This window comes from Oncorhynchus tshawytscha, linkage group LG05, assembly GCF_018296145.1.
Source record: "Oncorhynchus tshawytscha isolate Ot180627B linkage group LG05, Otsh_v2.0, whole genome shotgun sequence".
In the NCBI taxonomy this organism is placed as follows: domain Eukaryota; kingdom Metazoa; phylum Chordata; class Actinopteri; order Salmoniformes; family Salmonidae; genus Oncorhynchus; species Oncorhynchus tshawytscha.
This window is the reverse complement of record NC_056433.1, coordinates 22,871,811-23,015,989: the sequence shown is the minus strand read 5'-3', so window position 1 is coordinate 23,015,989 and position 144,179 is coordinate 22,871,811. Positions and strand designations below refer to the sequence as shown.

The following is a 144,179-nucleotide window of genomic DNA, read 5'->3' as shown; positions in this document are numbered from 1 at the left end:
ATTCCAGATGACTGTGTGATAACGCTCTCGGTAGCAAGACCTTTAAACAGGTCAACATTCATGAAGCCGCAGGGCCAAACGGTTTACCAGGATGTTTACTCAAAGCATGCATGGACCACCTGGCAAGTGTCTTCACTGACATTTTCAACCTCTCCCTGACCGAGTCTGTAATACCTACATGTTTCAAGCAGACCACCATAGTCCCTGTGCCCAGGGAAGTGAAGGTAACCTGCCTAAATGATTACCGCCTCATAGCACTCACGTCGGTAGCCATGAAGTGCTTTAAAAGGCTGGCCATGGCTCACGTCAATAGCATCATCCCGGATACCTTAGACCAGGGCTGCCCAACCCTATTCCTGGAGATCTACTGTCCTGTAGGTTTTCAGTCCAACCCTAATTTAGCATATCTGATTCAGCTAGTTAAGGTCTTGTTGAGCAGCTAATTAGTAGAATCAGGTGTGTTAAATTAGGGTTGGACTGAAAGCTCACAGGACGGTAGATCTTCAGGAAGAGGGTTGGGCAGTCCTGGCCTATACCCACTCCAATTCACATACCGCCCCAACAGATCCACAGATGACACAATCTCAATCGAACTCCACACTGCCCTTTCCAACCTGGACAAAAGGAATACCTATGTGAGCACCTCCCTCTGCAACTGGATCCTGGACTTCCTGACAGGCCGCCCCCCAGGTGGTAAGGGTAGGCAACAACACTTCTCCCACATTGATACTCAACACTGGGGCCCCTCAGGGGTGTGTACTTAGTCCCCTCCTGTACTCCCTGTTCACCCACGACTGCGTTTTCCAACATGACTCCAACGCCATCAAGTTTTCTGATGACACAACAGTGGTAGGCCTGATTCCTGACAACGATGAGACAGCCTATAGAGAGGAGGTCAGAGACCTGGCGGTGTGGTGCCAGGACAAAAAACTCTCCCTCAATGTGAGCAAGACAAAGGAGCTGATCGTGAAAAGGAAAAGGCGGACCGAACAGGCCCCCATTAACATCAACAGGGCTGTAGTGGAGCAGGTCGAGAGTTTCAAGTGTCCTCACCACCAACCAACTATCATGGTCCAAACACACCAAGAGGGTACGACAACACCTTTTCCCTGTCAGGAGAATAAAAAATTTGGCATGGGTCCCCAAATCCTCAAAAAGTTATACAGCTACATCATCGAGAGCATCCTACAGAGGGTAGTGCGTCAGGCTCAGTACATCACTGGGGCCATCCAGGACCTACCTATAGGCAGTGTCAAAATTGTCAAAGACTCCATTCACCCAAGTCATAGACTGTTTTCTCTGCTACCGCACGGCAAGCTGTACCAAGTCAACAGCTTCTACCCCCAAGCCATAAGACTGCTGAACAATTAATCAAATGGCCACACAGACTATTCACCCCCATTTCTTTTTACATTGCTGCTACTCACAGTTTATTATCTAGGCATAGTTACTTTACCCCTACCTACATGTACAAATTACCTCCACTAACCTGTACCCCCGCACAATGACTTGGTACCGGTACCCCCTGTATATAGCCTCTGTCATGCACTGACCTTAGAGAGCCGTTTTATTTCTCTAGTTAACCAACTAGGGTGTAGGTCAGGGTGTAATGTGGGTTGGGCATTCTAGGTTTTGTTTTCTAGGTTTCTTTATTTCTAGGTTTTGGCTGGGTATGGTTCTCAATCAGGGACAGCTGTCTATCGTTGTCTCTGATTGGGAATCATACTTAGGTAGCCCTTTTTCCCTCCTTTCAGTGTGGGTAGTTAACCTTGTTAGAGGCATCATAGCAATGTTAAGCTTCATGGTCGTTTGTATTGTTTCTTGTTGGCGACATTCTAATAAAAAGGAATATGTACGCTCACCACGCTGTGCCTTGGTCCGCTTCTTACGACGCCCGTGACAGCCTCGTTATTGTTGTTTTATTGTGTTACTTTTTATAATATTTTTCTTTCTGAAATTGAGCTCAGGGGCATCCTGTTTCCATTGATCGTCCTTGAGATGTTTCTACAACTTGATTGGAGTCCACCTGTGGTAAATTCAATTGATTGGACATTATTTGAAAAGGCACACACCTGTCTATGTAAGGTCTCACAGAGCAAAAACCAAGCCATGAGGTCGAAGGAATTGTCCATAGAGCTCAGAGACAGGATTGTGTCGAGGCACAGACCTGCGGAAGGGTGCCAAAAAATGTCTGCAGCATTGAAGGTCCCCAAGAACACAGTGGCCTCCATCACTCTGAAATGGAAGAAGTTTGGAACCACCAAGACTCCTCCTAGAGCTGGCCGCCCGGCCAAACTGAGCACTCTGACAGAGCTAAAGAGTTCCTCTGTCGAGATCGGAGAACCTTCCAGAAGAACAACCAGAGGTTGCAGCACTCCACCAATCAGGCTTTTATGGTAGAGTGGGCAGACGAAAGCCACTCCTCAGTAAAAGGCACATGACAGTCCGCTTGGGAGTTTGACAAAATGCCCCTAAAGGACTCTCAGACCATGAGAAACAAAATGATCTGGTCTGATGAAACCAAGATTGAACTCTTTGGACTGAATACCAAGCGTCACATCTGGAGGAAACCTGGCACTATCCCAGTGGAGACCCTTCATTCAGGGCAAGTGTGGCAGAGCCCCATGTGTATAGTTAAACTATATACATACATGTTTTTTTGTTGTTGCCTGTTTTGCATGTTATTTTAGTATTAATACATGACACATGTCGGCCTCCCGGGTGGCGCAGTGGTTAAGGGCGCTGTACTGCAGCGCCAGCTGTGCCATCAGAGTCCCTGGGTTTGCGCTCAGGCTCTGTCGTAATCGGCCACAACCGGGAGGTCCGTGGGGCGACGCACAATTGGCCTAGCGTCGTCCGGGTTAGGGAGGGCTTGGTCGGTAGGGATGTCCTTGTCTCATCGCGCACCAGCGACTCCTGTGGCGGGCCGGGCGCAGTGCGCGCTAACCAAGGTTGCCAGGTGCACGGTGTACCCTCCAACACATTGGTGCGGCTGGCTTCCGGGTTGGATGCGCGCTGTGTTAAGAAGCAGTACGGCTGGTTGGGTTGTGTATCTGAGGACGCATGACTTTCAACCTTCGTCTCTCCCGAGCCCGTACGGGAGTTGTAGCGATGAGACAAGATAGTAGCTACTACAACAATTGGATACCATGAAATTGGGGAGAAAAAGGGGTAAAATTCAACAAAAACAAAACAAAAAAAATAATAAAAAATACATGACACATGTCAGTTTTCAAGCAATGTAAAATATTTTTTTTGTTAATAAAGCAGCATACAAACATGTTCTCTTTTTTGCTTTCTTGGGTAAGGCAGCTTCAAAATGCAGTTATTTCAGCATAGCTCAGTGCTTTCTGTGGTGGTGGGGCATCCATACAAAGCGTAGGGGTTGGTAGTTGGTTCTCTAGTTGCGCTGTGATTGTCTCAGTGTTCTGTCACTCATGGGGACACTACGTCACCACAAAATCTAAGGGGAGAGCTAAAAAATTCAAGCCCCTTTGGTGCTGCCATAGAGTTACATTAGAAGTGCCAATCCAAGAAGGCTCAAGGTCATTGGCCACAGATAAAATGACATCAAATCCCATTATATCTACCGTAGCTTTGATTGTACTGATCATGTCAACATCATACTTTCAAAATCTTTGCTAGCAAGCTAGATAAGCAGTCATCATCATGAATCGGCCATTGGAAACAAACATCACACAACAAGTTGGAAATCGCAAATTCAATCAATGAGGGATTTGGAAGGAATCAGTGGCTAGCTGCAAGAGTTGCAAAGCAGTCACTAGCCTGCTATTCAGTGGAGTGTGTGTGGTCCAAGTCTGGGTTTAAGGGTCTCTTTTCCAAGCTTAAATGGATAAACATTCAGCACCATGGGCCATGACTTCTTCCATGTTCAAAACAGTGAGTTCAGGACAACTGGGAACTCCGGAAAAAAACAAGCTCCAACTGGGAAAATACGTTTTGTATGGTCATCCAACTTGTAATTCTAAGTCCGGAACTTGGGCCTCTTTCTAGAGCTCCGACCGGAAGATCACTGACGTCATGATTCAACCTTGTTTTTTGTCGTTCCCAGTTGTCTTGAAAGCACCATAAATCCAGAGAATGACAGACTCTGATTACAAAGTTAGATGACAAAAGTTGTCCACAAGGACTGCCGCACCACCTTCCTGTTCAAGTGAGCACAGCACAAGGTGAGTCCAAACATGTATTGTATGCTGCTGCATAAATGATGTAATATGCCAGGGAGATATGTATACTGTAGCTATGAAAGTAATACTAAGTGTATGTTGTGTATTAAGCTGTTAGAAGCCCATGTTCTGAATTTTGTCGCTGTACATTTCAAAAGAGCTGAACAAATATTTATATTGACTATGTCCGTCCTAACTCGCTCATTGATGTCTTCATCAAAATAACAGATTACGTCTAATCCACACGTCGTCCCCTTATGCCATAGTTTGTACATCTCAATTGTCAGTAGAAACCACGTTTGTTTAAGCAAGTCAGCCATATCAGCTATGTTTTTTTATAAAGGCAGTACATGAGGCTGAATGAACTGTTTCGCTGCCAGACGAGGCACCGCCAGATGTAGCGGTGGTAAAGTCTCCATGGTGCTGAAGGAAAGCTCTGCTGCTGGGACAGCTTTATGTAGACCCTAACAGTTCGTGGGCACCATTTGTCACCGTTATAGTGCAATTAATGTATTGTTTAGTGTTGTGTAGTGTAGTGGCTTGAGGGCATGCATCTAAAGAAATGTGGAGGAGTTTGCCCCCCCAAGATTTACATGCTAAAATTGCCAATGTACCATCCCTATGGTGAAGCATGGTGGTGGCAGCATCATGCTATGCTGTGGGGATGTTTTGAGAGGCAGAGACAGGGAGAGTAGTCAGGATCAAGGGAAAGATTAACGAAGCAAAGTACAGAGATCCTTGATGCAGCTACAGAGCACTTACGACCTCAGACTGGGGTGCAGGTTCACCTTCCAACACGACAACGACCCTAAGCACACAGCCAAGACAACACAGGAGTGGCTTCAGGACAAGTATTTGAATGACCTTGAGTGGCCCAGCCAAAGCCCAGGCTTGAACCTGACCAAACATCTCTGGAGAGACCTGAAAAAAGATGCGCAGAAACTCTCCCCATCCAACCTGACAGAGCTTGAGAGGATCTGCAGAGAAGAATGGGAGAATCTCCCCAAATACAGGTGTGCCAAGCATCTAGCTTCATACCCAACAAGAATTGAGTCAGTTTCACCATAGCGCTTGATAGTTTTTAGTGCTGCACTTAAATAAACTTTCAAAGTTCTTGAAATTTTCCGGATTGACTGACCTTCATGTCTTAAAAAATGATGGATTGTCGTTTCTCTTTGCTTATTTGAGCCATTCTTGCCATAATATGGACTCTGCCGTTTACCAAATAGGGCTATCTTGTGTATACCACCCTTATCTTGTCACAACACAACTGATTGGCTCAAACGCATTAAGGAAAGAAATTCCACAAATTAACTTTTAACAAGACACACCTTGTTGGGCTCTTGAGTGGCATAGCGGTCTAAGGCACTGCATCTCAGTGCAAAAGATGTCACTGCAGTCCCTGGTTCAAATCCAGACTGCATCACATCCAGCTGTGATTGGGAGTCCCAAAGGGCAGTGCGCAATTGGCCCAGTGTTGTCTGGGTTTGGCTGGGGTAGGCTGTCATTGTAAATAATAATTTGTTCTTAACTGACTTGCCTAGTAAAATAAAACATCTGTTAATTGAAATCCATTCCAAGTGACTACCTCATGAAGCTGGTTGAGAGAATGCCAAGAGTGTGCAAAGCTGTCATCGAGGCAAAGGGTGGTGACTTTGAAGTATAACTTTTTTTGGTTACTACATGATCCCAAATGTGTTATTTCATAGTTTTGATGTATTCACTATTATTCTACAATGTAGAAAATAGTAAAAAATTAAGAAAAACCTTGGAATGAGTAGGTATGTCCAAACTTTTGATTGGTACTGTATGTGATATTTCATTTTTTTATTTGTATTTTGCAACAAAAAACAGAAAACATACTTTTGCTTTGTCATTATGGGGTATTATGTGTAGATTGATGGGGGGGGGTAAGCTGTAACGTAATTTTTTTTGCAAAAAGTCAAGTGTCTATGGTTTCAATATTAGGTATTTAGTGTGCTGGCTGCTATCCTACTTGAAAGAAAATCATGTGAGAAAGAAAAAATGGCCAAGTATCTACCGCCGGCGACATGTCCATGATACCTAGTAGGAAGCACTTCTAGTCGGCAGGCACAACACCGGAGCACTGGTAGCCGGCTTACTATCCACTCGTAGTGCAGCCCAATCAGCTACGCAAAACGGTCTTGAGAAGCAACAAATCTGCCCAATTAGTTGATTCGCTTTCCATACACCCACTCCTTTTGACACACCCAATCGCTTATACTCCGGTCGCCATATTGGGCTGCAGCTACTTCAAAATAAGCAGTCCTCCACAGGAATGAATGGAATTCTACAGTATTTTAATTAAATGTTCCAAGGACAAAATTACATGTATTTAAAAAATGTTTTTTGTAGTTGGGGAGAGTAACATTCGAACATTAAAAAAATGATACTTTAAGGAAAATTTTATTCTATATTTTGTCATTTATTTTTATGTTTAGCTCACATAATATAATTTGAAAGCATACATTAAGGTGTCTGAAATAGAATAAACATGGGAAAATATGCATTTCTATAGCTTTCCAAAAATGTTTTAAGACTGGTGGGGAGAGTGCCAAGATGGAGGCGTGATGGCTTCAAAATTAGCATACCCTATCAATGTCATTAAGTCATTGATCAATATTGGTTTCCACTCTGGTTTTCACTCTGTCTGACATGACAAAATTTAAAAAGTCAGTCATTGTAAAGGCTACCTTACACCCAAAAACATTAGAAGGTAAGAATTGTTATTATACAAGCAGCAGGGTTCTAAATTAAATTTGTATTACTATATCATAAAGAGTCCAAAATGAAGCTGTATCTGCACCAAAGCAAATTGTAAGTTGATTTGCATACCCCAGTATCATTGCCTTTTCATATGCATGAGCCACCTTCACTTATTAAGTACTGACATAGGCCTACTGATCTGCAAATAATAGATGTTTACAATCATGCATTGCTAATTTGCCTCCAGTGTGGCACTGATAATCGGCAGGCAGATCCCTGTGCAGTCAGTCACTTTAAAGCGGCAATCAACAATAACAAAGCGTCTTCCCCACCTCCTATTTGCGGCAGGTAGCCTAGTGGTTAAGAGTGTTGGGCCAGTAACAGAAAGATCACTGGTTCGATTCCCAGAGCCAGCAAGGTTATGCCCTTGAGAAAGGCAGTTAACCCCCAACAACAACTACACCCTAGGACCTAGGTGCTGAGGATGTTGATTATGGCAGCCCCCTCACCTCTCTGATTCAAAGGAGTTGGATTAAATGCGGAAGACATATTTCGGTTGAATGCTTTCACTTGTGCAGCTGACTAGGTATCCCCTTTCCCTGGTTCTGTAAAAAAGTGGCAGGTTGGGGCAGGATAAATTGAACCACTCTCAAATTCAAAGACAGAGCTATGGATGCAAGGACTGACCATCTATGATATCAACATGATAGTTTTAATCATTTTTGGAAGATATACATTGTTGTTTACATTTACTTTGTTTACAAACATTGGCGTAAAAAAGCTTATAGTTTGGCTTCTGATAGAGTATGTCAGTTCAACTAAGCTCATGAGGTATTTATAAGCTAGGCTATATTCTTCAAGAATCAACTTAACTCATTAAGTTACAAGTACAAAAATGGATGTAGCAACTGCTGATTGCCCATTTAAGAGCCAAGCATAATATGGAGCTGGCTTTGTAGCACTTGCGCGGACAATAAACTGGATCACTTCTACTCCAACTTCCAAGACATATACAAGGCCCTCCCCTGCCCTCCCTTCGGCAAATCCGACCACGACTCTATTTTGCTCCTACCATCCTATAGGCAGAAACTCAAACAGGATGTACCCGTGGCAAGAAGCATTCAATGCTGGTCTGACCAATCGGAATCCATGCTTCAAGATAGTTTTGATCACACGGACTGGGAAATGTTCCAGGCAGCCTCAGAGAATAACATTGATTTATATGCTGATTCAGTGAGTGAGTTTATAAGGAAGTGCATTGGAGATGTTGTACACAATGTGACTATTAAAACCTACCCTAACCAGAAACCAGGGATAGATGGCGGCATTCGCGCAGAACTGAAAGTGCCCCAAGAAGGCATAGATAACTGAACTAAATTACTATCGCCCCGTAGCACTCACTTCTGTCATCATGAAGTGCTTTGAGAGACTGGTCAAGGATCATATCACCTCCACCTTACCTGCCACCCTAGACCCACTTCAGTTTGCATACCGCCCCAACAGGTCCACATCACACTGCATACTGCCCTATTCGCCATCTGGACAAGAGGAATACCTATGTAAGAATGTTGTTCATTGACAACAGCTCAGCATTCAACACCATAGTTCCCTACAAGCTCATCATTAAGCTTGACGCCCTGGGTCTCAACCCTGCCCTGTGCAATTGGGTCCTGGACTTTCTGATCGGGCCGCCTCCAGGTGGTGAAGATAGGAAACAACATCTCCACCTTGATGATCCTCAACACTGGGTTCCCACAAGGGTGCGTGCTCAGCCCCCTTCTGTACTCCTTGTTCACCCATGACTGCATGGCCATGCAAGCCTCCAACTCAATCATCAAGTTTGCAGACGACACAACAGTAGTGGGCTTGATTACCAACAACAACAAGACAGCCTACAGTTAGGAGGTGAGGGCACTCAGAGTGTGGGGTCAGGAAAACAACCTCTCACTCAACGTCAATAAAACAAAGGAGATGATCGTGAACTTCAGGAAACAGCAGAGGGAGCACCCCCCTATCCACATCAACGGGACAGCATTGGAGAAGGTGGATAGTTCCTTGGCGTACACATCACAGACAAACTGAAATGGTCCACCCACACAGACAGTGTGGTGAAGAAGGCACAACAGCGCCTCTTCAACCTCAAGAGGCTGAAGAAATTTGTCTTGTCACCTAAAACCCTCACAAACTTTTACAGATGCACAATTGAGAGCATCCAGTAGGGCTGTATCGCCGCCTGGTACGGCAGCTGCACCGCCCTCAACCGCAAGGCTCTCCAGAGGGTGGTGCGGTCTGTACAACGCATCACCGGGGACAAACTACTTGCCCTCCAGGACACCTACACCACCCAATGTCACAGGAAGGCCAAAAAGATCATCAAGGACAACAACCACCCGAGCCACTGCCTGTTCATCCTGCTACCATCCAGAAGGCAATGTCAGTACAGGTGCATCAAAGCTGGGACCGAGAGATTGAAGAACAGCTTCTATCTCAAGGCCATCAGACTGTTGAATAGCCATCACTAACAAAGAGAGGCTGCTGCCTACACACAGACCAGAAATCATTGGCCACTTTACTAAATGGATCACTAGTCACTTTAAATAATGCCACTTTAATAATGTTTACATATCTTACATTACTCATCTCATATGTATATAATGTATTTTATACCATCTATTGCATCTTGTCTATGCCACTCGGTCATCGCTCATCCATATATTTATAAGTACATATTCTTATTCCATCCCTTTAGATTTGTGTGTATTAGGTAGTTGTTGTGGAATTGTTAGATTACTTGTTAGATATTACTGCACTGTCGGAACAAGAAGCACAAGCATTTCGCTACAGTCACATTAACATCTGCTTACTATGTGTATGTACGTGACCAATAAAATTTGATTTGTTTGTACCACAGGAGGTTGGTGGCACCTTAATTGGGGAGGACGGGCTCGTGGTAATGCCTGGAGCCGAATCAAGGGAATGGTATCAAATATATCAAACACATGGTTTTCATGTGTTTGATGCCATTCCATTTGCTCCATTCCAGCCATTATTATGAGCTGTCCTCCACTCAGCAGCCACATGTGCTTTGTACCCTCAGGAGAAGCAACAGGATATGTTTTTGTGCACAGCAGTGAGCATAGTCAGGTTTGAGGCAAAAACAGTACATTGGTTGAGGTGATCAGGTTTGTTTACAGAGCACTGAGCATGAGTTTGGCTGATCAAAACATCGGTGACAACCGCTAGGAGCAGGGCGCACGTACCGCACGCCTGCAGAGGCGTTTGGATATTCATAAAACATGGAACCAGCAAAGGCTCCAGAAGCATTGGATTGTTTCCACTGTTACAACTGTATTCATGTCTCTCAACATGTCAGAAATGTCAAATACTGATATAAAAACGCTTATTAATACAAATGAAATCTACACTGTTAAAGTGTTGTATTCTGGCTACTTATAGCCTACCTTAACAGAGCATCTCATTGTCATTCTTAACATTATGATTCAGGATAGTTGATTCTGTAATTATAATTATGAAGGTTGATAAACTCGTGGATAACACATCCACGCGTATCCTAATTATATAGTTTTATGAATTGGTACATGTATAGATCCTGAACAGTTTTAGGAGTCAATAGATAGCCTAATAATCTGTGCATTTGGTCATTTTCTCACCTCCTTGCGCAAAATTGGGGAACAGCTTCTATGCATGTTGAACTTTCCAAAGCTGTGAAAAGTGAGTTCATGTTTTCCCACTCTTGCCTTAAACAGAAATAGCTGCAATGAGGTAATGTGCCTCGATGTTTCTGCTGTGAACGCGGGAGGCGATTGGTGCGGGAGGGTGGCGAAGGCTCTGCTCCACATTTTTTGCGATCCTGAATCCAGACTTTCGTCTCGTCAGATTCAAGATTTGGCTCGCTCCGCCCATGACTGGTTGTATAGTATATCAGCACTGGGCGAGGGCGCTTGAAACAGTTTTTTATTTTTTTCTGAGTTTAGGTTGAAAGTACGCTATCTTGGTTTTCAGAATGCACAGTGTTCACTGAGTTGGGACTACATATCGCATAAACTGGACTGATATAGTTACTCGTGTTGTGCTGACAGCGGAACCACATCCAAGGGATCCAGTCAAGTTTTGTGTATGGACAACAGCCTAGGAGTGACCTGCGGGAAATTTATACACTGAAAAAAAAGTAATTACAATATCACGGAGACATTTGATACAACCTCGCAGCTCTGTTATTATTGTGAACCAGTCTGCAGTTACATTTTATACATAGTGTTTAATATTAATGTTTTACATGGGAAGTATGCTTCTAAATACTTTCTCATTTGATAATTTGAAGGCTTTAACAGCCAGACTATTTACTGGGTGATAATCCTTTCCACTTTCATTGTGCGTAATTTATTGGATAAACTAATTATGTTTGTCTTATCCTGTCGATGCAAATGTAATTTTATTTTTTTATTTGTGACAGCTTGGGGAATGGTAGACCGCATGATGGCAATGAACCATGGACGATTCCCTGAAGCTATTAATGGTCTCCACCATCACCACCCAGCACGCAGAATGGGCATGGGGCAGTTCTCGAACCCATTACACCATCAGCAACAACAACAGCAGCAACAGCAACAGCAGCATGGCTACACTACTGGTATTATGGGAGATCATTTGCACTACGGAGGGGGAAATGTAACATCTAACCACGGAATTAGACATTCTGTGGGTTCGGGGAATGTAAATGTAAACGCTGGACACCCAAACGGCAACATGCCTCCCGGTGCGCGCTATAGCTCTCAATTTGTGGGACCCACCGCCGCCGTCCCCACTCAAGGACAGCTCGCGGCAAGTATGCAGTTACAAAAGCTCAACACGCAGTACTACAGCCACCATACACATCCCTCTCATCATCATTATATGCATGAGTTGCATCCTGCGAATCATCAACTTAACGGGACAGGACAACAGTTCAGAGATGGCAACGCGAAACACAGCACGTCCAGTTTGCCTCCACAGGCGCACCATTTGCCTGCTGCAATACTGCCCCCCAACGTCATTGACACGGACTTTATTGATGAGGAGGTCTTGATGTCTCTGGTCATTGAGATGGGCCTGGACCGAATAAAGGAGCTACCTGAGCTGTGGTTAGGACAGAACGAGTTTGATTTCATGACAGACTTCGTATGTAAGCAACAGCCAAGCCGAGTGAGTTGTTAAATCTCAGCAAGTGGACTTATACAGTCATCTACTCAAACAGACTTTAAAGCATTCCCGTTTGTCTCTTAAACTCAAGCATTTGAGAGAGATCTGCAATATACCAATGGAGAACCATTCAAACATGTAGGCTATACTAGATAAATTCCTCTAATATTTGGAAGGTAATAGGCTTACACTGCAGACATGGAAATGAGTTTGTTTGAGTAGGAATGCACTACAATCTCAATCGAGTCTGTCAGAAGGAAAATCCTCAAATCCATGAAATGCATCATTACCTAATTTAACAACTGAACATGGGAAATCAAGAAAACCTACCCGAGTAGAGCTGTCTGCTTATTTGAATAGTCCTCAAAGAAAATAGAGATGTACAATGGTGTGCTTGGTATATTTATTTTCCTGCCTCATTCAAACATTTTGGATGACAGAAGATGTTGAATTATTATGAATTGCAAATTAACCATATTCTAAATGATCTAAGTGGTTAAGAAACATGCTTCTAGACAAGTGCTGTGTCATTGTTCCCTACAATAATATACTGTAAAAAAAAATGGTGATATACTTATCAGATATCTGTAATGTAAAATGATTTGTCTATCATGGAAGAGAACTGCAACTTGTGTTTTTTTCTCTTCTCCCCTGCAAATGTCTTTCTAACATTGCTTGTATCCCAGCCAGGATGCAGTGTGAGTGAACTTGGCTGTCTTGGTTATTGTAAAGGTTAATTGTAGGAGAGATGTGGATCCTTCAATAACAGGGGGAGTGATGTGTTGAGGTGTGGGTATTGTCCACATGCTTAAATGGGACCTGTCTGGTAGAAAGACTGAGACAAAATATTGTCTTTGGAAAAAGGATACTCCTTGCCTGAATACCCGGCCCCCTCCCCCCTGCTCTTTCCTTTGTGGACAATAAATGGTGTGGAATGTTATCAAGGTAGAGAGCATAATTTCACAGGATGTTTTCTTCCTCATCAGTTCTGAGAATTGACACCACTGTGCTTATTTAGTGTATGCGATACATGGCAATACTACTGTGTTGAAGCTTTCCAGGAAAGTTGGACAGTATTTTTGTAATTTATTCTATTTTAATTTGCAAACGTGAATAAAGCAGCTGAAGTGCATTACTGAAGTGAACATGGTGTGATTGTGGGTGTTGGCATCCGTTCCATGTGTTTTCAATTTGTGGGGTTTGTTGTTGCATACTTTTGCATAGTGGCAGGACAAAAAACAACTATCCTTTTACATTCAGAATTCAGTTTGGTTCACATGGGCCCAAAGTTGTAGTTAGGGAAAGGGGGATACCTAGTCAGTTGTGCAACTGAATGCATTCAACTGAAATGTGCCTTCTGCATTTAACCGAACTCCTCTGAATCAGAGAAGTGCGGGGGGCTGCCTTAATCGACATCCACGTCTTCGGTGCCCGGTTAGTGTTGTGAGGAAATACTACACTCTTAGGTTCTAGATAACACCTTTTTTTTCTAAGAGTCTAGTTCTGAGACTAACCACTAATGATGCATACAGCCTAAAAATACCGAACCACCTAACAATTCTAGTACTTATTACATAGGTATTACAAAGAAGTCTAGTGTTTTGCATCCCTGTGATTGAAACTATGCATGCATAGACATACAGTGCAATGAGAGTTTCACTTTGTCCTTGAAACTAAGATAAAACACCTGTGTTATTTATTATTGACAATGATACGACTGTAGATATTGGACAATGATCTAAAGTGATACTGTTTTTAGTTATGCTTGATATGCCATGTAAGAAGGCACTGCCATTGAATGCTGATTGTAAAAGGTCAGTCTTATTGTCAAGCTAGTTAATAAGTACACTCCTATTATTTTCACCAAACTGTAAATAAGATAAAAAATGTAAAAGATTTAACACTTTCCTTGGATGACAATGAACTATGAAATGACATTTAGACTTTTCAGTCCATAATACCTGTTTCTATGGATCCTTAATGGTGCGAGAGAGAGAGGAACCAAACACATACAAACGTCCTCCAGTGATTTTTAAACTTTCACTGTTGAAAAGCGATATAAATACAGTAAAGCACACACACACTACAGGGTAAAAAAATATATATTTTGAGCAAAATGGTCTTTTAGACACAACTGCAAACTTCAAGGAGTTGGTTTGATGGGAAGTGCTTGAGGAACCATTTAGGAGCAACAGAGAACCCCCCCACTTGTGCTATGTCATGACTTACCTGGACCACCTATTGGGATGTGCCTTTTGTTAAGTAAATCAGGTGTTAAATGAGGTGAAAATGAGACTGGAGTGCCACTAGGAAGTACTCAATGAGATTATGGAATGATCCCTGAGATGTTACGCTGCAGGCGTCTAACCTTTACCATGCTAATGTTCGGTGGCTTCATCTGTTGAGCTCTCTCTCACTGTCTGACGAGACCTGAACCGTTTCTCAGCTAAGGCAATTATACTACTGACTGTTCACTCCTAATTTATGTATCTATTACAGTGAGTTAATTTGAAGAGAATTTTAAACATGGCTTAAATCAATAATTGAGACTAATAAAAGTGCAGGGAGATGAGTCCCAGGTGAGATTTTTACTGAATATTGAAGTGGAGACTCATTCATCCCAGAGGCAATCTACCCTGTATTGTCCTTGAGTTTTTTTCCCCATTTCCAAATCAGTCATCCCTTTCATAACAAAGAAAGGATTAGATTCAGAGGACACACTTTTAAAAGAAGCTTGAATTGTTAGCAGGGAGAGACTGAATAGTTGAAGGGTTATCAGTAAATTGCAATAATTCCTGAAATTGGTGTCATTGACTATAAAAAACTAAATTGACACATCAATACACTAGGTTAGCAATAGAGACACTTGTCTTTGTGAAGTGTGCTGTGCAATCCCTTTAATTATACTGAACAAAAATGTAAACACAACATGCAACAATTTCAAAGATTTTACTGAGTTACAGTTCATAGAAGGAAATCAGTCAATTTAAATAAATTCATTAGGCCCTAATATATGGATTTCACAGGGGCGCAGCCATGGCTGGGCCTGGGAGGGCATAGGCCCACCCACTGGGGAGCCAGGCCCAGCCAATCAGAGGGAGTTTTTCCCCACAAAAGGGCTTTAATACAAACATAAATACTCCTCAGCAACCCCCCCACCCCCACCCCACACCCCTCCTTAGATGATCCTTCAGGTGAAGAAGCCAGATGTGGAGGTCCTGGGCTGGCGTGGTTACACATGACCTGTTGTTGTGAGGTCGGTTGGATGTACTGCCAATGACGTTGGATGCGGCTTATGGTTGAGAAATGAACATTAAATTCTCTGGCAACAGCTCTGTTAGACATTCCTGCAGTCAGCATGCCAATTGCATGCTCACTGAAAACTGTAGACATCTGTGGCATTGTGCTGTGTGACAAAACTGCACATTTTAGAGTGGCCTTTTATTGACCCCCAGCACAAGGTGCACCTGTGTAATGATCATGATGTTTAATCAGCTTTTTGATATGCGACGCCTGATAGGTGGGTGGATTATCTTGGCAAAAGAGAAATGCTCACTAACAGGGATGTAAACCAATTTGTGCACAACATTTGAGAGAAATATACTTTTTGGGCATATGGAACATTTCTGGGATCTTTTATTTCAGCTCATGAAACATGGGACCAACACCAACAACTACAAGTTGCGTTTATATTTTTGTTCAGTATACAGTGCATTCGGAAAGTCTTCTGACCTCTTGACTTTTTCCACATTTTGTTACGTTACAGCCTTATTCTAAAATTGATTAAATCGTTTTTAGCAAATGTATTACTAATGAAAAACTGAAATATTACATTTACATAAGTATTCAGACCCTTTACTCAGTACTTTGTTGAAGCACCTTTGGCAGCAATTACAGCCTTGAGTATTCTTGGGTAGGACACTACAAGCTTGGCACACCTGTATTTGGTGAGTTTCTCCCATTCTTCTCTGCAGATCTGCTCAAGCTCTGTCAGGTTGGATGGGCAGCGTTGCTGCTCAAATATTTTCAGTTCTCTCCAGAGATGTTCGATCGGGTTCAAGTCTGAGCTCTGGCTGGGCCACTCAAGGACATTCAGAGACTTGTCCCGAAGCCACTCCTGCATTGTCTTGGCTGTGTGCTTAGGGTTGTTGTGCTGTTGGAAGGTGAACATTTACCCCAGTCTGAGGTGCATTTTCATCAAGGATCTCTCTGTACTTTGCTCCATTCATCTTTCTCTCAATCCTGACTCGTCTCCCCGTCCCTGCAGCTGAAAAACATCCCCAAAGCTTGATGCTGCCACCAGCATTCTTTACTGTAAGGATGGTTCCAGGTTTCCTCCAGACGTGACGCTTGGCATTCAGACCAAATAGTTCAATCTTGGTTTCAACAAACCAGAGAATCTTGTTTCTCATGGTCTGAGAGTCTTTATGTGCCTTTTACTGAGGAGTGGCTTCCGTCTGGCCACTCTACCATAAAGGCCTGATTGGTAGAGTGCTCCAGAGATGGTTGTCCTTCTGGAAGGTCCTCCCACCTCCACAGAGGGACTCTAGAGCTCTGTCAGAGTGACCTTTGGGTTCTTGGTCACCTCCCGGACTATGGTCCTTCTCCCCTGATTGCTCAATTTGGCCGGGCGGCCAGCTCTAGGAAGAGTCTCCCACTCTGCAGAAATAGAATTTGAACTTTTTCCATTTAAGAATGATGGAGGCCACTGCGTTCTTGGGGAGCTTCAATGCTGCAGACATTTTTTGGTATACTTCTCCAGATCTGTGCTTCGACAAAAATCTTGTCTCGGAGCTCTATGGACAATTCCTTCGACCTCATGGCTTGGTTTTTGCTCTGACATGCACTGTCAACTGTGGGACCTTAAATAGACAGGTGTGTGCCTTTCCACATCATGTCCAATCAATTGAATTTACCAAAGGTGGACTCTAATCAAGTCGTAGAAACATCTGAAGAATGATCAATGAAAACAGGATGCACCTGAGCTCAGTTTTGAGTCTCATAGCAAAGGGTCTGAATACTTATCTAAATAAGATATATCTGGTTTTTATATTAATACATTTGCAAAAAATTCTAAAAACCTGTTTTCACTTTGTCATTATGGGGTATTGTGTGTAGATTGATGGGAATTTTATGTTATTTGATCCATTTTAGAATAAGGCTGTAAAGTAACAAAACGTGGAAAAAGTCAAGGGGTCTGAAAACATTTTCCGAATGCACTGTATATTAATTTCACTCAGACAAAATTATATGCTCTATTGGCTCCCAACATTCCAGATTTACCTCAATATAACTCAGCTTCAGCCCGACCATGATTCTTCATATAGACACAGAACTGTCTTAGGGACAGTTGGCAGGGATGTATTACAGTGAAGAGGAGTATCATTATGCCAAAAACCATAGCTATTGCTCTGCTGGTCAGTCTGTGTGCCATTAACACCTTGTCGAGTGTGCAAACAAGCCCTGATTTGTATGTTTACAGTTTCTAGTAGAAGGAATACAATTACCTGTCCTTAAAAAAGGTTCAATGCTTTGTGATTAATTTTGCTCACAGGTGTGCACAGATTTTTTGTTGAAGACTTAATCCCCACCATTTAAAGAACCAATCTGTACTTTCAACACCCTAACCCTGCCACTGTTTGGAAACTGATGGATTATGCTGGGTACAAATAGAATTAAAGGCAACCCAGAGGGATCTGCACTATCCAAGGTACTCTCTCTCGCCCTGGAGGCATAGTGCTCAGGAGGAGCACTATGCCTCTTCTTCTTTCCATCCCAAGGTGAGAGAGAGTACCTTGGATAGTGTAGATCCCTCTGGGTTGCCTTTAATTCTATTTGTACCCAGCACCAGCAATATTTAATGTATTGTATCTCCACTGGTCTTAGATGTGGCAAATATGTACATGCCTTTTCATCTTTGGGATTTTTATACTGTGTATCTCTCTTGATCAATGTCAATCTACATTCTGTTTCTGAGGCATCATGTTGGAGAGGAGTCACGTTGCAGAGGAGTTTTACATTCAAAATACACATGTAGAACTGCATAACAGGGCCACTTTCATCTTGCACATACAAGATACACTGTCAAGGAAGTCAGTGGAGTGTATCTCTCCAACTTATCTTTCTTTAATGACATGTTCAGGTTCTCTGGAGTGTTAAAGCAGGAGAGTGTCTTGGTTCCCAATGAATCTGATATGAGAGGAGGAGGAGAGGAGCAGCTAGGGCCTGTAATGCTGTAGGAGACAGAAACAGAATGTAGATTGACATTGATCAAGAGAGATACACAGTATAAAATCCCCAAAGATGAAAAAGCATGTACATATTTGCCACATCTAAGACCAGTGGAGATACAATACATGAAATACCAGATCAAACATATAATCAGCTTTCATGGTCAGATCATCTGATTGTTGGTCTACAGTATGTTTAATTTAAACAAGCAATTGCTTTCTGTCCCAAAGCTTTTCTGAAATCATACCACAAAGCTTTCTTTGCGCTTCACTTACAAATTCACTGCACATACTGCAGGACTCCAACTCAACTCCATGAAAAGGAAAGAGTCACCTTGGGTCAAATTAAAGCAATGCTTTAGATCTCTGTTGCTTATGTAACATGCACTCAGGGTATCCTACCTTTTATAACAGCTACTGCAGCACTGGAATATGAGTTGGCAAGACGGAGCAGGTCCACAGTTGACTACGGAATGTTTGATTGTGCCAATTATACTGGTGCCTAGCAGTAAGTAATCTTGTCATATAGTGTCAGTCGGAGCAAAGCGAAGATGAAAGGAACCTTCTGAAAAGTACATGGAATACATAATAGATTTTGTTAATGAATAAACTAACCACAGATACTTAATAGTTTCTGGTCTATTACAGAGACTTTTGACATAAATAAATAATGTATAATATTTATTTATAGCACATTCATTTGTTTCTGGGCTCCCTATACATTGAATCAGTTTAATATAACAAACACCTTTGATCAATCTGACAGAAAGATGGTTAAGTGTGATGTTAAATCTATACTGAACACAAATATAAATGCAACATGCAACAATTTCAACGATTTTACAGAGTTACAGTTCACAAGGAAATCAGTCAATTTAAATAAATTTATTAGGCCTTAATCTATGGGCCGGGGAGCCAGGCCCAGACAAGCAGAATGAGTTTTTCCACAAAAAAGGGCTTTATAACAGACAGAAATACTCCGCAATTTCATCAGCTGTTTGGGTGACTGGTCTCAGACAATCCTGCTGGTGAAGAAGCCGGAATCAGAGGTCCTGGTCTGCGGTTGTGAGGCCAGTGTCTAACGACATTAGAGGCAGCTTATGGTAGAGAAATTAACATTACATTCTCTGGCAACAGCTGTGGTGGACATTCCTGATGTCAGCATGCCAATTGCACACTCCCTCAACTTGAAACATCTGTGGCATTGTGTTGTGTGACAAAACGGCACATTTTAAAGTGGACGTTTATTGTCCCTAGTACAAAGTGCACCTGTGGAATGATCATGTGTAACAATATTGCTTCCGTCCCTCTCCTCGCCCCTACCTGGGCTCCTCTGCACACATCGACAACAGTCACCCTCGAAGCATCGTTACCTATCGCTCCACAAAAGCCACGGACCTTGCAGAGCAAGGGAAACAACTACTTCAAGGTCTCAGAGCGAGTGATGTCACTGATTGAAACACTATTAGCACGCACCCCGCTAACTAGTTAGTTAACATGCTGTTAATCAGCTATTTGATATTCCACCCCTGTCAGGTGGATGGATTATCTTGGCAAAGGAGAAATGTTCATTAACAGCGATGTAAACAAATTTGTGCACAACATTTGAGAGAAATAAGCTTTTTTGTGTACATGGGCAATTTCTGGGATCTTTTATTTCAGCTTATGAAACATGGGACCAACACTTTACATATTGAATTATACTTTTGTTCAGTATAGATGAAAAGCTACAACCAAGGTTAATTTGCTGTCTACCAATACATCATCCAATACGTCTTTTCTTTGAGGTGGAGGACATTATAAACAATTGAGCTGCAAGCACTCATTGATATAATTAAGCCTTGAGCGCAATGTAAAAATCTCTCTCTCTCTCTTTCTCTCTCTCTCTCTCTCTCTGTGTGTGTTGTAATTAGTGAGACATTTATAAAGTACTCAATCCATAGAGGACATTGAGAGTTATATTTCCCATTATACAGACTGATGGCCTCCCTAAGATCAGTATTGCTATAGCAATTATCTCGCATTAGCAAGTACATGTGAATGCTGGCTAGGTAGATTTTCTGATGCTCTCTGCTGATGGCTACAGTGCATTCAGAAAGTATTCAGATCCTTCCTCATTTTGTTACGTTACAGCCTTATTCTAAAATGGATTAAATAGCTTTTTGTCCCTCATCAATCTACACACGATACCCCATAATGACAAAGCAAAAACAGGTTTTTAGAAATCTTTGCTAATAAAAAAAAAAACTGAAATATCACATTTTCATAAGTATTCAGACCCTTTACTCAGTACATTGTTGAAGCTTCTTTGGCAAAAATTACAGCCTTGAGTCTTCTTGGGTATGATGGAGGTGTCATAACTTTCCCTCCTAAGTGAGGATCAGAGAGAGCCCCGACTCCACCACCAGAGAGGAAGGGGGGAAAGTTGGCCAGTTTTATGACTGTCGTAAATACCTTGCAGGAACTCTCTCTCCCACTCTGCAGAAATGGAATTTAAAAATCCCTTTGTTACAACAGAGAGAGACTTTGCAGTACTGTAACATCAAAAGGTTGAACTTTGAGACAATATTCCCAACACAAAGAATGTGGGAATTGGTCGGGAGGGAGTTAAAGAACAATTATGTCAGATCAGTTTTTGTTGTGTGATATTATTAAGGACGGTATAACCAAATAATGGTAACTCTACAAATGTATATGTCCCAGTTACATCTAAATGTTGTGGAACTTATATGATTAAATATGAATTTATTTGTGAGAAGATGAAATGTGATTTTAGCCTTCTAAATGAGATAATTGTTTTTCATGTAAAGTTTTACCCAGTCAGTAAGCACGCACATGTGAGCACAGACCTTGTGGCAGCGTGATGGAACCGCCCTCCAAGACAAGGGCATAAAAGGACAGCTAACAAAATGTACATTAGACCAGAGAACGTGAGGACCATCCACATGTAGAAATGGTTGGAATTTCTACAGACCAGTATACGGACGGTAAGCCGGACGTTTAAAATGGTTAGACTCTACATTAGACAAGCGTGCCCGATGAAAGGTACGAATGGTTAGAAACTCTGAAAATTTCAACAGAGAAGAAGAACATTTCTACCAGACCAGACAGCGTGAAGAGGTGGCTACACTGCTGAGAAATGGTTTAAAACTAAAGACCAGTCGAACTACAGCGCGAGCGGGATATGGCAAAATGGTTTGAAACTACAATACCAGAAAATGGTAAGACCCTCTGAAACTCTCTCTCTCAAAGAAGAAGGCTACACAGGAACATTCAGTCTGCAGCTGTTAGCCTAGGAAACTCGATCTAAGATGAGAGACAAAGAACAATTTCCTCTCACCATTATAGGTATCTCTAGGGTATCTATTCTAAACAAACAGAGTGAAGGACGAGGCCCGCTGAATACCACGTGGTACACCTCTGGAAGATTTGTTTTAAAAGACACTCATAGACCAACCTACTACAACTACAAAGGACATGGTGACCTCTGGTGGACAACCAGAGACTTACACAACCAGAGAATTTCTGTTGACTGACTCGAAAGACTGATCGGGCATTTTCAACAGAGAGAGACGACAAAGACGTACAAGCATAAATATGTGTTGCAATCCTAAATCCAAATGAGCGGTTGTTAGGGTGCTAAATATCCACATTTACGATGAGCATATTATACAACTGCATGTATGATAGCTGAATTCCTTTGTCTCTCCTCCTCCTGCACTTTTGTCCCCCACCCCCTTTCGTTGTGTAACCAGACATCATATTGGGTTAGTCCACTAGGGACTTTTCATTGCATTATGTTAATATTTGATATTATACTGTGTGTGTGTTTTTGTATTCCTGTGTGATTATTTCATTAGTTAGTAAATAAACAATTAAGCCAATTTGTGTAAGCTGATTCATCATGGAGACTAGGGTTCATGCAGATTTATAGGATATTACAACGTTCAGACTGAAATAGGAGCAAATGATTGATGGATGATGGGAGAGTATATCGAGATATTCTAATATTTTAGTTAATTCGGGAAATGGTAACTCGTTAAAAAAAACTTTCCCCGTGGTGCCACAGATTACTACTTAATTAATTGTTATATGATTAATTTAATCGCGTAATAATTGAACGTGGCATGTAATTATTCAATGAATAGCCATCATCGCATTAATGATAGCAACGTCACGACAGAGGCCACTTACCTAGTTAAATAAAGGTTGAAGAAAATAAATAAATAAATGGCGCTACAAGCTTGGCAAGCTTGGTATTTGGGGAGTTTCTCCCATTCTTCTCTGCTGATCCGCTCAAGCTCTGTCAGGTTGGATGGAGAGCATCACTGCACAGATATTTTCAGGTCTCCCCAGAGATGTTCGATCGGGTTCAAGTCCGGGCTCTCTACAACATAAAATCCATGTTTTCGTGTGTAGAGTGCGTATGTTATTGTGTGTTTGTATGCATGTGTCTGTGCCTATGTTTGTGTTGCTTCACAGTACCCGCTGTTCCATAAGGTGTATTTTTATATTCTTTTTAAATCTAATTGCACTGCTTGCATGAGTTACTTGATGTGGAATAGAGTTCCATGTAGTCATGGTTCTATATAGTTCTGTGCGCCTACCATAGTCTGTTTAGGACTTGGGGACTGTGAAGAGACCTATGTTGGTATGTATTGTGGGGTATGCATGGGTGTCTGAGCTGTGTGCCAGTAGTTCAAACAGACAGCTCGGTGCATTCAACATGTCAAAACCTCTCACAAATACAAGTAGTGATGAAGTCAATCTCTCCTCCACTTTGAGCCAGGAGAGACTGACATGCATATTATTAATGTTAGCTCTCTAAGGGCCAGCTGTGCTGCCCTGTTCTGAGCCAATTGCAATTTTCCTAAGTCTCTCTTTGTGGCACCTGGCCACACAACTGAACAGTAGTCCAGGTGCAACAAAACTAGGGCCTGTAGGGCCTGCCTTTTTGATAGTGCTGTTAAGAAGGCAGAACAGCGCTTTATTATGGACAGACTTCTCCCCATCTTAACTACTATTGTATCAATATGTTTTGACCATGACAGTTTACAATCCAGGGTTACTCCAAGCAGTTTAGTCCCCTCAACTTGCTCAATTTCCACATTATTCATTACAATATTTAGTTCAGGTTTAGGGTTTAGTGAATGATTTGTCCCAAATACAATGATTTTAGTTTTTGAAATATTTAGGACTAACTTATTCCTTGCCACCCATTCTGAAACTAACCGCAGCTCTTTGTTAAGTGTTTGCAGTCACTTCACTTGTTGTAGTAGCTGACGTGTATAGTGTTGAGTCATCTTTACTCAAAGCCAGTGTGGCATATTGTTAGTAAAAACTGAAAAAAGTAAGGGTCCTAGAAAGCTGCCCTGGAGAATTCTTGATTCTACCTGGATTGTGTTGAATGGGTTTCCATTAAAGAACACCCTCTGTGTTACTGTTCTTAGTAAAAGGGGCTTTACATTTGCTTCCTCCAGAATTGAGGTCTGTTTGTTAAGCATAGCCACCTCATTCCTGTAGTCCTCTGCTAGCAAACAACTGCCGCTTTGGAACTCCGGATTGTCAATATTGTCACGGACAAGTACGTAAAAAACACTGTGTCTACAGCGCTGGAAACGTTTGTTAGTTATTCCAGGTGAAGCGGGTTCCATTGCAACCTAGTTAGCTAGCTAGCTGGCTGGTTGCTAGCAGGTGTTGACACAGGTATCTGAGTTCTTCAGTTCCAAAGTTTTCAGTGTTGAGTTTGTGTCTCCATACAGCAGATTTTGTTCCTTTGTTCTCCATTAGATCCGGAGTTCCGTTGTATTCCACACGTCTTCATTCATAGCTAAATTAAACTTTCAAGAACAATGCAATGCTTCTGAATACTTTCCAAATGCACTGTATATTTAATTTGTGGTCCTTTAGCAGATGCTCTTATCCAGAGCGACTTACACTTACTGCATTCATCTTAAGATAGCTAGGCGGGACAACCACATGTCACAGTCATGGGAAGTATGTGTTCCCTCAAAAAAGTAGTTATCAGCAAAGTCAGAGCTAGTAGGGGGGAAACATTCAAGTGGCAGTGTGAGTTCACAAAAGGCTTTAAAAATATATATGTTGGGTTGGGGTGCAGGGTTTGAGCATAGCCTGAACGTAGGGTACTAGCGAAGTAGGATACTGTGCAGTACAACAGACAAGCCATGGCTTTCACTATCAACCTCAACATACTGTCAAGCTGCTGAGATAGTGCCCCATCCCCCACCCCAATCCTGGCCACCTCAATCATGTTCTGAATAATTAGATTTAGGATTCTAATCCCAGTCCAGCAGTAGGATTCAACATATTCTTCTGCTCAGTCAATCCACATCAATCAGATGAATCTGAGTTGCCATTTAGCCAGTCATTGAATTTGACCATATAGAGGGTTCGGGGTCAGTAGCTACATACAGTTTATTTTAAATATACAGTTCAGTGCTGGCCTATGAAATAGATGGTGCAGAGGCAAAGCTTCCACATGAAATCCATGAAATGAAATAATTAACATTTATGACTTGGCAAGAAGTAGAAGTAGTGTTGCAGCTGGTGGTAAATCAGGGCGCCAACGCAGTTACAAAATGCACTCTGGAGCAGTTAAATGCTCATCATCGGGAGTCATTCCATAAAAGTTTTAATTAAAAAGAGGTCATTTAGATGGCCCAGTGCCATTTTGGCTGCCTCCTGTAAATGTTGATAGCTGATGTCCATCATATATTCCATTGGATTAAATGTATACACATTTTTATGAGTCCTACAAACAGCTCTATTAAATACTTCTATATAACATGAGACATGGCCGTTTTTACAGCGGTCACAACACAACATAAGCTTTAACTAGGGCCAGGGGAGGAGGTTATCATGACCACATGATACACTACATGACCACAATTATGTGCTCATCGAACATCTCATTCCAAAATCATGTGCATTAAAAATCAAGATGCTGGAACATTGCTGCGGGGACTTACTTCCATTCAGCCACAAGAGCATTAGTGAGGTCGGCCACCGATGTTGGGTGATTAGGCCTGGCTCGCAGTCGCTGTTCCGATTCATCCCAAAGGTGTTCGATGGGTTTGAGGTTATGGCTCTGTGCAGGCCAGTCAAGTTCTTCCACACCAATCTTGACAAACCATTTCTGTATGGACCTCGCTTTGTGCATGGGGGCATTCTCATGCTGAAACAAGAAAGGGCCTTCCCCAAACTGTTGTCACAAAGTTGGAAGCACAGAATCACCACGTCCAGTACCCAGTGCACAGGGCGGGGGTGTCTAGAATGTCATTGTATGCTGGAGCGTTTAGATTTCCCTTCACTGGTACTAAGGGGTCTAGCCGAACCATGAAAAACAGACCCAGACCAGTATTCCTTCTCCACCAAACGTTATAGTTGGCACTATGCATTCGGGCAGGTAGCATTCTCCAGGCATCCGTCAAACCCATATTCATTGGTCAGACGGTGAAGCGTGATTCATCATTCCAGAGAATGCATTTCTACTGCAGTCCAATGGCGGTTGCTCAGCCATGTAAACCTATTTCATGAAGCTCCCAACGAACAGCTCTTGTGCTGACTTTGCTTCCAGAGGCAGTTTGGAAATCGGTAGTGAGTGTTGCAACCGAGGACAGACAATTCAGTACTCGGCTGTCCCCTTCTGTGAACTTGTGTGGCCTACCACTTCACGTCTGTGCCGTTGTTGCTCCTAGGTGTTCCACTTCACAATAATAGCACTTACAGTTGACTGGGGTAGCTCTAGCAAGGCGAAATTTGACAAACTAACTTGTTAGAAAGGTGGCACCCTATGACGGTGCCACGTTGAAAGTCACTGAGCTCTTCAGTAAGGCCATTCTATTGCCAATGTTTGTCTATGGTGATTGCGTGGCTGTGTGCTCGATGTTAAACACCTATCAGCAATGAGTGTGGCTGAAATAGCCGAATCCACTAATTTGAAGGCCTGTCCAAATACTTTTGTATATATAGAAAAACTGGGCCCTAGTTATGAGCCATCTAGGTGACATGGTAAGGAAAACTCAGTGCCCTAAACAAGAGCTATAATAACCAGACAATCCAAACTTGCACGGTAAAACTGCACCAAACCTTTCTTTAAAAACAGCCCCTGGAGATTCCAGGAAGGACAGGCAAGGGTGGGCCTTTGAGCTGCCCTCCAGCAAAGCCTGATCAGAAAGGCTATTATTGTGGCCCCCCCCCCCCATACGCTGACAGCTTCTCCACTTGATGTGAGCAGAGTTGAGTTGCAGGAAGTTATTTTGAGGGGCTTGCCTGTCACAGCTGTTGCCTCAGTCACCAGAGTCCTGTTGGACCCTCTTCACTTTTCTCTTTCTATCCCCTGGACCTGGTAAGTGGATTTCCCAAACACTTTTACACACTGTTCAGGTACAGAAATTCTATGTAAAGTTTGAGTTTTTGGTGGACTTTTCTTTGAGCTATGTCTATCTGCCCTGTTTAGTTCTGATGATTAGTAAAACACTGCTTCATGATGTGTGGTGACAAAGTTGATGAGTTGTCTTTGGCTTTACCTTCGGATCATAGTGACAAATGTGTTGTGCTAGTGTGACCTGTGAAACTTATGTAGTGTAAGCTAACTATTCTGTATCATTATGGTGAATTGAGTTGGTGGTGAAGTATTCTCCGGTGTTAGTTTGGTCTGAAGTCACACTGAATTATTCAGTGTTTTTTGATTTGTGTTGTTTATTCAACATTATCAGAGGAGGTTATGATCTATTCGAAATCATCAACTGAAACACATTGTCTTTAAAAATATATATGTCATCTCATCAGATGTATTATCAGCTAACAAAGAATGAATGTAGACATTTAGAACATAATGTCAACGGTGTTTTTCACACTTCTACATTAAAAGTGCCGTCATCGACATCAACAGATACGTGGCTGGAATAACAAATAGCTTGACCATATTTAGAGGCTCCTAAAATAGAGTGAGGCCTCAGAACAGGTGCCATGTGCCTGCCCGCTGGAAGCAGGGAGGGTGGGAGAGGGAAAGGGGCTGCAGGGGGGGGGGAGACTAGGGCTAATTTTATCCTGATAAGCGGGGAGCAGTCATGTAGCAATAGAGCTGAGGGATAAACAACCTCTGGATGCTTTAAATTAATTCTGTATTAAATCAAATAGAGAAGTGGGAAGGGAGGCTGCTGGGCCTGAGGTCTATTTGTGACAGGGCAGATTTAAATCCTCACATTGGTATTGTTTCCTGACTCCTGACAGGCTATTGGGTTTTGTGCTATTTTTCACCACCCACAGTGATTTGTTCCACATGCATCAGACTGAAAGTTACTTTACTGAGAATTAATACTATACCTAGTATTCAGTCTAAGAGATGCTTAAACATCAGATTAAATATTACAAATGTACATTTTTTAGTTTTCTTTCAGAAAAAGTTCATCTTTTAGATTAACAAAGAGATATTGCAGTTTGGAGATTTTGTTTTAGATTTAGGCAAGTGGTACACAGGTCACCATTGCTGTTGATTCTAAGCAATATTGTGCTGCTATTTTTATTGACTTGGCCAAAGCTTTACATAAGGTAAACCATTCCATTCTTCTGGGCCGGCTAAGGAGTATTGGTGTCTCTGAGGGGTCTTTGGCCTGGTTTGCTAACTACCTCTCTCAAAGAGTGCAGTGTATAAAGTCAGAACATCTCCTGACTCAGTCACTGCCTGTCACCAATGGAGTACCCCAAGGCTCAATCCTAGGCCCCACGCCCTTCTCAATTTACATCAACAACATAGCTCAGGCAGTACGAAGCTCTATCATCCATTTATATGCAGATGATTCAGTCTTATACTCAGCAGGCCCCTCCCCGGATGTTGTGTTAAACGCTCTACAACACAGCTTTCTTAGTGTCCGAAAGCTTTCTCTGCCCTTAACCTTGTTCTGAACACCTCCAAAAGAAAGCTTATGTGGTTTGGTAAGAAGAATGCCCCTCTTCCCACCGGTGTGATTACTACCGCTGAGGGTTTAGAGCTTATACAAATACTTGGGAGTATGGCTAGACGGTACACTGTCCTTCTCTAAGCACACATCAAAACTGCAGGCTAAGGTTAAATCTAGACTTGGTTTCCTCTATGGTAATCGCTCCTCTTTTACCCCAGCTGCCAAACTAATCCTGATTTAGATGACCATCTTACCCATACTAGATTACTGAGACGTAATTGATAGATTGGCAGGTAAAGGTGCTCTCGAGCGGCTAGATGTTCTTTACCATTCGGCCATCAGATCTGCCACCAATGCTCCTTATAGGACACATCATACCAGTCGCAAGACCCACTGTATACCCGTCGCAAGACCCACTGGTTGATGCCTATTCTAAAACCCTCTAGGGCCTCACTCCCCCCTATATGAGATACCTACTGCGGCCCTCATCCTCCACATAAAACACCCGTTCTGCCAGTCACATTCTGTTAAAGGTCCCCAGGGCACACACATCCCTGGGTTGCTCCTCTTTTCAGTTCGCTGCAGCTAGCGACTGGAACAAGCTGCAAAAAACACTAAAACTGGACTCAATCATGGACACTCTGACAGTTGTGGCTGCTTCGCGTGATGTATTGTTGTCTGTGCCCAATAATGTTTGTACCATGTTTTGTGCTGATGCCATTTGTTGCTACCATGTTGTTGTCATGTTGTGTTGCTGCCGTGCTGTTGTTGTCTTAGGTCTCTCTTTATGTAGCTTTATGTAGTGTTGTGATGTGTGTTTTGTCCTATAAAAAAATATATATATCTCTGCCCCCGTCCCCGCAGGAGGCTTTTGCCTTTTGATAGGACATCATTGGGGCGGCAGGGTAGCCTAGTGGTTCGAGCGTTGGACTAGTAACTGGAAGGTTGCAAGTTCAAATCCCCAAGCTGACAATGGGTGTTTTATGTGGAGGATGAGGGCTGCAGTAGGTATCTCAGATAGGGGGGAGTGAGGCCCTAGAGGGTTTTAGAATAGGCATCAACCAGCCTAGTTAAATAAAAGTTCTATAAAAAATGTCATAAAAAAACACAGATAGTGGTCACCCACACCCGCCTACAATTGCTAATAACCCATCAGCAACCGCTTGACTATATGTGTTCAAGTGAAAATCTGAGGCCCACACCCATGCCGGACCTGCAAATATAGAAAATGTGCACAGTCAAGGGGTGCAGAATTTGTTGTTGCTGCCTGATTTAGATATGTTTCTGCTTATAATTTCTGACATTTTGGTAGGCTATTTGATAGTCAACTTGTCTATAATTAGATATATATATATATATATATATATATATATATAGCTTATCTTTTGTCATTATATGTTGCCATAGAATGAATTCTTCAATCTAGTTGACTTAGGTAAAGTTTTCTCTGTCATCGTTCGCGGATGAGTTTGTAAGCTAAAAGAATGCTGTGAAAACCACCCAACATGTTTCTGATAAGGTTTCAGTTCAGCTTTGATGCATATTTCACATGGTTTAAATCAGCTTTTATGATAAAGACAGCACCAACTGGGCAATGCATTCTCTCATGATGCAGAAATAAAGAAATCATATTCCTCCACTCCTGTTCCCAAGTCCAAATGTAGCCTACATTTGGTGCATCATTTTACTGCAAGAAATGCTTAATTCTGCATGAGTTATTATTACATTTCTAAACCATACCAAACCATCTATGGTATGGTGTCCCAATATTATTTGAATTGGGGAAGTGTGATCATAATCATTAGGATATTTTAGCGATCCTCAGTAGATGACATCCTAAATGCCCCCAGCCTTAAGATGTGATGTAAACAGCAAACTTGCACTTTTGATATGCGTTTTTAGGCTATGGATGAGAAAGTTAACTTGTTCCAAACATTTAGGTCTGTTGTATGCTGCTTTGCGATCTATTAACAGCAAGGGTTGCATTAAATAGGCTCAATATTTCGTTATGATGCATTTGGGAGATATTCGATGTATTCGCATTAAACGTGAAAGTGTATTCATGTACACCCTTTATATATACAGTTGAAGTCGGAAGTTTACATACACCTAAGCAAAAATACATTTAAACTCACATTTGAACTTCACAATTCCTGACATTTAATCCTAGTAAATATTCCCTGTTTTAGGTCTGTTAAGAATGTGAAATGTCAGAATAATAGTAGAGAGAATGATTTATTTCAGCTTTAATTTCTTTCATCACATTCCCAGTGGGTCAGAAGTTTACATACACTCAATTAGTATTTGGTAGCATTACCTTTAAATTGTTTAACTTGGGTCAAACATTTCGGGTAGCCTTCCACAAGCTTCCCACAATAAGTTGGGTGAATTTTTCCTCCTGACAGAGCTGGTGGAACTGAGTCAGGTTTGTAGGCCTCCTTGCTCGCACACGCCTTTTCAGTTCTGCCCACAATTTTCTATAGGATTGAGGTCAGGGCTTTGTGATGGCATCTCCAATACCTTGACTTTGTCCTTAAGCCATTTTGCCACAACTTTGGAAGTATGCTTGGGGTCATTGTCCATTTGGAAGACTAATTTGCGACCAAGCTTTAACTTCCTGACTGATGTCTTGAGATGTTGCCTCAATATATCCACATAATTTTCCTACATCATAATGCCATCTATTTTGTGAAGTGTACCAGTCCCTCCTGCAGCAAAGCACCCCCCCCCACAGCATGATGCTGCCACCCCTGTGCTTCACGGTTGGAATGGTGTTCTTCGGCTTGCAAGCCTCCCGCTTTTTCCTCCAAACATAATGATGGACATTATGGCCAAACAATTTAATTTTTGTTTCATCAGACCAGAGGACATTTCTCCAAAAAGTACGATCTTAATCCCATGTGCAGTTGCAAACAGTAGTCTGGCTTTTCTATGGTGGTTTTGGAGCAGTGGCTTCTTCCTTGCTGAGCGGCCTTTCAGGTTATGTCGATATAGGGCTCGTTATACTGTGGATAGAGATACTTTTGTACCTGTTTCCTCAAGCATCTTCACAAGGTCCTTTGCTGTTGTTCTAGGATTGATTTGCACTTTCGCACCAAAGTACGTTCATCTCTAGGAGACAGAACACGTCTCCTTCCTGCACTGTATGACGGCTGCGTGGTCCCATGGTGTTTATACTTGCGTACTATTGTTTGTACAGATGAATGTGGTACCTTTAGGCGTTTGGAAATTGCTCCCAAGGATGAACCAGACTTGTGGGGGTCTACATTTTTTTTTCTGAGGTCTTGGCTGATTTCTTTTGATTTTCCCATGATGTCAAGCAAAGAAGCACTGAGTTTGAAGGTAGGCCTTAAAATACATCCACAGGTACACCTCCAATTGACTCAAATGATGTCAATTAGCCTATCAGAAGCTTCTAAAGCCATGACATAATTTTTTTAAATTTTCCAAGCTGTTTAAACGTACATTCAACTTAGAGTATGTAAACTTCTGACCCACTGGAATTGTGATAAATAATGTGAAATAATGAAATAATGAAATAATAGTGAAATAATCTGTCTGTAAATAATTGTTGGAAAAATTACTTGTGTCATGCACAAAATAGATGTCCTAACCGACTTGCCAAAACTATAGTTTGTTAACAAGAAATTTGTGGAGTGGTTTTAATGACTCCAACCTAAGTGTATGTCAACTTCCGACATCAACTGTAGGCTATGCACTTCATTAAATTGATCGATGTCATGCCTGCTCCCGCACCCCCTTCCTGGCACTCGAGGGCGCCAGGCTGCCCATCATTTTACGCACATGTCACCTTCTTAATGTGCATCGGAACTTCATTGGACTCACCTGTACTCCTTCACGTTTTGATTGCCTTCCCTATATCTGTCTGTTCCTCTGTTTCATACCCGTGTCAGCATGAATGTTTTTTATGTCCAGAAGCTCTCCTGTCCTGCTTCATATATGTTTATTAATTAAATGTTCACTCCCTATACTTGCTTCTCGTCACCAAGCGCCTGTCCTCACAGAATGCTGACACCACAATTTGAAGCATCATGGAGTTTTTGTTTTTGTTTATATTGGTAACGTCGGGTTCGGGTGCCGCTGCCGATGGAGCTGGGGGGCCTCAGTTGGCTCGTCGGGCTTCCACGCCTTAGCTGGCTCGAGAGGTTTCCTTGCCTCGGTTGCCTTGGCAGGTTCCCATTCCACATCATGCCTCAGCCGGCTCGTCAGGCTTTCACGCCTCAGCCGGATCATCAGCCTCCCATGCCTCAGTCGGCTCATTGGGCCTCTACGCCTCGACCAGGTATCACGCCTGCCCCCGCTCCCACTCCCTGGTGCTCAAAGGGGCCAGACTGCCCATCATTACGCACACCTGTCACCTTAATTACGTGCATTAGCGCTTCATTGGAATCACCTGTACTCCTTCACATTTTGATTGCCTTCCTTATATCTGTCTGTTCCTCTGTTTCATCTGTGTCAGCATTAATGTCGTTATGTTTTTCATGTCCAGACGCTCTTCTGTCCTATTTTATGTCTGTTTATTAATTAAATGGTCACTCTCTGTACTTGCTTCTCGTCTCCAAGCATCTGTCCTTATCATCAAATCAGTTATTGTTTTCATGCTCAAACTGTGAGCAATAGGCTACCTGTCAAACTCAGCCATTTCTCTCAAAACACAGGGATGTCGATTGGCACGGGGCTAGTACAATCAGAGGACTTTGGAGTTTGCCAGAAAAACAGTAGGTTATTCTGGTTAGTCAATGCCAGATTTCAGTTTTCATTTAACCAATCTAAACAGTATGCTACTGTTCCCTTGACATGCCATAGGCCTATTTGAAGTCCCGTCTTGTGACTATCAGATTTGTTTAGCGCCTCACAATCATGACACATAACATAGCTGGCAAGGCTATCATCCTCTTTTACCACTTCACCAACTGTTTTACAAACATTACTTTTCTGGCCCTCCCTTCTCATTATTTTCAACTCTCCTTTCTCAGCTTTTGTCTTATTGAATTAAACTTGGACAATGTCCGTTTTGCCTGCTAATTGACGTTAAGTTTTTCTGCCCGTTCCCAAAAGCATTATTTGGAGATTGGCTGTGTAGGCTATTTGATGCGTTTACAGCCCTGAAGTTTAGGCTTATGCACTAATACCAGATAGCCTAAAATAGTGAAAGAAAAGCCTCAATGAAGCCTATATAAATTGCACAATAATTATACATTTATGGATTTTTTTAAAGGCATTGCTTCTCTTTATTCAAACCTGAATGACCCTAAAACCGTCCGCCCTGCAGATATGAGTCATCCCGTGCATCACTATTACACAGGTACCTTTTTAGTATAGTTAGTATTATTAGTATAGTTGTCAGTTTGTTTGTTAGTTTTCTAATGTGTCTCCGTATCTGCCACATGGGTAGTAGTACACTACCTTACCAAAATTATGTGGACACCTGCTCATCGAACATCTCATTCCAAAATCATGGGCCTTAATATGGGGTTGGTCCTCCCTTTACTGCTATAGCAGCCTGCATTCTTCTGGGAAGGCTTTCCGCTAGATGTTGGAACATTGCTGCGGGGACTTTCGGTTTCCATTCAGCCACAAGAGCATTAGGGAGGTCGGCCACTGATGTTGGGCGACTAGGCCTGGCTCACAGTCTGGGTTCCAATTCATCCCAAAGGTGTTCGATGGGGTTGAGGTCAGGGCTCTGTGCAGGCCAGTCAAGTTCTTCCACACCAACCTTGACAAACCATTCTGTATGGACCTCACTTTGTGCACGGGGGCATTGTCATGCTGAAACAGGAAAGGGCCTTTCCCAAACTGTTGTCACAAAGTTAGAAGCACAGAATCTTCTAGAATGTCATTGCTGTAATGTTAAGATTTCCCTTTACTGGAACTATGGGGCTTAGCCCAAACCGTGAAAAACAGCCCCAGCCCATTATTCCTCCTCCACCAAACTTTACCGTTGGCACCATGATTTGGGCAGGTAGTGTTCTCCAGGCATCCGCCAAACCCAGATTTGTCTCGGAGACTGCCAGATCGTGAAGTGTGATTCATCACTCCAGAGAATGTGTTTCCACTTCTCCAGAGTCCAATGGCTGCAAACTTTACACCACTCCAGCTGACACTTGGTATTGTGCATGGTTATCTTAAGCTGCTCGGCCATGGAAACCCATTTCATGAAGCTCCCGACCAATGGTTCTTGTGCTGATGTTGCTTCTAGGGGCAGTTTGGAACTCGGTAGTGAGTGTTGCAGACGATTTTTACATGTTGAGTTCACTCGGTGGTCCCATTTTGTGAGCTTGTGTGAGCCGTTGTTGCTCCTAGATGTTTCCACTTCAATAATAGCACTTACAGTTGACGGGGGCAGCTCTACCAGTGCAGCAATTTGGCGAACTGACTTTTTGGAAAGGTGGCATCCTATGAGAGTGCCACGTTGAAAGTCACTGAGCTCTTCAGTAAGGCCATTCTATTGCCAATGTTTGTCTATGGAGATTTCATGGCTGTGTGCTCGATTTTATACACCTGTCAGCCACGAGTGTGGCTGAAATATCCACTAATTTGAAGTGGTGTCCACAGACTTTTGTATATATAGGACATCTAACATCCTATATCTCTGTCCCCTCTTAGCCACATCTGTGAGAATGGAGATCAACGTCCAGTCTGTTGCAGAGGTCATCCCAGCCCAGACCAGTGTGACTCCACCACCGTCCCCAATCACAGCAGAGACCCCGGTCCCTCTACCCCAGGAGGGCCAGCACATGGACCCCATGGAGGAGTTTGGTCGTCGGCTGGACGAAATTATCAACACCTATGGCTCCGCAGCCAGCCTGATAGAGAAACAGTGCATCATCCTGGAAACGGATAAGGTGGAAGAGGAGGCAAGCGGAGAGGAAGCTGATGAAGTCACAGCCGCCAAGAACACCAGCACGGGCAAGGATGCAAAGAAGTTGCTGAAAGGCTTAGGTAGGTGGATTTAGGGAGGTCAATGTTTTGTTTTCCTCATGCATTACTTGGATTGTGCAGTTTTGTTTTTAAAGACAACATTAACACTTTGATATATATAGAAAACATAGTCAAGTACCACAACCTTACATTCAGCAGCAGAATGGTTTTGTATTTCAACACAGCTATGCTATAATCTGTTGTTGTCCGACAACAGTATCTGTGAGCGCAAAGACGGGGCAGTGTGCTAATGAGATAGACCAGAGGAGGTATTCTAGTTACCACTCAACAAGCATTCAATTGACAGAACATGTTTTAAAAGAAATGATTGGACACATAATGATGTATATCACTCTTAAGAATAGTTTTCATTGACTTCAAATATATACTGAACAAAAATATGAACGCAACATGCGACAATTTCAAAGATTTTACTGTTACAGTTCATTTAAGGACATCAATCAATTAAAATAAATTCATTAGGCCCTAATCTATAGATTTCACATTACTGGAAATATAGATATGCATCTGTTGATTACAGATACCTTAAACAAATGGGCCTCACAATGGGCCTCAGGATCTCGTTGTGGCATCTTTGTGCATTTAAATTGGTGGACATTCCTGCAGTCAGCATGCCTATTGCACGCTCCCTCAAATCTTGAGACATCTGTGACATTGTGTTGTGTGACAAAACTGCCAATTTTAGAGTGGCCCTCTACTGTCCCCGGCACAAGGTGCACCTGTGTTATGATCATGCAGTTCAATCAGCTTCTTGATATGCCACACCTGTCCAGTGGATGGATTATCTTGGCAAAGGGGAAATGCTCACTAACATGGATGTAAACAAATGTGTGCACAAAATTTGAAAGAAATAAGCTTTTGTATGGAACATTTCTGAGATATTTTATTTCTGTCGTGAAACATGGGACCAACACACTTTACATGTGTTTAGATTTTTGTTCACTATAAATGGGGTGGCAGGTAGCCTAGAAGTTAGAGTGTTGGGCCAGTAACTGAAAGGTTGCTCGTTTGAATCCCTGAGTTGACAAGGTTAAAAATGTGTCAATGTGCACTTAAGCAAGGCACTTAACCTTAATTGCTCAGGAGTCGCTGTTAATAATGGAAGACCATGGCCATGACCCTACTCTCAGGAGGAGTTGGGATATGCAACAAACAAAAAAAATCTAATTCACACATGCGTATAGTACACACTTGTAAATGTTTGAAATAGAACAAATATAAGCATCCACCAAATTATTATTATATAGTCAGAGGATGCATTCCTTCATCTTCTTTTGAATCTAAGACTTACTGTATAAGTGGGCAAGATCATTTAAAATCATGACTGCTTATCCACAAAGGAACAAGCAGACATGTTAAGTGTCATGTTATTGTATCTCAACATCCATCCAGGTTGTGCCCCATGTTCAGACTGTGTTTTGAGGACAGGTTACACAAGTTATGGGGAGAGGCCTGCTTCAGAGCAACACAAAGTGTATTTTCTAACCAATAGCAGATGTTGGAGATAGTTTCTTTGCCTCAACATGAAACCAGGCCAGCAACAGAGGGTAATAAAAATCTTGGTTCCGCATTTTCAGCCATTTGATTTTATTTGCTTTTCCAAAGCCATAGGTGTCAAGATGCAAGAGCTGTCATGCAGGGGAAATTGCTTCAGAAAAGTATTTATTTTGAAACCATTTATAGAATGATCCCTGTTGGCCTTTTTTCATCTTTGTTTTTCTAGTGCCTGTCCAAATGGAAACAAACACTACATGATTTCTTTCTATCCACACAGGAAAGGAGGGCACGCTTCTAATGCAAAGTTTGAACAAGCTGTGCACGCCAGAAGAGAAACTGGATGCTCTACTCAAGAAGTATGCCGAACTGGTGAGTGTTCTCTTCTCCCCTCTATCAGCACACCAGAGAGTAGAGTTCTTCAGCACAGCAGGAACCAGCAGCAATAAAACAGACCAGGGAAAGTTGAAAGGAAACAAATAAAAGCACACATGAATCAACAGGGAAAACAGAGAGTGGCTAGTGAGATCTTGAAAGTGGTTCAGTCTCGTACCGTGATGACCTAAATATTCTGCGCCTCTGGCTGCAAAGGCGAATATGAACGCAAAGGCCATATTCCATAATAAGACAGCTAGCTACAACATGGCTCTGTAATTCCTCAACAAGGCAACATCAGGAACACTAGGCATTATGAATAATATTACCAAAGACATCGCCTACCAGTCTGCTTCATGTGTAGTAATTGGACAGTTCCTAGATTTACAGTGCATAGTATCACCAGGAAAAAGAAAGAGACAAAACTTAAGATGTCTTAAGATGTCGAGATGAAACAAATATATACCCATCCACCCACCCAGGCATACCAAATCCTCTTAGGACATGTTTTTATTATTTTAGTCACCCAGTCGGTTGTTAGCCAAAAGCAGCTTAGACAGCCCAAGTCTGAACAGAGGGCAGAGGCTGAATGGCAGTGCAATGTATATGGCACATGTGTCTGCATGGTCCACAGCTGGAGGAGCGGCGAGGGGAGCAGAAGCAGCTGAGGTTCCTTCAGAAGAAGCAGGGCCACATGGGGAAGGAGAGGGACCAGCTCCAGTACGAGCACAGCAGAGCCATCCTGGCCCACAGCAAACTGGAGGGCCTCTGCAAAGAACTCCAGAGGCACAACAAGACCCTCAAGGTGGGTGATAACTGTTCGGCTCCATCACTACACTAATCTACTCGACATTATGGGTTCAAGACCCTGAAGGTGGGTTGATGCTCACTGCTCATCTCTAAAATAACTCAAGAAATCTGTCAATAATTTTGACGTTTTCACAGAGATCTTAGTCGTGCAATTTTACATATCTAACTAAGATGTTTGGTGCAGTATTTCTCAGGTGAACAAAATTTGCATGAAAATGAGTTGTCTATCATTGAATGACAACAAACACTTAATTGACGAATCCCTACTGTTGACCTATGACAGATGAAGTGGCGTAGACTTTGGCTCCAAACTTCAGCTTGCCTTGAGAACATTTTTTGTGTATGAACAGCCAAAAACCCTTACCATAGACCAAAATGAACAAAAATGCTACAAAATGTTGTCTTAATATACAGTACCAGTCAAAGGTTTGGACAGACCTACTCATTCAAGGGTATTTCTTTATTTTTACTATTTTCTACATTGTAGAATAATAGTGAAGACATCAACACTATGAAATAACATATGTAGAATCATGTAGTAAGCAATAAAGTGTTAAACAAATAAAAATATATTTTATATTTGAGATTCTTCAAAGTAGAAAATTCTACTTAACCCCAGTGTCATGGCCAAATTCCCAATCTGGCCTTCAAACCATCATGGCCACCGAATCATCCCCAGCTTACAATTAGCTCTTTCATCCCCCATACTTTCCCCTGTAACCATTCCCCAGGTCGTTGCTGTAAATGAGAATGTATTCTCAGTCAACTTACCTGGTAATATAAGGGTAAAATAAAATAAATAAATAAAGCAACCCTTTGCCTTGATGACTGCTTTGTACACTCTTGATATTCTCAACCAGCTTCACATGGAATGCTTTTCCAACAGTCTTGAAGGAGTTATCATATATGCTGAGCACTTATTGACTGTTTATCCATCACTCTGCGGTCCAACTCATCCCAAACTTTCTCAATTGAGTTGAGGTCGGGTGATTGTGGAGGCCAGGTCATCTGATGCAGCACTCCATCACTCTCCTTACAGGTCAAATAGCCCTTACACAGCCTGGAGGTGTGTTGGGTCATTGTCCTGTTGAAAGACAAATGATAGTCCCACTAAGCGCAAACTAGATGGGATGGCGTATTGCAGCAGAATGCTGTGGTAGCCATGCTGGTTAAATGTGCCTTGAAATCTAAATAAATCACAGACAGTGTGACCAGCAAAGCACCCCCACACCTCCTCATGCTTCACGGTGGGAACCACACATGCAGAGATCATCCATTCACCTACTCTGCGTCTCACAAAGACACAGCAGTTGGAACCAAAAAACTCAAATTTGGACTCTTCAGACAAAAGGACAGATTTCCACCGGTCTAATGTCCATTGCTTGTGTTTCTTGGCCCAAGCAAGTCTCTTCTTCTTATTGGTGTCCTTTAGTAGTGTTTTCTTTGCTGCAATTCGACCATGAAGGCCAGATTCAAGCAGTCTCCTCTGAGCAGTTGATGTTGAGATGTGTCTGTTACTTGAACTATGTGAAGCATTTATTTTGGCTGAAATCTGAGGCCCAGTTAACTCTAATGAACGTATCCTCTGCAGCAGAGGTAACTCTGGGTCTTCTGTTCCTGTGGCGGTCCTCATGAGAGCCAGTCTCATCATAGCGCTTGATGGTTTTTGCGACTGCACTTGAAGAAATGCTAAAATTTCTTGACATTTTCCAGGATTGACTGACCTTCATGTCTTAAAGTATTGATTGATTGTCGTTTCTCTGTCATTATGTTCTTGCCATAATATCGACTTGGTCTTTTTCCAAATATGGCTATCTTCTGTATACCACCCCTACCTTGTCACAACACAACTGATTGGAACAAAAGCATTAAATTAACTTTTAACAAGGCACACCTGTTAATTGAAATGCATTCCAGGTGATGAACTCATAAAGCTGTTTGAGAGAATGCCAAGAGTGTGCAAAGTTGTCATTTAATTTTTTTAAATATATTTCACCTTTATTTAACCAGGTAGGCCAGTTGAGAACAAGTTCCCATTTACAACTGCGACCTGGCCAAGATTAAGCAAAGCAGTGCGACACAAACAACACAGAGTTACACATGGAATAAACAACCGTACAGTCAATAACACAATAGAAAAGTATATATACAGTGTGTGCAAATTAAGTAAGATTAGGGAGGTAAGGCAATAAATAGGCCGTAGTGGCGAAATAATTACAATTGATCTATTAAACACTGGAGTGATAGATGTGCAGAAGATGAATGTGCAAGTAGAGATACTTGGGTGCAAAAGAGCAAAACAAATAAATAACAATATGGGGATGAGGTAGTTGGGTGGGCTAATTACAGATGGGCTATGTACAGGTGCAATGATCTGTAAGCTGCTCTGACAGCTGATGCTTAAAGTTAGTGAGGGAGATATGAGTCTCCAGCTTCAGTGATTTTTGCAATTCGTTACAGTCATTGGCAGCAGACAACTGGAAGGAAAGGTGGCCAGTTGGCTTTGGGGATGACCAGTGAATTATACCTGCTGGAGCGTGTGCTACGGGTGGGTGCTGCTATGGTGACCAGTGAGCTGAAATAAGGCGGGGCTTTACCTATAAAAGACTTATAGATGACCTGGAGCCAGTTGGTTTGGCGACGAATATGAAGCGAGGGCCAGACAACGAGAGCATACAGGTCGCAGTGGTGGGTAGTATATGGGGCTTTGGTGACAAAACGGATGGCACTGTGAAAGACTACATCCAATTTGCTGAGTACAGTGTTGGAGGCTATTTTGTAAATGACATTGCCGAAGTCAAGGATCGGTAAGATAGTCAGTTTTACGAGGGTATGTTTGGCAGCATGTGTGAAGGATGCTTTGTTGCGAAATAGGAAGCCGATTCTAATTTTGGATTGGAGAGTTTTAATGTGAGTCTGGAAGGAGAGTTTACAGTCTAACCAGACACCTGGGTATTTGTAGTTGTCCACATATTCTAAGTCAGAACCGTCCAGAGTAGTGATAATAGACTAGGCGGGCAGGTGCGCGCAACGATCAGTTGAAGAGCATGCATTTAGTTTTACTTGCATTTAAGAGCAGTTGGAGGCCACGGAAGGAGAGTTGTATGGCATTGAAGCTCGTCTGGAGGTTTGTTAACACAGTGTCCAAAGAAGGGCCAGTGTAGGTCATCAAGGCAAAGGGTGGCTACTTTGAAGAATCTCAAATATATTTTGATTTGTTTAACACTTTTTGATAACAACATGATTTCATATGTTATTTCATAGTTTTGATGTCTTCACTATTAATCTACAATATAGAAAATAGTACAAATAAAGAAAAAAAATTGAATGAGTAGGTGTGTCCAAACTTTTGACTGGTACTGTATGTACAAACTGTTCCCGAACTGTTTTGGGTGGGAACCATACGGATGCCTTTAGTTGACTCCAATACACAGCAGGGGAGCAGGGCAACAATCTACCAGCCTCTTACTGTATGTTTAATCAACTGATCTATTGATGTCTCACTGTTGGTCGCTGTGAGTATTGAATCTCAAATAGACTTGATGAGTGAAATAGGACATCAAATGCAGGAGAGAGAAAATGTTACTGTCAATGCCTGTCAACTATACTTACTGTCCACTGTACATTTGATTTTGTTTCTTAAACTACTGGTATTTTCATTCTAAAAGTTAGATGGCTAAAGGGGCCACTTCCAAAAGGCCTTGACTCTCTTCCCTGAGTCAGAGTGCTCTCAATGTGAGAGGGTCATAGCTCAATTAGCCCTTACATGCTTGAGTGTCCTGTTACATCTATAAATAATAGATTGACAAATGTTTAGTCATCCCATTATAAGCAGTTTGTCTGTAAGGTTTCAAAGAAAGTCCATGACCAATAGCACTACCTAATTTGGCCACATGCTTAAGCAAAGGTCACAGGTTTAGCATAATCAAAGATGTATATTGTGTTGCCACTGCTGTTAGTCCTTTTAATGTGAAACCTCTTCAGCTAAATCTCCGGTTTTGATTAAGTTTATCCCTTAATTCAGCATCACTGAACCCAGTGTTCACGTATTCTTTGATTCACAGCCAACAGTTATGTACACAGTATGATTAAATGGGCATTTGATTTGTTTATGAATCATTTATAAATCACCCTATTGGTCATTAATGGCATAATGCTCAATGATCTGTAAGCAAATGGACCTTTTTCACTGGATCAGTATCCTGTCTATTGTGTACCACTTACACAACCTCTGGGACGTATTTCATCTCCTGTTCTTCTCCCCTGGGGAGGTAATTGGACACCCCGTCTCTCTACACTTGGAGGACCTCTGTTGTCTCTCACTGCCACACTGCGCCGTGTGTATGTGTTAGTGTGTGTGTGATTCACACTCAGGCCTTGGGAGGAGACCCCTCAGACACAGGGCACCGGTGTCGTGGCTCTCTGACAAGAGGGATGGTCTCATTGGTCTTTTGTGGCATCTGCCCTTCGACTATAAATCAAAGGCAAGAGAAAAAGGCTCAGAGGCACAAGCAGAGGATGGGCGCGGCCCTCCCCTGATGGGCTAAAGCTCTAAAGCCTTGACACATCCATCTCTTTCCTTCTAACATCTTCACATTTCAATGTCTAAAGGAAATCAGGGTGGAAGCTGAGTTAGGGTTATCATTTGACTATTGGGTATAACTGATTGATAGGCAGCAATCATTATGCAAAAATGAACATTGTTAGTACATGCAAAGTGAATCAAAATGTGCTGATTTGAATGGGAATGTGACAGCTGTTGAAAGTGGAACATCATGTCTTGTCATCTGGTAGCAGAGTCTGAGGAGGAGTGGCGTTAATGTGCTTTGCTACTTCAGTGGTAGGAGCTCTGTCTTTGAGCACTTAGCTGCAGGTTGAATTGAGTTACATTTCCCATGTGGGAGCTTACGCCTGTGTCATTTGTAAAATAAACAGCCATGTCTTAATATAGAAACTCTGGCAATGCTTGGCTTGCTTCTCAGTAAGCTGAGTCTGGAAACTGGCATTTCACAAACCTGACCCCAGCAACTTTATGAAAGGGTTGTGTTGGAGGTTGACTAAAGTCTGAATGTCTCTCTCTCTCTCCCTCTCCCCCTCCCTCTCCCTCAGGAGGAGACCCTTGCGCGTTGTCGTGAGGATGAGGAGAAGCGCAGAGAGATCACCACTCACTTCCAGAGCACGCTGACAGACATCCAGGCTCAGATCGAGCAGCACAGTAACCGCAACAACAAGCTGTGTTCGGAGAACACCAACCTGGCAGACAAACTCAAACACATCATCAGCCAGTATGAGCAGAGAGAGGAGGTACACGACAGGGACACTTAACCTCACTGTTACATGTCTGTATATCTGTACACCCTCATCCCCGGCCTACTAACCCCATACATGCATGCTCCAGTCAGAGAGTCATTTGATAACCAAAGACGTTATTGATGATGATTCATCTACAGGAAATGAACACTTGTATGTAATGTTGAGTGAGATAGCTGTGACAAAAGAGTTGAGTCAGATAAAGACACTCAGAGGCACTTAGAGGCATGGCTGGCCGCGGGAAGATGTTTAGAGGTGGGGGTGCTGGGGGGGGCCTTACTTCCCGCTGCTATGCTTAAAGCTATTATTGCTTCCTACTCACATCAATACTTAGAGATATAGCCGGCAAGGGCTCCTTATTTGTGCTGTATACATGACAAATTCATACCCTTTTTAAGGTTGAATCTCACTAATTGAGTGACATATACAGTATAATCACAAAAAACACACTTAATATGAGGGCACGCACTTAATATGTTGTGAAATCTGTTATGAATGTATTGTAATGTTTTTCAAATGTATAGTAACACTCAAAAGATTGGACACACCTACTCATTCAAGGGTTTTTCTTTATTTTTACTATTTTCTACATTGTAGAATAATAGTGAAGACATCAAAACTATGAAATAACATATATGGAATAATGTAGTAACCAAACAAATCAAAATATATTTTATATTTGAGATTCTTCAAAGTAGTGACCCTTTACTTAGTAGCAATGCAAATATCATGGTACAGCTGCATAGACACTCAATCATCATGTTACTTCTTAATGGTACGATTATAAACATATATTATGATGAATAGAATTTAAACTTGTGTTGTGCATTTTTTTGCCCATTAAAATAACATCAAATAGTTCAGAAAATACAGTGTAGACATTGTAAATGACTATTGTCGCTGGAAAAGGCAGATTTTTTATTAAATATCTACATATGCCCATTATCAGCAAAGGTCACCGTGTTCCAATAGCATGTTTAATTGAACCTTTATTTTACTAGGCAAGTCAGTTAAGAACAAATTCTTATTTTCAATGATGGCCTAGGAACAGTGGGTCAACTGTCTTGTTCAGGGGAAGAATGACAGATTTGTACAGGGGTTTGATCTTGCAACCTTTTGGTTACTAGTCTAACGCTCTAACCACTAGGCTACCTTGCCGTCCCACGTTGTGTTAGCTAATCCAAGTTTATCATTTTAAAAGGCTAATTGATCATTAGAAAATCATTTTGCAATTCTGTTAGCACGGCTGAAAACTGTCGTCCTGATTAAAGAAGCAATAAAACTGGCCTTCTTTAGACTAGTTGAGTATCTGGAGCATCAGCATTTGTGGGTTTGATTACAGGTTCAAAATGGCCAGAAACAAATAACTTTCTTCTGAAATCCGTCAGTCTATTCTTGTTCTGAGAAATGAAGGCTATTTCATGCGAGAAATTGCCAAGAAACTAAAGACCCAAAACTTTTGAAAAGTAGTGTATATAATAATTTATCAACCCTACAAACAAGACTCTATTGTTATGGTGGGAGATTATAATACGGTTTTAAATACCTCTATGGACTGTAAAGGAAATCACACTACAAACTATCACCCTCAGGCACTTAAAACTTCTTCGGGATCGGTGTCCCATCCATGGGGCAGTTGAGCTAACATAGGTTTATGCGATTAGCATGTTGTAAGTAACAAGAAATTTCCCAGGACATAGACATATCTGATATTGGCGAAAAGCTTACATTCTTGTTCATCTAACTGCACTATCCAATTTACAATAGCTATTACAGTAAAATAATACCATGCTATTGTTTGAGGAGAGTGCACAATTTTGAACATGAAAAGTTATTATTAATACACAAATTAGGCAGATTTGGGCAGTCTTGACACAAAACTTTGAACAGAAATGCAATGATTCATTGGATCAGTCTAAAACGTTGCACAAACACTGTTGCCATCTAGTGGACAGAATGAACATTGCATCTGGGCTGGAATAATACATTATGTCCTTTCTCTTGCATTTCAAAGATGATGTTACAAAAAAAAATAAAAGAACGGTTGTTTTTTTCATTGTATAATCTTTTACCAGATCTATTGTGTTATATTCTGTTACATTCCTTTCACAATTCCACAAACTTCAAAGTGTTTCCTTTCAAATAGTACCAAGAATATGCATATCCTTGCTTTAGGGCTTGAGCTACAGGCAGTTAGATTTGGGTATGTAATTTTAGGTAAAAATTGAGAAAAAGGGTCAAATCCTTAAAAGGTTTCCGGAAATCCGATATACATGGCGGAGGCTTAATCAAGCTAGTTGTCTTGATTACTTTCTTATGTCATTCTCTCTGGCACCAAAAGTTTAAAAAGTGTTGATATGGGACAGAGTGCGGTAGGACCATCACATAATTGCATATTACTCTATTACTCTCATATTACAGAATTTCCACGTTGGCGAGGATATTGTAAATTTAATCACAGCCTAGTGGATGATCATTTGTTTTTCACTAGGACAGAAGAATTTATAACGGACTTTTTCCGACATACATAGGTACAGCAGATCCCCTTATTGTATGGTACACTTTTAAATGTGCCTTTAGAGGCAATGCAATTCAGTACTCATCTATAAGACAAAGGGAATTGAAGGACTAACAGTAAAGATAGATAGCAATAAAAACTGTATTATTGAGGCGCAGAGTAAGTTAGAGGAAAAACAAAAATAAATGGAGGAACTTATTCAAGAAATATCCAGTGTAATATATTATGAAAAATTAGGGGAACTGGATGGAATATGGGGAAAAATGCACAAAATAATTTTTCAATCTTAAACATAGAAATGCTACCAAAAACATATTACTGAAACTTGTTACAATTGTTCACGGAACAATATTTTGAAAGAGAAAGTAAAGTACTTTAAGCGTATGTTTTTGTTTCAGTCTCCTCCATCTCCACTAACTGAAGCTAATTGTCCAATTCTTTTCCTATTAATAATGTTAAATTAACATCTGTTCAGAAAGACTCATGTGAAGGCCAAATTACAGAGGAGGAACTTCTTGATGCAATTAAAGACTTTATGTCCGGGAAAACTGCAGGGCTGGAAAGCATACCAGTAGAGGTATACTTTTTTTATATACTCAGATGACAATTATTAGCATGTTATAACCACTCCTATATAAATGGTAGTTTATCGGAACACTCAACAAGGTCTGATTTCATTATTACTGAAACAGGATCCAATTAGTATATATAAAACTCCAGTCCGTTAAAAAAAATTGGAGGCCTCTTACACTTCAGTGTTGTGATGCAAACATTTTGCTAAATGCTTAGCCCATAGAATTAAAATGGTTTTGTCAGATATTATTCATCCTAATCAGACAGGTTTTTACATGGACGATACGTTGGAGATAATATAAGACAATAACTGGAAACAATAGAACACAATGAAATATCTGGGAAACCAGGCCTGGTTTTCATTGCTGACTTTGAAAAATCTTTTGATAAAGTACGACTTGAGTTTATATATAAATGCCTGGAATATTTTAATTTTGGAGAATCTCTTATAAAATGGGTTAAAGTTAGGTATAGTAACCCTAGGTGTAAAATAGTCAATAATGGCCCCATCTCAGATAGTTTTAAACTGTCAAGAGGAGTAAAACAAGGTTGTCCATTATTGGCATATCTATTTATTATTGTCTAAATGTTCTAAATATCTAAATGTTAGCTGTTAAAATTAGATCCAACAATAATATTAAGGGATCAAAAATCCACAATTAGAATCCCTCCACAGCCTCATAGAGGATCTAGATACTTTTTCAAACCTCTCTGGATTAAAACCAAATTATGATAAGTGTACTATATTACGTATTGGATCACAAAAAAATGCTACCTATACATTATCGTGTAGTTTACCAATTTAATGGTCTGACAGGGATGTGGACATACTCGGTATACATATCCCGAAATAAAGAAAGGATGTCACTACAATCAATTTTATTATAAAGTCAGCAAAAATAGATAAGATCTTGCTACCATGGAGAGGAAAATAGCTGTCTATTTGTGGAAAAATCACCCTGATTAATTCTTTAGTCATGTCACAGTTTACCTATTTGCTTATGGTTATGCCTACACCTAGAGACCTGCTTTTTAAATTATATGAGCATAAAATATTCAATTTTATTTGGAATTGCAATCCAGACAAAATTAAAATATGAATTCAGAAGCCAGAAATAATTAAATATTAAAGCATTACACCACTCACCAAAGGCATCAGTCCAAAGGTTATACTTAAATCCAAAATGGTTCTCTGGTAAATTAGTAAGAATGTCTCACCCTGTCACATGCCCTCTCAGGTCTCTAGGTGACCTGGCTGCTCGTTAGGGTGCAAACCTGTCATCAGCATTAGGGGCATAATGACACTGACACAATGATGTTGTTGTTTCTGTTCCTGTTTCATGTCGGTGCGCTGTTTGTGTTTCTTGTTTTGTTCATTTATTAATTAAATGGTTTCACTCCTTGAACTTGCATCCCGACTCTCAGCGCACTCGTTACACACAACATGTTTCAAGAATGGCCATTATCCCTTTATTCAGATTACTCACTTTCGGTTATTTGAAAACATCTCCAAAATATCGTTATTTTTTAAACAAGCCATAGAAAGTTGGTTGCAATTTCAGTTTAATCCACCTGAAAAGGCAGAACAAATAATACAACAAATATTGTGATTAAACTCAAATATACTAATTGATAAAACACCTTTATTTTGTTGTTTTATTTTGTTACTGTCGATGTGTAGCTCGTTTTTGGTCACAGGTCCAGGAATGGCTGAAGAATTGCAATACTTACCTAGCGCTAACGCTGCAGATAGCAGTACTTGGTGATTTGAAAAGTCATAGTCAATCGATCAATAATATAATTATTTTAACAAAATGTTTATCTTTAATTTACAATCTTCAGAAACTATGAGAATAGAAAGGTTCAGTACTTTGTGAAGCATCACAGCACAATTGAAAAATATATGGCAAATAGAAATCGCACTGGGTGGACCTCAGAAATAGAGGAAGGCCAGGACTAAAAACAAACAAAATAGAACTATTGTCAAATAGATTGTGTCTATAAAATGTGTATAGTATGTATATGCTGGAAGTAGAAGCCTAAGTGTTATTGTTTTTTAGTTTACTCCAATTGGGGGAGCGGTGGTTAGGTTTACGGGGAATAAAAAAGGAAGGTATATTCCAAAAAATGTCTATATATGTACATATGTATGTGTATATATATGTACATATATGTGTATATGTATGAATGTTCATATACAGTATATATATATATATATATATATATATATATATATATGTGGGTATGTGCATGTACAGTTGAAGTCGGAAGTTGACATACACTTAGTTTGGAGTCATTAAAACTTGTTTTTCAACTCCTCCACAAACTTCTTGTTAACAAACTATAGTTTTGGAAAGACAGCTGGGACATCTACTTTGGGCATGACACAAGTAATTTGATCAACAATTGTTAACAGACAGATTATTTCACTGTATCACAATTCCAGTGGGTCAGAAGTTTACATACACTAAGTTGACTGTGCCTTTAAACAGCTTGGAAAATTCCAGAAAATTATGGCATGGCTTTAGAAGCTTCTGATAGGCCAATTGACATCATTTGAGTGAATTGGAGGTGTACCTGTGGATGTTTTTCAAGGTCTACCTTCAAACTCAGTGCCTCTTTGCTTGACATCATGGGAAAATCAAAAGAAATCAGCCAAGACCTCACGAAAAACTGTAGACCTTCACAAGTCTGGTTCATCCTTGGGAGCAATTTCCAAACGCCTGAAGGTACCACGTTCATCTGTACAAACAATAGTAGTAGTAAGTATTAACACCATCAGACAGCCGTTATGCCGCTCAGAAAGGAGACACGATCTGTCTCCTAGAGATGAACGTACTTTGGTGCGAAAAGTGCAAATCAATCCCAGAACAACAGCAAAGGACCTTGTGAAGATGCTGGAGGAAACAGGTACAAAAGTATCTATATCCACAGTAAAAATGAGTCCTATATCAACATAACCTGAAAGGCTGCTCATCAAGGAAGAAGCCACTGCTCAAAACCCGTGATTAAAAAAGCCAGACTACAGTTTGCAACTGCACATGGGGACAAAGATCAAACTTTTTGGAGAAATGGTAAGTAGGGGTGGTATACAGAAGATAGCCCTATTTGGTAAAAGACCAAGTCCATATTATGGAAAATAGTCCATCATTACTTTAAGACATGAAGTCAATCCGGAAAATATCAAGAACTTTGAAAGTTTCTTCAAGTGCAGTCGCAAAAACCATCAAGTGCTTTGATGAAACTGACTCTCATGAGGACCTTCACAGGAAAGGAAGATGCAGAGTTACCTCTGCTGCTGATGATAGGTTCATTCGATTTACCAGCCTCAGAAATGTCAGCCCAAATAAATGCTTCTCAGAGTTCAAGTAATAGACACATCAATATCAACTGTTCAGAGGAGACGGTGTGAATCAGGCCTTCATGGTCGAATTGCTGCAAAGAAAACACTACTAAAGGACACCAATAAGAAGAAGAGACTTGCTTGGGCCAAGAAACACAAGCAATGGACATTAAACCAGTGGAAATCTGTCTTTTTGTCTTGAAGAGTCCAAATTTGAGATTTTTGGTTCCAACCACCATGTCTTTGTGAGACGCAGAGTAGGTGAACAGATGATCTCCGCATGTGTGGTTCCCACCATGAAGCAAGAAGGAGGAGGTGTGAAGGTGTGGGGGTGCTTTGCTGGTCACACTGTCGGTGATTTTATCAGACCTCAGGATAAGACCCAGATGCAGACAGTTCAAAGTAATAAAAGTTTATTACAAAAACAAAGGGCAGGCAAATGACAGGTCAACAATCAAACCTCAGGATAAGACCCAGATGCAGACAGTTCGGAGCAACAGAAGTTATTACAAAAACAGGGGGCAGGCAAACGACAGGTCAATGGCAGGCAGATGGCAGGTCAGTAATCCAGGGCAGTGTCACAAGGTACAGAACAGCAGGCAGGCTCTGGGTCAGGACAGGCAGAATGGTAAAAACCGGGAAAACGAGAAAACTGGAGTACGGGAAAAACGCTGGTAGGCTTGACGAGACAAGACGAACTGGCAACAGACAAACAGAGAGCACAGGTATGAATATACAGGGGATAATGGAGCAGGTGGGCGACACCTGGAGGGGTTGGAGACAACCACAAAGACAGGTGAAACAGATCAAGGTGTGTCAGATTTATTTAGAATTCAAGGCACACTTAATCAGCATGGCTACCACAGCATTCTGCAGCGATACGCCATCCCATCTGGGTTGCGCTTAGTGGGACTATTTGTTTTTCAACAGGTCAATGACCCAAAACACACTTCCAGGCTGTGTAAAGGCTATTTAACCAAGAAAGAGAGTGATGCAGTGCTGCATCAGATGACCTGGCCTCCTCAATCACCCGACCTCAACCCAAATTAGATGGTTTGGGTTGAGTTGGACCGCAGAGTGAAGGAAAAGCAGCCAACAAGTGCTCAGGATATGTGGGAACTCCTTCAAAAGCATTCCTCATGAAGCTGGTTGAGAGAATGCCAAGAGTGTGAAAAGCTGTCATCAAGGCAAAGGGTGGCTACTTTGACGAATCTAAAATATATTTTGATTTGATTAACACTTTTTTGGTTACTACATGATTAATTTGTGTTATTTCATGATGTCTTCAATATTATTCTACAATGTAGAAAATAGTACAAAAAAAGAAAAACCCTTGAATGAGTAGGTGTGTCCAAACTTTTGATTGGTACTGTATAACTGCCTTAATTTGGACCTTAGGAAGAGCCTTGGCAGCAGCTAATGGGGATCCATAATAAATACAATACAGGACAAGCTGCTGCTGCTGCTTTTGCTGCTCACATACACAGATGGGAATGGTGTATAAAAACCATCATGATTTAAATGTCCTATTTATTTGTTGTTGTTTTTTTAGTGGTGGAGTTTCTAGTAATTTGTCTCAAGTGCCATCTGCTGGTTGTAGTCAGCATAAACATGTAAGAGGCAGCGTGCCAGAAAGAGATGTGATTATTTGACATCCAAATAACATCTAATGTGTCCTATTAAAATAAGTGATGAGAACCACACATTGCAATGATGAACAAGCCATTCTGACATCAGCAGTTGCATAAAATGGACACAAGTTGACATTTGATAGTTGGCTAAATGCTGAGATGGATTCATTTCCAGATGGACATTAAATGTTCTCCTTTTGGCAGAGAAATTGTGGATTATTCCACACTGTTTACACAAATAGCTATTTGCCATAGTAAAGAAAATACACTGAACAAAAATATAAACGCAACATGTAAAGTGTTGGTCCCATGTTTCATGAGCTGAAAAAATATATCCCATAATTGCTCCATACACACAAAAAGCTTATTTCTTATTTATGTCCCTGTTAATGAGCATTTATCCTTTGACAAAATAATCCATCCACCTAATCAAGCTGATTAAAACAGAATGATCATTACACAGGTGCACCTTGTGCTAGGGACAATAAAAGGCCACTTTAAAATGTGCAGTTGTCACAACACAATGCCACAGCGCTGGTTTCAAGTTGAGGGAATGTGCAATTGGCATGCTGACTGCAAGAATGTCCACCAGCGCTGTTGCCAGAGAATTTAATGTTAATTTCTCTACCCTGCCTCCAAGGTGGTGCAGTGGTCTAAGGCACTGCATCACAGTGCTAGCTGTGCCACCAGAGATTCTGGGTTTGAGCCCAGGCTCTGTTGCAGCTGGCCCGCGACCGGGAGGCCCATGGGGCGGTACCCAATTGACCCAGCTACATCTGGGTTAGGGAGGGTATGGCCGGCAGGGATATCCTTGTCTCATTGCGCACTAGCGACTCCTGTGTTGGGCTGGGCACAGTGCACACTGACCAGGTCGCCAGGTGTACGGTGTTTCCTCTGACACATTGGTGCGGCTGGCTTCCGGGTTGGATGTGCATTGTGTCAAGAAGCAGTGCGGCTAGGTTGGGTCGTGTTTTTGAGGACGTATGGCTCTCGACCTTCGCCTCTCCCGAGTCAGTACAGGAGTTGCAGCGATGAGACAAGACTGTAACTACCAATTGGATACCATGAAATTGGGGGGAAAATATATAACAAATCTCTACTCTAAGCTGCCTCCAATGTTGTTTTAGAAAATTTGGAAGTACGTCCATCCGGCCTCACAACTGCAGACCACATGTAACTATACCAGCCCAGGACCTCCACACCCGGCTTCTTCACCTGTGGGATTGTCTGAGGGGGTTGTGGAGGGGAGCTGAGGAGTATTTTTGTCTGTAATAAAACCCTTTTGTGGGGAAAAACTAATTCTGATTGGCTGGGCCTGGCTCCCCAATGGGTGGACCTGAATGCCAAGTGGTCCCCCATGGCTGCACCCCTGCATACTCATGTGAAGTCCATAGATTAGGGCCTAATTTATTCATTTCAATTGACTGATTTCCTTATATGAACTGTAACTCAGTCACATTTTTGAAATGGTTATATTTTTGTGCAGTATAGATTAGTCTCATGCATAAAAATACATAATATCTATAGAAACAATTGTTTATCCCAATTGAACTAATCTGGGGTCAGTTTTCTTATCAGAATTTGTGCCCTGATAATAATAATCCCTTTATGAGAGGGTTGTATGAAAAAGTATGAAAATATATGCACTCACTACTGTAAGTCGCTCTGGATAAGAGTGTCTGCTAAAATGACAAATGTAAATGTAATCCTGCAAAAGACAATACTTAAAAAATATATATAATAAAGCTTTTGCATTTGTCCTCCTGTTAATTGTGAAACTGTAATCCAAGTCCCAGGTTTTATGAGTTCTCCACCCACTATTTTGTCTGTTTTCTCAGGCATCATAAAACGTGTCTGAACTTTCCAATGAAATACTGTGCACAAACAACAATGGCCTTAATTACTTTTCAAGGCACATGTTAATGACAATTTCTCATAGACAGACAGGATGGCAGTGGTGGTTTTAGAGAAATGTATCCTAATGGATGGATTCATAACCTGTACAGAATGTCTTAGAAGGGCTCTAGTGTGTCATCTCACCTTGTCTATCACTCAGAGCTTGGAGAAGATCTTCAAGCACCACGACCTGCAGCAGAAGCTGTCTGATACCAAACTGGAGCAAGCTAATGCACAGCTGCAGGAGGCCGAGGAGAAGCACAAGAGAGAAAAGGAATACGTGAGTCACTGTACTTACATTTTTTGTCATTTAGCAGACACTGTTAGCCAGAGCAAGTGCATACATTTTCAGACTGGTCCCCCATGGGAATCAAACTCACAATGCTGGCGTTTCAAGTGCAATGTGCTACCAACTGAGCCACAAAGGAGCACAACTTCTACTGACCTTACCCACAAAGTACTGTGAAGCAATGTAAATATAGTTGAGTAACTTTTGTCTAATAAACAGTATTAAGTTTAAAACCAATCATGTTTGTTGTGCATTTGATGCTCACAGAAATTAGTATTGTAACCATCCACTGTCTCTGTTGTTAGCTACTTAGGGAGGCAATTGACAAAACAAAGAAATGCTACACATTGAAGGAGCAAGAGTTGCAGTTGAAGAAAAAGGTAAATTTGTGCTTTACGTGTGTTTTGTTTTTAACCAGTTACTGGTACATGCAGCTGAGTGGAAACTACAAGCTAAACTTCTGAGAGAGCAAGAGACTGTCATGCAGGCTCAGGTGAATATATCCAATGTGGTGCCAAACACCCTTATTCACTACATTTATTTCAGGGCTAAGTCTATGAAAGGCAAGTCCAATCCTACCATTAAGGTCCTCTGGATTGCTCCATGTGTGTTAAAGACAACTAATATTTCAGTATATACTCTATTAAGTTCATTTGGATCTATAGTAATGTTTTTCAATATCCTCACCATGGCAAAAGTGACCATCAAAAATTAGATTCTCCTCTCATAACTAGGCTATATGGCGTGATGTACTTGGTACTTGATATGAAAGGAAAATTTGTCAGCTGTACTGTACAGAGCAGCCATAATTCCCATGATAGCAGCAGGCAAGAGAAACTCCCTCTTCCTGAACCAACAGGATGACACAGCATCATGGGAATATTAAAAAATGTGATGTAATGCCACACAGTACCACATACTCCAGTATCATTGATCATTCAATTATAAAATTATGATACAATTGCAATTGCTATGTTTATTGGATATGGCACAATTATTGTATGGTGCAAGCAAATTATACAATGAAATTAGTTGGTCTGACGCACAAAGATAAATGCTTCCCTGCTGGATTCAGAAATTATAGCTGACAGTTGATATGGTTATAATTAATTGCAGAGAAACCTTGCCATTATTTAAAGCCTTGTGTTTTCTCAGTAGAAACATTACCCTGACTCCCAAATGACAAAGTAACAATAAAACAAATTATGTTAATACTGCATTTCAGTACATATATAATCATAACAAAAGGCGAGACCCAGATGCAGACACAGGAGGCAGATGATGCAGACACAGGAGGCAGTATTTATTAATCCAATAGGGGAAGGCAAGAGAATGGTCGTGGACAGACAAAAGGGTCAAAACCAGTTCAGAGTCCAAAAGGTACCGAAGGGCAGGCAGAATAAAGGTCAGGGCAGGCAGGATGATCAGGCAGGCTGGAAAGTAGTCCAGAGTCAGGCAGGGGTCAAAACCAGGAAGACTATCAAAGGAGAATAGTAAAAGGAGTACGGGAAAAACACACTGTTTGACTTGACTAACATACAAGACGAACTGGCACAGAGAGACAGGAAAAATAGGGATAAATATACTGGGGGAAATAAGCGACACCTGGAGGGGGTGGAAACAATCACAGGAACAGGCGAAACAGATCAGGGCGTGACAATATGATTCATCATGTATTTGTACCAGGCCATGTCATATTTCCAATCCAATTAACTAGGAATGTCAACCTTATTTGTCTCTACGATACCAGGCGTAGATTTAGATCACACAAGGAAACGGCCAAAGCAGTGCACAGCCAGCAAGAAAAATCTATTCGAAAGACGTGAGGCAGAAACTGATCTGTATCAAGTGAGCTTTTCTGAAATACAACACATAACCAAGCAAATGCCTTTCCTCTTTTATAGCGCATGTCAAATCAGTTGTTTAGCTTGTGTTCCAAAACAGTAACTCTCAAATAAAGACGGTTGATCTCAACGGGGTGGCTAGCAGATAGACAGGTTTGAATACGGGAGACTGGCATTGTGTGCGAAGTGGTTTCCCCTGAGGGCCTCCGGAGATTAGCCTGTTAACTCTAGCTGGACCGACTGCCACTGAAAAATGTATAGAGCCGCTCATTAACATAGCTCTGCCAACACTGAGCAGAGGACTGCTAAAGGGAAGCCCAGGGAGGCCGCCTGGCCAGCTGAGTGTAGAGCATTCACACCGAGGGCCCTAGGACTTGGAATGCAATGCTCTGTAATTAGGCCCTGAAGCAATGAAGAAACCAGGCAAGGCATACCAACAATGCGTGGCCTTGTTTGTCAGGGAAAATATACATATTTGAGTCCGTCGTGAATGACTAAATGTTTGGTGAAACCGGCTGGCTCTTCCTCTCACCACACCTCATCTCCCTCTAAAGTATAACAAATTTGTTTCTGGGTCAAATAAGGTTCAAAGCATAGATCTGATTGTTCATGAGGTGAATAGATGCATATGAATGCTACATGTGAAATCAATTTCTGGAGTTCTCTCCTGACTGTCCCTCTGTTTTTCTGCAGCTTGCTCTGTACTCCCAGAAATTTGAAGAGTTCCAGACTACGTTGTCTAAGAGCAACGATGTGTACGCCAGCTTCAAAAATGAAATGGAGAAGGTATGTGGCATCCTTAAAATAAAATCATCCTTCCTTTAAATATACTGTTTATTTTTAGGGCCAAGTGCATGGAGGTAATATAAGGTCGACATAATTCTGAAATTAGAAAACAGCTTTATGTTGGAGAGACTGTTTTCTATATTAATCATATTCAGAATGATGGTAACATTTTCAGATACGTTTTAACCCAACAAACATTTTGCTTCATAGATGACAAAGAAGATGAAAAAACTTGATAAAGAGTCGAATGTTTGGAAGACCAGATTTGAGAGCACTAACAAAGCTCTCTCGGAGATGATTGAAGAGGTAAGTACTCATCTATAACACATGCAATAGTGTTAGACTTTATTCAAATGCACTACAACAAGTTAGACTCTCTTTTCCACAGAGGACTGTAAAGGAGAATGAGTATGAGATGTTCGTCGTGAAGATTGACAAGCTGGAGAGGCTCTGCCGAGCACTCCAGGATGAGAGGAAGATCCTGTACTCCAAGATCAAAGGCATTCGCCAAACGCCTGACGCCACCGAGGGGACACCCAAGGACGAGACACAGGAGGTGGCCACTGAACCAGTCCACAGCCTCATGGACATAGTTGAGGAGCCAGAGATGACAGAGGAGATGGCCCGTCTGAGGGCTGAGCAGAACAGGCTGGCAGAGTTCGCAGCCTCCCTACTGGCCCCGTCTACAGGAGACGATGATGATGATGACTCTGACAGTGAGGAAGAGCCAGAGTCTACAGAACCTGCTGAGGCCCAGAAGATCCCTGAACCAACAAAGGCCCCAGTACAGGTAGTGGTAGAGGCACCAGCACATGCAGAGGAACCAGAACCAACATATGCAGATACACCAGCGCAGGCTCCAGCACAGGTAGAGGCACTAGCGCAGGCTCCAGCACAAGTAGAGGCACCAGCACAGGCTCCAGCACAAGTAGAGGCCCCAGCACAGGCTCCAGCAGAGGTAGAGGCACCAGCACAAGTAGAGGATCCAGCAGAGGCTCCAGCACAAGTAGAGGCACGAGCACAGGCTCCAACACAGGTAGAGGCTCCAGCACAGGCAGAGGCACCAGCACAAGCTCCAGCACAGGCTCCAGCACAAGTAGAGGTACCAGCACAGGCTCCAGCACAAGTAGAGGTACCAGCACAGGTGGAGGCACCAGCACAGGCAGAGATGGCTGCCCCAGTCCAGCCAGAGACCCCAAAACAGCCAGAGCCCTCCGCCAAGAAGCAGACGCCAAAAAAGGAGAATGCAAATAAGACTAGCTGAACCGACGAATGTGTCATTTTGTGAGCGTTAGAACTATAGTCCCTGTGCCTCGTGTTATGGTTGAGTTGAGATATCCAATCCAGCTTGGTTTGTCTATATACTATTTTATCTGAAGTGGTGTGCAGTAAAAGTATGTTTAAGTCGTATACCAGATGAGGACAGACAGAGATTTACTGCATAACCAAAGAATAGGTAGAACGGTTATTCAGGACAATGTACCCTCAAAACTTTCCAATGCCGAATGTTGCTTGCGCAAACAGCATCAGAACAGTCACTGTCTTTTTTGACTTTTCCATCTGAACCCCTATAATGTAACTTCAATAAATATCTCATTGTAGACCATGTAGACATGCCTGTGCTCTTTGGAATGTATTGCATAGACCCATCACACTGTTTTACGAAATATACATCTCATATCCAACCTTATATGACCAAATATTGCAAGATGGACCCATACATCTAGATAAAGGCCTGATATTGATTCCAAGTCCCTTTTTATTTTGACTAATGTCTTATCTATATGGATTGTTAACTATTTGCTTAAAATTTAACTGGCCAGTCATTTGCAATGATTTAGAGATGGATCCTTACAGTAGTTTCCATGGCAACACTCCCCCCATCCAGTGCACATTTCCTTTTTTAACACAATCTGTATCAGACAGTCTCTATCCACAAAGTGGGTTGTTCTGGCCTGGCAGTGGTCGGTCTGTGTTCTGGCAAAATAACTGAGTTACACAAACTCTCCTCCACCAAGGACACAACAGGACATTAGACTGACAGGCACTGAGTCGCCATAGCAACGCCATCTGCAACTCCGTTGAGGACAGCACTAATGTATGAGTGATAATAATAGTGCAGAGGACCCTGGGTTTTTAATAAATACAGATCAGTGTTGAGTGCCACAGGGAAAACAAATTAGACCTGCTACCGATCCCTGTGAATATCATGTTTATGTTCTGGATTGTATTACTGGTTGAGCAGATTGCACACCAAAAATGGAAAACAATTTATACTGTTATGAACTAGAGTAAAGGACAAAAGGACCTAGCTGTCACTTAATGAAGAAACTGACAATGTCATAAAGTATCATCATACTACCACCAACCTATGGGAATCATCAGTCAGCAGGCAGAAAGAGACCCTGCAAGCATACAAATTGGTAGGGAAACAGGCTACACGTAATTCCAAAACCTGTTTCAAGAAGAGTATAGCAGAGGTTCTTCAAAGCTTTCCGGTCACAGTTATATTTCACTTCATTGTTGTGGCCACCAGATGGGGCCTTAGAAACCCATTCAAAATTTCACCAAAACCCTCATACTGACATTCCTCTCATTTTTTAATCCCATGCTGGATTGATACAGTATGTCTAGAAACACTCACATCAACTTTAACAGTCTTAGGAAAATGTTGGTGGAATAAATTCATTGCATACCTCATATTTTAGGAGAGCTTGCACTTCATACAGTCAGAATCTTAGAGATGAATGTATCAACCAACAGCCTATACAATTCATTTTAGCCTGAAGATTAAAATAGGTATCCACTTTTTTTACAGCCCCAGATACCACATGTTCATGTTGCCCATACCAAATATCTAGTCCTAACATTTTTTATAACCTTTATTTAACTACGCAAGTCAAATAAGAACACATTCTTAATTACAATGACGTTAACTGCCTTGTTCAGGGGTAGAACGTCATATTTTTACGTTGCCAGCCGGGGATTCGATCCAGAAACCTTTCGGTTACTGGCCCAACGGCTCTCAGGCTGGCCCCCTTTTCCTGACTTTAGATATCGGACAAAAGATATCCCCTAAACCCGCTTCATCAGCAGCTTCATCAGCAGCTTCATCGGCAGCTTCATCAGCAGCTTCATCAGCAGTTATTGACAGTGAAGTGAGAGCAGGGAGTCTGGGTTCCGTTCACTCACATGGAAACTGAACGAGACAGTGGAACATGGGCTGCGTTCAGTACGTGTTTACGTTCTGGGATGTTCGATTGAACGAGAAAGTTGCTGTACTGAACGACCAGTTGAAAAAAGTGCGAGGGGTTGGCTTGTCGAACGCTGTCAGCATGGCCATTGCCCTTTAAATACGTATTGCATTGCTTCTAGCCACAACCACCAAACAGGAGCAAACTTCCCTCAAAATCTTTTCAATAATTTACAAGAACGTTTTGGGGAAACGTGTTGTTCTGAACAAACCGTTTCGCAACGTAGCAAACGTTCAAGCGAACTGAACGCACCTATGGATGAAGTCTTAATTAAACAGCACACTCGGAAATGTCCGACTTCAAGACAACTGGGAACTCGCAGAAAAAAAAACATCTCCGACTGGGGGAAAACATCGTTTTGAACGGTCATCCAATTCGGAATTCCATCTCGGAAACTCAGGCATCTAGAGCTTCGACTTTCCGACCTGACTGACGTCAGAATTGTACCTTCTTTTTTTGAGTTCCCAGTTGTCCTGAAAGCACCAACCAGTATGACATTTTACATTACACCGTACGTCTTCGCGGATTAGAGATTCACATTTTCCCCAAAATCTGCCAAATTGCAATACCGGGAAGTCCCAGGAAATACCGTAAAAAATAGAGGTGCCAATTTAACGTTTAAACCAAGATATGGTCACTCAATGTTCTCCCAAAATAAGATTGTCGCTGCTTCACATTGCATTCTTGGCTGCGAAACTGTGTAAAGATTTCACAGCAAGTGAAACTGTGATTTAGTGATGATAGAGTAACTTTGATCGCAAATGACATTGTGAATTTCAAAAGGCCGTTCAACATTCAGAGCGTTATGTTCCTCAATTAATTAATCACATTTCACGAGTAGGCCTAGGATATCTCGACACAGAGCGCACCCCGGGAAGGCCACAGCATTGTCGATTCATACAAACCTTGTAACGGCATTTAAACAAAAGTAAAATGGCCAAAGTTCCTAAACTTGCTAGATAACCTCCAACGAATGACATATCTACTATTTGGTTATACGGATAGTATATCAGATCATGAATAACGGGGAGATGGAAAGCAAATTGTTTAAATATCAAGGTATCTTAACGGGGACTAACTCGTAAAATAAATATCCATATATACTCTCATATAGTTTGTTGATCACACATTCTCCACCGGAGCTCTCATATCGGCAACAATTACGAGACAGCGCAGAGAAACAGGGGACATGTTATAGCGGTGTTTTGACATGCATAGCCCAGACGTGCTTTGATAATGCAACCTATGGATTACAGAATAAAGTTACGAATTTTCATGCGAGACAGGAGTCAAGATTTTGCGTTTCAGTGGGATTGGGATGATAGGAAAATAGCCTAGGGTATATATATGGCTACTACGTGAGACAATAGATAAATAATACACTTGATTTATAGGCTACATTATTGCATGCTAAATGTTTCTAATCAGTGATAGATGAGAAAACAAATAAATGAGCTACCACTTCCACTTGTCCAGCCAGTGATCAATTAACCAAATATGCAGACAGATATTCTATTAAACAAAATCGATTGATTGGTTGATTATCAGACAAGTCACGCTTTTGGTCGGGAGCAGGACAGGCTACAACGCGAGTGAAGAGCAAAAGTCACTTGTATAATAAGCTAGCTAAATGTTCTGATCAGCTAATATGTGCGCAAACTACAATAAAGATAATCATTAGCACTCACCTCAACACAGCTAACATTTCCCCAGCCTAATTGTTACCAAATATCCAAACGGAGATTCAGTGAAAACGAAGATCTGACGTTGACTGATTTATCTAGAGTCCCCCACGCTTGTCTCAAAGCAGTGTGATGGTGCTGTCCCAATCAAAAGGATGCTGAAATTACACTGAACAAAAATATGAAACGCAACATGCAACCATTTTTAAGATTTTACTGAGTTACAGTTCGTATAAGGAGGTTAGTTAGCACAGTGTCCAAGGAAGGGCCAGAAGTATACAGAATGGTGTCATCTGTGTAGAGGTGGATCAGGGAATTCCCCGCAGCAAGAGCGACATCATTGATATATACAGAGAAAAGAGTCGGCCCGAGAATTGAACCCTGTGGTACCCCCATGGAGACATGCCAGAGGTCCGGACAACATGCCATCCGATTTGACACACTGAACTCTGTCTGCAAAGTAGTTGGTGAACCAGGCGAGGCAGTCATTAGAAAAACCAAGGCTATTGAGTCTGCCGATAAGAATACGGTGATTGACAGATTCGAAAGCCTTGTCCAGGTCGATGAAGACGGCTTCACAGTACTGTCTTTTATCGATGCCGGTTATGATATCGTTTAGGACCTTGAGCGTGGCTGAGATGTGACCGGCTCGGAAGCCAGATTGCACAGCAGAGAAGGTACAGTGGGATTTGAAATGGTCAGTGATCTGTTTATTAACTTGGCTTTCGAAGACTTTAGATAGGCAGGGCAGGATGGATATAGGTCTGTAACAGTTTGGGTCTAGGGTGTCACGCCCTTTGAAGAGGGGGATGACCGCGGCAGCTTTCCAATCTTTAGGGATCTTGGATGATATGAAAGAGAGGTTGAACAGGCTGGTAATAGGGGTTGCAACAATGGCTGCAGATAGTTTTAGAAAGAGAGGGTCCAGATTGTCTAGCCCAGCTGATTTGTACGGGTCCAGGTTTCGCAGCTCTTTCAGAATATCTGCTGTCTGGATTTGGGTGAAAGAGAAACTGGGGAGGCTTGGGCGAGTAGCTGCGGGGGAGGTGGAGCTGTTGGCCGGGGTTGGAGTAGCCAGGAAGAAGGCATGGCCAGCCATTGAGAAATGCTTATTTAAATTTTCATTATCAGTGGTGATTGTGTTACCTAGCCTCAGTGCAGTGGGCAGCTGGGAGGAGGTGCTCTTGTTCTCCATGGACTTTACAGTGTCCCAAAACGTTTTGGAGTTAGAGCTACAGGATGCAAATTTCTGCTTGAAAAAGCTAGCCTTTGCTTTCCTGACTGACTGTGTGTATTGGTTCCTGACTTCCCTGAACAGTTGCACATCGTGGGGACAATTCGATGCTATTGCAGTCCGCCACAGGATGTTTTTGTGCTGGTCAAGGGCAGTCAGGTCTGGAGTGAACCAAGGGCTATATCTGTTCTTGGTTCTGCATTTCTTGAACGGGGCATTATCTAAGATGGTGAGGAAATTACTTTTAAAGAATGACCAGGCATCCTCGACTGACGGGATGAGATCAATATCCTTCCAGGATATCCGAGCCAGGTCGATTAGAAAGGCCTGCTCTCAGAAGTGTTTTAGGGAGCGTTTGACAGTGATGAGGGGTGGTCATTTGACCGCAGGCCCATAGCGGACACAGGCAATGAGGCAGTGATCGCTGAGATCCTGATTGAAAACAGCGGAGGTGTATTTGGAGGGCAAGTTGGTCAGGATAATGTCTATGAGGGTGCCCATGTTTACGGATTTAGGGTTGTACCTGTGGGTTCCTTGATGATTTGTGTGAGATTGAGAGCATCTAGCTTAGATTGTAGGACTGCCGGGGTATTAAGCATATCCCAGTTTAGGTCACCTAACAGAATTAACTCTGAAGCTAGATAGGGGGGGGGGATCAATTCACAAATGGTGTCCAGGGCACAGCTGGGAGTGGAGGGGGGTCGATAGCAGGCGGCAACAGTGAGAGACTTATTTCTGGAGAGGTTCATTTTTTAAATTAGAAGTTCAAACTGTTTGGGTATAGACCTGGAAAGTAGGAAAGAACTTTGCAGGCTATCTCTGCAGTAGATTGCAACTCCTCCTCCTTTGGCAGTTCTATCTTGAAGGAAAATGTTGTAGCTGGGTATGGAAATCTCAGAATTATTGGTGGCCTTCCTAAGCCAGGATTCAGACACGGCAAGGACATCAGGGTCGGCGGAGTGTGCTAAAGCAGTGAGTAAAACAACTTAGGGAGGAGGCTTCTGATGTTGACATGCATGAAACCAAGGTTTTTTCGATCACAGAAGTCAACAAATGAGGGTGCCTGGGGACACGCAGGGCCTGGGTTTACCTCCACATCACCTGAGGAACAGAGGATGAGTAGGTTGAGGGTACAGCTAAAGGCTATCAAAACTGGTCGCCTAGAGTGTTGGGGACAAAGAATAAAAGGAGCAGATTTCTGGGCGTGGTAGAATAGATTCAGGACATAATGTGCAGACAGGGGTATGGTGGGTGCGGGTACAGCGGAGGTAAGCCCAGGCACTGAGTGATGATAAGAGAGGTTGTATCTCTGGATAAGCTGGTTATAATGGGTGAGGTCACCGCATGTGTGGGAGGTGGGACAAAGGAGGTATCAGAGGAATAATGAGTGGAACTAGGGGCTCCATTGTAAACTAAAACAATGATAACTAACCTAAACAACAGTATACAAGGCATATTGACATATGAGAGAGACATACAGCGAGGCATAAAGTAACCACAGGTGTTGATTTGGAGAGCTAGCTAAGACAACAACGGGTGAGAGAACAACAGCTAATCAGCTAAAACAACAACAGGTAAAATGGAAATGAATGGGCAGACAGGGTCGGTTAACTACACAAAGAGCCTGAGTTCGCAGCTGGGGCCAACAGATTAAAAAAAATAATAATAACAAATAAATAAATAAAACAGAATGGAGTACTGTGATTAATGGACAGTCCAGCGGGCATCAGCTATGTAGCCAAGTGGTCATAGGGTCCAGGGGGCAACAATAGATGAGACAGGGAAGCCGCGGAGTAGTCTTTACTACGCTAGCACGCGGGCGACACAGCGTTTAAAGTTAGTAGCCCGGGGCTAGTAGAAGCGTCTGCTCCCACGTCCGACGGAGGCCGGTTGAAGGCACAGTGGATGGAGTATTCGTCGGCAGACCTGTCATGGTGGTGTGTCAGGGCGCCGTGTCGACTAAGGATCCAAGCCAGATGGCGAAAGAGGTATTGTAGTTGTAGTAATTTAGTTTTCTATCTGGGAGATGCGCCTGGCTCACGGCTAACGGGTGCTAGCTTTGGGGCAGGGGCGTTAGCCACTATAGGCACTCGGTAGCAGCGGTGATCCGGTGCCAAGGTCCAGAGCTTACGGCAAGGATCCGGTGGAGTAGTGTGTTCTAGCCGTGTTTGGGTGGAGTCCGGGTGAACAACTGAGTAGGCCGGGAGGTGAGCCTCAGGGATAGCGTCGGTACTGGGTAACTCGGTGGGTGCTAGCTAGCTGTGAAGATCAGGAGAATGGTCCAGGGATTACGGCAGGAATCCAGCGTTGTAGTGGAGACAGTCCGTTACTGGTAGGCTGGCAAGTATTATCCAAGCTAAAAAAAAGGTCTGGTACCTGTGCAGAAGGTAAAGGCCGCTAGCAGTGGCTAACAATGACTAAATAGCTTGTAGCTAATTAGCTTCTGATGGCTAGGTGGTTCTTGCTATAAGGTCTAGAAATTAAAAATAATAGCGGATCCGTTACACATTGGGTGAGGCAGGTTACCGGAAAGTATAATTGAACTAAAATGGAGAAGAGATAGATGAAAAAATACAAAAGTACACGAGAGGACAAACAAGACACGTCTACACTGCTACGCCATCTTGGACGGTATGTTGGTCACAGGGGCGTGGATCAGAAAACCAGTCAGTATCTGGTGTGACCACCATTTGCCTCATGCATCGCCACACATCTGCTTCACATAGAGTTGATCAGGCTGTTGATTGTGGCCTGTGGAATGTTATCCCACTCCTCTTCAATGGCTGTGTGAAGTTGCTGGATATTGGCTGGAACTGGAACACGCTGTCGTACACGTAAATCCAGAGCATCCCAAACATGCTCAACGGGTGACATGTCTGGTGAGTATGCAGGTCATGGAAGAACTGTGACAATTTCAGCTTCCAGGAATTGTGCACAGATCATAAAATGCCATTGTGTTTGTTGTCAGTAGCTTATGCCCGCTGTCACGAACCCAGCTTGTAGCCCTTATTAACAGAGGGAGACAACGTGGAGATAAGGAATAACAAAACATATATTTATTAAATAAAGTAAACCTCATACAATTAACAATGGTGAGTGTAGTCATTAGTGTAAGTGAGTGGTTGCGTGCATAGATGGTGAAAATGAGGGGTGTTGAGAGGTGCCAAAACAAACAAGCCAGAACCAAAAATACAGTGTGTCTGCGTGGAGAGTCTCCTCAATGAATGAGCTGAGCAAAGCTGAGCCCAGGCGTGTCCCATTTCGCTGATGACCCTCCCAGATCCGCCCACCTACATCCTATTAAGGAAAACAAGAGCAAAGAGAAAGAATTCCGCAAACAGAGTGGGAGGGGCGTCACACTGCCCATACCATAACCCCACTGGCACACTGTTCACAATGTTGACATCAGCAAACCGCTCGCCCACACACAACGCCATACACACTGTCTGCCATCTGACCGGTACAGTTGAAACCGGGATTCATCCATGAAGAGCACCCTGTTGTGTATTTTGTGGAATTGCATTAGTGAGACATTGGGAAAATGTTGTAATTTCCCAGGTCTTGTAATTGTATTTTTTCAGGAAATGTGAAGTGGTCCCGGGACAGTCCCAGGATACCAGCTACCCGTGTTAATCCCTATCACAGAATCTTGTCCCGCTATTGAACGGACAAGTTTACTGTTTCTAACGCAAGAAAGAGGACAGCCCTCTTGTCAGATATCCCTTTTATTTTGGAAGATTGTAAAATATGACCTTTTTTTCCCAAGACAGAATAAATATTTTGTGTCAGGTGATAAAACATGCTTTGTTTAGTTACTTTTTCCTCAACTTCTTTCTCCAACTTTATAGCAAGTCAAGATAGCATACACTAGCTCAACGTCAGGCTAGGTTGAAGATACCACTGTAGCTAGCAACCTCCGCCAAATAAAACATCATTCCCATCACAATAAACTAAAACAGGAGGCAACAGTCAAAATATAATTGGCTTAACAGCCATGGTGTATTATTTAACATTACTATTAAAATGGTACTCACTCTTAGGAACTGTTAACAAGTTATACACCAAATTCAAACCATTAAAAACACATTCCTAATATTGAGTTGCACCCCCTCTTTCGCAGTCAGAACAGCCTCATGGACTCCACAAGGTGTTGAAAGCGTTCTATAAGAATGCTGGCCCATGTTGTACTTCAATGCAGTTCAATGCAGTTGTCAAGTTGGCTAAATGTCCTGGGTGGTGGACCATTCTTGATACACACGGGAAACTGTTGAGCGTGAAAAACCCCAGTAGCGTTGCAGTTCTTGACACCTACTACCATACCCCATTCAAATGCATTTCAATCTTTGTCTTGACCATTCCCCCTCTGAATGGCATACATACACAATCCATGTCTCAATTATCTCAAGGCTTAGAAATCCTTCTTTAACCTCTCTGGGATTGTTCGGGACGCTAGCTCCCCACCTCGCCAACAGCCAGTGAAGTTGCAGGGCGCCAAATTCAAAACAACAGAAATCTCATAATTAAAATTCCTCAACCATACAAGTATTTTACACAATTTTAAAGATACACTTCTCGTTAATCCAACCACAGAGTCCGATTTCAAAAAGGGTTTTCGGCGAAAGCAGAACATATTATTATGTTAGGTCAGCAACTAGTCACAGAAAGCATTCAGCCATTTTCCAACCAAAGAGAGGTGTCACAAAAAGCAGAAATATAGATCAAATTAATCACTAACCTTTGACGGCCTTCATAAGATGACACTCCCAGGACTCAATGTTACACAATACATGGATGTTTTGTTCGATCAAGATCATATTTATATCCAAAACCTCAGTTTACATTGGCGCCATGTTCAGAAATGCCTCCAAAACATCCAGAGAAATTGCAGAGAGCCACATCAAATAACAGAAATACCCATCATAAACTTTGATGAAAGATACATGTTTTATATAGAATTAAAGATAAGCTTGTTCTTAATGCAACCGCTGTGTCAGATTTCAAAAAAGCTTTACGGCAAAAGCACAATATTCAATAATCTGAGAACAGCGTTCAGCCACAAAAGCAAGCCATACAGTTACCCGCCAAATTGTGGAGTCAACAAAAGTCATAAATAGCATTATAAATCTTTACTTACCTTTGCTGATCTTCGTCGGAATGCACTAGTTTTGTTCGATTACGTCCATATTTATGTCCAAATACCTCAGTTTTGTTCGCGCGCTTAGTTCACTATTCCAAAGGCACAATGCCCGAGTGCAAAATCCAGATGAAAAGTCAAAAGAGTTCCATTACAGTTTGTATAAACATGTCAAACGATGTTTACAATCAATCCTTAGGGTCTTTTTACAATAAATCTTCAATAATATTCCAACCGGACAATAGCGTATTCATTACAGAGGAAAAAGAAGGAACGGCGCGCCCGCGTGACCGCGCAGTAACCAACTGATTGGTCTCAGCCTAGTCCACTTGTTGAAACAGCTCTTATTTGACACCCTTCCTCAAACTTTCTAAAGGTGGTTGACATCTGCTGGAAGCCTTGTGAAGTGAAATCTGGCCCCATAGACACAGCATATTGGATAGGCAATCACTTAAATGAAACTACAAACCTCAGATTTCCCACTTCCTGGTTGTATTTGTCTCAGGTTTTCGCCTGCCATATGAGTTCTGTTATACTCACAGACATCATTCAAACTGTTTTAGAAATGTCAGTGTTTTTTATCCAATACCACTAATAATATAAATATATTAGCATCTGGGACAGAGTAGCAGGCAGTTTACTCTGTGCACCTTATTCATCAATGCTACTCAATACTGCCCCCCTGTCACCAAGACGTTTTTAACCTGTCTCCTCCCCTTCATCTACACTGATTAACGTGGATTTAACAAGTGACGTCAATAAGGGATCATAGTTTTCACCTGGATTCACCTGGTCAGTCTATGTCATGGAAAGAGCAGGTGTCCTTATTAATGATTTGTGCACTCAGTGTGCAGTGCCTTCAGAAAGTATTCAGACCCCTACACCTTTTCAACATTTTGTTACATTACAGCCTTATTCCAAAATGGATTAAAATAAAATCTACACACAATACCCCATAATGACAAAGCAAAAACAGGTTTTTAGAAATGTTCAAAAATGTATAAAAAAAATAAAAAAAACATAAACACCTTATTTACATAAGTACTCAGACCCTTTGCTATGAGACTCGAAATTGAGCTCAGGTGCATCCTGTTTCCATTGATCATCCTTCAGGTGTTTCTCCAACTTGATTGGAGTCTTCCTGTGGTAAAGTTAATTGATTGTTCATGATTTGGAAAGTCGCACACACACACCTGTCAATATAAGGCCCCACAGTTGATAGTGCATGTCAGAGCAAAAATCAAGCCATGAGGTCGAAGTAATTGCCGTAGAGCTCAGAGACAGGATTGTGTCGACGCACAGATCTGGGGAAGGGTACCAAAACATTTCTGCAACATTGAAGGTCCCCAAGAACACAGTGGCCTCCATCATTCTTAAATGGAAGAAGTTTGGAACCACCAAGACTCTTCCTAGAGCTTGCTGCCCAGCCAAACAGAACAATCGAGGGAGAAGGGTCTCGGTAAGGGGGGTGTCCAAGAATCTGATGGTCACTGACAGAGCTCCTCTGTGGAGATGGGAGAACCTTCCAGAAGGACAACCATCTCTGCAGCACTCCCCCAATCAGGCCTTTATGATAGATTAGCCAGACGGAAGCCACTCCTCAGTAAAAGGCACATGACAATCTGCTTGGAGTTTGCCAAAAGGTGCCTAAAGACTATCAGACTATGAGAAACAAGATTATCTGGTCTGATGAAACCAAGATTAAACTTCTTGGCCTGAATGCCAAGCTTAACGTCTGAAGGAAACCTGGTACCATCCCTACTGTGAAACAAGGTGGTGGCAGCATCATGATGTGGGAATATTTTTCAGCGGCAGGGAATGGGAGACTAGTCAAGATAAAGATAAATATGAACGGAGCAAAGTACAGAGAGATCCTTGATGAAAACCTGCTCCAGAGCGCTCAGGACCTCAGACTGAGGCGAAGGTTCACCTTCCAGCAGGATAACGACCCTAAGCACACAGGCAAGACAACGCAGGAGTGGCTTCAGGACAAGTCTCTGAATTTCCTTGAGTGGCCCAGCCAGAGTGCGGACTTGAACCCGATTGCACATCTCTGGAGACACCTGAAAATAGCTGTGCAGCAACGCTCCCCATCCAACCTGACAGAGTTTGAGATGATCTGCAGAGAAGAATGGGAGAAACTCTCCAAATAATCAAAGGTATTTACAAAGCCCTTTTTACATCAGCTGATGTCACGAAGTGCTATACAGAAACCCAGCCTAAAACCCCAAACAGCAAGCAATGCAGATGTAGAAGCACGGTGGCTAGGAAAAACTCCCTAGAACGGCAGGAACCTAGGAAGAAACCTAGAGAGGAACCAGGCTCTGAGGGGTGGCCAGTACTCTTCTGGATGTGCCCGGTGGAGATTATAACAGTACATGGCCAAGATGTTCAAATGTTCATAGATGACCAGCAGGGTCAAATAATAATAATAATCACAGTGGTTGTAGATGGTGCAACAGGTCAGCACCTCAGGAGTATATGTCAGTTGGCTTTTCATAGCTGAGTATTCAGAGTTTGAGACAGCAGGTGTGGCAGAGAGAGAGAGTCAAAAACAGCAGGTCCGGCACAAGGTAGCACATCCGGTGAACATGTCAGGGTTCCATAGCTGCAGGCAGAACAGACAAGATTCTAGCAGCTGTATTTAGCACTAACTGAAGTTTATTTAGTGCTTTATCCGGGTAGCCGGAAAGTAGAACATTGCAGTAGTCTAGGCTAGTAATCTAGTAGTAGGCTTTTCTGCATCATTTTAGGACAACATTTCTGATTGTTTTCAATGTTACAGAGATGGAAAAAAGCTGTCCTTGAAATATTCAATGTTTGTCAAACGAGAGATCAGGAACCAGAGTAACACCGAGGTCTTTCAGTTTTATTTGAGATGACTGTACAACCAAGATTAATTGTCTGTCAGGTTTCAGGTAAGACCCAACTGCAGACTGTGTATAAGTACATTTTTTAAATTGTAACAAGAGGGGTAGGCAAACGACAGGTCAAGGCAAGCAGGGGTCGATAATCCAGAGTAGGAGCAAAGGTACAGGACCGCAGGCAGGCTCAGTCAGAGTGGTCAGGTAGGTGGGCTCGGAGTCAAAACCAGGAGGGCAAGAAACGCGAGACTGGAAAAAGCAGGCGTTGAGACACAAAACACTTGAACAAACAAGACGAACTGGCACAGACAGACAGAAAACATAGGTATAAAAAACTAGGATATAAGTGGGGAAGAAGGGCAGAACCTGGAGGGGGTGGAGACAAGCACAAGGACAGGTGAAACAGATCAGGGCGTGACATTGTCAGATCCAACAAAGATCTCTGTTTCTTGGGACCTAGAACTAGCATCTCTGTTTTGTCCACGTTTAAAAGTAAAACATTTGCCGCCATCCACTTCCTTGTCTGAAACATAGGCTTCCAGGAAGGGCAATTTTGGGGCTTTACCATGTTTCATAGAAATGTACAGCTGTGTATCATCCGCATAGTAGTGAAAGTTAACATTATGTTTCCGAATGACATCACCAAGATGTAAAAACAATAGTGGTCCTAAAACGAAACCTTGAGAAACACCGAAACTTACAATTGATTCGTCAGAGGACATACCATCCACAGAGACAAGCTGATATCTTTCCGACATATAAGATCTAAACCAGGCCAGAACTTGTCCATGTAGACCAATTAGGGTTTCCAATCTCCCCAAAAGAATGTGGTGATTGATGGTGTCAAAAGCAGCACTAAGGTCTAGGAGCACAAGGACAGATGCAGAGTTTTGGTCTGACGCCATTAAAAGGTCATTTACCACCTTCATGAGTGCAGTCTCAGTGCTATGATGGGGTCTAAAACCAGACTGAAGCCTTTTGTATAGATTGTTTGTCTTCAGGAAGGCAGTGAGATGCTGCTTTTTGTTAACATTTGAGAGGAATGTGAGATACGATATACGCTGATAGTTAAAAGAAAATATTTAAAAATTCTGGGTTAAGGTTTGGCTTTTTCAAGAGAGGCTTTATTACTGCCACTTTTAGTTCCTCAGGTAGGTGGTTAACCTATTTTTGTACTCTGACGTCCTTGGGTAGGTGGAGGAATTCTAGGAATCTTTGGACGGCTTTTGATTATCCTTGGTTGGGGTCTATGCAGATTATTTGTTGCGATTGCAAACGTAATAAAATGGTGGTCCAAAAGGTCAGGATTATGAGGAAAGGTATTAAGATCCACAATATTTATTCCACGGGACAAAACTAGGTCCAGGGTATGACTGTGGCAGTGAGTAGGACCGGAGACATGTTGGACATCGATGATGCCTCTGAAAGCCTTTTGGAGTGGGTCTGTGGACTTTTCCATGCAAATATTAAAGTCACCAAAAATTTGAATATTATCTGCCATGACTACAAGGTTCGATAAGAATTCAGGGAACTCAGTCAAAAACAATCGAATCAAAGTAAGCTAAATATGATGTGGCTGTCGATGGTGCTGACTTGTGTGTGCGTGCGTGCAAGTAGAAAAAACAACGAGATGCAACATTTGTGTAAATAAAGTTCCCTGTATATGTTAACTCTTGGGGTGCCTTATTCCCCTCTACATTCTGCTTTTGATGTGATTGGTGTCAAGTCAAATCCAAACGGGCTTCCCATGACACGTTTTTTTTTGTGTATCAGGACCATTCACATTTGAGCTCACTCGGTTTAGCCAACACTGATTGGCTATTATTATTTTTAAATGATCAAGGGAGGCGAAATGCTCTCGCCTCCCTTGCATTCAATGCTACGGGCGGCAACAATGTCATACTCTTTAAGACCAGACAGCCTCAGATAAGTGGGCTAAACATACTGAGAAAGAGGGGCGCTGTTTCGCTCGCTCGGGTGCTTTCTCCAGTGAGATACATTCCGCCTCTTGCGATTTTAAGTAAAATTATGAAACACAGAGAGACGAAAGATGCATTTAAAAAAAAAAATTATTTTTTTTACATGTATTTTTCCCTTCCTTTGGCATCCATGAATACACGCCACTGATGTGCAAAGCTGATACAGACATACAGTACCCAAGACGACTCAAAGCTGAAATTGCCGCCAAAGTTGGTTCTACAAAGTATTGACTCAGAGGTGTCAATACTTATGGAAATTAGATATTTCTGTATTTCATTTCAATAAATACTTTCTGAATGCCCAGTTATTCAGGAAAGCTTAAAGTTGCACTGCCTCCTCTCCGATCCAAGTAGCTATTTTTCACTCACCTAGAACGCTTCAATATAGCCTAAGTATAAAATGTATTACCTTTTTATGTGTGGCATAAACACAACCAGTCAAAGTTTTAATCTGATTAGGCTACTTCAAGGCTAACTGCACATGTTCGTCCAAAATATAATTCTAGCATCCAAACTGTGCACCGCCACGCCATTTGATAAATGCAAATAAACATCTGTTCAGTGTGGAAATTACAGGGGGCCAAAGGGGGCTCAAACCCCAGAAGGAAACATGAGCTCCCCAAAATGCAACATAAGTCAAACTTTGGGGAGGGTCTCTAATTGAACCATTCCCTTATTTGTTTAAAATGCCATTTTGTACTGATAGTGGTAAATTTGAAAAGAAAAGCTTATTCCAAATTAAACGAACACCCCCACCTCTCTATCATAGTTTAAACCAGTGACAGTTGGTTCAGGCAGAGAGAGGGAGGCAAAGCAAAAGCCCTGTCTCTGCCCAAAATCTATCTATGTTAAGCATGCAAGGAATTTTTGTTTGGGGGGCAATGTGTCGAATTTAGTCAAGATAAACATGAATTGTTATTTTGATATGTGAGGCTTATTTGATCTAATAGAAGTATCATAATGCTTAGATTGTTACGAGTGTACTTGAAAGAGAGCGACCAGGCTCCACGTATTTGCTGACCCGTGACCCACTGACACCGCCCCCAGTTAGAGGGGAATAAGGCACCCCAAGAGTTAACACATACAGGGAACTTTATTTACACACCCTGACGAAAATTAAAATTGGGGATATACATTTTAATTTTTTTTGTGCTCTCTTTCATGGTCCTTTAAGCTGGATTTGTGCCTTTGCTGACACCTCAGCAGGTAGCCTGGAGGGTAGGAGCGTTGGGCCAGTAACTGAAAGGTTGCTGGTTTGAATCCCTGAGCTGACAAGGTAAAAATCTTTTGATCTGTCCCTGAGCAAGGCAGTCAAGCCAATATACCCTGGGTGCCGATGATGTAGATGTCGATTAAGGCAGCCCACCCCACCTCTCTGATTCAGAAGGGTTGGGTTAAATCAAAATCAAATATAATTTTATTAGTCACATGCGCCGAATACAACAGGTATTTCAACCTTACAGTGAAATGCTTAATTACAAGCCCCTAACCAACAGGGAAGTTTAAAAAAATCTGGATAAGAACAAGAGATAAATAGTAACAAGTAGTAGAAAGAGTAGCAGTAAAAGAATAACAGCATATACAGGGGGGTGCCGGTACAGAGTCAATGTGCGGGGGCACCGGTTAGTTGAGGTAGTATGTACATGTAGGTAGTCACTTTAATTATCTCTATGCATAGACGACAACAGAGAGTGGCAGTGGTATGGAGAGGAGAGGGGGGGGAGCTTGGTAGCTTGACATGTGGTAGAAGAGAGAACAGCCTATGACTAGGGTCTTTGACAATTTTTAGGGCCTTCCTTTGACACCGCCTGGTATAGAGGTCCTGGATGGCAGGAAGCTTGGCCCCAGTGATGTACTGGGCTGTTCGCACTACCCTCTGTAGTGCCTTGCGGTCGGAGGCCGAGCAGCAGGATGCTCTCGATGGTGCAGCTGTAGAACCTTTTGAGGATTTGAGGACCCATGCCAAATATTTTCAGTCTCCTGAGTGGGAATAGGTTGTGTCGTGCCCGCTTCACGACTGTCATGGTGTGCTTGGACCATGTTAGTTTGTTGGTGATGCGGACACCAAGGAACTTGAAGCTCTCAACCTGCTCCACTGCAACCCCGTCGATGAGAATGGGGGCGTGCTCGGTCCTCTTTTTCCTGTAGTCCTCAATCATCTCCTTTGTCTTGATTACGTTGAGGGAGAGGTTATTGTCCTGGCACCACCCTGCCAGGTCTCTGACCTCCTCCCTATAGGCTGTCTCATTGTTATACCCCCATCTAACAATGGTGTTAGAATCGTGCCTGGCCGTGCAGTCATGAGTGTACAGGGAGTACAGGAGGGGGCTGAGCATGCACCCCTGAGGGGCCCATGTTGAGGATCAGCGTGGCAGATGTGTTGTTACCTACCCTTACCACCTGGGGCGGCCCGTCAGGAAGTCCAGGATCCAGTTGCAGAGGGAGGTGTTTAGTCCCAGGGTCCTTAGCTTAGTGATGAGCTTTGAGGGCACTATGGTGTTGAACGCTGATCTGTAGTCAATGAATAGCATTCTCACATAGCTGTTCCTTTTGTCCAGGTGGGAAAGGGCAGTGTGGAGTGCAATAGAGACTGCATCATCTGTGGATGTGTTGGGCGGTATGCAAATTGGAGTGGGTCTAGGTTTTCTGGGATGATGGTGTTGATGTGAGCCATGACCAGCCTTTCAAAGCACTTCATGGCTACAGACGTGAGTGCTACGGGTCGGTTGTCATTTAGTCAGGTTACCTTAGTGTTCTTGGGCACAGGCACTATGGTGGTCTGCTTAAAACATGTGGACTAGGTATCCCCCTTTCCTTTAGTATGGCAGCCCACAGAGACCACACAGGGTAATTGCCACGCTGCCAACCCGCGGTCCAGTGGAGTATGGTTCTGAGGTATCCAGTGTACTACTAACATGTGGATTGTACCCCCTCTCTGGAGCCTATGGAAACCCCACGCCTGAGGACAGTGCAGCATGGATCCTATGTTCCCTCTTCTCCACCTGTGGGATACTACTCAGCACCAGGTGGGGCTGCAGTAACACCCCAATGGGTGGACTACCAGAGAGCCACATTTCTGCATCCGTTGTATGGTTTTCCCTTTTCACATTTTGCTCGTATGAAGCAGGATGTAATGGAGGCTTCTTCACATGATGGCAACAGAAAAATAGATCCCGGGCTTCCCCCAGTCAGGGGAGCCCTCTTCAACAAGTTGCAGTGGAGAACATGGGACAGTCATATTGAGTACATCAGAAGGATGCCACCTCTCCAGCCCCAGCAACATTGCTGGCTACTAATGTAACTTTAGGGTGAGTATATTCAGTACCACTCAAAGGTTTGGACACACCTACTCATTCCAGGGTTTTTCTTTATTTTGACTATTTTCTACATTGTAGAATAATAGTGAGGACATCAAAACTATGAAATAACCCATGGAATCATATAGTAACCAAAAGTGTTAAATTAAAAATATATTTTATATTTGAGATTCTTCAAAGTAGCCACCCTTTGCCTTGATGACAGCTTTGCACACTCGTGGCATTCTCTCAATCAGCTTCATGAGGAATGCTTTTCCAACAGCCTTGAAGGAGTTCCCACATATGCTGAGCACTTGTTGGCTGCTTTTCCTTCACTCTGCGGTCCAACTCATCCCCAACCATCTCAATTGGGTTGAGTTCAGGTGATTGAGGAGGCCAGGTCATCTGATGCAGCACTTCATCACTCTCCTTGTTCAAATAGTGAGCTCATCCGTGGTAGTCGGCTAACCCTCAACCTTCTGGCCTGTAGCCCTGCATGGCATCAACTGTGCCACAAAGGCATGCTTAAGTAGTAAAGTCAATATCCACGTTTATAAACACAGGGTTGCTACAGTTATTGTTATTTGTGACCTTAAACATTATTTTGAGTGAGTGAATTCAATGAGAGGCTATGCAATTATTTTTACAGTACGGGGGGGGGGGTAGATTTTCATCACTACACACCTGCAATATGTACCAATCACTGTGCACCAATAAGCCAAGCATTAACCAAAGAGATTCATAGTATCATTTAAAATGTACTAATTTCCACCGACGCTTTGCCGTTTGCCAATTATGACGAACGAGAACATGCAACATTTCTTTCTCTCCTTTATTAGAGATTTTTTGTAAAAATGCAATTTGACCTACAGATACATTCACTTGTCACAGTATATGTGTTGCTCGTCTTTTTAAGTGCCAGACAGCTCCAAACCGTTTAAGGTCTTGTGAATATAATTTTTTCTGAAATCATGTAGATGTTGTCTTGGAACTTTTTAGTGGAGTCATATTCTTTCTATACATTAAAAAAAGAGAAAACAATAACTGAATCCCAGAAAAAAAGTATTCAAGGCTCAAAATTAAGTTGCCTAGTTATGTAACAAGAGAAACAGCACTAGCATACATGCACAACATTTGTCAATAAGCTTCTAAGACTTTGAAGGAGGAGAATGGCTTGACAAAGTGGTAGTCGAGGTTCCCACAGTGGGGGCACTGCTGCACGTTGCTGTACTCTGAGAAGTACTGCATCCCCACCCTGACATCTATGACCGGCTTACCACAGTGCTTGCAGTTCAGACGGGCCTAAGGGCACAAAGAGAGGAAATGGCTATGGATCTGCAGTAGTTGACTTTGCCATTCATAATGTCAATGAGACTAATTGATAGCAAGAGATCTAGCCACAACACAACCTCCATTTTGCTCGGACTATGGCCCATGAAGTGACTTTATGGCAGCCTGCCATGTCCGAATGACGACCCTTGACCATGCAGATACTGACCCCAAAATTAAATTTCAAACTCCTCATGAGAAGAAAAAGATGTGATGGCCTACTCACCTGACAACATGGCGTCGCAGCCAGTATATCATAGGTGTACATTGTCCCCAACTGGTGCCAGCTCCCATCCCACCTGGACTTGCACTTGATACATACAATTTTGTGGACTCCCTCCAGACAGTCGACACAGATTGCATACAGGTGCATCAGCCTCCCTTCACAAGAGAGACAATAGTGTTATTTAATAGAATCTACAATAAGCCCTACAGCGTGAAAAATACATGCATGAAAGGATTTCACTGTAACGCATATTAATCATGCATATCAAAGCCTGAAGATCAAAGCAACATCATCCATCCAGTTTGAATTCATATCCATGTGGTGAATAGCTACCAAGCTGCTCGTGGAAAATTGGATAGATTGACTTGATTGATATGTATGATATGCTTGATCACATTCATGTGGCATAATCATTTCATTTACTTATCAATTAAAGTCATTCATTGTATTGTTTATTATGGTGTGTTCTCATCTTAAATATATGCAAGAGAAAACACCCTATATGCAGACCAGAATAACAAATTATGAAAATTGTTATTCTGAAGACCTTTGTCTGTCCCACCATACACCTTGAGTCCAAATAATTTGCCTGCAGCCACATACTGTAGCTCCTGAAACCTTATCAGCTGTCAACAGTAAGCTTGAACTTTTCACTGTACACATTTTTCTACCTCAGCAGGAAGCTCAGAACCAAGGCAATCATTTTCAATGTTGTAATTACAGGTTTCCTGAGACTGTTTGTGGGAAAATATGTCCACAGAATATCAAACAAGAATGATGCCATTTTCCGTTAGCAATATTTGAGTTTGTAGCCTATCACAACATACTTATGAGGCATGTGCAATGTTTTGGCTGTCTGCTGAACCTGATAGCTTAAGTGTTTCAAATTCAGTTCCTCAGAGACAGACATTGTTCCGCAGGCCTACCTTGCAGGTGGCACGGCACATCGTACTCGATCTCATCATGTCTAGCGGGGCTCAGGAACAGGGTCCCGTCCACCAGGGGGAACTGCTCAAAGACAGGCAGGGTGCGGTGGCACAGGGCACAGTTGACCATGTTCCTGTGGCTGGCGCTCAGAGCCGACAAGATGTACCTCCTCAGGTCCTCTCCCTGGCCCGCCTGGGCATCATCCTCCATACGTACGTGGTAGGTGTTCAGCTTGTGTCTGGGAATGTGGGTCAGCAGCTCTGTGAGGTCCAGCCTTCGCAGGAACTGCACTGGGTTGTCCCCCAGGGTGAGTCTGGGCAGAGGTAAGATGGTGTGATCCAGGTGGCCTCCGCGACCCAGCATGCCGCTTGCCAGCATGTGCTTCCGGTGGCTATCCATGTGCACTGCATTCTTCAGGAACTCCCCCAGGTGCCGGGAGTTGCGGGGCCCTGCAAAGACGGGCGGGGAGAAGAAGGAGAAGCCTAACGGAGGGGACTGGCCCGGGGACTCAGAGGGTGAGCGGGGCCCCAGGCTGCTTGCACAGAACAGCCCTACGTGTCCCCTCTCTTGAGAGTTCTGCCGATCCACTGACTGTCGGCGAGGCAGCTCCTGACTTGCTCTGTGAGCCAGTTTACTGCCCCCATGTAACTTGCCCCTCTTAGGATCATCAGTCAGATCCAACCCACCTCCACATGCACCCCCTCCAGCTCCAGTTAGGCTGCTCAACTTCCCCAGGCTCTTCTCCAGAGGGATCTTCTTCTTTACATCTGTCATGCGCTTCACCTGGTACCAGTTTGTGTCTTTCTTAAGGTGGCCCTGGCCACAGCGGCAGGAGCAGAAGCGGAAGGCCAGGTCGTATCCCTTCTTAGTCCACATGTTCTGCCGACACTGCTTCTCGTTCCAGCTGCGGGCCCTTCCAATGCAGTTGAACTGGACCAGGATGCTGCTCTCCCACTCGTAGAAGCACTGCAAGTGCATCCAGTTGCCATAGGGGCAGCTATCACTGTTGCACACTACACGTTGATAGTCATCCTTCTCAAGGTCAATGTCTCTGGCCAGACTGCACACAAGAGGGGTGGCACAGGGGGCTTCTGCTGAACACAAAACAAAAGAGTTACTGTATCACTCAAAAATATATTATAACCTCTTCATACGAAGTATGACTTGAAAATAAAAACAAACATAAGCTTTTGAGGCACAAAATTCACTTTGGACATATCACAGAACAACAAAATGATATTAAACATAATAGATTTTAATTCATGCTGTAAAGACTAACTCCTGTGAATGCAATGTTGAACATATTCCATGCTGTTAGTGAACGATTCAGGACTGAAACATCAATGCAGAGCCTGTCTGGAACTTAACATTAAACAGTAATGGACTGTGTGAACATTCAAAAATAAGAAGAATGCTAATGGAATCTGTGTTATTTTGCAACATAAGAGCCATCATCACTGAGCATGGATCACAGAGAAAGGCCATCTGAATACACATCAGACAGGGAAACCCATCAGTACAGCCAAGTGAGTGGGAAAGTAGTCCAATGAATAGATTTAATGAAAATGTGGCCTTCAACGATTCAGGGGAGACCTTTAATGAAGTAATTAAAGAAGCACTACACTCATAGAAAAAAGGGTTCCAAAAGGGTTCTTTGGCTGTCCCCATAGGAGAACCGTTTTTGGTTCCAGGTGTAACCGGTGTGAAATGGCTAGTTGGTTAGCGAGGTGCTCGCTAATAGCGTTTCAATCGGTGACGTCACTCGCTCTGAGACTTGGGGTAATGGTTTCCCTTGCTCTGCGGCTTTTGTGGAGCGATTGGTAACGATCCTTCGAGGGTAACTGTTGGTCATGTGTGCAGACGGTCCTTGGTTAGAGCCCAGGTAGGGGCGAGGAGAGGGACGGAAGTAGCACTGTTACACAGGTACACCCCTTTCGGGTTCCATGTAGAACCCACTGTGGAAAGGGCTCTACTTTGAACCCAAAACAATTCTACATGTAACACAAAAGGGTTATAGCTGGAACCAAAAACAGTTCTTCAGACTGCTGAAGAACCGTTTCAGGTTCTAGATCAGCCTGGTCTCAGACTAGACATCACATAGTAAATGTAAATCCAGTACAGTAAAATGTTACAATATGTTACGTTTGGTATGGGTACATGAGACAGAAGGTTACTTAAGGCAAAAACGAAAGTAGGTTGGCTCGTCGCGGGTAGACGTATAACACGAATGTCTACCAACCCAAATGTTACATATTCGAATCTAATCACGGACAACTTTAGCAACTACTCACTACTTTTTTAGCTATGTTCAACTACATAGCATGTTAACTAACCCTTCCATCTAACTCATAACCTACGTTAGACACATAGCCACCGTTAGCCAAAAACGATTGGAATTCGTAAAATATTATACATTTAGCAAATTTGTTACATATTGTACGAATTTCAATTAGTAACATACAATACCAAATGGATGATAGATATCCACAAATTAATACATACGATACGAAACATATCATACTAAGACAAATGTAAATCCAGGACACTCCAATTAGTATGATTTGTGAATGTCCGTCAACCACTTAAAATTATGTTATTAATTACAATTTGTTCAATATGTTACGAATTTGAGAGGTGTATGGTATGTTACAAAATCCAATTTGCTGTGGCTAATGTTAGCTAGGTGGCTAAATGGATAACGTGAACTAGGCTAAGGGTTAAGGTTATGGGAAGGGTTAGCTAACATGCTAAGTAATTGCAAAGTAGCTAAAAAGTAGTAAGTAGTTGCAAAGCTAATTAGCTCAAATGCTAAAGTTCCCATGATGAGATTTGAACACGTAACCTTTGGGTTGTTAGACGGTTAGGGTTAGCTAAAATGCTAAGCAGTTGCAAAGTTGTTAATTAGTTAAAATGGTCTGTGATGAGATTCAAACACGCAACTTTGAGTTGCTACATGTTTGCGTTATAGGCTCACCCATCCACCTTACTTTCGTTTACCGCCTAAAATAACATTCGGTCTTATGTAGGGCGGCTACCAAAGGTAACTTAACGTACTCATTGACGTTTCCCGGATATACGTTTATTATGTTACTCTAGTCTAAGAGACCAGGCTGAATGTGTGCGTCGTGATATGGCAGTGCATGGAGCTCCATGTCAACGAATCATTAAATTACCAATGTATAATGCTAGTTGCCAATAAAGCAATAACACGTGAGTTAGGTACAGTCGATGACAACAATGAAATGTGAAGCAACGTAAGCTTGTCGTCTAGTGCGTATGCAATAAAATCCATTGCAATAACTTGTCACGCATGTTTTGACACAATTTCACACTTACCACTTGTATGCTCGTGTAACGGTGCAGCTGTAGCACCCAATAAGGTTGTTACCCCTGGTGCTCCCACTGTTGCGGCAGCACTGGCTCCATTTTCTTGCTCATCTCCACTACTATTAGTGCGTTTATTTCTCTTCCCCTTGTTGCTTTTCTGGTTGGGCATTTTACTGATCCTGATATGAATAATTTCAAACTATAATCGACTGTCTGACATTTCTGCGGGTTCCATTTGAATCCCACTTCAAATGAACTGATTCTCTCTTCTTGATTGCAGGTGGTACTGTTTTTGCAGCTATATCACCATCTAGATTTCTGCAGTTGTGACAGCAAAGGTAACCTACGAAGAAGGCGTGTCCGTTTCTTGTTTTGATTCCTGCTTTGAATGTAGATCGGTCAGGCGCTGTTCTGTTTTCCTCCTGCCTCCATGACGAAACACGGCCCCGCCCCCGACCCATTGCTGTAAGTTATTATTAGATCTAGCAAGGGAGTCCCAAGTAAAGGGGCCTGGTAGGAAGGGGAATCCACGGTAATACCTCAGGATCAAGTCAATGCTTTATCTGGTTTATCTGAGGCTACAGTTGCAGTCATAATCTTCTATGGCTTTGCCAACAATAGATTGATTGAGTGCAGACTTACTCTGCAGTTGCATGGTCTCCTATCCTTTTCATGAATACAAATGTTCTTCAATAACACAGTAGAGGCAGAGTGCAATGTAATAATACAGCATAAGGCTACAAAAAGATAGATGTATGCAATGCATCTGTTGTATTGGGCTAATAATCAGGCTGCAAAGTAAAGGTTTGTACTTTATTCACCATCCTCAGAACCCCCCCCCAATTGCTTTCTTAGGAATGTATTATTTCCATTATAAGACAATGATGAACTTTGGAAAGGAACTGCACTTTGATGAAGTTTGATAATGATCATACTGTAAATGCATTGTATTAGTTCAGAGAAATTGTACATTGCTAAATTTGTCATTGTTTTTATTTATTTTTCTAACCATTTTCTTGAAGAATTACAATTGCTTCCCATATCAAGTTTCACATTTCTTTCCTACCAGAGCACAATACTAAGTATGTGTTTCCTTGAATAACAGTAACACCATGCATTGGAAAAACTAAAATGCAAGTGCTTCAAGAGAGGCTTTATGAGGCTTTATGTGCAAAGGTCTCTCTTGAAGCACTTGCTATCTTAGTTTTTCTAAGGAGTTCCACACGAGGTAGCAAAATTACCATTTAAACAATCAATTCAATTGCCATTTAGTGATTCCTGTAAGGGTTAATAAAACAGGGGGAAGTTGTTTCCTAAGAAGTCTACGTATTTCATCCCCTAGAAATACAATATTTGTAGTCCTAAGAATTTATAAAATGTAATAGTAAAGCCTCAAAGGAACGCTTGACTTATCACCTGAATAATGATAACACACTCCTATAAGAATGAAGCTGATGGTTATCAACATTGTCATGGACACCTTGCAGGAGCAGCTCCCCTTCAAATGCGATGATCTTTTCCTCTTGGCAGCCCTCAGAAAGATCTTGGCAGCCCTCAGAATCACAACCAAAGCCTCAAAGATATTGGTGCACTTATAGGCATTGAACAGAACACCAAATTTGACACTAGTTTGTCCATCTGAATGTGTAAAACAAAGCAGGGTTGAGTGAGGAGAAATCAACATTCCTAAAGCTCTTGTGAATGTCTATGACATTATGTTGTTTCCACTAACACTGCATGGTAATGGCAAGGCTTCCCCACCTAGTTCCATCTCCCCACCAAAACATTCAGAAACAATCATTATATATACCGTTCAAATAAACAGTGGATCATACTGAAACAATACACTCAAATAGGCTCTGTCAGCTGAGGAGCAAAAAAGAGGAAGCATGGCTCTAAACAAATATGAAAGCCAGGGGATTTTCAACAGCAGGAGAGAGCATGAGGTAGTGGAGCTAATATGAGGTGGAACAGCCAGAGAGGAGTTCACAAACAGTTGCTGCACTGCCTGAGGATAAAGAGCAAGTGTACAAATGAAGACTAAATACCCTTACTTTTATTGTACTAATTAATTACAGATCTCATTAATAGCATTATGATTCTGGGAATCCACACGGTGTGCAGACTTTGGTTACACCCCAGTGCTAGAATTGTAGAGGTTTTAAAATACAGTGCATCCCCTACTGCAGGAATCACACCACCTATCCCTGGTGATTTTATTATTTTAACAGATCGTCCTGCAAAGTACACTACATGGTCAAAAGTATGTGGACACCTGCCCTTCGAACATCTCATTCCAAAATCTTGGGCATTATTATAGAGTTGGTGCCCACTTTGCTGCTATAACAGCCTCCACTCTTCTGGGAAGGCTTTCCATTAGATGTTGGAACATTGCTGAGGGCACTTGCTTCAATTCAGCCACAAGCATTAGTGAGGTCGGGCACTGATGTTGTCATTGTATGCTGTAGCGTTAAGATTTCCCTTCACTGGAACTAAGGGGCCTAGCCCGAACCATCAAAAACAGCCCCAGACCATTATTCCTCCCTCACCAAAAATGTACAGTTGGCACTATGCATTGAGACAGGTAGCGTTCTCCTGGCATCCGCCAAACCCAGATTCGCCTGTCGGACTGCCAGATGGTGAAGCTCCAGAGTCCTATTGCTCCAGAGTCCTATGGCGGCGAGCTTAACACCACTCCAGCCGACACTTGGCATTGTGATCTTAGGCTTGTGTGCGGATGCATGGCCTTGGAAACCCATTTCATGAGGCTCCCTACGAACAGTTATTGTTCTGCCGTTATTTCCAGAGGCAGTATGGAACTCTGTTGTGAGTGTTGGAACCAAGGACATACAATTTATACATGCTACGTGCTTCAGCACTCGGTGGTCCTGTTCTGTGAGCTTGTGTTGCCTACCACTTTGCGGCTGAGCCATTGTTGCTCATAGATGTTTCCACTTCACAATAATGGCATTTACAGGCAACCAGGACAGCTCTAGCAAGGCAGAAATTTGACGAACTGACTTGTTAGAATGGTGGCATCCTATGACAGTGCCATATTGAAAGTCACTGAACACTTCAGTAAGGCCATTCTACTGCCAGTGTTTGTCTATGGAGATTGCATGGCTGTGTGCAAAAATGTATACACCTGTCAGCAACAGGTTTGGCTGAAATAGCCGAATCCACTAATTTGAAGGGGTGTCCACATACTTTTGTATATATAGTGTCTATTGACAAATTGATTGACTATGTTTCATTTTTGCATTGGTTATTGTTATAAACAACGTGCACTGTAATACTAGATTAGACTTATTTTTACTGGCAAACAGTTGGATCATTACAATAAGCAGACACTTCATGTTGAACCGTCATTGTCCCTAGAAGTACAACAAAGGGTATAATGTCACATGCCAATATTATACAGGTGTTCCCAGAAGCCAAAATCAATAGCAAGGGAGAATAATGGGAGGGGTGTCATAATGAAGACATTTAAGTCATAACATTCCTTGTATTGTATTATAATTTATGGTACCTTATTAATACAGGATATTCAAACAAAGTATTTTAAAGATAGCAACAATGTAGTCTAAATGGTCTACAGCAGAAGAAACAAATCAGTGTCACATTCTAACAAGCTGCAATTATGGGGGCATTATGGGCGCAAACAGATCACTTTTGTGTCACGGCCTTTCAAAGTGTGTTGCATTATGGGGATAAACATTTTCCGACTTGCACCTACAGTACATGTCAACTGCATGAACTTTATAAAAATCATGTGATCATAGGTCATGAAGTTGACTGCAGTCGACTGAAAGTTTCTGCAGTTGCTCTTCAACTTCATCCTACATTGTGGTATTCATCATTGTCAACCAATCAATAGGGTGTTTTTGTTTGAACCACACAATGTAAACAGAGAGGAAGAGGCAAAGCAAGAGGGATAACTCGGTCCAAAATCTGTCTTTTCCAGCAAGTGCCATTTCTTCCGCTTACCAAGCAAAGAGTTTTTGTATGGAGGTCAATGAGTGTTGAATTTGGTTAACAAAAAATGTAATGGCTTATTTGCTACATGAGGTTTATTTGATCTTATAGAAGTTTTGTAATTATCATGTTATTGGGAGTGTACAGATATAGCCTAAGTAGGACATGACATCCCGGCAACTTTGAGAAGAAAACACTATCGAAGTTGTGCCTGTTATTGCTATCTGGGACCCTTGGGAAATGTAAATGTGACCCTAACCATCACCCTTACCTAACCGTAACTATTTTACATTTAAAATGGGGTAAAGTCAGAGTTGGGACATCCCAAGAATCCCAGATAGCACATACCTTGTTTAGCATGATGGCGCCGACAGAGATGGTTGCCTTGCTTCTAGTCCCTAAGAAACTATGCAGATTTTGTTTTTTATATATTATTTCTTACATCGTTAGCCCAGAGAATCTTAAGTGTTATTACATACAGCCGGAAATAACTATTGGATATCAGAGTGATGTCAACTTACCAACATTACGACCAGGAATACGACTTTCCCGAAGTGGATCCTTTGTTCGCACCACCACCCAGGACATTGGATCTGATTCCAGAGGACGACCCAAAACAACATCGCCACAGAAGAGGTAGATGGAGCGGCCTCCTGGTCAGACTTTGAAGGCGTGCACACCACCCACTGCTTTCGAGTATAATACTCGCCAATGCCCAGTCTCTAGATTACAAGGTAGACTAAATTAAGGCAAGGGTTGCTTTCCAGAGAGATATTAACATGGGATTTTAACATTCTCGGTTTCACGGAAACATGGCTCTCTCAGGATATGTTGTCCGAGTCGGTACAGCCACCGGGATTCTTTATGTGTCGTGCCGACAGAAATAAACATCTCTGGGAAGGAGGAGGGCGGGGGTGTATGCTTCATGATTAACAACTCACGGTGTAATCATAACATACATGAACTCAAGTCATTTTGTTCACCTGACCTAGTTTCTTACAATCAAATGCCAACCATATTATCCCCCAGGAGAATTCTCGTCGGTTATTATCACAGCCGTGCATATCCCTCCTCAAGCCGATACCACGACTGCCGTCAAGGAACTTCACTGGACTCTATGCCAACTGGAAACCATATATCCTGAGGCTGCATTTATTGTAGCTTGAGATTTTAACAAAGCAAATTTGAGAACAAGGCTAATCTAAATTCTATCAGCATATTCTCTGCATAACTCGTGCGTGCAATACACGGGATCACTGCTACTCTAACTTCTGTGATGCATACAAGGCCCTCCCCCGCCCTCCCTTCGGCAACTCCGACCACGACTCCATTTTGCTCCTACCGTCCTATAGGCAGAAACTCAAACAGGATATACCTGTGACTAGAACTATTCAACGCTGGTCCGACCAATCGGTATCCACATTTCAAAATTGTTTTGATCACGCGGACTGGGAAATGTTCCGGGCAGCCTAAGAGAATAATATTGATTTATACGCTGATTCGTGAGTGAGTTTATAAGGAAGGGCATTGGAGATGTTGTACCCATTTTGACTAAAAACTTACCCTAACCAGAAATCATGGATACATGGCAGTATTCGTGCAAAACTGAAAGCGCGTACCACTGCATTTAACCTTAGAAATATGACTGGGAATATGGCCGAATATAAACAGTGTAGTTATTCCCTCCGCAAGGCAATCAAACAAGCAAAATGTCAGTATAGGGCCAAAGTGGAATCGCAATTCAACGACAGACGCATGTGGCAGGGTCTACAGGCAATTACAGACTACAAAAATAAAACCAGTCACGTCATGGACACAGACGGCTTGCTTCCAGATAAATTAAACACCTTTGCCTGCTTTGAGGATAATGCAACCTCAGGAGGCTGAAGAAATTTGGCTTGTCACCTAAAACCTTCACAAACCTTTACAGATGCATAATTGAGAGCATCCTGTCGGGCTGTATCGCCGCCTGGTACGGCAACTGCACCGCCCACAACCACAAGGCTCTCCAGAGTTGTGCGGTCTGCACAATGCATCACCGAGGTCAAACCACCTCTCCAGGACACCTACAGCACCCGATGTCACAGGAAGGCCAAAAAGATCAAGGACAACAACCACCCGAGCCACTGCCTGTTCACCCCGCTACCATCCAGAAAGCGAGGTCAGTACAGGTGCATCAAAGCTGGGACCGAGAGACTGAAAAACAGCTTCGATCTCAAGGCCATCAGACTGTTAAACAGCAATCACTATAAACAGCCATCACTGATACAGTGAGGCTGCTGCCTACATACTCAAAATCATTGGCCACTTTAATAAATGGATCACTAGTCACTTTAATGTTTACATACCTTGCATTACTCATCTCATATGTATATACTGTATTCTATACCATCTATTGCATCGTGCCTATGCCCCTCAGTCATCGCTCATCCATATATTTATATGTACATATTCTTATTACATTCTTACTAAGATGTGTGTATTCGGTAGTTGTGGAATTGTTAGAATACTTGTTAGATATTACTGCACTGTCGGAACTAGAAGAACAAGCATGTCGCTACTCGCATTAACATCTGCTAACCATGTGTAATGTCACTACTCGCATTAACATCTGCTAACCATGTGTATGGAACCAATAACATTTTATTTTGATTAGTTCTTGGTTAGTTTCCTCAAGGGAAACAATAACAGTTTATAAAGTCCTAGGTTGCCCCACATACTCCTGAACTGCACCTAATGAACCTCTCAGGCCTGGTCAACCACAGCCTCTGACATTCTACTGGTGATAGTACATCACTGCTTCTATGTTGTTGAGGGGCAATACATGTGTTCACTCTAAAAAAAGTACTCAGGCCAGGGTGAAGATTGCTAGACACTGACAGATTGATAATAGCCCATCTCAAAAACTCTTTCATAATTAATTTGAGCACCACTAGTAGCTTCGTGTGATGTGATGTTTGATTAAATACATCAGTAATTTGCATCTGCATTAATAAAGCAGACCTGAACTCGAGAACCAACTTATTTCGTTGAACGGCATGTGACAGCGATGTTTGTCAGAAACATTTATTCCAGTGCAAAAATTGACTAGAAAGTGCAAGTAGGTTAATTTGTCATGAAGTCAATATAATCTAAACTGGGTTTTGTGATATTTCATTAAGAGTTCGTCAGGACTTACTTGATGGTTGGGTTTTGATTTTAACAAAACCCGATAAACAGTTGCAGATTAAACAGCTGCGGTGATTGCGCTCTATCCGCAGAACACACCGGCACTAACTTTCCATTGACCCAGGTTTATTCGACAAAAGCAATGTCGCAACAAAAAATGATTACATGTGTAATGGAAACGGAAGATAAACATTTCGAAAGATCGACAACAGTAGGCAGTTTTCCATTGACCCAGGTTTATTTGAATAAAGCGACGTCGCTACATCATGTAGCCTAATGGAAACGGCAGATATATAGGACAATTTTTCTAAAGATCGACTAAAATGTTAGCCGTTTGACAGGGGTGGATGTTTCTTTTGTCAGTTTTGTTATTGCGACAAATGACGGAAACTGATCATTAGAATATGGCAAATATTAAATTGCATACTATCCATGCTGGCTTTTGCGTCCAGGTAACTCACCCTAGCAGGCAATTATTGCGTCTATTTTCTATGGAAACTTTCTAAATGTCAACATAAAAATAAAAATAAAAAAAATCACTTGACAAGTTAATGGAAACAGCTATTTTTATCTATTCAACGAGTGGATTTTTCGAATAGAGGATGATTGCCGAATAATTTGTAAGGTAGACGTGACGTCACCGCGTAACTATAAAGATCCACTCCACATTGCATTCAAAATGTCTACTGCTTGCAACTAAAACATTTAGTTTCTCTTTCAAGAATGCCTGAATTGCGCCACTTTTCTTTTCTGGTTGGCAAGTTTTACAATGTCACGGACCGTGTCAATACATTGGCACGTGAATAATTAGAATATGGCAAATAAGGCTACATGAGACAGATAGGTGGGAGGGCATACAGGCGGTCACTGATTAATTACACAAGTTGCCTAAATCGGTAATGTTTTTATCGACACAAGATCGTTCTCAGTGGAAATGCACCCTAGCAGGCAATTGTATTTTCTATGCGAACTTAATAAATGTCGTGAAAAAACAATCACATAAGTTAATAGGAACATCGCTATTAGCGAGGTTTCCATCCAATTGGTGACATTTCATGCGAATATTCTAACATCTGCATAAAGACTGAGCATTTCCCCACCAGTGGTGTTTCCAAACTGAATTTAACTGCAAGTGTGTGTGCACACTACATCACGCACAGCCTTTTATCTGCAACAAGTACAAGGCAGTTATTCTGCATCCAAAATACCAGTTGACCGCAGATAAACGGCATTTAAAAAAAAAAGGGGTATGATATAACCAAGCGTTCCACCGACAGGCCTTGCATTATTTATTTTAGACAATTATCCCAACTTCTCGCATATTTTGTCTTGTCAACATTTTGAAAGTTCCTCCGAAATGTTTCCATCAGGCCTGTCATGAAATGTTATCCAACGTACTTTACACACAAAAGTTTGATGGAAACAGTGAAACGGACCTGCCAAGCATCGTCTACATAGGACATTTTTTTACTTGAGAAATACTGCACCAGAGTAAAATCCTGGCTAAAGCTGACTTGTTCTTCAATTCATTTAGACTATTGTCAGGAATTTATACTAGCTTTGTGCTTATGGTGACAAACATCAATAACTGTCACATCGAACCACACTCTTAATGAATCTGCAGGAACCCCTCTTTATAAGTCTACTGGTCTAACCAGTTAAGTGTAACTAAATTAATCAAAATTGTAATCTACATAATCCCCCAACGTAATTCTCTCATGAAGGCCATCAACAATAATTATTAATGCTGTATAATGATAGGAGACAGGCACAGGAATATGTAATAAGGGGTTTTATTTCTCCATTTAAAATAACAACAAGTGCACAATACAACAGAGCAAAAGGTACTCAACACCAATGGAGAAAAAAAACACAATGGGGAAGAGAAGGCACACTAAATCAGGGGGAACCAGGTGTGCGTAATGAGACAAGACAGACCTGAGTACCGGCCTCAGGGACAAGGTGTGGGTCAGTCAGGGCGCCAATGGTGAAAAACCCTGGTCAGCGAAGCGTCCAGGATGTCCACCGCAGGAACACGTCGCCACTCCTCTGGGCCGTACCGCTCCCAGTCGATGAGGTACTGGAGATGCCCCACCTGACGCCTTGAATCCAGGACTTCACTGACCAAGTATGACGGACCTCCCTCGATGTCCAGAGGAGGAGGCAGGGTGTCACAGGGTCCAGCCTCTGCGAGGGGACCAGACACCACTAGCCTGAGGAGAGACATGAAAAGTCAACAGGGAGTTGCAAATGGTACGTTACCTCATTAACTCTCCTCAGGACTTTAAAAACGGACACACAAACCAAAGACTTCATCTACCCTGCCGGAAGCTGAGGGGCAGGTTAAAGGTGGGGAGCCAGACCTGGTCGCCTGGAGAGAAAACACACGCCTCGTTGCATATACTCCCTGTTCACCCACGACTGCGTGGCCACGCACGCCTCCAACTCAATCATCAAGTTTGCGGACGACACAACAGTGGTAGGCTTGATTACCAACAACGACGAGACGGCCTACAGGGAGGAGGTGAGGGCCCTCGGAGTGTGGTGTCAGGAAAATAACCTCACACTCAACGTCAACAAAACTAAGGAGATGATTGTGGACTTCAGGAAACAGCAGAGGGAACACCCCCATCCACATCGATGGAACAGTAGTGGAGAGGGTAGCAAGTTTTAAGTTCCTCGGCATACACATCACAGACAAACTGAATTGGTCCACTCACACAGACAGCATCGTGAGGAAGGCGCAGCAGCGCCTCTTCAACCTCAGGAGGCTGAAGAAATTCGGCTTGTCACCAAAAGCACTCACAAACTTCTACAGATGCACAATCGAGAGCATCCTGGCGGGCTGTATCACCGCCTGGTATGGCAACTGCACCGCCCTCAACCGTAAGGCTCTCCAGAGGGTAGTGAGGTCTGCACAACGCATCACCGGGGGCAAACTACCTGCCCTCCAGGACACCTACACCACCCGATGCTACAGGAAGGCCATAAAGATCATCAAGGACATCAACCACCCGAGCCACTGCCTGTTCACCCCGCTGCCATCCAGAAGGCGAGGTCAGTACAGGTGCATCAAAGCTGGGACCGAGAGACTGAAAAACAGCTTCTATCTCAAGGCCATCAGACTGTTAAACAGCCACCACTAACATTGAGTGGCTACTGCCAACACACTGTCAATGACACTGACTCTACTCCAGCCACTTTAATCATGGGAATCGATGGGAAATGATGTAAATATATCACTAGCCACTTTAAACAATGCTACCTTATATAATGTTACTTACCCTACATTGTTCATCTCATATGCATACGTTGATACTGTACTCTATATCATCGACTGCATCCTTATGTAATACATGTATCACTAGCCACTTTAACTATGCCACTTGGTTTACATACTTATCTCATATGTATATACTGTACTCGATATCATCTACTGTATCTTGCCTATGCTGCTCTGTACCATCACTCATTCATATATCCTTATGTACATATTCTTTATCCCCTTACACTGTGTATGACAGTAGTTTTTTTTTGGAATTGTTAGTTAGATTACTTGCTCGTTATTACTGCATTGTCGGAACTAGAAGCACAAGCATTTGGCTACACTCGCATTAACATCTGCTAACCATGTGTATGTGACAAATAAAATTTGATTTGATTTGAGTGGCGGTCGGCCTGTTTCTTGTGCCAACACACAGCCCGCTGGAGACGAGTGTGCGCAGCGTTCCAGGTCCCCTCAGCGCGCCAAAACCACTCATCCACCGCAGGGGCCTCAGTCTGGCTGGGATGCCAAGGTGCCAGGGCCGGCTGATACGCCTTTCCAGTGCGTGTTGGGGTGAGGTTAGTGGAGGAGTGGCGGAGGGAATGCTGCACGTACTCCGCCCAAGGTAGAAAACCCACCCACTCCCCCACCGGTCCTGACAGTAATACCTCAGGAACCTGCCCACTTCCTAATTAACCTGCCCATTAGCTTGAGGACAGTACCCAGAGGGGAGACTGACCATGATCCCCAGGTGTGCCATGAATTATTTCCATACAAGTGAGGTGAACTGAGGGCCACAGTCTGATGCAAAAGGCAGAAATCATGGTCACAGGCAATGGTCAAAAACAAACAAAACCTCACAATCATAAAAACAGAAAGAACTGAACTAAATAGGGAACTGATGAGACCGAACACAGGTGAAATCAATCAACAAAAATGAAAGACAGGGCTCTGTTCCAGAACACAAAGAAACATGGCTATGTTCAAGAACACAAATAAAAAGAACAAGGTTGACTAAGAAAAGAAAAGCAGAACCCTATAGGTAGCGTACACAGATTTGCAGACATTATCGCAGGTGCAGCGAAATGTTTGTGTTTCTCGCTCCAACAGTGTAGTAAAACATAGCAAAACAATACACACAATGTAAAAATAAAGAAATTAAGAAATGTCCGAACAAATCCAATTAATAACCCAAATAGCACTGTAACAGTAATCCAAATGCAATCTCATTTTTCGTCCACTTTCCCTCTCCTCACTGCCTCGCCTCGATTACCTTGGAGAGAGGATGCAGGAATTAAGGACGCAGGAATTAAGCAAACCAATTGAGAAAAGGAGAGGCAGCCAGGAGAGGGGAAAGTGGACGAAAATGTACTTGTATGAAATGAGACTCTCCTTCTCCAACACTTGTGTGAAAACCCAAAATAGATGTATAAAGTGATTAAAACATTTTTAAAATAAATGATAAGGAACACATGTTTGAGTGCATTCCTTCGATAAAACAATAACTGATTCAAAGGGGGTGTGGCAGATTTCAAAATTGTTCTGAGAAGGATACACTTCTGCTTCCTCACCAAAAGGAGGCTATCGAGGAGGGGAGGACCGTCTTCCGTTTGCCTACAAACGAATTGGAACAACTCCTCGACCACTCAACACTTATCGGTTTCCGGGTTACGGAGAAGAGAGGATGGGAAAGAGAGGGCTAAGGACGGACTCTGTCAAATGACAAAAGGCCATTGAATTGAATGGGGAGACCCGTTCTATTCATTATATTTCTATGGTTGACATCCTTCATCCGGGACACGGTTAGTCCCCCCTGCTTTGCAGACACGCGCTGACTCTCACGGTCTGTACGATGACATCACGGGGTATAGGAATGGCGGCTCTGGCTGATGGAGGAAAGAGCCAAAAGACCCTGAAACTTTACTTCTAACATAATTAAGAAAGATTTTAAATTGATTGAAACAACATACGGTAACGGAATAGAACCGGAAGAACTCGAATTCCGGTTGATTTACTGTTCAATAGCGACGTCCAGTCTCGGAAGTTGACTACTGGCACTGCTGACTTCAGGCTAACGTTGTTAGTTAAGCTACCTGCTAATATCATATAGCTAGCTTGTTTAGCTAACGTTGGTAGCAACGTCAGTCATTATTTACTCACATTTTATTGATTGATAAATTCATAATTATCCGAAATAAATCATTGTTCTAATTAGTCGGCACGTAATATTGCTACTAGGCTAGTTTCTGAGGACATTCACGAAGGTGAAATACAAAAAAATTATACCCTTCTTGCCATAGCTAGCTAACTACAGTAGTATTTAGCTAAGCTGAGAAACTAGCAAAGCTGACCAGCAACGTCGCTCCTCTCGCCTTGTTGAGTCCAGTTATCACAAGGATAACAAAATTAGTCTGCTGATCGCGTACTTTTGATGCCATAATGGAAAGTTTAACGTTAACTGATGTGGAGCAGAAGTATTACTCTGATTTGTTCGTTTATTGCGATACGGACAACACCAAGAAAGTGGCTTCCAACGGCAAAGTTCTTGATCTTTTCCGGGCGGCCCAGCTACCCAGTGAGGTTGTCCTGCAGGTAAGCTAGCTAATGTATCAATCTGTGAAGTGTGATAGAGATTTATTGTATGTGGCGTGCTTGTTGACTGGTGAACGTGACAAGACACCTTCTAACGTTAGCCAGTTGCAAAGCCCCTTTTCACTTTGCTAACTGCTAACCAAGTATGCTACCCAGAGGAAGTTAGCAAGTTGCTAGCATTCCATTATCTACATGGGCAAACTGATGTTAATAGACATGTTCTTTCAGCACCATATTTATTTCCAATGTTCTTCTAGCTATCTTTCTGCTTGATAGTCTTACAATTTTAATTATTAGCTACCTAACAGTCTATAGCCCACTTCCTTCCTTGTGCAGTTGATACTTAATTGATGACTGGATATAAAGTTTACAATAATATTGTCCATATTTAACGGACACAATCTTATTTGTATTACCTTGATTATATAGGTCGTTATCAATAAAACGTAATACTGTGCAGAGCGATCGATTTGGCTGCTGGGGGGGTAATGCAACACCCACCTTTTGCTATTAACGACAATTGTGTGTGTGTGTGTGTACATGTACCTTTAACTAGACAGGTCAGTGACTGCCTACACCGGCCAAACCCAGATGACACTTGGCCAATTGTGTGCCGCCCTTTGGGACTCCCAATCACAGCCTGGATTTGAACCAGGATGTCTAGTGACGCCTCAAGCACTGAGATGCAATGCCATAGACCGCTGCGCCACTCAGGAGCCCAGCTATGTGTCGTTTTCAAGGGATTGTTAAATAAATGTTATAACTATTTGGTTTTAATATCATCACCTCTTGATATACACATTTCCAATTATTCCAAATGTTTAGCTCTATCATCCAAGTTAATCAGCAATTAACTGCATGCTTAATCATGATCAGTTAACATCCATTGATCATGTATTTTCAGATAAGTGAGGGTAGCCTATCAATTTGGTATGTAGCTAAATGTGTAGTCAAACATGTTATTAGCTAGTTAGCCAATTTGTCAAGGTCCATCAATCAATGAAGCCTATCATGTCTGTTAGCACCAATAGTGATTAAACACTATTAAAAGTAATGTTAAAAATTTGATAATGATAGCCAACTTCACTAGGTTGGCCTACGTTGATTGGAGAAAAAAGTACATTACCTCTACTTACCACTATGTTTAGCCAAGTGTACAAAGTTTCTACCGGTAGCTTACCAAGTAAACATTATCAACTAACAGTACATCGGCAAACACATACCTTCTGCTTGACATGCAGAGCCCACAAAGGATGGGAAATTAACCTAAACCACTCATACTTGACAGGTCTAGTTCACTTTTATATCACTCAAATATCCAATTGATGGTGGCCAATATTGAGAGATATTGTGAAACTACCCTAACATATCTGAAATTACATGATCAATTGATGTTTACTGATCATGATAAACATGCAGTTACTTGTTGTATAACTCTGATAGAGCTACATTAGCTCCTGATCATGACTCTCATTTCCATGACATTACTTTAGACTTCAGAGTCATTGGATGAAGGCCTCTTCTGTACTGGGGCGTTTTGTTAAGAACCCAGAAGCTTGGGATGAACATTAATACGCATCACTTGCGGTACCGTATCTTTTAATATCACAGAGAAATAATAAAGAAAATAAATTGATACCCACCTTTTTTATAGGGTTAGTGAGTATTTAGCATTTTTTTTATTTGAAATGAAAGTAAAGGGCTTTATGTTTCTAGACACGTATCGCAATTGAGAATCGATTCATGTTTTAGATGGAGAATTTGGTTGTTTGGGATGCAAGAGCCAGTCTAACTCAGCAAATAAGTTCCTTGGACCTTAAGGAATAACGGTAGGCTCCTTTTCCTTAAGAGTGCATATTCGGCTATAGCTAAATGTGCACAATTGTTTCGCATGGAATAATCAGAAATGTCATTCTATGCTCTTCAAGAGGTGATAATATTACAACCAAGTAGTTAACATTTATTTTACAATCCCTTGAAAACGGCACACAGTTGTAAAAGGTTTTATCTGAGCTGGGGTCTCTCTCCCCCCTAGCAGGCAAATTGAAAGTGCTGCACCTTTATTGTGACGCTTTGTTGATAATGCCCTATCCAAAGGTCAAAGTGCTCATTTGAATGATTTATCAAATCCAAGATGTAAAGTCAGTAGAATGTGCGTTCTAGCACAGACTGAGTTACTTGAACATAGTTCTGTTCGGCTTGCCTATTTCTTTGTATATTCGTGCTATTATCATTTTCTGGGCTGACATCAACATTACTGTCACGGTTGAAGGATTTCTGGGCTGTCTTTCATTCAAAGTGTCAGTTATTGACCGGCTCAGTCTAATTCCTCAGCCATTTGTCCTGGTGTACATAATTAACTTGCTATTTTTTTGGGCCATGATTTCTTCCTCCTGCAGAAACACAAGACTAATAGTTTCTGCTATGGTTGTTTAGTGTACTGAAGAATAGGCTTTATACATGATCCATAAATCTGAGATGTGAAATGTTTCCTGGGTCTGTCAGTTTGACCGCCTATTTCACATTGAAATGATGCTGAGTCACTAGGCCTAGGCTGGTAGCATCATTTTTTTTACCAACGTTGGTCTTACCCTATAGCACTGCAATGCTAAAGGCGTACACCTCTCCATATTCAGATAGTGCATGTTCCTTTTAGACATTACAGACCATTTTGTGCAGACACAAGTCACATTGCTCAGTAAGCACGCAAAGCAACAACTGTCTTCCTGTGTTAGGAAGCAATGTCCTTGGAACTTTCTCTGCGAGAGACTGCAGCATTCTCCCCATTATAACATTTTGGCACAAAACAGTAGTGCATTAACAGAATGAGTTTGTATCACTCTAAAGACTGATGTTGGTAATATTTTGTTGTCTCAGATAACAGAGCTCTGTGGAGCCACTCGCCTGGGCCATTTTGGAAGGAGCCAGTTTTACATTGCACTGAAACTCATCGCTGTAGCCCAGTCTGGACTGCCTCTCCGGGTAGAGAGCCTCAATTCTGGTGAGTAAACATGTCTAGAATTCTCCAACTATTAGAAATGGACCCCTAAAATATGAGGCAGGGTATAGCACTGGACAATGTTTAAATCTTTGTTTGCCTTCGGTCTGGTTATATTTAAAATCAACCTGCTGATATTGAAGGGACAGTAGTAAAGAACACATGACTATACAATGGCATTTATTTGACTTCAAACGTTGCAACAGGAGAGCTGATTGCATAACTTCAAAGATGGAATAAGGATAGCCTACACTTACCAACTTCTTCCCTGATTCAGAGGGGTTGGGTTAGTTGCATTCAGTTGTGCAACTGACTAGGTTTCCCATTTGAATCAATGGACACACAGTAGGGCTGAGACAATACCAATATCGCGATACTCGTTATTATCGTGGCAATTTAACCAAACACAAAGCAGATTTAACTTATTTAGGAAAACAGACACAATGTTGGAAACAAACATCATTAATGACCAAATATCGCAATACTGGTATCGTCACAGCCCTAACACATGGGCCTAAAATACAAATAAGGTATGTTTTGGTATTGAACTGAATTTGCTCCCTAGAGATGAGCTGTTTTTAAATGTGTAGTATTCTGTCAAAACATGGAGGATATGTGCATCACTTGGGAGACTCACCCAAGTCTCGTATCTGTCTATTAATAAGCAACAGGATGCAAATATATGGATGGTTCAGAGATAGAGCATTGGTGAGCATTTGCAGGAAATAAAGGCATCCCTGTAGGGTTAAGATACAAGAGAAGAATAGAGACTTAAGTCAACAGGAAATTGCACAACCCAAACGGGCAGCTGGGCCAGTGAGATTGGAGGAAAAGACTCCAAGTTGCCCTTTAGAACATGAACATCAGGTTTTTTCCCCCGTCTTTTTTAGCCGCCACCTTTTTTTTGTCCTGTGTTTGGTCTTTCTTTTCAAACCACAATAGGAAAGTGGGAGGTAATGGTTCATGGTCCCCCAGACTACCCTCCACACCTCCCCGAGAACACCCCACCCTTTTAGCCCACTACCCCAGTTTGGTGGACACACAAAAGCAAACAAACCAAGAAAAAACTAACAAAAGAATCACTCCCACACACAAGCAATTACCCTGACAAACTACAAAAAGACATAAAAACACACACACACATTAACTCAACAAAGAAAAACAACTAGAATTGTCATATGGCTACAAGCTTTGTAAAGCACCTGAGAGATATATATATTATATATATTATATATATATTATATATATTTATAAAATATATTTATATAATATATTTATAATATATATATATTTATATATATATTATATATATATATTATATATTTATTATTTTTATATTTTTATATATATATATATATACACACACACACGTTGTCAATCTTGTAATACTTAACTTGATCTGGTTTTTAATATCAACACTTTTGTTGTGATAAGCCATGCTAGACTACAACAACTGACTTGTCAAGACAACTAGCTGGAGGGGATTTGAGGTAGTGCTGTTATCTAGCAGTGTTTTTCATCCACAGTCAAGGACTTGCCTCTGCCTCGCTTTGTTGTGGCCAAAAATGAGCAAGAGGCCAGACACACAGCCATGTACCCTGACTTGGAGAACCAGGGGCCTTACCAGGGTGTGATTCCACGACCCCCTGGCCGAGGGCAGGTCAAGAAGGTGTCTGCCCACGAGGTCATCCAGCCCTGTGTGCCCACAGTAGAACCACAGGTCAGTCATAATAATTCTTCCCGCCTGGAGAAGTAGTTTAGATATCATGCTCAATAAGAGCTGGTATTTTGATAGTGGTGAAAGTTTGATATAGCCTACATGTTGGAAAAGGCAAGGAAATCAACATTTATTTGATACAAACCAATTTGTATTATCCTTTTTTTAAGAAACTGAGACAGATCTAACTTTGATAGACATACGTTTTATCTAATGTTATTTACCCCTCTGCAGCCCGACACCACATCCCCAGTGGTATCTCCCCACCAGTCCCCTCCCACCTCGCCTCATGCCTGGAGAAAGCACAAACGGCAGGCAAGCGGGGGGAACGTGGAGAGACCTGCTGTGGTGGTGGCAGGTGCTGTCTGGACACCTTTCAGAGAAGCACAATCAGGTACACACTCTACTCTGCAAACTGTATCCTCTGCGAAGATGACAATCTGGCGATGGAGATGTCCAATAATGCGTCTTATTGACGTTCACCATCCTGTAACTTTTGCATGTCTTAAATAAATGGGAGGTTCAGCCAATAAACAGAACTGGTTTGTTTCCTGATGAGGATGTTGATGTCATACAATGCTGTGAAAAAGTATTTGCCCCTTTTCTAATTGTAGCTACTTCTGCATATTTTTTCATACTAAATGTTATTAGATCTTCAACCAACACATAATATTAGATAAAGGGAACCTGAATGAATAAATAACAAATTACGTACTTATTTCATGAGCAAAGTCGTCCAAAAAGTTATACTTTTGAATCATCAGCCCATAGAACACTCTTCCAAGAGTCTTGATGATCATCCAGGTGCTTTTTGGCAAACACGAGTCAACTTTTTGGATGAGATGGGTCCCATTTTATGTCTGGTGAAAACCAAACTCTGCATTCCACAGTAAGAACCTCATACCAACGGTCAAGCGTGGTGGTAGTTTGATGGTTTGGGGATGCTTTGCTACCTCAGGACCTGACTTGACTTAATAGAGCAGAATTCATGGTTCCTTCTATCAGGTAATTCTACAGGAGAATGTCAGGCCACCCGTCTGAAGCTGAAGCACAACTCGGTCATGTAGCAAGGCAATGATCCAAAACACACCTCTACCTTCTTGCCCTTTGTGCTGTTGTCTGTGCCCAGTGTCTACCATGTTTTGTGCTGCTACCATGTTGTGTTGCTACCATTCTGTGTTGCTGTCTTGCTATGTTGTTGTCTTAGGTCTCTCTTTATGTAGCGTTGTGTTGTCTCTCTTGTCGTGATGTGTGTTTTGTCCTATATTTATATATTTTTAATTTTTAATCCCAGCCCCTGTCCCCGGAGGAGGCCTTTTGGTAGGCCGTCATTGTAAATAAGAATTTGTTCTTAACTGACTTGCCTAGTTGAATAATTAAAATAAACATGAAAATGGTTAAAAAGCAACAAATTTGAAGTTTTGGAATAGCCTAGTCAAAGTCCAGGCCTAATCCCAATTGAGATGTTGTGGCACGACTTGAAATGAGCACTTCATGCTTACACTCAGGGATATCTGTGGGTTTAAGGGGGCAATTACATTTTCACACAGGGGAATTAGGTGTTGAAGAACTTTTATTAAATAAAACAAATATACATTTTGTTATTGGTAAACTCAGGTTCTCTTTATCTAATATTAGGTTTTGGTTGAAGGTCTGATAACATTCAGTATCAAAAATATGCAAAAAATGGGGCAAATACTTCTTTACCGCACTGTCTCTCTGTAGTCCAGTCCTTCAACAGTTCTTGAGTATGCTCTCTACTGTTGCTAGAACGATCTTTGTGTAATCTAATGGCACTGTCTGAGGCTGTGTAACTATCCTCTCTCCATAGGACCTGTGGTGGTAGGTGATGGGATGTGGTCTGCCCACTCACCTCCCCCCGTTCAGGAAAGCTGGGTCAGTTTGAAAGATACTTATCCCCCCTCCTCCAGCAAAATGCCACCAATGCATCTCTCGCCGGTCCAGGTAGTGCAGCAAATGCTTCCATGGACCTGTCATCTTTCTCACTTAAAGGCAGAGATGGAGCTTTATCGTAACTTCTTGTCTAGCCTACTTCACTATATGCTCTTTTTTGATGGCTTCAGTTTCCCCTTCATAAAAATACATATTTCACTGCAATAAATCAGGAACAGTTCCGTGTCCAAATGAGCAAGATTCATTGTAAGTGGGTTGAGGTATTTGAAAACAAACACTTGCAAATCCTCTTCTGATACTCTTCTGTTTATTTCCCATCGTCCCACAGTCTGTGTATTCATTACCTATTAGTACTATCACAGCTCTTCCAAAGGATTGTTTCAATCTGTTATTTTCCTCTAAATGTTTCACTTGGCTGCCTTTAGGAGAACTCTTCCATACGAACGGTTGCATCTGTTACTACAGCCAATGAAATCCAAAGACAGTCCAGTAGCAGTTATGACGACCCCTGGAAAATCACGGACGAGCAGAGGCAGTATTACATCAATCAGTTCAAGACCATCCAGCCCGACCTCAACGGTTTCATTCCTGGTAAGTAGAGTGATCTTTTTCTGGAACAGGGTTGTAACTTTCCAAAAATGTCCAGGTTTTCCATTAAACCTGGATGGAGGATTCTTGGAATGAGCAGAACATCAGGAATCTTCAACCAGGATTTCTGACAAACCAGGGAATTTAAGGACATTTTGCAACCCTAGTTTGAGACCACCTTTTACACTTGTTCCCATTTAAAGGTTACAGGGACTCTGGCTGTTACACTACAATGATTGGCCTATCACTAACTGACTTTTACCCTTTGTCTATATTACAGGTTCTGCTGCAAAAGAGTTTTTCACTAAATCAAAGCTACCTATTCTTGAACTGTCCCACATTTGGTAAGTTATTAGAAGGTGTGCTATTGGCTTTAGTTGAGATGTTCCCCATGTCTAATGATAACTGAAGCAGATAGCTCATATGTTTTAATCTAGGAAGCTATATCAAAGAATGGAAAATATAACCTTTGGTAACTCCTCTTCAATTAATGAATGTGGCTACCAGTTGGTGAATTCACAAGGGATTCCAGGAGATTGCAATGCATGAGTGGGTTTAAATAAATATTCTCACATTCTTTGCATTACAGGGAGCTTTCGGATTTTGATAAAGACGGGGCGTTGACACTGGATGAGTTCTGTGCTGCATTTCATCTTGTTGTTGCTAGGAAAAATGGCTATGACCTTCCTGAAAAGCTGCCAGAGAGTCTTATGCCAAAGCTTATTGACTTGGATGACTCAGCAGGTAATAGCTCGTACTCTCCTACTGCTACATATTCTGAATCTGTCAAAATCTGCCCCGGGGACCATCTGCTGCAGACAGTTGATTTATGAAACATGGAAAGAAATAAGTGTGATTGAATGGAACAGTCATCCTGATGGTATAAATGTTCCATGTTCTAGAGGTTCCAGACCAGGCCCCTGATGTCGGCTACTCGGGCTCCCCCGTGGAGGTGACCCCAAACAAGTCCCCCATGCCCTCACTCAACCAGACCTGGCCTGATCTCAACCAGGGCAACGAGGTTGGACACAGCACCACCCCATGTTATCACTGTAGAAAAGGACATTATTGAACTTTTACCTTTCCAGCATTTTGTAAATTACTTCTCAATGAAATGATCGAAAAGGTCCTTTCCATTGTGAGGTGTTAGTACCTATCCTCTTGCAGGACTTTCCTGATTCAGTACCTTTCTTATCCATTTCTGAGAAACACCACTTAGTACTTACTAATTTACATACTGTATATGTTTTGTCAGAAAGCTGCAATTGTTGATATTCTTATCAGTCCCAAAGTCAGTTTGCTCCATTTCTGTTTATCTAGTTATCACTAACCAGTTTCTAGTCAATATCCACCCCTCCTCACTATTACTAATGGATGATATGTGATGATAAATGTAGTTCATCACCCCTCCTGTGGGAGAGCAGTGGGGTTTGTAACTGGGTCTGGAATCATCCTCTGTGTGACGATCCATTGAGATGCCTGTGGTGCTGATGTACTTCTGCTCTTGTCTCTAGCAGTGGGAGACTTTTAGTGAACGCTCCTCCAGCTCACAAACTCTGACCCAATTTGATTCTAACATTGCACCAGCTGACCCTGTAAGTCAATCACCTAGTTTGCCTGTTTCTGTATTAATGATAATATTAACCCTTGGCCCCTTGATCTCTCTTAGAGTGCATGTACTTAATTCTGCTGAATCTGCCACAACGGAGGTGTCAATGTGATTTTGCTTGCTTAGCTTATTGGATACTCAACTTTCTGTCCCATATTAAAAATATGATATTGGGTTCTACAATATATTTATTTATTTTGACCTTTATTTAACTAGGCAAGTCAATGTCCGGGCTATTTGATCAATTATAGCAGTATGAAATATCTTTCCCATATCTTCTGGTTTCTTAAATCTGCATAATTGCCACGCATATACAGTGGGGCAAAAAAGTATTTAGTCAGCCACCAATTGCGCAAGTTCTCCCACTTAAAAAGATGAGAGGCCTGTAATTTTCATCATAGGTACACTTCAACAATGACAGACAAAATGAGAAGAAAAAATATTCCAGAAAATCACATTGTAGGATTTTTTAATGAATTTATTTGCAAATTATGGTGGAAAATAAGTATTTGGCCAATAACAAAAGTTTATCTCAATACTTTGTTGGCAATGACAGAGGTCAAACGTTTTCTGTAAGTCTTCACAAGGTTTTCACACACTGTTGCTGGTATTTTGGCCCATTCCTCCATGCAGATCTCCTCTAGAGCAGTGATGTTTTGCGGCTGTTGCTGGGCAACACAGACTTTCAACTCCCTCCAAAGATTTTCTATGGGGTTGAGATCTGGAGACTGGCTAGGCCACTCCAGGACCTTGAAATGCTTCTTACGAAGCCACTCCTTTGTTGCCCAGGCGGTGTGTTTGGGATCATTGTCATGCTGAAAGACCCAGCCACGTTTCATCTTCAATGCCCTTGCTGATGGAAGGAGGTTTTCACTCAAAATCTCACGATACATGGCCCCATTCATTCTTTCCTTTACACGGATCAGTCGTCCTGGTCCCTTTGCAGAAAAACTGCCCCAAAGCATTCTTTGTCCTCCAAACACGACGAGTTGAGTTTTTACCAAAAAGTTATATATTGGTTTCATCTGACCATATGACATTCTCCCAATCTTCTTCTGGATCATCCAAATGCTCTCTAGCAAACTTCAGGCGGGCCTGGATATGTGTCCCCTGGCTTAAGCCAGTACGTCTGGCACTGCAGGATTTGAGTCCCTGGCGGCGTAGTGTGTTACTGATGGTAGGCTTTGTTACTTTGGTTCCAGCTCTCTGCAGGTCATTCACTAGGTCCCCCCGTGTGGTTCTGGGATTTTTGCTCACTGTTCTTGTGATCATTTTGACCCCACGGGGTGAGATCTTGCGTGGAGCCCCAGATCGAGGGAGATTGTCAGTGGTCTTGTATGTCTTCCATTTCCTAATAATTGCTCCCACAGTTGATTTCTTCAAACCAAGCTGCTTACCTATTGCAGAATCAGTCTTCCCAGCCTGGTGCAGGTCTACAATTTTGTTTCTGGTGTCCTTTGACAGCTCTTTGGTCTTGGCCATAGTAGAGTTTGGAGTGTGACTGTTTGAGGTTGTAAACGGGTGTCTTTTATAGTGATAACAAGTTCAAACAGGTGCCATTAATACAGGTAACGAGTGGAGGACAGAGGATCCTCTTAAAGAAGAAGTTACAGGTCTGTGAGAGCCAGAAATATTGCTTGTTTGTAGGTGACCAAATACCTTTTTTCCACCATAATTTGCAAATAAATTCATTAAAAATCATACAGTGTGATATTCTGGATTTTTTTTTCTTATTTTGTCTGTCATAGTTGAAGTGTACTTATGATGAAAATTACAGGCCTGTCATTTTAAGTGGGAGAACTTGCACAATTGGTGGCTGACTAAATACTTTTTTTGCCCCACTGTAAGCCTTTTCTAACCTTATAAACTGTTCTGACAGTATGAAAGGAGTTCTCTTTACAGTCAGAAAGGGATTGGATAGATTCCTTAAGGCATTATTATTGTGAGCTAATGATTAAACAAGAAACCTTTGTCCTTACAGGATACAGCTATTGTCCACCCTGTTCCCATCCGCATGACCCCAAGCAAGATCCATATGCAAGAGATGGAGCTGAAGAGAACCGGAAGTGGTAAGATGGTTCCCCCATATGATAACAGCGCTTAAACACGCTGAGCTCTGTCCTCTAAAGCAGTGTTCACTTTTGAGACTCCATCAACTAGCAACTCTCATGTATTTGGCTGGGAGTGGTGAAGGGATGCACTGTACCTTTTCTCTTAAGAACCGTTAAAAAAATATATATATATATATATACTGTTGATGGAATTGACTGTTTTTCTTTCTCATTCCTGCAGACCACACACATCCTACCAGTCCCCTGATGGCTAAACCACCTGAGCTCTCTGAAGAAACCAAGCTTGCCACCTCTATGAAGTTTGTAACAGCTAACTCTGGTAAGTGTCAAGGGATGTTCCATTATCATAAGGAACTTAGGACTATTGCAGTTTGTAGGTAAATCTATTGTAGAAAATGTCATGTGACCATAATTATATGGCATTTCCTTGAGGATTGGTTAAACAGAATACTCATGTTCTTTACTAAAGGTGATGGTTATAGCAGTTCAGATTCATATACTTCAGATCAAGACCCAATTACAAGTGTTGTAACAAGACAAAGGTAAGTTAGTCTCAATGTCTAGAGATAATAGATGCTTTGTTTATTGAAGCGCTTTTGAACAGTAAGCTCACTAGCCGTGTTGTCTGGGTTGTAGGTCTAATTCTGGGACCTCTCCTGAAGGTCTAAAGGTGGCGGCTGCCCCCCACCACCCCCTCCCAGGCCCAACGCCTCCCACTCCCGCTCCTCCTCGCTAGACATGAACAGAAACTTTGCCGCTCACCCCGCAGGGCCACAGCAATCTGGAGTCGTGGCCTGTCCTCCAGCCATACCTCCTAGGCCGCTACCCACACAGGTAGAAAGCCAATACAGACAGAAGAAAGTCAATCTCATAGCAGAAGAGATGTTGCCACCTCTGGGTAGTCTTTTTTTTAATAGGAAATATACACATTGAAATGCTGAAATCTCTTCCCTTTGTCTTTTCTTGTCCATACGCTCTATTCACTCTACACAGACTACAGTCATTGACCATGTACTCTCCAGTTCAAGGTTGTGTTCAGTTTTCAACATGCAGTGTTAAGTCTGAACTCTGTCTATCCTATTCCCTTTGTCCCCAGACCTCTGGTCCTCATAGTGGGCATCGCTCGGATGAGGGCCTGGCAGCTCACTCCACTACCTCGCCCCAGCAGATACCAGAGCAGCCCAACTTCGCTGACTTCAGTCAGTTCCAGGCGTTCGCTGCCTCAGATCAGCCCAGTGACAACGGGGAGAAGCACCCAGAGAGTCTGCCAGTGAGTCAGACATACAGTATAATACAGAACCTGTTCTATCAGCTGTGCTTTGTTATAAGAAAAGAGACTGAGACTGTGTGTGCTCTGTTCACAGGTAGAGAAGTCTACAGAAGGGGCTGGGCCTTTGAGAACTGTGAAGATTGACAACCAGGAAGAGAGAGCTGCAGCTACTGTGAACTCTGTAAGTAGTGGACTTACTGAGACCATGATGCCAATACTGGGGGCCTAAATGTCCTCATTTGTTCAGATGATTGATACAGTGGGTTTGTTTTTTTCCTGTCAGGCCAAAGGGTCCATCATGGCCCCCCCACCCAAACCTGTCCGCCGGAGACTGAAATCCGAGGATGAACTCCAGGATGAAACCCTCCCCCCGAAGTCTAACGTCATAGCCACTGTTCTAGCTACACTGCCATCCATTCCCAGGTAGGAACAGGGGTTTCAAAGGAATCTCAAATCAAATTTTATTTGTCACATACACATGGTTAGCAGATGGTAATGCGAGTGTAGCGAAATGCTTGTGCTTCTAGTTCCGACAATGCAGTAATATCCAACTAGTAATCTAACCTAATAATTTCACAACAATTACCTTATACACACAAGTGTAAAGGAATGAATAAGAATTTGTACATAAAATAATATATGAATGAGTGATGGTATAGAACGGCATAGGCAAGATGCAGTGGATGGTATAGAGTACAGTATATACATATGAGATGAGTAATGTAGGGTATGTAAACATATGAAGTGGCATTGTTTAAAGTGGCTAGTGATACATTTTTCATCAATTTTTACATTATTAGTGGCCGGAGTTGAGTCAGTATGTTGGCAGCAGCCACTCAATGTTAGTGGTGGCTGTTTAACAGTCTGATGGCCTTGAGATAGAAGCTGTTTTTCAGTCTCTCGTTCCCTGCTTTGATGCACCTGTACTGACCTCGCCTTCTGGATGATAGCAGGGTGAACAGGCAGTGGCTCGGGTGGTTGTTGTCCTTGATGATCTTTTTGGCCTTCTTGTGACATCGAGCACATAGTAAATCTGAATAGTGACTGGTCTGTGGTTGTTGATTATACATTAGATTCCGTAGTTAACATCAGCAACGAACTTAAAACTCTCTTGAATACTTTTTACAGGTCTGTTGGTAAGGATAAAAAAGCAATTCAAGCCTCTATCAGAAGAAACAAGGAAACCAACACAGTTTTGGCCAGACTCAACAGTGAATTACAGCAACAGCTAAAGGTATAGGAGTGATTACAATAATACATGCATGCATGCTAGCTACTTATTCTGTTACTAAAATGAACCTGATGCTTATTTTGGAAAATGTTATCTTCACGAAATCCAAGTCTTTAACAAGGTTAAACTTTAGTCCTCATTTGAGGATTGTTTATCTTGTTGTTTTTAATTCATAGGACTTACTAGAAGAGAGGATATCTTTGGAGGTTCAACTGGAACAGCTCAGACCATTTTCCCATTTGTAACCTGTGTGTGTGAGGAGGACAAGTTCATGAGAGAAGATAGGAGAGACCTGAAGGGGCCTTTTGTGTGATGCACATGTTATCTCCACTGTCCATTCCCTCTGCATTCTGCTGTCTCTTCTGTGGGAACCAGATGGACTGACCGACCGTCTGTCTGTCGGACGGTCTGCCTGACGGTCTGACAGTCTGCCTGACAGTCTGCCTGACGGTCTGACAGTCTGTTTGACGGTCTGTCTGTCGGACGGTCTGACTGTCGGATGGACGGACAGTCGGTCGGTCGGTCTGACTGACGGGCTGACTGACGGACTGACGGTCGGTTTGCAACAACACACCCTGACTCGCCCTCATCAGACAGAACAGTCTTTCCAAAGGGGCTGGGTTAGGAATGTTACAAATATTGGCACTTTTATTTATCAAAGAAATAGCAAAGATTATTCTGGATGTCAATCCCTTATACTATATCACAGGCCCCGGTGCCAGACTGACAGGCACTGAACTGGAACTTGAGTCATGGGGTACTGAAGGCCGAGTTCCCTCCCTCATTCTTCCCCATGATGACAAGTGTCCAGTAGAGGAGCACTCTGGGGTCTGCCTGTGCTGTGTGGGCCTGGTCTCCTGGGACCTGTCGAGGACAGATAATCATGCCAGTGAAGGCATTGTGAGGAGTCTACAGGAGATGACTCTATCCTGGAGCGCTTTGGACTGATCATGTGACAGGAATGAATTCATGTTCCAGTTTATTACAGCATCCCGCTACGCGGAGGGCTATTCTGTCCATGTGCGTCTCTGTATACATGTGTGCTGTATGTATGGTGTGTGTTTGGATTTATTTGGGCACGCAATGGTTACATAAACGGCATGATGAAATGAGTGTGTATGTATAATTTTTTTCTTCCACTAGTCTTCTGCAATTTAATCTGTAACAAAATGAGCTGTGTTACTATGTGAAGTGATTGACCCTCAGATTACAGACCACATTTTTGTTTTTGCTCCTGGCTCTGTAGTTGCTCATGCTGATGCTGCCTGTGCCTCCTTATGGTACATAAATTGAATCAGTCCTGCCCCAAACACAAGGTTCCCTGTGAGATATGATAACCAACTATGGAAGCGAGACCAGAATGAAACGACTGCACTTTTCCCCTGTTTTTTTTGTCCACCCCCCGCATGTTGTTCATGCTCTTATCTAGTATGAAGACAGTGCTTAAATACAAACCACTTGATTTCTACCTGTATACGGTATCTTACCTAGTCTGACATTTGCGTTGGTACCTACACCTTGTATAACTGTCTTTTTGTTTTTCTGGAACTTCTTGTGTTTTCTTAATTTCTTAACCTGTCTTCAAAAGCCTTACTCCTGGCGTTCAGGTTTCCACTGTAATCTATTCTCCCTGTATTGAACCAAGTTGAGCCTTCTTTTCCCTGCTGTTCAGGTTGATGTACTGTATAAGGGGTATGTTGTATATTGTATATGATACACACCTTTTGATCTCATATGTACATTTGCATTAATTGCTGACTAACAGCAAATATTCTATTTAATTGCTTATATTATGGCTGTGTGATCATAGATGTTTAACTGCATGGATGTATCTCTGCAGAATGAACTAGCAGCTGTGTGATTTTTACACAAAATAAAAACTGCACAATATTTTAACAGCCTTTTTACCAGGTCTAATTTATTTTATTGATGATTTGACTCAAGGAAGAACTTACAAATGTGTATATTGCTACATTTTTAACACTATCAATTTATGCATTCCAGTCTGACATACAAGTTAACTTCTCCCCTGGTGTAACATTTCTCAAGCAAAAGGTATGTAGTGTATAAGCTGGAAGTAGACGCCTATGTGGTGTCCATTCGTTTACTAAAATTAGGAGAGAGGTGGTAGGGTTAGGGGAAAATATGTCAAGGCAAAGGGTGGCTACTTTGAAGAATCTCAAATATAAAATATATTTTGATTTAACTAATTTTTTTGTTGTTACTACATGATTCCCTATGTGTTATATCATAGTTTTGATGTCTTCACTATTCTACAGTGAATGTATGAAATAGTAAAAAGGAGAGAGAAAAACTGGAAGGAGTAGGTGTGTCCTAACTTTTGACAAGTACTGTGTGTAAATATACAGTGGGGCAAAAAAAGTATTTAGTCAGCCACCAATTGTGCAAATTTTCATCATGGGTACACTTCAACTATGACAGACCAAAATGAGAAGAAAAAAAATCCAGACAATCACATTGTAGGATTTTTAATGAATGTATTTGCAAATTATGGTGGAAAATAAGTATTTGGTCACCTACAAACAAGCAAGATTTCTGGCAAAATTGTAGACCTGCACCAGGCTGGGAAGACTGAATCTGCAATAGGTAAGCAGCTTGGTTTGAAGAAATCAACTGTGGGAGCAATTATTAGGAAATGGAAGACATACAAGACCACTGACAATCTCCCTCGATCTGGGGCTCCACGCAAGATCTCACCCCGTGGGATCAAAATGATCACAAGAACGGTGAGCAAAAATCCCAGAACCACACGGGGGGACCTAGTGAATGACCTGCAGAGAGCTGGGACCAAAGTAACAAAGCCTACCATCAGTAACACACTACGCCGCCAGGGACTCAAATCCTGCAGTGCCAGACGTGTCCCCCTGCTTAAGCCAGTACATGTCCAGGCCCGTCTGAAGTTTGCTAGAGAGCATTTGGATGATCCAGAAGAAGTTTGGGAGAATGTCATATGGTCAGATGAAACCAAAATATAACTTTTTGGTAAAAACTCAACTCATTGTGTTTGGAGGACAAAGAATGCTGAGTTGCATCCAAAGAACACCATACCTACTGTGAAGCACGGGGGTGTAAACATCATGCTTTGGGGCTGTTTTTCTGCAAAGGGACCAGGACGACTGATCCGTGTAAAGGAAAGAATGAATGGGGCCATGTATCGTGAGATTTTGAGTGAAAACCTCCTTCCATCAGCAAGGGCATTGAAGATGAAACGTGGCTGGGTCTTTCAGCATGACAATGATCCCAAACACACCGCCCGGGCAATGAAGGAGTGGCTTCGTAAGAAGCATTTCAAGGTCCTGGAGTGGCCTAGCCAGTCTCCAGATCTCAACCCCATAGAAAATCTTTGGAGGGAGTTGAAAGTCCGTGTTGCCCAGCAACAGCCCCAAAACATCACTGCTCTAGAGGAGATCTGCATGGAGGAATGGGCCAAAATACCAGCAATAGTGTGTGAAAACCTTGTGAAGACTTAGGGTATACAAGAAAGGGTATATAACAAAGTATTGAGATAAACTTTGGTTATTGACCAAATACTTATTTTCCACCATAATTTGCAAATTCATTAAAAATCCTACAATTTGATTTTCTGTATTTTTTTTTTCTCATTTTGTCTGTCATAGTTGAAGTGTACCTATGATGAAAATTTGCACAATTGGTGGCTGACTAAATACTTTTTTGCCCCACGATATATTTACAAAAAAAATATGGGGGATTGGAAATGATGCAGACAGAAGAGCACAAAGTAGAAAATAAAAAGTTGCAATTCACTTGAAACAAGGATCAGTGAGCAAGTTTTACTCAAAGGGTAACATTAGTACTATATTCTTCTTTCTCCTCAAGACAACAGGACTTGGTGCACCATTTCTAGTTAGGTTTTTTATAGCAGGATGAACTCTAGTTACACAGAACATATAGGAATACAATAACTTGTAATATCAACAATGATGAGGACGTAGCTTTCACTTCTATTCTCTTCTCTTATAGTTGACTTGTGAAATTGTCCTGAACATTGGTGCTCTCCAGATGTCTACTTCACCACTCTGGAAAGGGAATAAAGTAAGTTAAAATACATTTCTTGTCATTGTCACATGGTGCAGTTGAAAAATAAAAAATAAAGCCTGGTTTGATTTGCAATATTATTTGTCCAGTAATAGAGCAGCACTCACACAGTTGTCTGTTTGTAGCGGTCAAGGGCCTCCTGTGCCACCACCTCTGAGAACTTCGGGTCGTTCCAGGTAATGTCTCCAGGCACACTGAAGGTCATGGCAGGAGTGTTAAACAGCTGCACAGACACGTTGGTGTCCCCTGGTTTCTCAGGGTCCTCCGTGTCCTTGGACATGACCTTGGAGGAGATTAAGACATTTCAACATACAGTTGAAGTGGGAAGTTTACATACACTTAGGTTGGAGTTATTAGAACTTGTTTTTCAACCGCTCCACAAATTTCTTGTTTTACAAACTACAGTTTTGGCAAGTCGATTAGGACATCTACTTTGTGCATGACACAAGTCATTTTTCCAACAATTATTTAGACAGATTATTTCACTTATAATTCACTGTATCACAATTTCGAGTCAGAAGTTTACATACACTAAGTTGACTGCCTTTTAAACATCTTGGAAAATTCCAGAACATTATGTCATGGCTTTAGAACCTTCTGATAGGCTAATTGACATTATTTGAGTCAATTGGAGGTGTACCTGTGGATGTATTTCAAGGCCTACCTTCAAACTCAGTGCCTCTTCGCTTGACGACATGGGAAAATCTAAAGAAATCAGCCAAGACCTCAGAAAATAACTTTCAGACCTCCACAAGTCTGGTTCATCCATGGGAGCAATTTCCAAACACCTGAAGGTACCTCTGTACAAACAATAGTACGCAAGTATTAACACCATGGGACCACGCAGCCGTCATACTGCTCAGGAAGGAGACGCGTTCTGTCTCCTAGAGATGAACATACTTTGGTGCGAAAAGTGCAAATCAATCCCAGAACAACAGTAAAGGACCTTGTGAAGATGCTGGAGGAAACGGCTACAAAAGTATCTATATCCACAGTAAAACGAGTCCTATATCGACATAACCTGAAAGGCCACTCAGCAAGGAAGAAGCCACTGCTTCAAATCCACCATGAAAAAGCGACTATGGTTTGCAGCTGCACATGGGAACAAAGATCGTACTTTTTGGAGAGATGTCCTCTGGTCTGATGAAACAAAAATAGAACTGTTTGGCCATCATGACCATCGTTATGTTTGGAGGAAAAAGGGGGAGACGTGCAAGCCGAAGAACACCATCCCAACCGCGAAGCACGGGGGTGGCAGCATCATGTTGTGGGGGTGCTTTGCTGCAGGAGAGACTGGTGCACTTCACAAAATAGATGGCATCATCTATGGGTCTTCCAAATGGACAGTGACTCTATGCATACTTCCAAAGTTGTGGCAAAATGGCTTAAGGACAACCAAGTCAAGGTATTGGAGTGGCCATCACAAAGCCCTGACCTCAATCCTATAGAAAATTTGTGGGCAGAACTGAAAAAGCGTGTGTGAGCAAGGAGGCCTACAAACCTGACTCAGTTACACCAGTCCTGTCAGGTGGAATGGGCCAAAATTCACCCAACTTATTGTGGGAAGCTTGTGGAAGGCTACCTGAAACGTTTGACCCAAGTTAAACAATTTAAAGGCAATGCCACCAAATACTAATTGAGTGTATGTAAACTTCTGACCCACTGGGAATGTGATGAAAGAAATGAAAGCTGAAATAAATCATTATCTCTACTATTATTCTGACATTTCTCATTCCTAAAATAAAGTGGTGATCCTAACTGACCTAAGACAGGGAATGTTTACTAGGATTAAATGTCAGGAATTGTGAAAAACTGAGTTTAAATGTATTTGGCTATGGTGTAACTTCCGACTTCAACTGTACGTCTATTCATAAGACCATGATAGAAATAAATACTTTAGTAATAGAAACCCCATGCAGACTATGGAGTCTCACTGTTTCAATCTTGAAGATTCCATCCTTGGTGTCGGTATTGTTGGCCAGGGCAGACACCCAGCCAAACTGCTTGCTGAACAGGTCCAGCAGGCTGGATGTGTTAGACATCTTCTCCTCAAACCTCCTCAGCTGCTTGTTGTACTCCTGGGTGAACTTCTCAGCCATGGCCAGGGCCTGCTCCAGCTCCTCCTTGAGAGGACCAGTCAGAGGCTTCTTCCCAGAGCAGTCTGGACGAGAGAACATCAATTCATGTAATACACAACTATATAGTCAACAGGGTTGCTGTTGTCCCTTCAGCCCTATGTCAGCAACTTCTGGTGTGATGTAATAGCAACTTATTATACTTGACTCAGCCAAGGCATGGCTTTGTGGTAGCATAGAGACTTGAAAATGTAGGTGTACAAGCCAATGCATGTTGCATGATGAATGCTACTCCCTGTGATGTCAGTGCCAAGGATAATCCTGCTTGCTTTTGTTCAGACCTGTTCTGACCTCTGAGTTATGAAGCACTTGGGTTATGTGAATGTTGCAACAGAGAAAAGACAAATCTGAAGGGCTTTACCAATATCCTGGATCGCTACACATTTTTCACACTCTCCTCGCAGTTTAATGCAGCCAGCAGAATTGCGACGTATCTCTCTGCAAGTCATACCGGAAGGCTTTGTCACAACAACATCCTCATTCACACTCCCCTCTGTGGAAAAAAAGACCCAAAGGTAATTTTATGTGACTCTTCACATCATATTATGGTCTAATAACAGTTGTTTAATTAGGACTGAGGCATACCCTCTGAGGGGTTGATGTCAAAGTTAGCATCTGCATCCATGAAAGGCCCCATGGAGCCAAAGATATTCCAGGCCATGTCCATCATGGGAGCGAACATGTTGTGGAACCCATGGAAGTCTGGGTCCTTCAGAGGGGACCTGACCACACGGGAATGCACCTCGCCCGCCTTTGCTCTCTCATTGGCCCTCTCACCCTGACCCCAGATGCTGGGCATGCGGTAGGGGCTGGGGAACATGGGAGGGTTGAGGGAGCGCATGTGGTCAAACACCCTCATGCTGTCAGTGAAGATGCTGTCCACCCCATCGGCCACGTTGGAGTAACGCTCCTCCAGATTCTGGAACCTCCAGCTCTGCTCCTGGTCCTCACGCTCCAGAACATCCATGTTCTCCCCGTTGATCCAGATGGAGAATGGAGAGGTCCTGTTCAGAACCTCTTCCAGCTGAGAGAAAACAGGAGAAAGCAGCTAGTACAACAGTAACCTATTTTATTTGGAAGGATTGTATAACAATAGCTTAAGCACATTGATCATGTGCTTTTGTACTGCACGCCCCTGTGTAAGTCTTTCTCACAAAACATATTTGAGTTACAATTGCAAACCAATGTGGAGATTGATTGATGATAGTTGAGTAGTGTAGTTGAGGCGATACCTGTCTGCCGACTAGTCCAGCGCCACTGCTGCAGGTCCTGGAGTAGTACTTGATGCAGGTGTTCTTCAGGCAGGGCTTGCACTCCTCCCACAGAGACTGCATGGTGCCGTTACACACCTCCTGCTCCTCACTCAGCTTCGTCTCCATCTCCTGAGCTGCCTTCAGAGCATCCTGACAAACAAGCACAGAAACAGGGTCAGTGGCTGGGAACTACTGTAATCACCCAGGAAACTGTATAAGGTGATGAATTGCATACAAAATGTACAAGTTGATCACTGACTTTTTTGGGGGGCCAATATAGTGACCAATCTCAACATGTACAGTATGATGCTCAAATACACTGTACCTCTTTTTGCTGTGTAGTTTTCTCCAGGGCACTCAGGAACTTCTCATGGTCCTCTCCAGACCTCTCCATCACTGTCTTCATCTCCTTCACCCCACTGATAGCATTTTCTATCTGCTTGTCCAGGTACTTCATTCCGAGGAGAGAAATCTCTGCCAATAAGAATAGTTGCTTAAAAATAAATCTCCAAAGTGACTCCAATGGACAAAACATCCCGCATCATACAATTTACCGGTATTAAAAAAATATTTCGTTCTCAGATGACTTACGGCTTAGATCGTCCTTGGATGGAGGCAGCAGACACTGAGCAGAGACCAGGAGCAGGGCAAGGCCCACTATTGACCCAAAGACTTTCATCATCACTTTTTCTCATATATCAAGCGACTGATGCAGTACAAACCTGAAAAACAGACATGATACATTATCACTGGCAAACCTAAATCTAATACATTTATGGGGAGGGGATGCCTATGGAAGCTACTTAGGGCTGAGGGTATTTTGGATGTAATGATTACACCTCATGAAAAGCACTGCAAAATGACCTCATAGTTCACATCTGACCTTGGTGTTGTTGTGATGTTTGATTATATCCACTAGAGGGTAATGTTGCACATCTAATAATGATAATAGTGTGACTAGGGTTGCAAAGTTACCGGAATCTTCAGAAATTTTGGTAATTAAGAGAAAATCTATGGCAATCTATCGTAACTTTGGTAATTTATACTTGAATCATTAAAAAAAATATGTATATATAGTATACGTTTTTACATCTGTGTCCATATTGTCCATGAGTTTCTAGTAGATACAACATATGGTTCAAGAGAAAATTGACTGACTAATGAAAAAAAAACATCTAACCTACAATGGCAAGTCCATAGTTGCAACTCTTCCAACTATTGACTTTTTTCATCATTTGATTAAAAAACATGGACAACAAAGTAGTAAAATAAAATAAATAAGTGTGTAAAATAATATAATATAAAGGATATTTCATGCTGAAACCCTCATATTAAAAACCAATGGTATTCACTACGTTGATGGTAATGTTTTACAGCTTTGTCATTACATTTTTTATTTGAATATCATCTTATTTAATTATTTCATATATTTTACATGTGATAAGGTCACACAGAGTGCAAGATATAATTAGACTCCTGTAAAAATCTGAAGTACCCAAAAGGCCACTAGATATCTTGTGATAGATTACATAAAATACTTGAAAGATACCACATTTCTGGTAGTTTCCAGTAATATACCTTCCCTTTGCAACCCTAAGTGTGACACAGCAGCCTCCCGGGTGGCGCAGTGGTCTAAGTGCCACCAGAGATTCTGGGTTCAAGCCCAGGCTCTGCCGCAGCCAGGAGGCTCATGGGGCGACGCACAATTGGCCCAGCGTCGTCCGGTGTTAGGGAGGGTTTGGCCGGAAGGGATATCTTTGTCTCATCGCGCACTAGCGACTCCTGTGGCGGGCCGGGCGCAGTGCCCTCTGACCAGGTCGCTAGGTGTAACGGTGTTTCCTCCGACACATTGGTGCGGCTGGCATCCGGGTTGGATGTGCGTTGTGTCAAGAAGCAGTGCAACTTGGTTGGGTTGTGTTTCGGAGGACGCATGGCTCTCGACCTTCGCCTCTCCCGAGTCCGTACGGGAGTTGCAGTGATGAGACAAGACAGTAACAGTACTAATTGGATACCACGAGAACATTCTGACGTTAGCAAATTTTATCCAAAGGATGCAGTGTGTTTAATCTGCATTACATCATATACCTTTGTCACATTTGATACTTTTCTAATTTTGTTAATATAAGTATAGACATTAGACTCCTAGAGCCCTGTAGACATGGATACAATGTGAGGATTAGGAGACATTTATCTGACAGATAAACGTTTGTTTCTGTTCCACTCCAACAGGAGGAAGTACAAACACAAATCCTTCTCCACTAATCTCTGTGCATATTCCAGGCAGCCCTAGAATCCCTTGTGTATTTAACACTCACTGTGCAATATACAAGAAAACACTGAATCATTGAGAAACAAAAAAAGTAGTCTTAATTTGGAGAAATTATGACACATCTGTCCAATTTTTGCACCAGATATTCAATGGAAATGTCACCATTGAAGGAGGTCATAATGTTGACATGTTCAGTCACATGACTGTTAGTAGCCTTTTTTGTTTTACAGGTCTGGGTGGATAAAATTCTGGAAAATATTATTGACATTTTCAGTCTGAGGATTGTAGACTTACACATTATACTGGTCTGGCTGGATAAAGGATGTCTCAAATGAGGCATCATCACATATGATCAGACTCCAAACAGCATTTGTTTTGTTATTTAACCTTAATTTAACCAGGCAAGTCAGTTAAGAACAGATTCTTATTTAATGACGGCCTACCCCGGCCAAACTCGGACGACCCTGGGCCAATTGTGCGCCGCCCTATGGGACTCCCAATCATGGCCAGATGTGATACAGCCTGGATTCGATCCAGGGACTGCAGTGCCTTAGACCACTGCGCCACTGATATAGAATAAGAAAACACTTAGAGAGGATGAGTCTTTGCCAAACTAAAACACCTAGCTGGGTTATGTAAGAACCATGAAGTCCCTCTGAATTCTTTATTCTAATAATATTTCTGATTCCAGCTGGTGTCTGCAGAGACACTTGAGTTTCCTCTCTGAGGACCACTGAGACAGCTGCATGGCCTCTCCAGAGGGTCTTTACTGAAGCTTCTCCCATGGAGTGGGAGGAGAGCTGCCTCTTAACAAATGGATCTGGGACAGATTGCTTTGTCAGCCTGCAAACCCTAGAAAATGGACGTTGTTCTAAAATACAATAATAATGGGAGAAAAACAAGTCAATAACAATAGTTAACAACTTCCTACTCATAAATTGCTCCAAAAGTACTTGCAGGACAAAACAGAACTCTATTTGTAGAACTCAAAAGTAGAACACAGAATTCTGATCTATCACGCAGATGGACTGAGTCCTGTATTAGAATGGATTTGCACATTTTAATACCCTCCTAATAGCGGAAAACATGGGGTCAGAGAACTGCAGTGTCCAGACTTGATTACTGTCTACTCTGTCCATCTCACTCAAACTTGCCCTGCGCAGCTAGAATATCAACCCAATAACAACTCTCTATAACTCAGAGTGAATTTGTGCCTTTGAGCAAAAGATGTTGAACTAAATTATCAAAATGTGTACATTCTTTATAACAAATGTGTTGAATAAAGCTTGCAACCTTAAAATGTTTTGATATTCTTAGTACATATCTGGGTCATTCCCAGGCAGAAATAGCAGTGTTGATACTAGAGGTCACCCATGAGTAAGAGTCAGGAAATACATTCCCATCACGGCAACATTTCTGCAAGGTCAAGAGTTGATAATAAACAACAATAAAAGCTTGATCCCCAGGTAGAAATGGTAAGAGCAATCCAGCATTCCAACAATAAACCTATCTTAATATGCAGCAAAAGATATCTGCGCACAGGGCTGGTACTCTGAAACACGAGACACAATTTTTCTCACAGGCAGCAGAGGACCACTCACCTCCCTGTGGATCTTGCCTCTTCAGAGTGGATGAAGCGCAGTGGGGCTGTCCGCTGCTAGGTATTTATACATGACCTAGCGGTGATGTTGGCACTGTGATTCACTCCCATATAATGCCCTGTGGCTTTGGACTTTTCCAGAAGTTGTGTAATTTCCGGCCATAGCTCGGAGCTGAGCCATGAAGCAGCCAGAAGTGGGCAGTGTTGCACTGTGTGTCACTAACCCCCTCTAGCTTCTCTCTGCATGGCTGCTGGGAGACAAACCAAATAGAGGGAGGATTGTGTGGTTGCTGTGTGGGTCAGTAAACAAGGGTACTTTAAAGATGATTGCTCTTTACATTAACACTCATCCCCATGACTCAGGGCTGAACAACTGATTAACTTGGGTGCATCAGTATACACACACAAAAGGATAGTGCAAAATGAGTCCCATTCAAATCATATTGGCATCAGCCAAACAAGAGCACACATTTACTGTAACACCCTGTAGCTCTATTTCAAAGCATATCCCCACACTTGGCTCAAACACAACAGTCCCAGGCTCCAGGCTCACACAAACGCTCGACCAAACACAGGTATTTACGGGAATGTTGTGTTCCGAGTGGGAACCTGCTGCTTCTGGAAGGTTATAAAAGGGTTGGTTAATGAGCCCTGCAGATTTAAATCTGTTACTTCATGCCCTAATTTTTCTGTTGCCAAGCTGAGCTCTACGGTCAGGCCAGTGACCAGATGTCTGCAGTTATGACTATGCTTTATTTTTTCCTGTGACGCATGATCATTACATAAGCTCATTCAGAATTGAAATTATCTAAAGGAAGAAAAGGCAAAACTAGATTCCTGGCTGCATCCCATCCAAAACACACAGAGAGTAACAAGTTCTGGGCCCTAATGTTGAATAACTGCTAGGGTGATATTTGCTGTGCCTTCGGAAAGTATTCAGACCCCTTGACTTTTTCCACATTTTGTTACGTTACAACCTTATTCAGAAAATTGATTAAATAAATACAAAATAATTCCGAAATCTACACACAATACCCCATAGTGACAAAGCAAAACCAGGTTTTTAGACATTTTTGCAAATGTATTTAAAATAAAAAACATAAGTACCTTATTTACATAAGTACTCAGACTCGAAATTGATCTCAAATGTATCCTGTTTCCATTGATCATCCTTGAGATGTTTCTACAATTTGATTGGAGTCCACCTGTGGTAAATTCAATTGATTGGACATGATTTGGAAAGGCACACACCTCTCTATGTAAGGTCCCACAGTTGACAGTGCATGTCAGAGCAAAAACCAAGACATGAGGTTGTTGGAATTGTCCGTAGAGCTCCGAGACTGGATTGTGTCGAGGCACAGATCTGGGGGAAGGGTACCAAAAAATGTCTGCAGCATTGAAGGTCCCCAAGAACACAGTGGCCTTCATCATTCTTAAATAGAAGAGGTTTGGAACCACCAAGACACTTCCTAGAGCTGACCGCCTGGCCAAACTGAGCGGGGAAGAAGGTCCATCGTCAGGGAGGTGACCAAGAACCCGATAGTCACACTGACAGAGCTCTAGAGTTCCTCTGTGGAAATGGGATAACCTTCCAGAAGGACAACCGTCTCTGCAGAATATCACCAATCAGGCCTTTATGGTAGAGTGGTCAGGCAGAAGCCACTCTTCAGTAAAAGACACAGCTTGCTTGGAGTTTGCCAAAAGGCACCTAAAGACTCAGACCATAAGAAACAAGATTCTCTTGGCCTGAATGTCAAGCATCACGTCTGGAGGAAACCTGCCACCATCCCTACGGTGAAGCATGGTGGTGGCAGCATCATGCTGTGGGGATGTTTTTCTGCGGCAGAGACTGGGAGACTATTCAGGATCGAGGCAAAGATGGACAGAGCAAAGTACAGAGAGATCCTTGATGAAAACCTGTTCCAGTGTGCTCAGGACCTCAGACTGGAGCGAAGGTTCACCTTCCAGCAGGACAACAACCCTAAGGACACAGCCAAGACAACGCAGGAGTGGCTTCGGGTCAAGCCTCTGAATGTCCTTGAATGGCCCAGCCAGAGCCCGGACTTGAACCCGACCGAACATCTCTGGAGAGACCTGAAAATAGCTGTGCAGCGACGCTCCCCATCCAACCTGACAGAGTTTTAGAGGATCTGCAGAGAGGAATAGGAGAAACTCCCCAAATACAGGTGTGCCAAGCTTGTAGCGTCATACCCAAGACTCAATGCTGTAATCGCTGCCAAAGGTGCTTCAACAAAGTACTGAGTATAGGGTCTGAATACTTATGTAAATGTGATATTTCATTTTATTTTTTTAAATAAATTAGCAAAAATATCTAATCCTGTTTTTGCAAAGTTATTATGGGTTAATGTGTGTATATTGATGATATTTTTATTTTTATTGAATCAATTTTAGAATAAGGCTGTAACATAACAAAATGTGGAAAAAGTGAAGGGGTACTTTCTGAAGGCACTGTACACACTCATACTTTGGCACTGTGTCAGCAGTCTCCAAGGGCTGATTTGTGGTTTCAAATAAGAGGAAAGGTAAAAGTTCAGTTGTCCAGGACATTACAGCTGGAGTGTCCTAGCAACAAGATCTCAATTTGTCTCGTTTTATATAGATTCTTTTATATTTTGAATGTGGGTATGAACTTAACACAACAGTTTTAAGCATAGAAGTGAGATAATATATAAACAAACTTGAATAATGCTCTTGGCATAGGTTCTTGTGGCATGGTGCTAAGTTTTAGAAGATGAAACCCACTGGGCACACACTTGTTGAATCAACGTTGTTTCCATGTCATTTTAAGAAATTATGTTGAACCAACATGGAATAGACGTTAAATTGACGTCTGTTTCTCTCGCTGTTGTGTTTTATCTGCCAAGGCATTTAAATCAGGTGGGTTATTGCCTCGTCCCTCATGTTGCCCCATTAAAATTGACTGCATGGGCCATTTGTTTCGGCAGTCTCTGAAGTTTGGCATTGAGATCAAAGTGTCCTTCTTGAAGTAATTATGCACCTTTCATTCATCACAACTCTTACTTGATATTCACGCTTAATCTTTAGATCCACATGTCCTCAGTTTAGCTCAATATTGTGTTACCAGCTACTGCTTTTGTAATGTATCCTACAGTACTACTGCTTTTGTAATGTATCCTACAGTACTACTGTGTTTGTAATGTATCCTACAGTACTACTGCGTTTGTAATGTATCCTACAGTACTACTGCGTTTGTAATGTTTCCTACAGTACTACTGCGTTTGTAATGTATCCTACAGTACTACTGTGTTTGTAATGTATCCTACAGTACTACTGTGTTTGTAATGTATCCTACAGTACTACTGCTTTTGTAATGTATCCTACAGTACTACTGCTTTTGTAATGTATCCTACAGTACTACTGTGTTTGTAATGTATCCTACAGTACTACTGTGTTTGTAATGTATCCTACAGTACTACTGCGTTTGTAATGTATCCTACAGTACTACTGTGTTTGTAATGTATCCTACAGTACTACTGTGTTTGTAATGTATCCTACAGTACTACTGTGTTTGTAATGTATCCTACAGTACTACTGCGTTTGTAATGTATCCTACAGTACTACTGTGTTTGTAATGTATCCTACAGTACTACTGTGTTTGTAATGTATCCTACAGTACTACTGTGTTTGTAATGTATCCTACAGTACTACTGCGTTTGTAATGTATCCTACAGTACTACTGCGTTTGTAATGTATCCTACAGTACTACTGCGTTTGTAATGTATCCTACAGTACTACTGCGTTTGTAATGTATCCTACAGTACTACTGCGTTTGTAATGTATCCTACAGTACTACTGTGTTTGTAATGTATCCTACAGTACTACTGCGTTTGTAATGTATCCTACAGTACTACTGCGTTTGTAATGTATCCTACAGTACTACTGTGTTTGTAATGTATCCTACAGTACTACTGTGTTTGTAATGTATCCTACAGTACTACTGTGTTTGTAATGTATCCTACAGTACTACTGCGTTTGTAATGTATCCTACAGTACTACTGCGTTTGTAATGTTTCCTACAGTACTACTGCGTTTGTAATGTATCCTACAGTACTACTGTGTTTGTAATGTATCCTACAGTACTACTGCTTTTGTAATGTATCCTACAGTACTACTGTGTTTGTAATGTATCCTACAGTACTACTGTGTTTGTAATGTATCCTACAGTACTACTGTGTTTGTAATGTATCCTACAGTACTACTGCTTTTGTAATGTATCCTACAGTACTACTGTGTTTGTAATGTATCCTACAGTACTACTGCGTTTGTAATGTATCCTACAGTACTACTGCGTTTGTAATGTTTCCTACAGTACTACTGCGTTTGTAATGTATCCTACAGTACTACTGTGTTTGTAATGTATCCTACAGTACTACTGCGTTTGTAATGTATCCTACAGTACTACTGCGTTTGTAATGTTTCCTACAGTACTACTGCGTTTGTAATGTATCCTACAGTACTACTGTGTTTGTAATGTATCCTACAGTACTACTGCGTTTGTAATGTATCCTACAGTACTACTGCGTTTGTAATGTATCCTACAGTACTACTGCGTTTGTAATGTATCCTACAGTACTACTGCGTTTGTAATGTATCCTACAGTACTACTGTGTTTGTAATGTATCCTACAGTACTACTGCATAACATCACATCATGTCAATGTCCCACATTTACAGTTTCCTCCATAGTGTATTTTTTATAACCTTTATTGTTATTTACAATGAGGGCCTACACCGGCCAAACGTGGATGACGCTGGGCCTATCACGGCCGATTGTGATACAGCCTGGATTCGAACCACGGTGTCTGTAGTGACGTTTCAAGCACTGCGATTCAGTGCCTTAGACCTCTGCGCCACTCGGGAGTTTACATTACATCAAATCACATCAAATTTACTTATATAGCCCTTCGTACATCAGCTGATATCTCAAAGTGCTGTACAGAAACCCAGCCTAAAACCCCAAACAGCAAGCAATGCAGGTGTAGAAGCACGGTGGCTAGGAAAAACTCCCTAGAAAGGCCAAAACCTAGGAAGAAACCTAGAGAGGAACCAGGCTATGTGGGGTGGCCAGTCCTCTTCTGGCTGTGCCGGGTGGAGATTATAACAGAACATGGCCAAGATGTTCAAATGTTCATAAATGACCAGCATGGTCCAATAATAATAAGGCAGAACAGTTTAAACTGGAGCAGCAGCACGGCCAGGTGGACTGGGGACAGCAAGGAGTCATCATGTCAGGTAGTCCTGAGGCATGGTCCTAGGGCTCAGGTCCTCTGAGAGAGAGAAAGAAAGAGAGAAAGAGAGAATTAGAGAGAGCACACTTAAATTCACACAGGACACCGAATAGGACAGGAGAAGTACTCCAGATATAACAAACTGACCCTAGCCCCCCGACACATAAACTACTGCAGCATAAATACTGGAGGCTGAGACAGGAGGGGTCAGGAGACACGGCGCCAACCCAGACAGGAAGATCACATCAGTGACTCAACCCACTCAAATGACGCACCCCTCCCAGGGACGATATGAAAGAGCCCCAGTAAGCCAGTGACTCAGCCCCTGTAATAGGGTTAGAGGCAGAGAATCCCAGTGGAAAGAGGGGAACCGGCCAGGCAGAGACAGCAAGGGCGGTTCGTTGCTCCAGAGCCTTTCCATTCACCTTCCCACTCCTGGGCCAGACTACACTCAATCATATGACCCACTGAAGAGACGAGTCTTCAGTAAAGACTTAAAGGTTGAGACCGAGTTTGCGTCTCTTACATGGGCAGGCAGACCATTCCATAAAAATGGAGCTCTATAGGAGAAAGCCCTGCCTCAGCTGTTTGCTTAGAAATTCTAGGGACAATTACAATTACATAACTTCAGTAATTGGTCTTAAACCTAAAGGTGATAGCGTTCTGACCTTTAGAAACATCATTAACTGCTATAGTCCCACCGTGACGCCTGCGCGTTTTCGACTTTGTGTATTTCTTCTGCTTTAGTCTGTGTGATTAACAGGGGGCTGAGCTAGTGATACAAGGGCGGATCCCGAAGTCCGAATGGTTTGAGCTACAAACTTCACACACATGTAACATGTTTTTCTATATGATGCTCAAAAGAGTCGTTAGCAGGTAAGGGGTTCTCTTACATAGAAGATCATAGGAAACCCCAGGACATAGTGTCTATAATACTGTAATAAGCTCACAAAGTTGCAGTCACCAACTCCACACAGTTGTCACTGACTTGTTGGATATTCATTTCCCAGTGAGCAAACCATTTCTGTACATACATCATTCACATAAATTCATTTTTAACAGGATTTTGCTTTGCTTTTTCCTTATTGCCAATAAAACTCATGAATGCAACTGTTTATGTCAAAGTGTTCTACTTGTTGTCCTGAAAATAAAATGGTAACACACTTAACCGTGAGGCTAAATATAAGGGCTGCAAATATAAATGAAAGTCTGATAAATAAATGAAAAGCTGATTTTTGCTGGGGTCTCGGGACTGATAGGGTTAATAGATATCCTTCCAAACAGCTGAATTACATCTGCTATTAGAAACATTCAGGCCTCAACATCTGTATGTAAGTATACACAAACGTGTTAAAAATAGCGGCCTCTAAACTCTAGCCAATATGGCCTCTCTCTGCATCACTGACAAATCAAACCAGTCATGAACTTCCCATTAATCAGTGGCCAGGCTATTTATTTGATAGCAGTTTCATGTTGATTTAATCTGTTGTGGATTGAAACATAGGGCCTCTCATAATAAACTCATTAAACTGGAATGTAGGGTATTTACAAAATGGCTGCCCCAGTAACAGCAATGCAAATACATTTAAAACACATTGGTTTATTAATCTCAACTACAGAGGGGATGTTCTATTTAAATTGATAAATAACCTGATGAAAGTGTTTAAATGAATGCTGATTGAAGCTGTTTGCTTCGGGGCTAACATCATGCATATTGTTAGATCATCCTAGTGATTATAATATTATGTCCGCTCTCCAAGCCAAAAGGCAATTTAACAGCGGGAAAGGACAACCTCTTACCTTGTGCTTATGCGATTGAAGGAAAAACACGTCCGTGGTCTTTAATCATGCAACTGTCTCTGTCGCTCTCGCACGCTTTCTCTTTTTGAAATCTCCCTCAGCTCATGTTCTAAAGATGGAGCTTTATCAAATCAAGCTGGAATCCATTTCTTAAGAAACAAATTGCTTTCAGAAACTTTTCCAAACTAAGGATTATCTGAGCATCTTGCAATGCTTATCCATCCATTGATTTACTGGCTGGTAATGATTCCCATCCAAGGTCACAACATTTTGTACAGTCACTGCATATTGAAAAACATCAGTAGAGCAGAATAAGACTAAAACAATCACAAAAATATGTTGAGAATGGACCAAAGTGGACAAAAGCATTGAAAGGGTTTCTGTTGGAACGTATAGATGGACTCCATTAGAGCAACTAGATAATTTACTCTGTATGGGCCCTGAGGTACCAGGAGAGAAGGAGCCAACTAAAAGGTTCAATTAGAGGAGAGAGAAAAATGAGCTCATTTAGCTAGAGTAATAATCTCAAAATTGTTCAGTGATGGGATAACTTCCTCCTGCCCTGTCCAGATCCTCTCTGTACTTCCTCAGTCATCCGTATCCTGGTGACTGTTGATGTGACTACTGCCCATATGGTTCACAGAGAAGCATCTGCTCTTCCTCTGGTCTGGTGCAAGAGTTCATCCTGCTAACATTATAGCATCATGATATCATTGTTGGGAATAATTGATACAATACTTGGCATTGCATGATCCATGGCTAATAATGCACCCATATGGAGGGTAATTAGGTGGTATTTGTCATTAATTAGGAAACTGCATGCTGAGAAAGCATTCCATTTAAATTCCAAAATAATATGCAATGTCCCTGCACAATGATCAAAGAGGACTGTTGGTGATTTAATTTTAGCAAATGTACTTTCCTCCCTCATAATCAGGATAAAAGGTAAGGGTTTGTATTCGATGTATGTAAGTAAGGCTGGGTTGAAAATCCAATGTGCCGTTATAAGTCTACTGACAGATCATCTCACTCCATGACAAATTGAGGGATACATTGTATTATAAGTAAATTAAGCTGATGTTTATCTTCTAAAGTGGTATATAACCATTCAACGACACCCTACGACTGAAATGACTTGAGGTTTGCCTCTTTTCTTCTGGACATGAATTACCCCTGACATGTCAGACATGGAGAAAAGTATTTCATTTTAAACAGCGGAGGGAGGCCATAGGCAGGAAAGGTGCCCATTCCTCCATGTTAAAACATTTGTTAGCAATTAGCTTGAGCTGCAGAACGGACTTTCTGTGCACCCTCCTCCCCTGCCTCTTCTTCCCCTCTCACAGTCCCCCTTCCATCTCTCTCCCTCCCTCTCTCCGTCCCTCCCTCTCTCCTAGTCATGTTTCCCCAAGCTGCAGATGGTTACTGTCCAAGGTATTAGTTTCTTCTGGCTCTGACGGAGAGAGGCAGGAGGAGCAGCTGCCTTTAAGCAGACTAACTGTAGCATGTAGCCGGGTAGTCTCCATGCACTAATAGAGCTAGACTGTTTTATGTATGTGAGCTGCAGTTCAAGTGAGAAGTTGCTGGTAAGAGAGAGAGCCCATGCTTGAAGAAGTCCTACTCTAGTTGTTTAGAGAAACATCTGGCTGGATATATAGCAGTTGTAAATTAACAGGTAAGTCCTATGGATGACTGACACAGTTCTTCCGTTACTTGTCCAGGAGGAGACTTTTTCTGCAGAGAAGAGAGACTAGGACAGTCAGAGGCTGTTGTCCGGGCAACAACTTCTTCACATCCTCACCAAAGCTGCCTTGAAGAATCACCATGAAAGGTAAAGTGGCTTTTGATTATTCTCTGTTGATGCTGTATTAGACTTCAGACTACTGCCTGCTGTGGAGGAATATAATATATTATGTAGGAGACTTGAAAGTGCACCAGTTGCACACAAATATGCAGACAGCTTGCTTTTAAGACCAGTACCTCAGGATCCAGTGAGAATGATGTGGAACATCCACCCTTTTCAAAAGCTCTCCATTTTCAGCAGCCGCACATTTGCTTTTGGGCTTCTTTTAAAGATCTTATTGGAGCCCTATTGAAAGGATAACATGTGAATACTAACTTTTGTCAACAATGCATGAAATAAGACTCTTAAGGAGCTTTGAAGAGGCTGAGAAATCTGAGGAGTCCTCTTGGAGAATTGGGGAGTAGCGACATGGCTTTAGCTTTGAAGGTCTTATTAAGTGTTGAGGTATTTACAGGGGAACACACAGGTAGGAGGTCTCCTCTTGTCTTGTTAGGAGCGTGCTCCATTAGAGCTCAAAACATGCAGTCTAACACATTCCTCATGTAAAACAGGAAGGAGGCACCTCTGTAGTGGAAGCAGCAGGTGTGTGGTTGGCTCATATAGTACAGTAAAGTAGAAAGAACTCTGACTGGAGACACAGACTGCCATACAAGTATATGAATAGGACTGTTTAACACAGCACCTCTAATCTGGAAAGACAAATGTATTCCTTCGACATAGACATTCAGTCAGAATTATTTGGCACATGACAATGAAAGGTTGTTATTATAGAAAACTACTGCGATTGCAAGAGAGAAGTTCATTAGACTACAGAACAAGACCCTTGTTAGTATTACTAGTCTGTTTCTACTAGTCTGTTCATGAGATGTCCAAAGCGTTTCCCTGGAGAAAACGAGGGCATGTTTATAGTATAATTTGATTTCTAGTTAACTCTCTCACTCCAGTACAGATGAACCACAGTAAAGGGGGGTGTTTGTGATCATTTCTCCATAACTTGGAGCAAGACCATTTGGATCAACACATTCCAGGCATTTCATTGCTTTGAAAGGAACCACGCATTCCCTTGTAAGTTAATCTAAAACAGTTGGATGTCAACAGTGGCTTGTGAAGACACTTGTCTTTATTAGTTGAGTCCCCTTTGGTTCTGGGGCAACCCCATCTCGTGTCTCTTGGGTTTAGGGTTTTAGGTATTCATGTTAAAAGCTTTAAGTGAACTCCATTCAAGGGGACATTTCAACCAGTACACTATAGAATTTGTTTTCAGTCTTGGCATTTGTTCATGTGGAGGATGGATTGCCCGTTGCCTCTGTTAAAGACAGAACAACATAACCTTTTGAGCCAAAGCTTGTACTCAATAGTCAAACAAATCTGGATTTTCCCTGCGCCACATCTAAATGTGTGTGGAATCCAAGCTCTGGGTTACATATTCTAGGTTGATATGAAGAGATTGCTGTAAGTGTAGAGTTCACAAATCCACTGCCGAATGTAAACCTAAGAAGGAACACAGTAAGGTAACCACAAGCATTGACAAATCCTGAGGTTTGTAGACTTGCAGGGAATTGACTGGTGTCATGTTCTTGCTCAGTGTGGCCTAAAGTTCACAACAACAATGAGCGTGGGAGGACAGACTGAAAGACCAATAACCTTCTCTTTGTTCACTGTGTATTTCACATGCACATTGGTGATGATTTAATATGCAGAACAAATGCACTGGGAATAGAAACATTGGGCCATGTCATGCTGATGGAGGTGTCAGGTTAGACTATAGACTATTATACAGTCATAGCATCATTAGATATGGGTCAGCCAACTAAGTGGCTGTCCTATTGTGGAAACAGAACCCACTTTACTGACTCCAGTTCCTCTCCCTAGGGTGTCATCATTTGACCATCATTAGGCAGTCAACATTGGCCTTGCCTCATCAGCAGTTCTGTATGGACCTCTCTTCCAGACCCTTTCTTAGGTTATAGGTTACAGTGTTAAATAATTTGACTATTTAGCCTAACATGTGACAACTCGATTATTAGCCAGCTTGTCAAACTTACCCTCACACCTACTACGTGGGTATTCATGTGCATGTGGTTACAAATAATCAACTATATTTTGAGAAGCACTGAAGAGGACTACAGTATGTAACGCAGTCACTGCCTCTAAATGTTCTTGCCGAGGTGTTTTGACAGAGCTCAACATGTGGGTGGCTACGTACTGTAAGACATCTGGCCGTGAGACAAATGAACCCTATTGCTTCCTCCTTCTTAGAGTCAAAACGATTGCCTGAGAACTGAAACATTCGGAATGTTTTTCATCTCTAATCCTCTCCATACATCGCTGTGTCAATTTCTCACCGCTTACAAGTTTGTCGGCTGTTGAAATTCAATTGTCTCCATAGTTGTAGCTGAGGCATGCCTGAAGTATTGGGAGGATTATTTAAACCTAATAAAGATTCTTTTCATTACTTTCAGTTCCTGAGAGGTTTTAACACATTACCACAGTTCAAGAACTATAGCACAGAACCTGAGAGGTATATTTGGCAAGTACTACAGTGGACAGAGGGTTGGTTACATGGTCACTGCTTTATATACAGTATACACTGTTAAAACAGAGAACATGTAACCAAATACACTTTCCAAATGATCTATTTTGAAAAACTAATGATAGGTAGGGATGATTCTATTTTCAGTGGAGTAAGCTTGATGTTTATGCACATTCAACGTGGCTACTTGGGTTCTTAGCTTAGCATTGCAAGAATGACCGACCTCAGTAAGAAGATCTGATGGACATACCTGCTGGAGACACTATTCAGAAATGTCCCTCCCCCAGCATATATGTTATTGTATTACAAAGTTTTTGGAGAGGACACTCCATTCATGATGATTTTTCCTCCAAATGCACCTGTGCTCATATTTGCAATGGAACGCTGGCTCTACATACACGTAAAACCCACCACATTTAAATAACTTTCAACGCTTTCCATTCTAATGACCACTGACCAATAGTGCCCTCAACTGCGTGCCTGATTCTATCTTAAAAACACGTCTGGTGAATATGCTGGTGAAGTGCTTCCGTGGCCTCGCAGGCAGGCAGTGGTCTGCTCTCCTCTATGTAGGTTGGATAGCTAGAGTTCCTGATTGACTTGAGGGTCATGTTTTCCAACGACGGTAATGCGGGGCTTTAGACAGGGAGGGCAGGACGGCCAAATCCTTTCCTCCGTTGGCAGAGCCGGGAGAGCAGTGGAGGCCCAGGTTTAGCTTAGAGCCATCTGTATGGCTGACAGGGAAATGTGAAGTCTGAGGCCTGCAGCAGGCAGCTGGGCCCATTCCAAACCCATTCACGCTCTCTTTCACTGGTCCACACATCTCCGCATTTCAGACTCAGCCTCTTCATCTGGCCTGACTTCAGCTGCTCTAGCAGGCAGCACACATAAACACCCTCACCTCAGAGTTCACTGCATTCCTCTCACACTGCACGCAAAGCACAGCACAGCACAGCAGAGATGAAATCTCCAGAGCTGGAAAAATACAGCATCATCAGCTGAATTTAATATTAAGGGAAAAAGACGGTGACGAAAAACACTGAACAGAGACTCAACTGAGTGATGTTCTTTACTTTTGGGGCTCTTGTACCTCAGTAAGAGAGCTGTGGACTCTAATGGTATGAGCAGTTTTACCTGACAAAAACAATCTCTTTTTCAATTCGCATAATTATGTTTCTATAAGATGGCAGCCAAGTATGATCTCACGCTGATATTGAGCCCCGAGTTGAATGTTTTGTGTCTTGGATGGTAGAGGTGACTGCGGGGGCGTATTCAATTTCGCCTCGTATTTAGCCATTTTTGAGCACTGTAATAAAATGTGTGAGTTGTTCCCCCAAGAAAGCTTCAAGTTATAGACTATTAACTTTAATCTGTGAACATGAATTTCAAGTCTCTCCATCTGTTTTCCAGAAAGCTATTCCGGATATGAGAACCAGCTCTTTAAAGGTGAGGATAAACATACATGTCAGTTTCCTGAACTATCCTCTAGTCCTGGGCCAGAATGGTGTGACAAATCTGTTTGTTGATATCCTGGCTTTGTAAAATCTAGTAGGCCTACTGTACTATTGCATGCCTGTATGGTGGAAGTAGTTGGATTACGGAGAGGGTTAAGGAGCCCAGTAGGAAGCTGTGTTTAAGTAAAAAGTGAATGAATGCTGGCATGAGCTGAGGTGTGTGATGGTATCAGGCATTTCCATAACAGTGACTCATTTTTCTTCTCTGCTTGTCAGAGGAGGATCTTACTGGGGAGGAAGAAGAGATGCCTTCCTTTAGAGGTGAGAAACATGGCCCAAATTCTACAACACACAGACATTTTATTGCTATGCATTTTTGTTTATGTGCCTTGTTATGTGGCTAGGCAAGCAATACTTATTTGGGGAAATCGAGATGGCACTCTCTTTTTATGAGGTGGTTTTGAGTATTGTTTTGATGTCAGTCATAAGTCTACGACAAAGTCCCCTAACAACAGCAACACTTTGAACAATAACGTCAGAATATCCATCTAGGGCGTATTGTGTGCACATTGGGCTATGTGTGTACCTTGTTTGTGTAAAGATCTGCGTGTGTCTTCATACAGTACACTTGTGATCACTGCTTTGTTTATATGCGTGCATTGTACATCTGTTTCAGATATCCCTCCTTAGTCCTTCTCCACACAACTTCAGCAGCTCTGCTGACCAAAACCAGATGCTAGTTCAGTAATTAGTAATGCACAATCCACACAGTGTCAGGGTTAAGACAGGTATTTCCCTTCCTCTCTGCCCTCTAACCAGCTGATGTTATGTAAGAGAGACTAGAGCCCCATGCTTCTGATTGCAGGAAGAACCAGAGGTGGCTGTGTGAAATGCCAGAAGACATATTCTCTGCAGCTGGCCGTCAAAGTGCTCTACGGTTTCTTTGTCTTCCTGATCGTAGCAGTGGCAGTGCTGGCATCACTAGGTGAGTAACTATGATATCACACCACCGTTCCAGTACAGTGGTTATGCTCTTGGTTATCCTCCATGCCAGGGACATTTATGAGTCTGTTAATAGCTTGTATTGTACAAATGTGAATAGTTATTGTTTTCCACGTTGTGCTTTTTATAGGATTATGATTGCAAGGCCACTAGGATACAGGAAAATGTGTATTCATGTTTTTAATCCCTGGAATAATATGTCCGTAATAGTAGTTGAATTGAATCACACTGAGAGAACTTGGAAAAGCCTCCCTGATTCCTGCCCCTTTGGGCTGTTGGGCCCACTTTTACACCACCGACTTTGGTTGGGTTTGCTATATATACTGAGCAAAAATATAAATGCAACATGCAACAATTTCAAAGATTTTTCTGAATTCATATAAGGAAATCAATCAATTTAAATAAATGCATTAGGCCCTAATCTATGGATTTTATATGACTGGGAATACAGATATGCATCTGTTGGTCACAGATACCTTAAAAAAAACATAGGGGTGTGGATCAGAAAACCAGTCAGTATCTGGTCACCATTTGACTCATGCAGCGCGACACATTTCCTTCGCATAGAGTTAATCACGCTGTTGATTGTGGCCTGTGGAATGCTGTCTCTCTCCTCTTCAATGGCTGTGCGAAGTTGCTGAATATTGGCGGGAACTGGAACACACTGCCGATCCAGAGTATCTCAAACATGCTCAATGGGTGACATGTCAGGCCATGGAAGAACTGGGCCATTTTCAGCTTCCAGGAATTGTGTAAAGATCCTTGCGACATGGTCCGTGCATTATCGGGCTGAAACATGAGGTGATAGCGGCAGACGAATGGCCCGACAATGAGCCTCAGGATCTCGTTACGGTATCTCTGTGCATTCAAATTGCCATCGGTAAAATGAAATTGTGTTCGTTATCTGTAGCTTATGCCTGCCTGCCCATACCATAACCCCACCGCCACCATGGGGAACTCTGTTCACAACATTGGCATCAGCAAACCACTCACCCACCAGTACAGTTGAAACCGGAATTCATCCGTGAAGGGCACACTTCTCCAGCGTGCCATTGAAGGTGAGCATTTGCCAAATGAAGTCGGTTATGATGCCAAACTGCAGTCAGGTCAAGACCCTAGTGAGGATGACGAGCACGCAGATGAGCTTCCCTAAGACAGTTTCTGATCGTTTCTGCAGAAATACTTTGGTTGTGCAAACCAACAGTTTCATCAGCTGTCCGGGTGGCTGGTCATAGACGATACCAGAGGTGAAGAAGCTGGATATGGAGGTACTGGGCTGGCATGGTTACACGTGCTCTGTGGTTGTGAAGCCGGTTGGACGTGATGCCAAATACTCTAAAACAACATTGGAGGCGGCTTATGGTAGAGAAATTCACATTAAATTCTCCAGCCACAGCTCTGGTGGATATTCCTGCAGTCAGCATGCCAATTGCACGCTGCCTCAAAACTTGAGACATCTGTGGCATTGTGTTGTGTGACAGCATTTTAGAGTGGCCTTTTATTGTCTCCAGCACAAAGTGCACTTGTGTAATGATCATGCCGTTTAATCAGCTTCTTGATATGCCACACATGTCAGGAGGATGGATTATCTTGGCAAAGGAGAAATGCTCACTGACAGGGATTTAAACAAATTTGTGCACGAAATTTGAGAGAAATAATCTTTCTGTGCATTTTTTGGGGATCTTTTATTTCAGCCCATGAAACATGGGACCAACACTTTACATGTTGTATTTACATTTTTGTTCAGTATAATAACTAAGCTAATAAAGCTGTATTAAATCCAGATTGTTGAATTAGCCATTTAAGGCCGGGACGTGGAGTTCCTGCAGGTATTATGTGTGCATCACTTCAAGCTCCACTTCATCCGGCATTCCTCCATAATCAGAATCTGTTCTCTTTAGTCATGCTTGACTTAACAATGTGCTCCATGTTGTACACTAACAGCTGAGAGAGAGATTTGGTTCAAGCCTTGAGGGTTTTTTCTTTAAAATATAAGGGCCATTTAATTTCCAACAAGGATCGAATGAACATACAACTTCAATCTGATTTGCCATTTGTTACCTGTCTGACAACGTTTTAAGTGCTTACAGATGTTACTTGCATTTAGGCAAAAATATTATTGAGATTCAAAACGCTTACATCTCTTTTTTCACAGCAGCCCAGAGCTCCCTTAGGGCTCTTGTGTAATTCCAAGAGCACTGATACAGAGGGCTGGGATTCCAACACCACCGTGGCACCGTATTTTATTGGCTGGAGCAGGGTCTGCTTGAGTTCATGTCAACGCAGAGCACAGCAATACTGAGGCAAAACAAAACAAGAACAAAGCACTGTAAACTTTAATTGTGAAATGTCCAAAATTGTGTTTGGTTAAAACTCCCCAAACATTGAGCGAGAACAAAAACATGGACCTATAAATGTAGAAATGTCCTTATCGTGCAGCACATCTGTTTTGCATTGTTCAGAGTCCCCAAGAATTTGTGTTATATAACAACAAAAAACTCACAGTAGAACTTAACCAACCTCTCTCTAACTAGCAGACATGATTATAATAAGAAGTTCAAGTCCACCAGTACACCAGCAGAATGACAATTACTGTTAAGAGGCTGTGTAAAATCAACGTCCCTGAGACCTAATGCACTATAACAGGTGGTATGTAGAGGACATATGGAATCGCTTGTGAGCAAAAACAGACGATGACACAACTGTTATTAATCCCCAGAGTCAAGGATTAGGAAATTATATGCAACAAGGAGTCCTTAAAAGTGTGCTTTAAGCACGGTTGTTGTTCTTCTGGGAATTATAGTTGACTGGGAAGTAACCTGCTGTACAAACCATTTCCATTATTTGTGCTGTACTTTGTAATGGAAACAAACTGTGTTGTTGTTATTGTAAAACAAGGTTCAGGACAGCATCTTAATTCCATTCAATGATGTGTATTGCTGAGTGCTGGCATTTTTCGGGGGCAAGGTTCTTTATCAATGGAGTGGTGTTGTCACTCTAACTTCATTTGGGTCTTAGTTTTAACACATGTATTAAGTCTGTATCAATACCTACATAGAGAGGAACCTCCATTCTCATTATTCTGAAAGTCTAATTTACATAATGATCTTTGTCTTATCAGTATTTAGGAAGGTCGACAACTTATCAGAAGAGGAATCCTTTTATCATAAGAAGATTACTAAGGTCCAGGAAAGTATACAAGGTGAGAGAGCATTATTAATCATGTGACAACATGTGCTGTGCAAGCAGCGCCTCCCAATGTGGCTGCTGACAGAAAAGTCAAGAAGTAAACAATGACTAATAGAGCATTCTGGACATTTCTGCAGATTTCCAAAATATGTATTTTGCCAAAAGAGTTGTCTCTGTTTAAAATATGTCACCCATTGAGTGTAACTGTATGGGTGATTGAGTATGAAGACTGAGCAAATAAGGATCTGCTCTTCAAGCTTAATGGCCTGCCTCCTGTGCTGTGTCAACTTCCTGAAGAGACAGAGCTCAGGATATGACTTCAACAATGACCTACTACAGCTGCCTCCATTGGCCCATCATTTATGGAAGCACTGCAGCTTCCGTGTACTTCAGTCGACTAGAATTGACACATAGATAACTCTGATCTTGGCTAAATTATCAATGAACTGATCATCATAACATTGTTATCGCTTCTTACCCAGATCTCAGCACTACCAGAAACTGCTCTGACTGCTTCGACATGGCCCACTTCAGCGAGGAGATCAGTAGGCTGAAGAGGGAGTTTGAGGATCTCCAGAAAATGATCCTGGGACAGGAGCAGGTCCTGGATCAGGCCTCCCAGACCCAGCAGACCCTGAAGGCAGCCAGAAGCAGGATGACCCGGGACATGCAGAACTACTCCCTGTCCATCAGGCTCATCAACCAGTCCCTGGAGCGTTACTTAGACCAGGTGGACGGTTGGAAGGCGGTCATCACCGAGACGGACGAGAGCATGAAGACTCTGTCTCAGGATCAGTACGATCTCAAGGCCACCATGAATCAGGTCAATACCACTGTGGCCCTCAACTCCTTGTGGATGGACGCCCTGCAGAGGAAGACCAATGAGGAGACATTGGTCCTGCAGAAGATGACGGTGGACTGGCAGAACTACAGCCGGGTATTGAGCGGTCTGAAGTCCAACTCAAGCACCACCACTCAGACGGTGAGGAGCATCCAGAGTGGGATCTCGGCCACGCACCAGAGGATCAGCATGAGCTCGGAGATGGTGCACGACCTCACCCTGCAGGTTATGAACCTGCAGATGCAGCTGGACAATGTCACCTCCTTCATGGACGAGCATGAGGAGAACATGCACGACCTCCAATACCACTCCAAGTACTACCAGAACCGGACGGGCGAGAGGTTCATCACCCTGGATGCTCGCATGGACTCCATCGAGATGGAGATCGACACCATCTCATCCAGCATCAACGCCACGGTGAGCCACGTGCAGAGCATGTACAAGTACATCAACATCGAGAGCACGTCATGCCAGACGCGGATGGGTAGCCACACGGAGGACCTGCAGAACCTGAACAACACGGTGCTGCTACTGATGCACCTGGCTGTCACCCTGAGGCAGCAGTACATGCTGCTGAGCGTCCGTCTAGATGTGGACGCCAGGAACCTGTCCATGGTCATGGAGGAGATGAAGCTAGTGGACACGCACCACACCCAGCTCATCCAGAACTTCACCATTCTCAAAGGTACAGCCGAGATGTTTTTGATGTCATTGCCGAATGCACTTTTGTTAAAAGATCTTCATTTAAAACATGTCAAAAGTGTTCCACAGAGATGGTGGCCCATGTTGACTCCAATGCTTCCCACAGTTGTGTCAAGTTGGCTGGATGTCCTTTGGGTGGTGGACAGTTTACTGTGAAAAAGCTGCAGCATTACAGTTCTTGACACAAACCGGTGCTCCTGGCACCTACTATCATACCCTGTTCAAAGGCACTTACATTTTTTTGTCTTGTCCATTTACCATCTGAATGGCACACACACAATCCATGTCTAAAGAAGTATTTTTAAGCCTTGAGACAATTAAACCTGTCTCCTCCCCTTCATCTACACTGATTGAAGGGGATTATATTTCTTTTTACAAAAAAATACAATTAATGACAAGACAACCATAACAACTGAGGACAATGTTCATTTAAAAAAAAATAAAAAATGTAAAACTAGACAAGCAATTGTACTTTCAAGGATAAATTGGTGTCAACATTTTTTTTTAAAGGTTTGGTTGTTAGAGATGTAGAATTTTACGTTTTGAATATGAATATTGCGTCTAGTAGAAGTATTGTGTTGTTAATTGGAGGATTATAGACATTGAGGTCACCAAAGATGATAAGCTAAGGGTTAATATATAGTTTGATGGAGTGATGGGAAAGCCAGCCTTGACACTGTAGCTAAAATAAGCTCACTGTCGGACAGTACCAATACAAATGCATTATGTCTTCCTCTTCATGACAGAGTCTGCATTTAGAGTTATGATCAATACCCAATACTCTTTGTTGACAGAATTGTATAGAACATCTTTAACTGAAAGGCTCTTGAGTATGTACTGTATCTATTGATGTTTTGTATGTGAGACCTGCTTTCATGGTTTTCGGTTGTCAAAGATACTTTATCTTTCTAATATGTTTGAAATTTGTATGGCATTGCAGATAGGTTAAGGAAATTCTAAGTACATTTCAGATGTTATCTTTTTTGTATGCATTTTGTATCCTAACTGCTGTCACCTGTGCTCACTAACACTACTCTTCTCTTTACAGGCGCACCGGGCCCACCTGGTCCAAAGGGGAACAGAGGGGAAGGAGGAGGCAAAGGTCCAGTTGGCCTGACAGGAAACAAAGGAGACAAGGGCCCAGCAGGGAACCGTGGTCCTCTGGGAGAGAAGGGCCCTTTCGGGCCTAAAGGAGCTCAGGGGGAGCCAGGACCAACAGGGGATAGAGGCGGAGTGGGTGTCAAAGGGGTGAAGGGTTCTCTGGGTCAACCAGGTCCACGTGGCGAGAGAGGCGAGAAGGGAGACATGGGTACTATTGGTAAGGATGGAATACCAGGTCCCAAAGGGCCACTGGGAATACAGGGCCAAGCAGGGCTCCCAGGGCTCCACGGGCTGCCTGGCCCAAGAGGAAAGCCCGGGCCTGTTGGTCCACACGGGCCTCCCGGAATTCCTGGCCAACCAGATCTGCCAGCTTACCCAGACACGGTGTCTTGAGGGGCCTCTGGTGTCTGATCACAACAAGGACAGGACGGGCCTCCATTGGACGTGGGGAAGTACTGGCAGCCTGGAAAAGGGATGGAGGATGATTGAAGAGGATGGAATGAATGGAGCATGGAAGAGTTCACTCTCAAGCGTTCCCCTTCATGTTACTCCATTCTTTTCCTTGGACACTCAATGGACACACCATTGAGCCTATACACACAGCCCATGTTCAGGTATGAAGGGGTATAAAGGAGACATTGATAACAAGATAACAAAAAGACTTGAGTTTAAAAAGATGCATTGCAAGTTGTCAGTATCATATACAGCTGAATGTATGTTTGAAGGAACCACAGCACTACCCTGTGGGCTTCATAAAGGTCTAGGTTTACAATGCCATGCACTTTCATGAGGGTAGTTAAATAACAATAGATTTTTACACTAATTTGTGAAACATTAACACGTGAAATTCTATTCAATGGCACTTTTGGTTTTATAAAGTGTAGAAACTACAGTCATTTGTTACGTGTTTGCTTTTGTATCTTTTATGTTTCGGAGCAGGTTCTCTGAACACTGACTGAAGTTGAGATGATTCAACAGGTCATAGAGTGTAATGGTAAGGGATGAATGAAATTGCTGAAGAACCAAAGGTGTCTGCCTGGGTACACAATTATGGATGTATTGTATGTTAGTCAGTAATTGAACATTTCCTAAATGACTTAAAGGGTACGGTTTTGAAATATAGATATTTTTACAAGATGTATTTTTGGTTTTATGCCAACAATTTGCCATGTTACATTGAAGTGTTTTCAGATTTTCTAGTGTAGGTAATATACATCATTTTTGTTGTGTTTCCATTCATATTCATCTCCGCACATAATCAGAGCTGTGTGATGATCTGTGTATGTTGATAGCAAATACAAAACATTAAAAAAGTTCAAATGATAAGAGACGCTATTTTTGTATACTTGTGTCATTCTTATAGATGTTGAATAAATGCTACCGTTCTACTTCACCAAAGTGTATTGACATCATGCACTCACAAGTTCTGCTATTCTTCAACATATTTGAACTTTAAAAGGTTCATGTAACCTATTTTGAACTATCAATCTATGTGTGGTAGAAGGCTCTGATGTAGCTGCCAGGAGAGTCAATAAGGGTTCTAGTCAGTGCAAGATGTTTGGGCTATATTCGCACAGAATATTAGCTGTGGATATTATGGCTTCAAATGACGTGCTGGTAACATGTATTCTCCATCGGTGGAAAGTACTTAAGTAAAAAAAAATCTTTAAAGTACTACTTAAGTATTTTTTTTGGGGTATCTGTACTTCATTATTTCTATTTTTGATTACTTTTACTTTTACTCCACTACATTCCTAAAGGAAATATGTTCTTTTTACTCCATACATTTTCCCTGACACCCAAAAGTACTTGTTACATTTCAAATATGCTCAGGCAGGACAGCAATATGGTCCAATTCACGCACCTATCAATCAATATAACATGTTGTTATAACATGTTGTTATCCCTACTGCCTCTGGTCTGGCAGACTCACTAAATACAAATAATGTGTTTGTAAATCAAGTCTGAGTGTTGGAGTGTGCCCCTGTCTGTCCATAAAGAAACATAAAGAAAATTGTGCTGTCTGGTTTGCATAAAGGAAAAATATTTAGGTATATGTTTTCATTAGTCCCCTGTTGATACAGTCCCAACACGCTTTGTATGTCAGCAGTTTGTTGACATGCAACACATTTTGGCCTTGTATCAACAATGGACTAATGAAAAAAATACAAAAATGTGTTTTTGAGTGGATTTTCCCTTTAATATTAAGTATTGAGTACTTTTTCCACCACTGTACTTAAGTACATTTAAAACCAGATACTTTGGGTTTACTTGATAGCTACCTACACAAATAGCTAGCTAGAACAAAGTGTTAATAAGATAAATTCATTTAAAAAGATTAAAAGCAATACAAATAAGTTCTCCAGTAGGCATCTACTGAGGGAGTTGTCAGTCAAGTAGTGTTTTACTAGGTGACCTTCTCTTTTACTTGAGTAGTTTTCTAATTCCCCCACTGCCAGTCTGTCTTCTCTGAAACATGCAAGGTCTCGTGAGATCTAAGGGACGTGAACTTTAACAAAAACATCGCCTAAAATCCACCCAAATCCCATATTTTTGTGGTTATACGGATTTGCAATATGTAGAGGGATTCCACCACTTTAGCTTTTCACCTCATCAATATTACAGTGGGAAACAGATTGTAAAATGAAAAAGCTTTAAAACCTGATGACAATATGAAAAGACTGCAGCGTTTACATTTGAGAAGGTGTGTCTGATTTCAATGGTTGGCTGTGTAAAAGACACTGTGTTAAAATGGCTTCTCTTTCACATGTTACTGGCACATGTGGTGTGCAAGCTGCCACAAGATATATGACCTCCAGCAGCTTTTCAAAACCATTACCACATGTACAACCATAAATCACTCACAGTCACAGTGTGTAGGGAAAGATTTTGGCTTGATGCGTCTTTAAAAATTGCATATTTGGGCAGAAACAGTTTTATCGACAGTCAATGTGGAGCCAGCATTATGCTCAGTCACACAGATGCTGTCTCTGATTACCATGTTTGTGCCCTCCTCAACTGGTCATGGATCTTATCATTGCAGTTTGACAAAAACCATTGTGAGTGCTGCAATAACTAACCGCTACCGTAAATAAAGCACATTAAAGCAAACATACACTGGAACGTTTAATGACCCTTTTGAATGATATTGTTACTTTCAGTGTATACTCCAATGACATAGTTGAAGTCGGAAGTTTACATACACCTTAGCCAAATACATTTAAACTCAGTTTTCACAATTCCTGACATTTTAATCCTAGTAAAAATTCCCTCTTAGGTCAGTTACAATCACCACTTTATTTCAAGAATGTGAAATGTCAGAATAATAGTAGAGATAATGATTTATTTCAGCTTTCATTTCTTTCATCACATTCCCAGTGGGTCAGAAGTTTACATCCACTCAATTAGTATTTGGTAGTATTGCCTTTAAATTGTTTAACTTGGGTCAAACGCTTCGGGTAGCCTTCCACAGGCTTCCCACAATAAGTTGGGTGAATTTTGGCCCATTCCTCCTGACAGAGCTGGTGTAACTGAGTCAGGTTTGTAGGCCTCCTTGCTCGCACACGCTTTTTCAGTTCTGCCCACGCATTTCTATTGAGATTGAGGTCAGGGCTTTGTGATGGCATCTCCAATACCTTGACTTTGTTGTCCTTAAGCCATTTTGCCACAACTTTGGAAGTATGCTTGGGGTCATTGTCCATTTGGAAGACCCATTTGCGACCAAGCTTTATTAACTGATGTCTTGAGATGTTGCTTCAATATATCCCCATAATTTCCCTCCCTCATGATGCCATCTATTCTGTGAAGTGAACCAGTCCCTCCTGCAGCAAAGCACCCCCACAACATGATGCTGCCACCCCTGTACTTCACGGTTGGGACGGGGCCATGTACCGACAAATCTTGCGTGAGAACCTCCTTCCCTCAGCCAGGGCATTGAAAATGGGTCGTGGATGGGTATTCCAGCATGACAATGACCCAAAACACATGGCCAAGGCAACAAAGGAGTGGCTCAAGAAGAAGCACATTAAGGTCCTGGAGTGGCCTAGCCAGTCTCCACATCTTAATCCCATAGAAAATCTGTGGAGGGAGCGGAAGGTTCCAGTTGCGAAACGTCAGCCTCGAAACCTTAATGACTTGCAGAAGATCTGCAAAGAGGTGTGGGACAAAATCCCTCCTGAGATGTGTGCAAACCTGGTGGCCAACTACAAGAAACGTCTGACCTCTGGGATTGCCAACAAGGGTTTTGCCACCAAGTACTAAGTCTTGTATTGCAGAGGGGTCATATACTTATTTCCGTCATTAAAATGCAAATAAATGTATCAAATTTTTCTGGATTTTTGTTGTTGTTATTTTGTCTCTCACTGTTCAAATAAACCTACCATTAAAATGATACAGCTTAATTAATCTGACTGATCATTTCTTTGACAGTGGGCAAACGTACAAAATCAGCAGGGGATCAAATACTTTTTTCCCTCACTGTAGGCCTTGAAATACATCCACAGGTACACCTCCAATTGACTCAAATGGTGTCAATTAACCTATCAGAAACTTCTAAAGCCATGACATCATTTTCTGGAATTTTCCAAGCTGTTTAAAGGCACAGTCAACTTAGTGTATGTAAACTTCTGACCCACTGGAATTGTGATACAGTGAAATTAATCTGTCTGTAAACAATTGTTGGAAAAATGACTTGTGTCATGCACAAAGTAGATGTCCTAACCGACTTGCCAAAACTATAGTTTGTTAACAAGACATTTGTGGAGTGGTTGAAAAACGAGTTTTAATGACTCCAACCTAAGTGTATGTAAACGTCCGACTTCAACTGTATAACAACATTTTAATGCGAAGCACGGTAAACTATGAGGTCTGCAGAGAATAATTGCTCCATATAATATTTATTGTATTGGCGCCAGGCGTATTGTTGGGTTCACAGTTGCTGTCTGTTGCTGACACACTCATTTCACAGGCCCATCTGTAGCATCGAAGACACGTCTACACAACTGAACCCCCAGATACACTCCGTTCTTCACCAATACACTTTCCATGAATAGCCCAAAATATATGAGGGCAGATTATTTGCCGGGGGTCAACATGTCATTTGAGCACCATTTCACTGGTTTCAGTTTCCCTTGTACTGAAAGAGTTGAACAATAACTGCTATTTGGCCCCATTGAATGTGCATATCTCTAAACCCTCAGATTCAAATTATGAAAAATGTGACGTCATCTCATTAAAGAGATCCTACACTTATTTCCACGAGCCACCTCAATTACCATAATCTATTGCATTATTTTTCACCAAACTGCAAGACTGCCACCACTAATGAGTAACGACTATGAGTGAAACTTGTTTTTGGTTGCCTTGGTCTCGTTATGTGGCCGCTGCTCACTGGGAAAACAGACCT

At 42.1% G+C, this 144,179-nt stretch overlaps 6 protein-coding genes across 9 annotated transcripts; 4 read left to right on the top strand and 2 right to left on the bottom strand.

Moving 5' to 3' along the window:
- Positions 1-10,865: 10,865 nt before the first annotated feature.
- Positions 10,866-13,258, top strand: LOC112250183 (cbp/p300-interacting transactivator 2). Its single transcript, XM_024420107.2, has 2 exons — positions 10,866-11,103; positions 11,389-13,258. Exon 2 carries the CDS (start codon positions 11,397-11,399, stop codon positions 12,126-12,128), a length of 732 nt encoding a protein of 243 aa, XP_024275875.1. The 5' UTR covers positions 10,866-11,103; positions 11,389-11,396; the 3' UTR covers positions 12,129-13,258.
- Positions 13,259-26,581: 13,323 nt separating this feature from the next.
- txlnba (taxilin beta a) lies at positions 26,582-57,708 on the top strand. 2 transcript variants are annotated; one of them, XM_024420105.2, is made up of 10 exons: positions 26,582-26,711; positions 34,894-35,229; positions 37,004-37,095; positions 37,733-37,903; positions 43,018-43,212; positions 53,340-53,459; positions 53,887-53,961; positions 56,006-56,098; positions 56,309-56,404; positions 56,487-57,708. In XM_024420105.2, exons 2-10 carry the CDS (start codon positions 34,908-34,910, stop codon positions 57,360-57,362), a joined length of 2,040 nt encoding a protein of 679 aa, XP_024275873.1. In that variant the 5' UTR covers positions 26,582-26,711; positions 34,894-34,907; the 3' UTR covers positions 57,363-57,708. The 2 variants fall into 2 exon arrangements, with proteins under 2 accessions (XP_024275873.1, XP_024275872.1); XM_024420104.2 differs by lacking the exon at positions 53,887-53,961 and adding an exon at positions 53,774-53,848.
- An 18,647-nt stretch (positions 57,709-76,355) lies between these two features.
- Positions 76,356-81,752, bottom strand: LOC112250180 (headcase protein homolog). Of its 3 annotated transcripts, none has more exons than XM_024420101.2 (4): positions 81,360-81,752; positions 78,023-79,117; positions 77,097-77,251; positions 76,356-76,843 (listed from the first exon to the last, which is right to left on the bottom strand). In XM_024420101.2, the coding sequence occupies exons 1-4, from the start codon at positions 81,517-81,519 to the stop codon at positions 76,679-76,681; spliced, it is 1,575 nt and encodes a 524-aa protein (XP_024275869.1). In that variant the 5' UTR covers positions 81,520-81,752; the 3' UTR covers positions 76,356-76,678. The 3 variants fall into 3 exon arrangements, with proteins under 3 accessions (XP_024275869.1, XP_024275870.1, XP_024275871.1); XM_024420102.2 differs by having other exon boundaries at positions 78,023-79,114; positions 81,360-81,751; XM_024420103.2 differs by lacking the exon at positions 81,360-81,752 and adding an exon at positions 80,998-81,070 and having other exon boundaries at positions 78,023-79,114.
- An 11,654-nt stretch (positions 81,753-93,406) lies between these two features.
- Positions 93,407-109,645, top strand: LOC112250179 (ralBP1-associated Eps domain-containing protein 1). The gene is given in 20 exon segments (XM_024420098.2): positions 93,407-94,350; positions 97,228-97,351; positions 98,875-99,068; positions 99,300-99,459; positions 100,897-101,030; positions 101,405-101,570; positions 101,848-101,911; positions 102,157-102,311; positions 102,470-102,588; positions 103,082-103,162; positions 105,158-105,245; positions 105,469-105,567; positions 105,718-105,790; positions 105,885-105,924; positions 105,927-106,082; positions 106,345-106,518; positions 106,613-106,699; positions 106,802-106,941; positions 107,647-107,752; positions 107,926-109,645. Coding segments are annotated over 20 exon segments (2,382 nt in total). The 5' UTR covers positions 93,407-94,197; the 3' UTR covers positions 107,995-109,645.
- A 1,902-nt stretch (positions 109,646-111,547) lies between these two features.
- Positions 111,548-119,238, bottom strand: LOC112250178 (clusterin). Its single transcript, XM_024420097.2, has 9 exons — positions 119,085-119,238; positions 115,806-115,936; positions 115,540-115,688; positions 115,194-115,364; positions 114,547-114,985; positions 114,323-114,454; positions 113,761-113,987; positions 111,934-112,109; positions 111,548-111,807 (listed from the first exon to the last, which is right to left on the bottom strand). The coding sequence occupies exons 2-9, from the start codon at positions 115,894-115,896 to the stop codon at positions 111,795-111,797; spliced, it is 1,398 nt and encodes a 465-aa protein (XP_024275865.1). The 5' UTR covers positions 115,897-115,936; positions 119,085-119,238; the 3' UTR covers positions 111,548-111,794.
- Positions 119,239-127,571: 8,333 nt separating this feature from the next.
- On the top strand, positions 127,572-140,110 carry LOC112250177 (scavenger receptor class A member 3). The gene is made up of 8 exons (XM_024420096.2): positions 127,572-127,735; positions 127,871-127,980; positions 131,897-131,932; positions 132,217-132,261; positions 132,806-132,925; positions 136,064-136,144; positions 136,614-137,657; positions 138,723-140,110. The coding sequence occupies exons 2-8, from the start codon at positions 127,974-127,976 to the stop codon at positions 139,166-139,168; spliced, it is 1,779 nt and encodes a 592-aa protein (XP_024275864.1). The 5' UTR covers positions 127,572-127,735; positions 127,871-127,973; the 3' UTR covers positions 139,169-140,110.
- Positions 140,111-144,179: the final 4,069 nt, after the last annotated feature.

What these genes read in the sequence shown, in the direction of transcription:
- LOC112250180 (XM_024420101.2), bottom strand. Translation starts at nt 81,519, where the DNA reads ATGCCCAACCAGAAAAGCAACAAGGGGAAGAGAAATAAACGCACTAAT. An exon ending in GTTACACGAGCATACAAGTG is followed by an intron (nt 79,118 to 81,359) that starts GTAAGTGTGAAA and finishes TTTTGTGTTCAG; the next exon opens with CAGAAGCCCCCTGTGCCACC. An exon ending in TGTGCCGTGCCACCTGCAAG is followed by an intron (nt 77,252 to 78,022) that starts GTAGGCCTGCGG and finishes TCTCTTGTGAAG; the next exon opens with GGAGGCTGATGCACCTGTAT.
- LOC112250178 (XM_024420097.2), bottom strand. Translation starts at nt 115,896, where the DNA reads ATGATGAAAGTCTTTGGGTCAATAGTGGGCCTTGCCCTGCTCCTGGTC. An exon ending in ATCCAAGGACGATCTAAGCC is followed by an intron (nt 115,689 to 115,805) that starts GTAAGTCATCTG and finishes TCTTATTGGCAG; the next exon opens with AGATTTCTCTCCTCGGAATG. An exon ending in TGACATCAACCCCTCAGAGG is followed by an intron (nt 114,455 to 114,546) that starts GTATGCCTCAGT and finishes TTTTTTCCACAG; the next exon opens with AGGGGAGTGTGAATGAGGAT.
- txlnba (XM_024420105.2), top strand. Translation starts at nt 34,908, where the DNA reads ATGGAGATCAACGTCCAGTCTGTTGCAGAGGTCATCCCAGCCCAGACC. An exon ending in AGTATGAGCAGAGAGAGGAG is followed by an intron (nt 43,213 to 53,339) that starts GTACACGACAGG and finishes TCTATCACTCAG; the next exon opens with AGCTTGGAGAAGATCTTCAA. An exon ending in TCTCGGAGATGATTGAAGAG is followed by an intron (nt 56,405 to 56,486) that starts GTAAGTACTCAT and finishes TCTTTTCCACAG; the next exon opens with AGGACTGTAAAGGAGAATGA.
- LOC112250183 (XM_024420107.2), top strand. Translation starts at nt 11,397, where the DNA reads ATGGTAGACCGCATGATGGCAATGAACCATGGACGATTCCCTGAAGCT.
- LOC112250177 (XM_024420096.2), top strand. An exon ending in TGAGAACCAGCTCTTTAAAG is followed by an intron (nt 131,933 to 132,216) that starts GTGAGGATAAAC and finishes TCTGCTTGTCAG; the next exon opens with AGGAGGATCTTACTGGGGAG. An exon ending in GGTCCAGGAAAGTATACAAG is followed by an intron (nt 136,145 to 136,613) that starts GTGAGAGAGCAT and finishes CTTCTTACCCAG; the next exon opens with ATCTCAGCACTACCAGAAAC.